The sequence below is a fragment of the Epinephelus fuscoguttatus genome, linkage group LG19, assembly GCF_011397635.1.
Source record: "Epinephelus fuscoguttatus linkage group LG19, E.fuscoguttatus.final_Chr_v1".
NCBI classification, from domain to species: domain Eukaryota; kingdom Metazoa; phylum Chordata; class Actinopteri; order Perciformes; family Serranidae; genus Epinephelus; species Epinephelus fuscoguttatus.
In genome coordinates, this window is record NC_064770.1 from 6,213,854 (window position 1) to 6,341,502 (window position 127,649).

At 40.8% G+C, this 127,649-nt stretch overlaps 4 protein-coding genes across 10 annotated transcripts; 2 read left to right on the forward strand and 2 right to left on the reverse strand.

Annotated features, from left to right (window-relative positions):
* Window positions 1–1,618: 1,618 nt before the first annotated feature.
* On the forward strand, window positions 1,619–21,507 carry cog1 (component of oligomeric golgi complex 1). Of its 4 annotated transcripts, none has more exons than XM_049561463.1 (16): window positions 1,619–1,964; window positions 2,676–2,923; window positions 3,104–3,285; window positions 5,144–5,320; window positions 6,002–6,158; window positions 8,000–8,210; window positions 8,409–8,772; window positions 10,654–11,108; window positions 13,357–13,503; window positions 13,591–13,752; window positions 14,405–14,529; window positions 15,574–15,682; window positions 15,922–16,031; window positions 19,193–19,274; window positions 19,439–19,462; window positions 21,289–21,401. In XM_049561463.1, the coding sequence occupies exons 1-15, from the start codon at window positions 1,659–1,661 to the stop codon at window positions 19,445–19,447; spliced, it is 2,844 nt and encodes a 947-aa protein (XP_049417420.1). In that variant the 5' UTR covers window positions 1,619–1,658; the 3' UTR covers window positions 19,448–19,462; window positions 21,289–21,401. The 4 variants fall into 4 exon arrangements, with proteins under 4 accessions (XP_049417420.1, XP_049417419.1, XP_049417417.1 ...); XM_049561462.1 differs by having other exon boundaries at window positions 21,286–21,400; XM_049561460.1 differs by lacking the exon at window positions 19,439–19,462 and having other exon boundaries at window positions 21,286–21,507.
* Window positions 21,508–24,106: 2,599 nt separating this feature from the next.
* Window positions 24,107–54,397, reverse strand: rgs9a (regulator of G protein signaling 9a). The gene is made up of 17 exons (XM_049561282.1): window positions 54,246–54,397; window positions 48,630–48,726; window positions 41,545–41,595; window positions 41,313–41,419; window positions 38,457–38,508; window positions 37,875–37,933; window positions 36,392–36,468; window positions 35,652–35,733; window positions 34,212–34,274; window positions 31,296–31,325; window positions 31,041–31,102; window positions 30,653–30,766; window positions 29,774–29,889; window positions 29,184–29,271; window positions 26,383–26,521; window positions 25,698–25,780; window positions 24,107–24,633 (listed from the first exon to the last, which is right to left on the reverse strand). Exons 1-17 carry the CDS (start codon window positions 54,312–54,314, stop codon window positions 24,477–24,479), a joined length of 1,446 nt encoding a protein of 481 aa, XP_049417239.1. The 5' UTR covers window positions 54,315–54,397; the 3' UTR covers window positions 24,107–24,476.
* Window positions 54,398–57,843: 3,446 nt separating this feature from the next.
* gna13b (guanine nucleotide binding protein (G protein), alpha 13b) lies at window positions 57,844–83,556 on the forward strand. The gene is made up of 5 exons (XM_049560400.1): window positions 57,844–58,139; window positions 73,482–73,711; window positions 76,693–76,743; window positions 79,302–79,502; window positions 80,026–83,556. Exons 1-5 carry the CDS (start codon window positions 57,857–57,859, stop codon window positions 80,395–80,397), a joined length of 1,137 nt encoding a protein of 378 aa, XP_049416357.1. The 5' UTR covers window positions 57,844–57,856; the 3' UTR covers window positions 80,398–83,556.
* A 7,699-nt stretch (window positions 83,557–91,255) lies between these two features.
* On the reverse strand, window positions 91,256–120,407 carry LOC125878915 (oxysterol-binding protein-related protein 6-like). Of its 4 annotated transcripts, none has more exons than XM_049560402.1 (23): window positions 120,251–120,407; window positions 109,091–109,305; window positions 106,851–106,994; window positions 105,814–105,867; window positions 105,540–105,653; window positions 105,068–105,235; window positions 104,687–104,828; window positions 104,398–104,516; window positions 103,616–103,705; window positions 103,333–103,489; window positions 102,784–102,917; window positions 100,295–100,387; window positions 99,604–99,784; window positions 99,430–99,504; window positions 97,240–97,454; window positions 97,016–97,153; window positions 96,857–96,920; window positions 96,685–96,763; window positions 96,155–96,299; window positions 95,839–95,989; window positions 94,488–94,614; window positions 94,217–94,339; window positions 91,256–92,380 (listed from the first exon to the last, which is right to left on the reverse strand). In XM_049560402.1, exons 2-23 carry the CDS (start codon window positions 109,256–109,258, stop codon window positions 92,272–92,274), a joined length of 2,790 nt encoding a protein of 929 aa, XP_049416359.1. In that variant the 5' UTR covers window positions 109,259–109,305; window positions 120,251–120,407; the 3' UTR covers window positions 91,256–92,271. The 4 variants fall into 4 exon arrangements, with proteins under 4 accessions (XP_049416359.1, XP_049416358.1, XP_049416361.1 ...); XM_049560401.1 differs by lacking the exon at window positions 120,251–120,407 and adding an exon at window positions 112,180–112,361; XM_049560404.1 differs by lacking the exon at window positions 109,091–109,305 and having other exon boundaries at window positions 120,251–120,386.
* Window positions 120,408–127,649: the final 7,242 nt, after the last annotated feature.

The window sequence follows — 127,649 nt, forward strand, 5'->3', positions numbered from 1 at the left end:
GATGAATGAAAAATCTTACTTTTTCAATGAGACAAGGAATATACACACTGGCCACTTTTTTAGGTACACCTTCATAGTACAGGGTTGGGCCCCCTTTTGCCTTCAGAACTGCCTTAATTATTGGAGGCATAGATTCAACAAGGTGCTGGAAACATTCCTCAGAGATTTTGGTCCATATTGACATGATAGCATCACGCAGTTTCTGCAGATTTGTCAGCTGCACATCCATGATGCGAATCTCCTGTTCCACCACATCCCAAAGGTGCTCTATTGGATTGAGATCTGGTGACTGTTGAAGCCATTGGAGCACAGTGAACTCATTGTCATGCTCAAGAAACCAGTTTGAGATTATTTGAGCTTTGTGACATGGTGTGTTATTCTACTGGGAGTAGAGTAGACCACAGTGTACCTGTCAGAAAGGGATGGACGTGGTCAGCAACAATACTCAGGTAGGCTGTGGTGTTTAAACCATGCTCAGTTGGTACTGAGGGGCCCAAAGTGTGCCAAGAAAATATTCCCCACACCATTACACCACCACCACCACCAGCCTGAACCGTTGATACAAGGCAGGATGGATCCATGCTTTCATGTTGTTTACGCCAAAATCTGAGTCTACCATCTAAATGTCGCAGCAGAAATGGAGACTCATCAGACCAGGCAATGTTTTTCCAATCTTCTATTGTCCAATTTCGGTGAGCCTGTGTGAACTGTAGCCTCAGTTCCCTGTTCTTAGCTGACAGGAGTGGCACCCAGTGTGGTCTTCTGCTGCTGTAGCCCAGCTACTTTGACGTGTTGTTCATTCAGAGATGGTCTTCTGCAGACCTGGGTTGTAACGAGTGGCTATTTGAGTTACTGTTGTCTTTCTAAAATCTTGAACCAGTCTGGCCATTCTCCTCTGACCTCTGGCATCAACAAGGCATTTTCACCCATAGAACTGCCGCTCTTTCTCTTTTTCAAACCATCCTCTGTAACCTCTAGAGATGGTTCTACGTGAAAATCCCACTGGATGAGCAGTTTCTGAAATACTCAGACCAGCTTGTCTGGCACCAACAACCATGCCACGTTCAAAGTCACTTAAATCACCTTTTCTTTCCCATTCTGATGCTTGGTTTGACATTCAGCAGGTCGTCATGAACATGTATGTAAATGCATTGAGTTACACAATGAAAGGAGGAAGAGGAGACTTTTCCTACAGAAAGTGGACTCAGGAGACAAAGACATGAGTCGACAAAGACATATAACCGTGGAGCCTGTAATATGGGAAATGCAAAGAAATACTTGGGCATTAATAATGATATAATGATAATGATAATGATACTACTACTACTACTACTACTAATACTAATAATAATAATAATAATAATAATAATAATAATAATAATGAATTATTATTATTATTATTATTAGTATTATTATTAGTATTATTATTATCATTACTAGGCTACTATTACTAGTTTGAGATTATTTGATTGGCTCAGCATTGTAGGTAGGCGGCTCCCAACCTACACGGAAATGTTCCTGACAGACAGCGTTGGTGACCAATAAACGCATCATACTCAGTCGTCGTCACATTTTTGCTTACGTGGAGGCAGGAAGTGTACATCCCGGGTCTTCCGGGTTAGAGTTCCTGGAACAGCTCAAGTTGTTTTGGAGGTACGATGGCCGAGGATCCTGCGTTGTCCCTTCGGGTCTCGGAGATCAAGGACCCGGCGGTTCTCTTCGAGCGGTACAACACCGCAGAGATCCGCCGGATCGAACGCAAAGTCCGCGGGGAGATCGAGCAGAAGAAGGAGGAGCTGAGGCAGATGGTGGGGGAGCGCTACCGGGACCTCATCGACGCTGCCGACACCATCGGAGAGATGAGGCAGTGCTCGGAGAGCGTCGTCCAGTCCATCCAGGACATGCACCAGTACTGTCACAGGCTGAAACAAGGCAAAGCCAGTGTGAGCAGCTGCAGACACGAGGTGAACGGCTACCCATCTGCATCTGTTGTAGTGGTTGTAAACCTACGCCTATCTGCGCTGTCATAGTAGGGACACCAAACCTCATTAAAAAATGTGCCAGTTCATTATTCTATGAGTTATATTCGTGCACACCCCCCAATTATGACTTGATTTTACACATAATGCGACTCAAAGAAAAGTGATGATCAATTCGGCAAAAAAAGATTGCTGCATAGATCATATTTACCCATAAAGCCCTAACTTGTAGTAATGTCCAGACGTCTTCGGAGACAAAACACACAATAGCTAACTGCCCGAGCCAGATAAGAAATACAAAACTGTACTCAGGTGAAGTGCTGCTGGTGGATCACATGTATGCAGAATTTACCTGAAGATGGTATTGATTTGTAAACTGCCTGAACATGTGTTCTGATAGGTGTGTATTACTGCTGACGCAGAGGGCAACACTATATTCTAATATTTGTAATGAAATTTGGGGATATATCTCTGGAATACAGTACGTTTACAGCTTTATAGATGGTTCTTATATATAACCTGACATTCACATACATGTAATACATTATAATGCTACTGTCTATCACCACATCGTCTGGTGCTGACACCTATTATCCTCATATTATTGCTTGTCTCCCTCACATTAATTTCAGTGCACACATTATCTAAAGTCTGTTCTGTATAAATATGCAATGTGTCTGTGTCATCCTGTTGTAGAGCCAGAGGCAGTGGCAGGAAAAGTTCTACACCATGGCCTCCCAGATTAAGCTCCTCTTGGAGATCCCAGAGCGCATCTGGAGTGCCATGGAGGCGTCCCAGTACCTCCAGGCCACCCAGCTCTACCTGCTCTGTTGCCACTTGCACAGTCTGCTGCAGCTGGAGGCCGCTACAGGGGGCCATTACAGCCCCATTCTGGCCCGCTTCCCTATTCTGGTTCGGCAGGTAGCCACCACCGGACACTTCAGGTACTGGATGTTTTGTTACTTGTGTCTTTATGAAGACACGCTGTCATTAAGTAGAATTTCCTGCCTGAGAGCTGGTAATTCTAACAGAGAAACTCCAGGCCCCAAAACGATAAGAGATCCAATTAGACGCAGTTAGTGAGAGCTAAGTCATAGGTCTGTAACTAGTCTGGCCTCTTGCAGATCCACCATCCTCCTGGACAGCAGGTCTCTGCTGCGGGGCCGTGCAGTGTCAGACCAGGCCATCGCAGAGGCCCTGGTATCCACCATGCTGCTGGAGGACAGCTCACCACGCCAGGCCCTGGCTGACTTCTTGTTGGCCCGGAAGGCTTCTATTCATCAGCTGCTCAACCAACCACAGCACGGTATTCTACCATTTGTAACACCTGGCAACATATACTCTTTATAAATAAAGTGGGCAGTTACAGCCAGTATGAGGTTAGCCTCACCTGCAGCAGGATGACGCTAACCCCCCAACACCAAAATCTACCACTGAGTCACTGAGTGAAGAAGTTACACTGCTGGCCGTTAGAGTGTTGGTGTTTTTCTGTAGGCTGTTGCTCTTTAAAAGTGAATAGGTGCAACAGTCCTTGCCTCTGCAATCATTTATAAGGTGTTGAAACAGTTTGAGACATATGTTATAAGATTTATAGATCAGTGTGGAGTCGAGCAAGAGAGAGTGACTGTGGATGCACTCAGAGCGGACAAGTTTGAATGATTGGAGCAGAAAGGAAATTAGCAATTAAGCTGTAAAGTGCTGGTGCATTTTTTCTCTGAATAACTTGCAATGCTGCTCATCAAGATCCAAATACAGTAGACAAAGTGTCCCCCGAAGCAGGAAAGTTATCTTGCTATGTTTTCTGTCGGACTGACATTTGAGGCTGTGTGCATGTTTGTAATTGTCATTGGATGCTGTCTGCGTCTGGTCTGTTTATCAAAGTAATGCATACCGTTGCCTGTCCGCTGTGGGTTGGTGACTGAAATAGGACAATAACAATTTTCTCAATTTTTTTGACTCAAATTTAGCTTACCCATGTTATACACTACTTCAGTACACTTTTAGGGGATAGTTTGGATCTTTTTAAGTGGGGTTGTGTGAGGCACTTATCCATAGACATTTTATTACCTATTGTCGATGTCAGTCAGCACGCTCCCAGTTTGGAAAATCAGGCTGCAGTCCGACACAGAAGCTAATCACTGCACTGCCGTGGAGGGGGGAGCAGCCAAATGTATTTTAGCTACCTAAGAAAATCAATATCAGCTTAAGTGTATGCTATATTAAGAATATTTTCACTTCTTTACCTGAAAATTAGACTGATTTCATACAAGGAACTGAAGCTGTTCTGTCACTCTCTTCAAAGCCAGACTCCATTGAGGAAAACAGTGATTTAACATAGCTGAACACAGGAGCTGCTGGTTTGCTGCTGCTTCAGACAGTTATTTTGTTCATTTTATTGTGTGGCTTTGGTGCTTTAAAGGGTTTGTTCAGATTCACAATAACACAAACTAACTAAGTGATGGAGGTAGCAAGCAGTATGCCAGCGCCTCCTATTTTCAGTAAGCCAAAATGACTGTTTTTCTTAATGGACTCTGGTGGTTTTGACAAGAGCATAGATGGGAAGTGAAGCCATTTATGGCCTCCCTGTCTTAATGGGGTATCTAATGGAAAAAGCTTTTAAAGCAAATATAGTGTACACATAAACTGTTATAGATGTTGCCAGGTAGAACTTTTTTGGATGGCTAAAATATGTTTTGGCGCTGCCCCCTGTCCATGGCAGTATATTGCTTAGGTTTCATGCCAGACTCCAGCCTGCTTCTCCCAACTGGCAGACTGACATTTACTGTATGTAATACACTGACTGTGGATAAGTACCCCATACAACCTCACTTCAAAAAATCTGAATTGTCCTTTAAAGAACAAACATTACTGTAATCACTACAGAACATTGCAGATGAACATTTAATATCTAGAAATTTACTTGCAGAGAACACCTGTAACAGTTTGGTCACATTAACCCAGACACATACTAGGTTTCCATCTAGTCTTGTTTGGTTTACACAGAAAGCATACAGACAGAAGTATGCTTAGCGTAACAGCTTTTGCTGTGAAGCCAAGCAGGAGATGCTATTTGCTGTATCAGTATTTTGTAAATGTCTAAATGAAGAAAACAATGACCTGTCAAAATGTGTGCCATTTTATAGTAACTTGTGTATTTGGTTCAGGTGCAGGGATCAAGGCCCAGGTGTGCAGCCTGGTGGAGCTGCTGGTCACCACTCTGTTCCAGGCCTACGCTGTCTTCTACCTGCCCCCTGAAGGAGGCCCCAAGCCAGGGGAGGGAGCCCTGAGCTGCGGCATGCTCTTCTCTATCCTGGAGAATGTCACCTCCACCACACCTGCAGGTATAACAGCTGGAGTGTCTGGATACTTTTGGTCATTTCCTTACTGAGATCTATCAGACAGGCCTGTTTTAGCTGGATTTGCGCTCCCTGTATTAACAGGCTTTTGGCATAGGCACTACATGTCATATATAGTTATTTTCAGAACTGGTTTGGGTATTCAAAAATGTCATTATTTGGTATATCAGTTGTATTATATATGCGGTAGGTCAGTTTTTTAAAAGCTAACAAATTAAGATTGTGTTTTTCTTTTTCTCATTTGAAAGGCCCTGGATTTTAAAACAACAGTTATTTGTATTTATATGGACAGTGGAGAGTATCAGAGTTCCAAGGGTGTATGTACTATGTTGGAGGGACATAAACAGAAAGTTAAATGTTGGCAATGGAGTAAATTGTGGCCTGCATCTGAGACCTTTTTTTCCAGCCAATGTCTTTCTACAATTTTCTGAATCTGTACCATGAAAAGTCATGCTATATTAGCTACGAACACTTCCTGTTTGCACTGTTAATACTAAAGAAAAAAACTTGAAACATGATGTTTATAGGATAAAATGTACAAGGAGTGCCTTTTTCACAAGAAAAGTCAAAGTCACTCAGGGTCCATGAACAGACCGATGTATTCTGAAGCACAAATGTCCATAGATAAAGAAAATGTGAGACCATCAATCCCATCTCTGTCCTCAGCTAAAGACAGGAGGGTGTTGCAGGAAGAGACGAGTACAGCCAGCTGGTTCAAGTTCCTGCCTCCTTCCATCACTGAGTTTCAGCCTGCCCTTCGCACCCTAGCTCAACCAATTCAGAGAGAGCAGCTCCGAGACACCCTGCAGCAGTGGATTGATACGTAAGCTCCTACCAATCAGGACACTGCTTGTCTTTTTCTCTTTCTCTTAGGTGTTTTCAAAGTTTGACATGAAAGTCTAATTTTAGAATATACAACCACAGAGACTCGGTTTATGATTTCAGGCATTAGCTGTCTATCAGATGGCAGCAGGCAGAACAGTTTGTGGTTTGGGTGTCCAATGATCCTGTTGGCCTTCTTTGTACACCAGTTGTATTTGCCAAACCCACTAGATGGCGCTCTTGGTGTAATGAAAAAGGATCAAGGGATGGTAATGCAGTTTGGTTTCAACCCTTTGCTGAACCAAAAAATAAGGAAAATAGTTCGAGAAGCTTTATTTGGCCATTGCTAGTTGAAACTAAACTGCATTGCCATCCCTTGGGCCTTTCGCATTACACCCAGAGCGCCATCTAGTGGATTCAGTAAATACAACTGGTGGTTCATGAAGCTTCATTTACACATCACTGCTGGGAGTAGATGGATGGGAAGTTTGTCCTGGTCACGTGGTGGGCATCATCACCCTTAGGAGAGCGTCATGGTTGATGCATTAAATGATACCAAAGTATGTAATGATTATTAACAAGCCTCAACAGGCTCCAAAAATATGCGTTTAGATACAGATGAATTGGTACAAACGGTGGAGGAGAGTGATTGCTCACAGTTATGGGCTATCAGAACAAATCAGTTCTGGAGACTAAGAATTTGGTCTTGAGTTCTGGTGGTTGCTGCCAGAGGTGTGGACTCAAGTCACATGACTTGGATCCGAGTTGGCGGTCACTGTCTTGGTTTTTTTGGAGCCAAAGGTGACCATATTTGGGCAAGAGGTTAGAGCTCTGGAGAAGCGAGGGGTGGATCTGACTCATAGACTGTGGCGATGCCTAGTAGACAGCTTGTTCCTCAAGTGGCCCCACCTGTAAACATGCATAACTTATGGCCTTGATAAAATGTAAATGGGTGAGTTATAAAAAAAAAAAAAAAAAATCACCCCTGTGCAGTTGTCATGAATGTTGAAATTAGCTGTAGAGACCAAAGCCACTTTCTGTACCAGGCTGTAAACATGTTTATTTCTGCTTCAGATTTGGGCATTTTATCATGGGGGTCTATGGGGAATGACTCTGTTTTGGAGCCAGACTCAAGTGGCCATTGGAGGAATTGCAGTTTTTGGCACTTTTATGTCATCTTAGTTTTTCAGACTTAAAGGGTTGCTGCTTAGTTAGCCCCCACCGGGGACTTGACCTGGGACTTGCCTGTCTTGACCTGGGACTTGACTCGTGACTTGAATGAAAGACTTGAGGCTTACTTGTGACGTGCAAAAGAACGACTTGATCCCACTTCTTCAAGCGCTTTGGGGTTGCATTTTTGATGTATGAAAGGCGCTATATAAATAAAGTTTGATTGATTGATTGATTGATTGACTTCTGGTTGCTACTAAGTCCTTCTGGACTCATTAACAGTGACTGTAATGCTTTGCACGAACAAACATCATAATGAAGTTCTGTATAAATGAAAGGTCGACTGACTACACACAACTGACTACAGACATATAAATGACATTAATAAATGTGATTATCAGAGAATAAATGCTACCATGAATAAATGCAATGAACACAGGGATGAATGGTTAATGATTAAGGGAGGACTGAGACAAAGCAGCCCTCCTTGGTGCCATCTTCTTCCACAAGAACAATTTCTAATATCATATATTGATTGAAACAGACGTTTCAGGGAGTTTTCCATGCTTTTGAATTGGTTACTCAAGCCCTTAATCAATCATCAGTACTATCGTTTATTGTTTTTCTGTTAATATCTAATCAGTGCCTTCTGAATCTGTCCTCCACTCTCAGCTGTAAGGAGGACATCTGCCGTGGCGTTGGCAGCCTTCTTGTCTATGTGAAGAGCCTGAAGGGTTTGGCAGCCATCAGAGATGCTGTGTGGGACCTCCTGTCCACTGACTCCATCAGTCAGCACTGGGGCATTGTGTGTCAGCGGCTGCTGGAGCGCTCCCTGGCTGTCTGGAATGACTTCCTGCAGCAACTCTTCCTTCAGCGGCTGCAGGTTAGTGCTCTGCAAGCTTCACAGTCATTATCATATTTTTCAGCATCTCATGGGTCTGTTCAGTACTTTATGTGGATTTTTGCCTCCTTAAAATTTGGTGTTGTGTTTGATCTCACAGTAGTGGCAGGCCTGCCTACTGATGCACTGAAATTGTACATATTGCATAATTCCAAAGATTCCTTCCTCCTATTTACCCAGGCCATCACCAAAGAAGAAACTGAAGCCATCTCAACGAGCTCCGTCCAGCTCCTCACCGCAGCTGTGAGGGATCTTGAGGGCCAGACCATCCACACTTCTTCAGGTACCAACCCTGCCTCAGGCCGTGGGGCCCAGTATGAGGTAGATGTGGCATCCTTCCTGTGGTCCGAGTCTCCAGGGGATCTGCTGAGTGATGCGGGGTGGGTCAGTGTGACCCAGCGGGGGCAGCAGCACCAGAGAAGCAGCCTGGCCATGAAGACCCAGGCCCTGACACCTTGTGTTCAAAACTTCTGCTCCTCCCTGGATGCTAAGCTAAAGGCCAGGCTGGATGACCTGCAGTACTACCTTCCCTCCCAAGACACAGGTAAGGGCAGTTCAAACTTAGCTACTGTGGGCTACGCTGCCAAGCCATGTCATATTCAGAACTTAGACAGAATAAAAATAATGGACAAAATCACATTGACCTTACCCACTGGTTTGTCGACTCCTGATCTGAAGCCTCAAAGTTTGGCATTTTGTCCATCACCATCTTCGATTTTTGAAGCCAGAAGTGACCATATTTAGACAAGAGGGTTGAGGTAACCCTACCACTGTTTGCCAGCTTGGTTAGGACTGTGCATATACAGTCTTTGGTGAACTGTGATAAAGCTAATGCTAATGCTAATTTTTGCTAGTAAACAACAGACCATTTAAACAAAATATACTTTTTAGAAAATAAAAAAACGCTAAACAAGAATGTTTTAGGCGACCAAAACATCGCAATTAACTTTCATGTACTGAAAACACATTGCGGCAGTAAGGGCTACAGCTGCAATTTTTGAGCCAGCCTCAAGTGGACATTAGAGGAACTGCAGTTTTTGGCACTTCCACGTTGGCTACAATTTTCAGCTGCATCCACCTGTTCATAGTCTTACCAGTTTGATATATAGCCTGGGGCATAGTTCATCATTGTCTTTCACTGGCTCTGAAGAGTCAAACATACCTGATCTGCAGAAGAGAAAATTGAGTGTTGAGTGTATTTCACTTCTGCAGAGCAGGGATATAGAAAATGGATGGTGCAGAATAGCTAATATGATAGCTTCCTTAATTATGTAATTTACACGCATCTTTATGAGTTCAGCACTGTCACTTGTCATGATGCTTTGTCCATACATTCATAGTGCCCAGAGGAATCTTTACCAATTTTCCTGTAGTGCCACAGTGAGATTGACATTGGGTTGGTTTTGAGTGAAAAGTTTCAACAACTAGTGGATGGTTTCCCTTGTTGGTCTGGCCTGACTTTTAATTTATTGTCACTAGCATGTCATCATTTTTATTTGTCTAGTAAAATATTTTGACATACATTTGATGGATTGACCCAGAGTTTTGTGCACAAATTCATGAATTCCAAACAATATATCGTAATGACTTGGATGGTAACCTGACTTTTATTTCAGTGTTACCAGCAGATTGACTTTTTTGATTTAGCGTTAATCTCTGTGAACAGATATCTACACATTTATGCAGAAGGATTTTGGCAGCGGAAGCATCCTGGGGGCCATTTGTAGTCCGAGCAGTATTGACCAATTATGTTTGAGCTGCAGGTTTACAGTCTGTGTGGAGTGGCGGAATGCTTTAGCTGAAAAGCAATCTTAGAACCGATCAGCTATAATTTGGTGATGAGTTAGCTTTATATTAGCCTTTTCAAAAATGTATCTGCATTCATATGCAGATACCTGTTTATAGAGATGAACCTAAATGATCATCCCATGGAAGTTGAAGTCTTGGACTGGATGTTCACTGGCTACACCAAATCTACTCAAAAATTGCTCTTTGCCTCCAGAGGTTTTATCCTTGTCAGACTGATAGTCATTGGGTTCGGAAATTGATTCAGAGTAAAATTTCTCAAAAACTATTGGATGGGTTGTCATAGAAATTGTTTGACACATTGATGCTCTCTTCAGGAGGAATTGTAATAACTTTGGTGATCTTCTGACTTTCCATGTAGCGCCATCATCAGGTCAAAATTCTTATTTTTCCAGCACTTTGGTTTATGGGCAAATACCTTCAGAGCTACTGACATTCCCATCAGCCTCAATTGGACTTTAGTGCCAATTAGCATTTATCTCAGAGCACTGCTGTGTGTATGTGCAGCCTCGCTCTTATTCAGTATGACCCTTTAGTATCCTGCACTGTACGTAGACCCAGTGTTGTTATCACATTCTAAATAGTGATAAATGTTCATCTTTCACACTGTGCTTGGCAGGGTCAGACTCCATCTCAGTCACACTCTCCACCTCCGGTCCCAAAGAGAGCTCATCAGCATCCTCGTTCAACCGCTTCACCGACTCGCCAGCAGTTGAGGAGGCTTTACGTGAAGGCTGCATGGCCTGTGTCCGCCACATCCTGTCCTCCATCCGCTCTGAACTGGCTGCAGCTTCACCTGACCCAAGCCCAGCTGGCCTCAGTTCAGTCCTCTTCATGGCCAGACTGTGCCAGTCCATGGGTGAACTCTGCCCCAACCTGAAACATTGCATTCTGGGTAAACAGAGGGCGTCTGAGGCCACAGCGAAGGGAACCCCCAGACAGGGCAAGAAGCTGGGCAAAGCCAAGGCCGCCACTGAGGTCAGCCCCGCCCAGGCAAAATGGGCGGGACTGAAGGAGGAGCTTCTCACGTGCAGCATGGAGGCGTACCGCATCTGGAGCTCCGCCCTCTCCAAAGTTAGACACTGTCAGAAATGTAGATGTTTTGTGTTGTTGGACAGTAAAGTCCTGGTCTGTAGACACTAAAATAGCAAGGGGTAATGAAACAGTAGAATTTGAGCATGGAGGTTCATTTTTTTGGAATAGTAGAAGCTTAAAAGCCTAAAAGTCCATCTGTTAATGGCTTCAGTTCCCCATCTGTTCTCTTATCAAAGCCACCAGACTCCATTGACAAAAATTATATTTTTAGCTCATTGACCAGGGGAGCTGCTGGTCAAGTGCTGCTTTGATCAGTTAGTTTGTGTTATAGCGTGACTTTGGTGAATCCGAACCAACCACTTTAAATGCTTAAGTCATGCAATAACACAAACACAATAACTGATAGAGGCAGCAGTAGACCAGCAGCTCCTGTGTTGAGCAATGTTAAATCACTGTTTTTCTCAATGGTGTCTGGCTTTGAAGAGAGCAGTGTAACGGCTTTATTAGATCTTTGAAGATTGCTGTCTGACATTAAGGTAAAGTGGTAAAAATATTCTAAATATAGTGTAAACTTAAACTGATATAGATTTTTTATTAAGATGGCAACAGTGCGTTTAGCTGTTGCCCGCCTCCACAGCAGTATGTCGCTTGGCTTCTGTGTCGGCACTTCTGCAGCTTCTCAAAGTGGGGGTGTGCTGACTTCACACATCTGTATGTTATACACTGACTATGTATGAACACCTCAGACAACCCTACTTCAAAAGAAGAGGGAAAAGATTTTAAAACTGCGTTGACTATTTTGGTCACTTTGGGGCAGCAGAACAAACTGAAAACTCAACATCTGAAGTATACCTGTATCACCTTCTTACGTTTTGGCTAATGTGTTAGCACACAGCTGCCTCTTCACACATTTAGCAGACACAGAGTAACATTAGCATGATGTGTAATAAACTATTTGCAAAACACAAAGCTCATTTACTAACTTTTGGATCACTTAACATTATCTCACAGCCTTTATTTCACAAATGGACATGGCTCAGGTGTCATCATATGATCTTAAAAGAATACTTCACCCACAAAATGACCATTTATATATCAGTTACTCAGCCCGTTTTATGGGACATTTGTGAAGAAAACTTTGTTTTTCTCTCATGCCTCCACGGTGAACGAAGAATCCAAAAAGGCAAACATTCTTTATGAATTGAAATAAACAGGAACCATGTTTAACAACAGCAAAACTATATCACAACTTCCATTTACAAACTCTCCCACAACACATGCAATATAATCCAAGTCTCATTTATCCAGTTATATGCTCAGTACTTACCAAACACGTATTTTCACTAAAGTGTTATAAAACATGTCAGTCTGTGAGTAGTGAGCCCTGAGTGTGCCGTGTTTTAAACAGTAATATTTCAGTGAAAATGCATGTGATTGTGAAGTACTAAGCATCCAGTGACTGCATAAATGAGATTTTTATCCTGCAGGAGTTATGTTACACCTTGTAAATGGATGTTATGATGCAGTTGTACTGTTTTTAAACACAGCCCTCATTTACTTCAATTCATAAAGAATGTTCACCTTTTTTGATTCTTCGCTCACTGTGGAGATGTGAGAAAAACAAAGTTTTCTTTACAGCTTCAATGTAACACGCAGTGAGTAATCGATAAACAAATTATTATTTTGTGGGTGAAGTATTCCTTTAGTGCTCTAAGGGATTTCAGGAATTGATAAAAAACTTACCGCTGCACTAAATAACATGGTAACATTTACAGTGTATCAAATGATAATGTGAAAGGCGTTGCTTGCCGTGACACACCCATAGACAATTATCAACTCAGTAGTTGAGCTCTGCAGCTCTCCAGAGTCTCTTGGTGTCTTTAGCTCACACTTTTGGTTGGACAGAACACAGACACTGTTTAGACACTTAATCTCATTTCCAGTAGCAGCAGGCAGCTGCTCAGAAACCAAACTGCAGTCAGACAGTTAGAGACCAGCTGGTGATCATAGTGCAGCATCTAGCAGCTGACGTGTTAGATATTTAAATAGACTTGCATCCATCAGGTGGACACAAACAAGATTCTAAATGAATGCGTCTGTGTCTGCTGCTTAAATCAGCAGCTGTTTGCCAGCACATTAGCCATAACAACATATTAAGCTGGTTATATGTCAATGTTGTATGTTGTTCCACTGTTCCCAAATGCCCAAAATATCAGTGAAGGCAGCTTCAAATCATATTGGAATTATTTCCAGACCTGCCTAGTGATACTGTGTGGTGTTATGGCAGGTGCTGCTGGATAAGTTTGGCACAGCGTTGCATGCTGAGTCTGCTGGTGCCATCCTAACAACGGCAACAAACTGGGAAGATCTGGAAATCCAAGAAGAGGCCGAGTCGGGGAGCAGCGTCACATCCAAAATCCGTCTTCCAGTCCAGGTCAGCCACTCCCGCTAACACAGCCTGGAGTCACAGTGATTTCTGATTCCATTTAGTAATCTGATATGAAACTTGTGTGTTCTGCAGCCCTCTTGGTTCGTACAGTCACTGCTGTTCCAGTTGTGTGTGGAGGTGAACAGGGTGGGGGGCCACGCTCTGCCCCGACCCACCCTGCAGGAGCTGCTGCAGGCCTGTCTGGCTCAGGCCCTGCACCACTACCACAGCCTCACACAGCAGGCCCTCAGCAGGGTATGTCTAACACACACACACACACACACACACACACACACCTACTTAAAAACCTTCCGTGTTTAAGTACTGTAGCCATGGATGTAACTTTTGTCTCATCACCTATAGATTGCTGAGGGGACATTTGGGTATCGTGTGCCATTATCTTTAGATGCAGTGTAGTCTCTAAAAAGCTTGGGCTGTAAGGGTAGTCATCATGAGGACATTCAGAGTTCATTCGTGACCTTGGAAACAGCAGTTGACAAAATAATCTCATCTCATGGTCCATTAGCTCTTCTTTGACCGTATAGCACAATCTCCCTTAGCAGATGTTTTCCTCACACAGGTGAATCAAATCCTCTTTTTTAAAATTCACCTGTGGCCAATTATATCTGCCAGCTCAGTCCCTCACATTGAGCTTTCAGGACATCCTCTGTAGAGAATGAGATTGAGGAATAGAAGGAGAGAGTTATGAGAGTAGAAAAGTAAACGGGGGAGGAAAGAGGAGAATGAAGAAGAAAATGAAAGAAGGGGCAAAGAGGAAGAGAAGGGAGGTGATCAGAGAAAAGAAATCTGAAGGGAAAACAGGAGGAAGGACAAACGAAGGAGTAAAAAGAGAATTAGGAAGGGGATTGCACTTTCTTTTATTTATGTTTTTCTCTTCATCTGTCAGGAGGGTGTATTTCCCATGACTCAGAACAGAGCCCTGCAGCTGCTGTTTGACCTTCGTTACCTCAACACTACTCTGGGCAGCAGATTGGAGGAGGGCAAGAGCTCCCGATCCCACCAAGATCCCAGGTAACATCCTTTGTCACAGATTCATCACACACAGCCACTTTGGTGTGTTGCTGCAGAGCAGAGATCACCATCACCATCAGCTTTTGTCTACAGAGTTTACACTCTGCTTCATTGACACTTGTTCTAAAGTGTTTTACTGCTCAGCTGTACTGCAAACAGCAATTCATTCAAAATAAATGAAAGACATGGCTATAACTAAAAATTTGTTTCATGGCATTTTAAAGTCACACCTCAGTATTTAAAGGTCCAGTGTGTAGATTTATGGAGATTTAGTGGTGTCTTGCTGTGAGGACTGCAGATTGCAACCAGCTGAAACCTCTCCTGGTTAGAATTCCTTCAGTGTCCATTGTTTTTACCTGGAGTCAAATTATCCACAGAGGTGGAGATCCAAAACAAACGGACCAGGTGATTAAAACCGGTAAAAACACTGAATAAAGCAGTTTCACATTTAAAATATCAGGGTTTTTCTGACACTGCTTGTTGCAGATGGGCTTCTAACTACAGTGGCCAATGTCCCTATCTTGAGCCACTGTTTGGTTTGTCCGTTCTGGGCTACTGTAGAAACATGGCAGTGCCACATGGCAGACTCTGTGAACAAGGACCCACTCCTTATGTAGATATAAATGGATCATTCTAAGGTAACAAAAACACAACAGTTCTTATTTTCAGGTGATTATACACTAAAGGAAACATGCTTATTATATTATATTCATTTCTGCCAATATATACCCCTAAATCCTACACACTGGACCTTTAACTGTGACAGCTGTATAGACTAAGTCTTCAGTCTGTTAATACTCAAAGCAAAGCATCTCTGGTAGTAGGTATTGAATATATGGAATTTTACTTTTCCAGAATTTAACCCAATGGCACCCTGATTTAAAGTGATAAGTGTGACCATGTAAATCAACAGCTTTAGGAACGGGTCATTTGGAAAAGTATGTGTTTTGTATTTGTAATGTAGAGTAATTTCTCTGTAAATGTAAAGTCCTGGCAGCATAAAAGGCTCTGAAAGCTGCAAACATTGTGTTCTGTGTCTTCCAGATTCCATGAGGTCTGTGATTGGCTAGAGGGCTATATCGACCCGTTTGACCTGGATGTGTTCACACCTCCACTGAACGCAAACCTCAACCGCCTGTCCCAGAGGACCTCGGTACTTTGAGCCCTATGCCAGCAACAACACACACGCACACTAAAAAAAACAGTGTAGCTGTAGCTCTGTGAACATAGATGCATCAGCACTTAATGTATGGAACAACTATTCACATAAGGTCTGAGATGAACAGCTAGAATAAGCTTGTCATACCTGTCCAGATGTAAGCGTACACCTAATAAATGGAGCTGCTCTGTTTGCTAACATTGTTCAAAGGTTGATGTAATGTTGTGTCTTAGGTGCTGCTGGGGCTGCTGACGGGCTCAGAGAAGCAGTTTGCCTTGCGGAGCAGCAGTGTGAACTCCCAGGAGCCGTACAACATCCTGCCACTGGCCAGCAGTCAGATCAGGTCGGCTCTAGCTCATAAAATCAGAGCTTTTCTGTTGGACAGGTGTCAGTTAGTGACATCAGTGTTATTAGCTTAAACAGACAATACCATCACTGAGAAGACATGCAGTCTCTGCTGACACTGTATGTCCGTGTACTACCTGAGAGGATACGTGAGGAAACCTGCTGTAGTCCTTAAGGCCAGGTATTGTTTGAAATTTGTATAATTTACGCGAGATCCTTTTGGTCACTAGCAGCCCAAGATCTGACGCAGGATCTGAATTAGTTCAGGGTGGGATTGTATTTCACTGGATCTAATCTGATTCAGTAAAATGGCTGATATCCAGTATCTGAATCCCTTCAAATCCCTTATCAGATACATGAAGGTTTAGCTTTCATTATTTGCAAGAAACTAAATAGAAAAAAATAAAATAAAGATTCTAAAGAGATACCAATTAGTTTTATAAAAACTTTATCAATACCTTATAATGCTGAGACAAGGAAACACGACAGACAGAAACACTACAGTTTTGAGTATAGATGTCCTGATCAAATGTTTTTTGGCCCTGATGCGGGTCCTTTAATATTGGGTATGTACTAATAAAGAGTCTGATCCAATACTTATGATATTGATTCATTTAATATGTATTGATACTGTATCAGTATGTCAATATGATCCAAATACTGAAGGCTCTTATTCAAAAATATTAAGTTTCTATCAATCAAATCAAGCCAATTTTTATTCAGGGAAAATTGGCTGAGCTATAAGCTCTTTTACAGCAATGCCTTCAGTTCACGTTCAGTGGGCTTGAAGGATATACAGTATATTATGTTTATGTTTATTGTAAATAGAAAGGGACAGTGCACATTAATGAAGATGATCACTTAAGTCACGTAAATGTGCCAGATTTAGCCACACAGGCTAATTTTCATCTGCAGTCCCTGGCAGGTTGATGGTGTAAGTGCAAATAAGAAAAAGACAAAATAACATACAAAAGCACAGAAACACATAAGCACAGATAAAAACGGATCAATGGCATGTCCATTGAATGGCACATGAGCATAAGGCAAGCATATAACCATAGACAAAAGCATATTATATGATAGCAGTTGCAATAAAATGATAGAAAAAAATCCATAAAAAGCAATAACTAGCAGCACTGTCTGACAAGAATTATAAACAGCAGTAAAAAAAAACAGTAAAAAGATGGAAAAGTTAAATAACAAATCTGCCACGAATGAAATATACATAACAGCAATAAAAACAATAAAATGAAGAAAATAAAAACAATAAAAAACTATCATGTCTGTGAATTAGCCAAAGCAGGAACACAGTACAACAACCATACCATCTAGCATACACTTGAAATGATCGAACCAAACATACCTGTCTAATTTAAATACCTCTTGTAACTTGTTCTGTTTATTTGGTGCAAAAAAAAAAACCTAATTTTCCTAACTCAGTCCTGATCTGAGGAGGTACAAAAAGGTACAAAAATTCCTGTGAGCGTGTATGATGATTAATTAGATTTTTGAAAGAGAAGTGAGGTAGAAGGGTAACTTTCCTAGCAATGCCTTATAAACAAAAAGCATTTTTTTTCCCTTTTCTCTCAGTGAGAGAAGACCACCCCACATTCTGATATAGCTCACAGCGGTGAATTTTAAAACCATCGACAGTAATAAAATGGAGAGAACTGTGATAGACTGTATCAAGTGATTTCAGTGTGGATTGGGCTGCGTGCATACAAAATATAAACATAGTCTAAGACTGACAGTATAGTTCACTGAACAATTGTCATTCTGGTTTCTAAAGAGATGCATGAGGCAGAGAGAGGCAATGCACCCAGAGCTCAGGCATGTGTGTTTTAAATCAAAGCTTGTCATTTAGCGAGCTGCCCAGATATTTGTAATCTGTAAAGCATTTAATTTGGACCCCATTCAGGGAATGGATGGAGTAGGCATCATGATCACACTTCCTTGACTTTGTAAATAGCATGAATTTAGTTTTTTAGTCATTCAAAACCAGTTTCAAACCAAGTTTTTTAAGGATTTCTACACACAGTCAAATGCACATTGGAGATTTCCATACAGCATCCTCCACAGATGGGGCTCAAGCATAAAGAATGGTATCTGCGTAAAAATGTGCTTTGCAGTTTTATACTGAGGGACAAATATCATTTATATACAGAGTAAACAACAATGGGCCTAAAATTGAACCTTGTTGCACCATTACACCATTTTTTATTCTTAAAGGCTCTGAATTTAGTCCTGCAGCATTTATACACTAGATTCTGTTGAAGAGGTAATCCTGAAATCATTTCAAGGATGTTTCATCAAAACCCAGCAAGGCTAATCTATCAAGAAGTAGTCTGTGATTAACAGTGTCAAAAGCCTTTGACAAGTCTATAAACAAAGCCACACAATGTCTCCTGCGATCAAGAACTGAAACTATGTCATTTACAACCATAGCTGCTGCTGTAAAGGTGCCATGACTAGCTTTAAACTCAGATTGACTGGGACTGGATTTGCAGACAAGAAAGTAAAGAGCTGTTTATTTGTAAATGATTCTACCACTTTTGCTAGACATTGGAATTTACAAGCTTTATTAAGGAAATTTTAATTGGGAGAATGTGACTTCCTGAAATTGATATGACAAGATCAGCTAGGGCACTGGTTCCTGGTCCCAGCAGTGGCACAGGGTCCATGCTGGTACGTGAGCTCCCACTAGTGGTACATGAATTATTTTTAAAAGATTAATTGAATTAACTAAAATTAGAAATTCACCCCCTCACCCTCCCGTACACTTGCCATGAATGTTGAAATTATCTGTAGAGACCAAAACCATTTTTGTACCAGGTGGTTAACATGTTTATTTCTGCTGTAAAGTGGGTATTTTAACATGGGGGTCTATGGGGAGTGACTTTGTTTTGAAGCCAGCCTCAAGTGGCCATTACAGGAATTGCAGTTTTTGGCATTTCCACAATGGTTTCATTTGTCAGCCATGGTTTGTATGCTTCGGGCACATTTTGGTCAGTACCAAAAAGTACTGAGGTTTCAGTACCCAGTCTTACTAGTGCTAACCAGGAAGAGAGAATGTATAGAGAAACTCTATACAATATGTGCATCTGTATTTTTAGTAACATTATTTCGACCTAATTCCCACCATGACTGTGTCCTCTGCAGGTTCGGGTTGCTGCCTCTCAGCATGTCGAATGTGCGTAAATCCAAGTCAGCCAGCAGGAGTTCTGATGTTCCCCACCAGCTGGTGAGTAACAGAGCTGGGATCTGCTATCTGAAGCTGCTCTGAGTCTGACTGAGTTTCATTGTTGTTGTTTCATATTTTCACAACCACAGTATGTCTTCATTTCTGTCTCATTGTTTTGTTCCACCCTGGGTAAATGTTGTCTGTCACACTCTCTGCCTTTCCAGCGTTTTTGAGTGCGAGAAACCCAGGCAAGTTCCTGTGTGTGTCTTGGTGTGTGTGTGTGTGTGGGTGTGCATTTTGGTTGTATTTTCAGTAGTGCCTTGGTGTGCCTTTGGTGCATTTTCAGTGTGACAGTACATAATTAACTGATGAAATGATACTGGAGTCAGATTTGCTGAAACTAAAGAATGCTATTCTGCTCTGTTCTCACTAATCTGCCACACTCTGCTTGGAATCATAATGTATCTCAGTATCAAACTAGTTACTGGACAGTTTCATGGGGCAGCAGCAAAGCAACAGTAGCCCTGGGGCATTCTTACCTGGTTTGAGTGGACCGATCCCACCTTGAGATTTATGCAGCATTAGTTAAGCTTGTGTTTAAAACCCAAAATCAAAAAAATTTTTTTTCCTCTTACCTGTAGTGCTGTTTGTCAGTCTACATTGTTTCAGTGCCAGTTGCAGTTGTTGGAGGTATCAGCTGTAGAGATGTCTGCCTTCTTTCCAATGTAATGGAACTAGATGGCACTCAGCTTGCAGTGCTCAAAGCGCAAAAAAAAAAAAACATTGAAAAACTCAACAGCAATGTCTCTTTCCAGAAATCATGACCCAGTTACTGAAGATAATCCATAAATCTTGTTGTGAACAGTTCCATGTAGGAACTATATTTTCTTTCAACTGAACTACACTTTTTTCTTATCCGCTGTGAGGGTCTTAAGGACAGAGGGATGTCGTATGCTGTAAAGCCCTGTGAGGCAAATTGTGATTTGTGATATTGGGCTTTATAAATAAAATTGATTGATTGATTGATTGATTGATACACTCGCCAACCGTATCACTGCGCAAAAGGAAGTAGGGGTGGGTGACATATCAAATTTACTCTATGTATCATTGCTTGTTCCACATGGGATATATGAAATGACCAAATCGTGAACATCATAAATCGTTAAATTGTCATGTAATTTTTTAAGCCACCGGCATGATGGTTCTCTCGCTCTCCTGTGGCTTTTCCCCTCCTACAGACACATATAAAGAAAGACTCACAAACATGATACCTCACACACATTCCCCCAGCCTGCAGATCACTTTCTCCGGAGTGATAGTGTGTTTTTGTATCTGAAGGGTTCCAGACTGCTACTATTTAGTCGCATTTTGCAACCATGGAGCACCAGTGCGACTTGCACATATGAACTGAAGAGCTGTTGGTTCCCACCTTACAGTGAATAAATCATCATGTATAACAGCACCGCTGTAACAGTTAAACTTAGGGAGTTTAACGAAAGCATGAGCAAATGGATCATGTATTGAAACTGCAGGGCTGCAGGCCGTGACTATTAATGTACATTTTGCAACCATGGATCACCAGTGCAACTTTCAAATATTATTAATATATGAACTGCAGAGCTGTTCCTTTGTTTTCCAGATCACAGTGAATAAATCAACACGTCTGGCCTGAGACACCCTGGGTGCTTCAAAATAAAAGCACCAGTGGTTCTGCTTTGATTCATTTAATCATAACAATACTTTATTGAGCTTCATTACAATAGTACTTTATTTAACTTCATTGTAACACTATTTTTCTTACTTGATTATCACAGTACTTAATACAGTAGCTAATTGATTTAACTTAATTGTAACTATAGTTCACACCTGGCAAATCACGCCAAAACATTCCAAACGGTTAAATAGCGCTACAAGTAAGACGAAAAATATGTATGCTCTTTGCCACTGACTCTGGTAGACCCTGGGATAATTGACAATGGTGTTGTGCATTCTGATCACTTACCAATTGTGATTACAACCAACACAACCCACAGAAAAACTCTGCAAACCTGAAATTGTCTCCTTCCTCCAGCAGGCACCTCCATCCTCCACAGCAGACAGGGAGGACAGCTTCCGGCCGGGTAGCCTGTTCAGACAGCTGGCTGATCAGGAAGAAGACACGGCCGCTCCTTCTTTATTCAAACTCAGCTGGCTGTCTGGCATGGCCAAATAACCCTTTATTGCTCATAACTTTTTATTTGACTTTGCAGAAACTTTGTAAAAAATAACATGTATAGTAAAAATAATTTTGTCTTTCAAGAAATGTGTCTTGTGTGATTTAATTCACCTGATCAATCAATGCAAATGACACTAAACAGGGACTTTGGAAATGGAAAGTATGTGTCCGTGAGCAATTAGTTAGCACCTATAAAATTATCAGTGCTTGCTTGTGCTCTATGGTTCATGATATACTTGCTTTTCACCAACATATGTGCATAGACAAGTAGCAGCAAGGTGAGAGGCATAGTTCACATACTTGCCTGTGTCATTTATCTGAACCTAGACAAGGAGGAAAAGGATATCCACTAGGTGGCAGGTTAGGGCTGACTCTAAATATCTGTAAGCATTTTTTAAAAAAATTTATTTAATATACTTTATTAATCCCCCTGAGGGGAAATTCAATTTTCACTCTTGCTGTCAATTATACACAGGTCCAAAAGACACACACGTGCAGTGCCCAGGAGGTGAACTGGCACCTCTCCAGCCGCCAGTCCACACTCCATATTTGGTCCAGACGGGGACTCGAACAGGTGACCCTCCAGTTCCCAACCCAAATCCTTATGGACTGAGCTATTGCCTTTGAGCACTTTGAGTTACTGCCGCCCGGCAGTAGCTCAAAGCGCTGCTGTACCTAAGTACAGCCTCACAGAGCTTGTTGGGAGTGTGCTGCTGATTTGACTCCTTATGCAACAAGATGCAGTTAAGCCCCAACTGTTAATGGGCTTAACTGCATTCAGCAAAATGTAGCATTTAATTCTGAAGATTTGCACAACCATTTTTTTCTAAGGACCAATGGTGTCTTCTGAATAAGACCCTCCCCGCTTGGTAAATGCCCACATCTTTCAAACTATGGGCCCCCAGTTTGTAAAACAGAATTCCTGTTAAAAATTTCAAGTCTCAAGGCCAATCTCAGACCACTCTATGATGACATTAGCCCACATCTTTCAAACTATGGGCCCCCAGTTTGTAAAACAGAATTCCTGTTAAAAATTTCAAGTCTCAAGGCCAATCTCAGACCACTCTATGATGACATTAGACCAGAAAGCTTCTCCAGAATTGCAGAAAACCAACAACTGTTTTTACAGGCTGAGTAGTACAGCAAACAAATCTATGCAACAGACTGATTAAATTTCTATGGTGGCCTTGAGGGTCAAAACAACATTTTAGAATACACAAAATTTAAAACATTTCACAAAACATGACTGTTCAAAAACACGACATTTCAGAAAACAGCAAGTCACAGAACACAACTTGTTGACAAATGACATCTCACAAAAAAAAATGACTTTTCAGAAAACATAACCACATTTCATAAAAGAACATGTCACAATGTTGTTTCTAAAATGTTGTGTTTTGACCCTCAGGACCACTGTAAATTCCGCTGCAGTCAAACATCCTTCATTAACTTCATTAGCTTCAGTGGTGTTTATCATTTTGTGACAACTCTAAAAAGAACTCTTTACTTTTAACTGTAAGCCTGTTACAGTTATATTTGAACAACAGTTTAATATTGTAATTATTTTATCATATCATTTGTTACATTATAACCTACCCAGCTGTGGCACTAATTGGCCAATACAATGTCATTATCATGGGTTGCCTTGGAATGTACAAAACAACCCAAACAGCCTACTGTGAAAAATGGTCTGCAGAGGTTAATAATATAGACTGTAGAAAATGTGTTTGAAGTCACTTGTATGGGTTCTCCTTCAACTTCAACAGTTTTCACATCTGATTTAACTATCAACACACACAATGCAATTAAAGGCTGCTTTATCTTGTTCTCGTTTATTAAATTTGCCCAAGTAACCAGATACACATACTGTGAAAATATTCCATAAAGAAATTAATCTTAAATCTGATTAAACATCTTTGCAGACAGCAGTATATATAGCCACAATTATTCTATTTTCATATGTACAGCAGCAACACAAGCCAGCGTCTAATGTACACAATAGTGTGTGGTATGGGGTAATATGCATGGAAAAAATATGACTATTACAAGCTCAGCTAAAGAAAAGAAATGCTGTTTAGTTAGCTCTAGAGAAAATTAGACTAGCAATAGGCTTGGTTTTGGATAAAGTGGCTAATGTAACACAATAATAACATTTTGTTGTATATAGCATGAGATAAATTTGATTTCTTGATACAGCTTTTGACATTATTAATGTTATTTGCATAGAAACACAAAATACTTGTGGCAAGTCTCTGGAACTGCTGTATCATTTTCTAAAAAAAAAAAAAAAGCTCATAGTCCCGTTGTTTTTGTTTTGAATCTCTTTGTACTCATTTTGAGTCTTTTTGCAGTTGTTTTGCATTTCTGTGTTTTTATATTGAGTCTCTTCATAGTCATTTGCGTCTCTTGTGGTCATTATGAGTCTCTTTGTAGTCTTTTTGAGTCTCTGTTTTTGTTTTGAGTATCTTTATAGTCATTTGGAATCTGTTTGTTCTCTTTGTAGTCATGTGTGTCTCTTGCAGTCGTTTTGAGTCTCTTTGCAGTTGTTTCACATCCGTGTTTTTTCATTTTCAGTCTCTTTTTACATTTTAAGTATCTTTGTAGTCTTTTTGATCCTCGTTTTGAGTCTCTGATTTTGTTTTGAATCTCTCTGTAGTCATTTTACAGCTCTTTGTGGTTGTTTCTTCCTTTGTGATCGTTTTATGTCTCTTTGTAGTTCTGACTTCTTTTTTGTGGTCGTTCTGCATCCTTTTAGTTGTCATTTGATTGACTTTTTCAACAAGAAATGTAAACAGTCATTTCAAACACTGTGAGGAGAGCCCTGGGCCTGTGTGTTGTAGGCCTGTTTAGTAATCGTTCCATAATGAAAACTGGATTTCTCACATTTGTTAATTAGCTAAAACAGAACAACAGTCATTGGCATAACCCTGAAGAGCAAAGTGAATTCCTCTGTACAGTGTATACACTCTAACAGGGCTGGTTCCTGTGTTCGTACTTTGCGTGTGACATGACATGTGGAACCCCATACACACACATATTATATGTCTTTACTTATTCCTGTCTATTTTGCTCATCATAGCCTTGACATCGACAGGAACAGAGGCAGCAGCTATCTTGGCCTTTTCCTGCTCCTCCTGCTGCCAGAGGATGATGGGATGGATGCCTAGGCCTCGGTTACTGGCATTTTGCTCCAGTTGGGCTGGACTAGGGTGGAAACAGAAACATGATGAACTCAGTATGATGGGAAAGCCTTTATTTGTAGGGAAAGTACTGTCAGTGGCTTTTAATTGGTTTAAAGAAGCAGGTTCAGGCATAGTGACAGTGTAAACATAGAGTATAGTTAACAGTTCTTAAAAGCAAGCCTGGTCCTAGGCAGACATCAAGTTAGGATTTGTTTTAATAGCCATATGTTCACTGAGCAGCCCTAAATGGTTAAAGGATCTGTTACTCCAAACTATAAAACATTTTTTCTAATATCTTGCCAAACCATATTCATTTATTTATCCATGGTAAAAGATGGACATACGCCTCTGAGATTTTTGCCTTTACACCAGCGCAATAGAGGTGAATCAAATTTCAAAAGCTTCAGAAGCTGACAAGTTCAACAGCAACCTTTTTCTTTGTGCACATTATTCTGGATAATGCACAGAGTTCAAATGTACCATTAGTTACTTATCAAGAAAACAACTTTTTAAGGTGATTTAACTGCTCCTTTATTGACAACGGCCATATTAACAACTCACTTCAGGCACCACCGCAACATTCACATTACCCATTACTTTCACAGTAAGAGTCCCCCACTTCTTCTAATATGATAAACTTCATACTGGCAGTTGTGTAGAGCTACTTGGAATCATGCAACTAGTATGCAAACATAAACATATTAACACCTTTAGTTTTTGGCCTGCAAATTCCATTGTATGTTATTTTATTTGGAAGCACTGCCAAGAGCATTTTTAAGCTCAGGCTGCAAGTTTCTTGTTTAGCCTGTAAGCATTTTTCTGACCTTGTAAGTAGATGCTGTAATGCCCATTTAGGTTAGTGTGTTTTTGAATCTGTCATAAAACCTGACAAATACTTCAGTTTATACAGAGTGTTGGCATAAGTAAGTACCCGGCTGCGAGGCAGACATGTCAAGCAGAATCATACGAATATTTTGAAGTCTTATGTACATAAGGAAAACAAACATGGTGAACATGTGGCCAACATGTATTCATGTGCAGTGATTGCTAGATATTAGAAAGTTAAGGTAGGAATTAGTCACCAACCTGAAGTTATGAGCCTCAGGGTTCAGTGCCTTCTTCTGGATGTCTTTGTATACTGGTGACTTGAGGTAACGGAAGAAAGTATCCTGTAACAATGAAAGAACATGAGACTGCAGCTGACCTTAGCTTCAATAAACAAAAGTGCCTTTAATCTGAAAATGTGGACATAATTTGTATCACAAATGATATACAGAAATATTAAATGCTGTAGCCTTGACTTAAAGAAACAATGTCTTATCTGGTAACTTCTGTAGGCCAAGTAGTGTTGGACCATTTTGAGCAGTCTGAGCAGTAACAATCTCCGCACAATCAAGTTTCCTACCCTTACACCGATCCGGCCAATTGTGAGCAGCACCTCTGAATGTCAGCTCATCAACTGCCTCACACAGTTGTCAATCATGCTGTAAAATCCCTGTTTCATAGCATTAAATAACTAATTAAAACCAAACTTATCAGAAAAATGAATACTTGAAACTACCTTAAATACTAGAAACCATCTAGATAGATAGATAGATAGATAGATAGATAGATAGATAGAACAGAGAGCCAGACATCCCAGTAGATCATACCCTTAACTGTCAGATGCTTATTGGTATTAACTACCATAAAAGGTGAATTGTATGCATTATTAGCTTGAGGTCAGAAAACAGAGACCTTTTGCCTCCTTAAAAACAACGCACAGACACACCTTTTTCATGAGCAGGAAGACGTGTGTCTGAGCTGCTTCCAGCACGTAGCGGTGAGGATGCTCAAGCCCTTTCACTGTCAGACCCATTGTCCTGCCATCAATGTTGATCCAGCGGGGGGCACCAGGGGCCAGGAAGGTCCTGAACACACAGACACTCAGGGTCAACCGGCTCGGACACTTTATGTTCTCAGTCGGCTATATGAGGGACAAGGTCCACACTGTTTTCTGCACGTTAGAATATTTCCCATTCTGAATTTGTGTTTTCTCTTGCTTCTTCTATCTGGATTGAACTGGGTGTGGCTCTGTTGGAAAAAGGTAATGGCAGTTGGTGGGTTGTTTGCTGATGTTGGCAGCACATGAATCAGTTTTGATCAGCCCACATCCACACAGCCCTGAGAGCAGAGTGCCTTTTTTCCGCTGTGAAAGTCTTAATAAATGATACCTCAGGAAATCTGATATTTCCCTGACTTCATCTTTTATTGTTTCTTACTTATTCATGAAAATGTCATTTAAAAGGTAATTTCACAGCAGGGTTTGACTGTCCTCTCTGATTGAAAGTTTCAGTCAGTTTCACCCCTGACCACAGGCAGCATCCCTGATGAGTCCTGCTGGGTGTGGCACAGACAGATAAGCAGTTGCACCTGTAACCTCATCCAACAGTGATGTCACAGTGTCCTGGGGTACACTTCTACACTAATGCAGCAAGATGATTAGTTAAAATCATTTGCATTTTTTCATGACTCCCCCATTTGCATTTCATTAAGGCTTAAAGTTGCAAATAATCAAGGGTATATAGTATGGGTGTATCTACAGCTTTTGCTATTTCAGTGTGATTTCAGGTTATGAAAGTTAATTGTAACATTTTGGTCACCTACAAAAGTCTTGCTCAGCATTTGTTTGTACTCAACCCTCAAAGGATAACCAGTTTTTCCAGTTTGTACGTACATTTTGTTTTTTGTGGTTTTAAGCCTATTTTTTGCCGGCAAAAATTAGCCTTAGCATTAGCATTACCACAGTTAACCTGCTTTGTAAATGCACCATGCTAACCAAGCTCGCAGATAGCGCTAGGGTTATCTCGCCTACTTCAGAATCCGAGATGGCAATGGCCAAAATACATATCCTGCAATGTAAAATGCAGTGGAAGTGTGAACCAGAATTAACGCCCCTATGTTGTATGCTTCCACACACCAGTCAAGTTTCTCTCACAATTTACATTCATGTCTGTAAAAACATTGGTGCTTTACACACATTTACCCCCAGCAGCACAGAAGACCTTTACTATCAGCTCAGTTTCAAGGTGGGGACCCAAGATGAATGTCACCAATTACGTATCCTCTTCTGTTCCTGAGATGTGACGTTGAATAATGGCCAAAAAAGTTTTTAGTTTTTTTATGGAGAACATATGATGTCACAGGGAAGCTGACCTTTGACCTTTTGAATATAAAAATGTCATCAATCATTATATTATCCTATTAGACATTTGTATGAAGTTTTGTCATAATTAACATATGAATTCTTGGGTTATGGCCAAAAACATATTTTGTGAGGTCACAGTGACCTTTGACCACAACATTCTGATCAGTTTATTTTTCAGTCCAAGTAGCTGTGCCAAATTTAAAGAAATTCCCTTAAGGTGTTTTTGAGATATCATGTTCACAAGAATGAGACAAATGGAAGGCCACATTAACCTTGAGCTTTGACCACCAAAATCCAATCAGTTCACTGTTGGGTCAAAGTAAATGTTTGTGCCAAATTTAAAGAAATTCCCTCAAGCTGTTTTTGAGATATCAAGTTCATGAGAATGAGGTGAATGCAAGGTTATGGCAACCTTGACCTTTGACGTATGACCATCAAAAACTAATCAGTCCATTTCCAGTCCAGGTGGACATTTGTGCCAAATTTTAAGTAATTCCCTTAGGTTTACTAGAATGGAACGCACAGATGGACAACTCAAAACATGACTATCTGACCTCCGGCCATGACTATCACTGGCACGGGGGCATAGAAATATGGCACAGTACAGTGCTGGATAACTCCCACCACCCACGTGTTTTTAAATTGAATGCTTAATTAGAACTGAGTTAGGGGTAGGCCTGGGTAGGGTAGAGTCATGAGGATAACAAAGACTCTGTTTCTTTATGGCTTACAAACATGCTGTTTGTGTACAGCCCTGCCTCAGTTGTGTACATAGTCTGCTCCTTTTGTACATATCAAACAATTTTTGTTCATACAAAGTACACATGTCCTCTGAGAAAAACCTGAGCAGCAGTGACACTCACTGATCCTTAAAGTTTGATCAAGACCTATCTGACAAATGGTGAATGATGGAGAAAAGGACAAAATGACCTGTTAAAGAGAACAAGAACATAACACAGCAGACTATGACAGAGCACAATCAGCATACTGTATGTACAGTATACAGACAGATATATGTGAATATCTCCAGAGGATTCTCTTCTTAATGTTCATAACAAAAGAATGACACGTGTACATGTACATGTGAGCCAGTAGTTAGTATCTGACAGTGGATATCTCAAACACACATCAACCTCGCTTACAGTGGACTGCTGGTCTAAGTTACCAGCAGGGAGACTTGTGTTTCCAGTCATTTTGAAAAAACAAAAATAGAATAGAAACTTTTCTTTAAAGGTATTGTATTGTATTGGTACCACATTATTATTTAAAAAGTGTTTTTTGTAATCTTTTTTTTCTCTCTCTCTCTCTCTCTCTCACACACACACACACACACACACACACACACACACACACACACACAGAGTCCATTTTTGTCTTTCTCTTACTTGAAAATGGACTCAGCTTTTGATGACATGGAAGATGCAGTTCCCCACTTCAGTTCTTCAGCTGCTTCCCAAAAAGCCAAGTTCTCCCCTGAGACACATACACAATTTACATACAATATATACATTTGGACACAGATTTCTACTTTTTCTATTTTTTTTTACCCAATACCTGCATCAAAGGGTAACTTCTGTATTTTTCAACCTGAAAACTATATTTTTCATCTTTTTGTGTCTAAATGACTAATCAGAACAACAACTTCTAAACTGGTCAACTGCTGAGATATACCACTGCGGCTAGCAGCATCAAAACTGATTGCAATGTAATCCCTGCAGGCAATTGAGCACCATCAATTTACATTCAAAAGTGTGTGTTTTTGCCACTGACAGGCTCAGATTTTTAAGTGTCTGACAACATTATCAGGACCAGGATTACCAATGTACCCACAACAAGGGCAAGGGTTCCAGAGAGAGTGACTGTTATTAGATTAGAGAGTGTTTAGAAATACCAAACATCCCTAAACTCAACCATCCCAGAAATGCTCAGTCAGGTTTAACATGATTCCAGATAAAAGGTGTTTAATGATACATACCGCTGAACTCCTTCTTGAGGAAAACCTTAAAATCGTCTCGGCCTCGTAGGTCGCTCAGCAGCTCGAACAAGCTGAAGGACCAGCGCTCGACTCGCATCTTCGTGGGAACCTCGACTCTGGACACAAACACAGGCTGAGTCATTCACTGGAAGTCTTACTACTCAGACATGACTGTGACGACTCAAGTTTGCCAGTTTTTTTTTGTGTGTGTGAGTGTCTTTGAGGGAGAGAGCCTTTGGAGGGAGTGAAAGGATGGAAACACCAAAGAGAGTCTCATGCTGGTAGCCTAAAATAAATGGTGTGACAATTTGTACTCAGTGTTAGCAAAATTGTCATCTTACACATCCCATGTGGAACAAGCTGCAAGATATAGAGTATAATTAATATATCGCCCACCCCTATCTGGACAGTTAACAAAAACACCTGGTTTTAGGGTAAGTAAGATACCAGGCTGCATGAATAAGCATTGCAATAATCCTCAAATTCTAGAAACAGCCCTGTTCAGTCCTGTTCAGTCCTCTGGTTGCAAAGTTTCCATGTTGATAAAATTTCAACAAGACAGTTTACAGATTCGCATGGTTAAAATCTCTGGCCATGATGACAAGCTGGCGTAATGTTTGTGTGAAATTATTTAAAGTTTGCTGCTGGCCCCTTGGAGAGCAAATAGCTCTATAGTCACCATGTTACAAGGTAAAACAATACATTGCAAGGTAACAAAATCAGGTTTCCATCCAAATCTAAAATAGAGTTCACAATCTAAATTCATGGTAGAGGTCTGAAGGGCTTGACAATCACAGAGTGCTGTTTATTTAAGAGTGATAATCTTTATATATCTTTAAGATGAAGACAGACAGAAAGAGAAAATGCGGCAGTCCTCACCGTCTCATGTTGAGAGTCCAGTATGTATCATTGTCCGTTTGCCAGGGGTTGCTGGGTAGACAGGGAGCCAGGAACGGGTCGTGGTTTTTGTAGGTTGTGATGTACTTGGCCAGTCTGCAGAGACAGAACTATTATGACAACAGTAGAATTCACAGATCCTCCATGTTAGCGTTTTCTAACTGGTATAGCCATTGTTTATATGGTCACTAAATGCTGATAATCTAAAACTCCTGTTCTTGTATCTAAAATATATATTTCATTATATATAATCATCATGTAATGAGGAGATATGGATTTCATAGTTATTAGAAAGTTGCAAGAAAACCCTTCAAATTATTTTTCAGTCATAGAACGATTCCCAAATATATAAGAAATCAGAGGAACTTACGCTCCGAGGGACACACTAGATTTGACCTTTGACCTCATGATAGCTTGTTGATAGAAGATGTTCTAGAATAAAAGAGAAACACAAATAAAATTGTAATTGTGTCAAAGTTTTATAAATCAGAGAATATCAAACTATCCACTGTTAAATCTGGAGACAGGTGCCCATTTGGGATTTTGCGGGTGCTGTGATAAAATCAGATACTACATCACTGTGTGTATTTTTAAACATCATTACTTATCAAAAATTGTGACTTACCATGCGTCTGTACATGTCAAAGGTGATTTTCTACAAAACAAGAAAAAAAAATGTTTACACGGGAATAGACTGTTTGGCTCATACTCCTGTGAAAAGCACAATGTATATAGGTAGCTATAATAGAGGACTGAGCACAGAGGAACATCCTGAGGCATCACACCTAAAGAAAGCTACTCAGAAAACTACTGCTGTTAAAGCACAAATGGAAGGATGGGAAAAAAAACAGTCCCTCCAGGGTAAATGATTCTTGATCTTGTTTTTTTTTGTGATTATTGCAGCATAAAATTAATACCTTTGCAGGAGCTTTTCAGAAAAATGGACTATGAGTAAGATCCTGCCTACAGACCTGTGTAATAAGGAAAGAGTGAACTAGATTACCGCCACACTGACCCTGACCTTTTACCTTTGACCACAAAATTCTTATAAATTCATCCTTGGGTCTAAATGGATTTTACGCCCACTTTGAAAAAAAAATTCCCTCAAGGTGTTCCTCAGACATCATGTCCATGAGAATGAGACAGATCAGGTTATGGTGATCTTGACCATGGACCACCAAATTCTTATCAGTTCATCCTTGAGTCCAAATGGAAGTTTGTGCCAAATTTGAGGAAATTCCCTCAAGGCCTTTTTGAGATATTGTGCTCACGAAAATGAGATGAATACAAAGTCACAGTGACCTTGACCTTGGACCACCAAATTCTTATCAGTTCATTCTTGAGCCTAAATGGATTCTCTGAAGGTGTTGAGCTATCGTGTTCACAAGAATGAGACGCATCAGGTTACAGTCTTGACATTTGACTTCTGACCACCAAAATCTAATTAGTTTATCCTTAAATCCAAGTGGACATTGTGCCAAATTTGAGGAAAATCTCTCAAGGCATTCCAGCTATTGCCGGTGTGGAGACATGAAGATGTCTAAACTTGGCTAGTTGAAATTGTAGGTTTCATTGGATTGACCTGGTTTTGTTTCGTCTTATAGACCTATTTTATGCTGCAAAGTAAAAATTGTAAGCATTTTTCCCATATGACAAATTTGTTATGGAATTATTGCAGGAATTAGACAAAATTGCAAACCTCGACAATTATGCTGTGTCTAGTTGATTATACATTAATCATTACAATCCCAACATCACAACTTCCTGGAGAGACTGACTAAAGACTACATGGAATACAAGTTTAAGAGAGTAATTTACACATAAAAATGAGAACTTGGGTAAAACACTCAATACTATCTTATTTTCTTAAGGCTTTACTTTCTTATCTTTATAACTGTAAGGAGATCTGTGGAAAGAGAAACAGACAGGACAAGGAAATGTCATGAATAAAGGTTCTCTTCACATAAGAACTACATAGGTGATGCACTTACTAATACAATTCAAAACACCATCATTGTGTTAGATTCTCCAAATTACAGTTTGAGCATAATTCACAGTTAATTTTTTGCATATTACAGACAATATAATATTGGTTAACAAAGATATTGTTGAATTCAAGATAGGAGCATCAACAGTAAACTTGCCCACATTTTTTCTTTACAAGCTTAAATGTATCTGAAGCTGAAATGAGATCCACAAATAATCTGAAAAAAAAAAGCAAGACACAACGCTAGTCTAGAATATCAAACAAACACAATTCAATATCATGTAAAGAATTAAAGGAGTATTTGTTGTTATGACATCCCTAATGAAAACCATCGGTGACTACACCAATCTATTTATCACTTCAGGGCCCCATGGGCCACTGGGCCTGTACCTGGTTGGCCTATTCAGTGATCTATTCATGTTCAAGGGGGTAGCACAAACAAAGTAGCAATCTTCCTTGCTACCTTTAAGGACAAAGAGAGGTCTCTTCACATCTTGAACCTTCTGACAAAATGCTTCCATTGGTTGTTTATCTGCTCATTCTAGGTATGGGGTTTTTTTTTGTTTTTTGTTTTGTTTTTTTTAAAAATCTTTTCTTTAATTTCTACACTATATGTGTTCCGGTGTATTCTACAGTGTATTCTGGAACAGTAAAAGTGAAGTCATTTAATGGAAATAATTTGTCCCCTTCAAGTTAACATGAAGGGAATTGTCCTCTTGTAGAACACGTTTCAACCTAAGCTTTCTTGGATTTGATAAGAACCTTAAATCAACTTAGCGCTCCTGAGATAGCGCAAGCAGCAGGTTTGCCAAACTTCTTCCAAGGAAAGTAATAGAAGCTTCTCAGACTGCTTGGGACAGTGTTTCTCACATTTTACCGTGAATTATAATGTTAGTGTTACCTCAAACAGTAACACAAGAATCTCGTTGACAATTTCATTATACTAGAATCTTATGGCCATCACGGTCAAATATTTCATGTTTGCTTCAGACACATTTTTCCATCAGTTTGGCACTAACTGCTGCAGCATCAATAAGCTTTTGTTATGGAGCAGGTGTTAATGACAGTAGTGCTATCAGAGCATTGTCAAAGTGTTCTGTCACTGCCATGACAACCAAAAAAACACACTTATCAGATTTGCATTCATGTATCAAATAAATAAATTTACACGGGTGTACAAAGCTCCAATTTCACCCACTGTCAATAACACAGTGCAGAATATGAGAAATCTGCAAAAATGACTTGCTTTGTTACTTGTGTTGGGTATGATTAAAAAGTGGATGGATCTGTTTAAAAGGACAGGAAATATAGGAAATGAAAGAGAAATGAAGGGTGGAGGAGAGGAGAAGAAAGGAGTGATAGATTAAGAGAGAGTCACTAAGTGGATGTGTCTGTAGAGATCAGTCCAGCAGTATTACTCTCCAGGTTAAGCTCCTATAAGTTTCTTAGAAGACCAGCTGACCTCAATCTCTCCACTCTATGTGTGTGTGTGTTTGTGTGTGTGTGTGTGTGTGTGAGTGTGTGTGCATGTTTTTGTGTTTACTGACCTGTTACCTCATCTGCATTGGGATCAATGAGACGCTCTGGACCACAGTCCAAAGCACTGTGAGTACGACGCTGTAAACACCCAAGACAGACTCATGAATAATGTACGGTCAAAATAATATATCTGCATTTTTCTGCTGCTAATGTAGATATAGATATAGTAATATGCATTTATATGGTTCATATATATTGCTCCCATTTTTCGCAGATTTAAATTAAAGATTTCAAATTTTTAGTGCTCTTAGTAGATATATTTCACTTGAAGTCACAAATTTGTTGAAATCTGTGTTACTGAGCATTTCTCCTTTTCCTGTTGCAGCAATATGATACGGTGACACGTGGCTTCAGTTCATAACGCAGCCAGATAGCACCTGCTGTGGTGGTATGATACACTGCTAGATGGCATCAAGTTGAAATGCTGCCAACATAGAATAAGGATAAAAATAATAATAAATAAGGAGCTGGGAAGTTCCTTTAGGGCAGGCGGGAGGGTTGGTGGATGGGTCCATCAAACCTTAGACTTTCAAAGCAAAACCATGATGTTTTTTTTCTAAACCTAATCCCATGCTTTTTTTTGACATTCTATTGGTGTTGGTAGTGGAGTCTGGATGTCAACAGCAGACTCAAGAAGATACCTAGTGCACAATATGTAGGCAAGTAAGGCAACTGACAAAGCAGTGATATGTGATGACTTGGGGTGAGAATGTGTTGGTGTGGCATCTCAAGATGCTGGTTAAACAGCATCACTACTACACAGGTGTGTGTCTTAGGATGGTCACAATAAAAAGACACTCTAAAATGTGCAGTTTGATCACACAGCACGATGCCACAGATGTCCCAAGTTTTGAGGGAATGTGCCATTGGCATGCTGACTACAGGAATGTCAACCACAGCTGTTGCCCGTAAATTGAATGTTTTTTTGTTTGTGACAAAAAGCCATCCCCAATGTCATTTCTGTGAATTTGGCAGTACATTTGACAGTTTGTGCAGAAGTCCCCTGGTTGGATGTACTTGGAGGTCAGTTGGATGTACTGCCAAATTCAGGGAAACACAAAATATGTCTTATGTTAGTGAAATGGACATTCAGTTCACGGACAACAGCTGTGGTGGACATTCCTGTAGTCAGCATGCCAGTGGCCCGTTCCCTCCTAACTTCTGTGGCATTGTGTTGTGTGATCAAACTCCACATTTTAGAGTGACCATCCCAAGGCACACCTGCGTAGTAATGATGCTGTTAAACCAGCATCTTGATATGTCACACCTGTCTGGTGGATGGATTATCTTGGAAAGGAAGAAGGGCTTACGAACACGGACTTTTACTAATTTGTGATGAAAATTTGAGCAAAAGATATCTATTGAGTGTATAAAAAAGTCTTAGATCGTTAACTTTTACCTGTGAAAAATGGGCAAAAACAAAAGTGTTGCATTTAAATTTTTGTGTACACTGACCGGTGGCCTGTTCACTATCCAGTAAGCCCTCTCCTGGCAATCAAACACCACACGATCCGGCTTCTTTCTCTCCTTACCAGCCCTGAAACACACACACACACACACACACACACACACACACACACACACACACACACACACACAAATATCAGGAAGGTGTGGGTGTCACAGATTGGTGAGTTGAGCTGATTATACTTGTCTCTGAGTACAACATCTTACTTCTCAAGCCACAGTTTGGGGGTCACAGCCCTGAGTGCTCCGATTACCAGTGGCACCACTGTTGCCATCACTCCCCACATCTCTTCTGGCTCCTCTTTATATATTTGGCACTGGTACTAAAACAGTGTTATAGAATATGTAACCCTGCTCAGATGCTATTAGGTCTGTGCCTAGAATAACTGATGAACTACTCATGTTGGCTTCACTGTAAAATTTAACTATAGTGCTATGATGGCTGCAGAGGTGGCACATGGAGGACACAAGTGCCTGGTTAACAAGTTTGTGATTATGGTGGAGTTTGCAGAGAGCTGAAGATATCATGAAACAGGTTGAAGAAAGCCTCAATAATCTTTTACTTATCAGTAACACACATCTGACAAGGACTTCTCCACTTAAAACCTGCTCACCAGAATTACTGCTCTGTCACAGGGTAAAGTAAAGTGAATGACCCCCTAGATAATAATTTTGTAGAAAGAGAAAGTCCCTGAGATTGAATAGCAAGCTGTAATGGTTTCACCTACTTGTACTGCTCAGTGGCCTGCATCACAATAAAGTCCCACTTGTGGTTCAGCCATTCATGGAGGTGGTTGTAATGTGCCTGTTTAAAATACAAATACAGAGACAATATGGAGCAGCAAGTTGTAAAGGAGGAGACAGATCCAACAGTCAGAGGAATAAGGGCCTTTTCACACCTCAAAGTCCAAGTCAAGGTTTGCATTTTTGTTCCATTGTTAAATGTATACATTTGATCTGCCTGGTTTGAGTTTTACATTGCAATTATGCCAGTGCACTAAACAACGATACATGACATACCCATATCCTGTCGTCATCATCTGCGGGAGCTACATTTCCCTATACTTGACATTGACTGGCTTGTAGACAGGATCCCATCCTTTTATATCCTCTCCTTCTCATTCTCTCTGTAAATTATTGAAAGGTGTCTGAACTTTTGAGTCTTTATAAAATCGTCTCCTCCTCTCCTCATGTGCTACCACGACTCATTTTGTCATGCTATGTTGGTTATTGACAAACTGACAAACATCCGCTGGTACCGGCGTCATATGTCCCAGAAGGATCTCAATGCTGATTTGTCTATCGCAGCATGATTTGGTCACTGAAGTTCAGATTTTTCAACTCTCACAAAAAAGTGTATGTCACAAAATTGCGTTATTCAGTTTATTCACACTGCTTCATTCGCCTATTTCGAGTCATTCATGGCGCATCCATCATGCTGCCTGGCAAGAATTTGCATCTAATCAGGTCTTTATATTGACTTTACATGTAATTCACTCATCTGAATTGTTTTATTCCAGCCTGGTGTGAACGCAGCTTAAGTACAGTAATCGTCACTCTCTGCTGACCAGCCACACACACTCTCACAGCACACTGACACACTACACTACTATTGCCACTTGAATTTGTTTGCCAAGAATTCCTGTAATTGCTCCGAAAGTCCAAACCATCCAAAAAATGTTTTCCCACTAGAAACAATTCACACCATAGATCAAACTAAATAGTCCAAAAGACTGGACCAAACGAGGTAGGTATAAAAGGGCCCCAAGGGACTTTGGGACTTTTCAGTTTGATCTGAAGCAAAAATAAATGTGGGAGACCTGACTCAGACCACGGTCCGGACCAAACAGCCGAAACTTGATCCTACGAAAATTGGTGGTCTTGGTTCAGATCAAACTGAACTATGGTTCAGTTCATCTCTGGTGTTTAAACATCTTTGGGATGGTTCAGACTTTAGGACAAATTACAGGAAGTTTTGGCAGGCAATGTTCAAGTGAGTAGTGTAGCACGATAGTTCAGACCTTGGTTCAGACTCTCAGGTCCCTAACAGAGATGTGAGAGACCAAATTCCTTTGGAAACAACGAGCCTTTAATCAGGGTTAGCTTTCACATTTTTTTTGCTTCACATGCAATGAAAACGGTACATTTGTTCCACAAGCACACACACACACACACATACTAACATGTTTATTTTTGTATTTGTTCACAAACCTGTTCATAGGGTTCCAGCATGCCTTTCTTGCGGATGTTTCTTTTTGCCAGGTAAATGGCTACAGTCAGAATGAAACAAAAGTCATTAATGATCACACATGTTACAAGCATAAAACAGTTGTATAATGTAAACACTACTATTAAAAAGACTGATATCAGTTTCATATGCAACTCCAGCACACAGATGGAATGTGTTTAGCCCGGCTGCAGAAATAAGGAGAAACTACTACCCTAGATCTGTCCAAAAAAAAAAATACACCTCCATATGACTCCACAGCTGTCTTGTTTACATATTTTATCCAGTTATACAAAAGGCTCATCTAGACTTCTCTTTTCAGTACTTTGCTTATAGTCAGTTGAGCTGAAGTGGGGGAAAGTGCCTCTTACTGATGTTCTTCATCCAGATATGTCAAGTCACTTTTGGAATTTGATTAAAAACCACAAGTATCTTCTTTCAAAGCAATGCACATAGTTTGTGCCTTGTTACACAACAGTCGATCAGGGTCCATCCTAAAAGATCGCTGAAGTCCCTGATTTTCCTCTTCAAATTAACCCCTACCCCATTAAACATAATGTACTCACCATAGTCACAGTCCTCTGCAACCCATTTCTGAGTAGGCCAGAAGTATGGGGTCTGAAAAGGTTTAGATTGGAAAGACAGTATTAGTGCTTGTCTATCTATACATTGTTTTATTAGCCTTATACTTTATGGATTTGTCTAATTTCATTATAATTGCTAATAAACATGATTTTTAATTGATGAATAGGTTTTTAAATATCTGCTACAGAAATGTCACATTACTTCTATTTTTGCTCTCAGAGACTGCGGTTGTAAAATCTGGTTAAATACAACCTGTTCTCATTCTAAGGTCATCAAATACCAATGACTTGTCATGTCCCTCCGCATCTCAAGAAACACCCTTTAGTGTCTGTATGTGATGTATAGCTCTAATACACTGTAACTCATGGTACACATGTTGTGAAATGGTCACAGTTAGGTTTAGGCAACAGATTTATTTGGTTAGATTGACAAAAATATCATGTTTTGTGTTAAAATATAGAAGTACATTGGTGGGATGGGTTTACATTGGAGTTCGTGTCCATGAACTTTAAATTGAAAGCCCAGGGTGTCTCATATAACATAACACATAAATGCTGAAGGATGCCTTTGCCGTGACAGGGGCATGACATAGCGTTGGTGTTTAATGACCTGGGGATGAGAACGGGTTGAGCAGGTTACAGTGTAAACAAAAAGATTAGCTTTAAAAGGAAAGAGGGCCTTACTGTTAAAAAAAAACATCCTAAAACCAAACCAGACACTGCTGCAGGTGTAAACAATAATTTCACCAGCCATGTGAGGTTTGAGACAATTATTATTTCTGACACACAGAATACACTGAGTCAGTAGGCTCTTCAACATGAATTACTGAAAAGCTAAAAAAGAGTCATCCTCTGATCTTGCCAGGATATTTGAGCTGCTGTATTCATATTTGAAATTCTGCACTTTCCAGACAGCAAAAAGTTTTCTCTGAGGAAAACTTCACAGGATTCCTGCCAGTACGTCATGATGGACAGAGCTCTGCGTTTAAAGGGGATGAAAGTAATGAGTGTAATTGGCCATGACTGCCACAGTCTCTGACATGCCCATCTGTAATGCCTGATGCATTCTTTCTAATCCCTATTTAGATAATATAGCGCATGGTCTAAAGTGCATGGCACATGTGCATTTAGGGCATGTCCAGCTCCACTTTGCCAGTTAAACAACACAAAGTAAGGCAAAAGGGGCAAACGGGTTGTATTTAGTCGCTAAATGAATCATAGGTGTGTTTTGGACATAACATGGTACAATCAGAGTGTCATCACCCATTCCCTTTAAAGGCCAGGTGCACCTGCACCTGCACCTGGCACACTGCTATTTGTGGTAAAATGTAGAAGCGAGCAGTTTTCTGCTGAGTACTATGGTCAGAGCAGTAATGTCACTGCAGTAAATATTGTGGGACATTTAGGCAGCAAAACTAAATATTGTAGATATAAGCTTGACAGAGGAAACAGAACTAAACCTTTATAACTAAAGTTACGCTGCTCCTTGTGTGTAAATGTGCACAGCATCTTTTTTAATGCAGAGTCAGACAGCGGACAAATTCACTTGCACCATGCATGTGCTTTAGATCATTTAAATAGTGCCCCCTTGACTGTATTTATTTATTTAGATGTTTATTGATCAGGGACAAATCCATTAAACATTATTTCATATAAAATACAAAACAGATGTCATGCATACAAGTTTCTAGCTGAAGCTAATTCGCAACCCCTGTCCCTGGTTAGGCTTTTGCTATTAAAACAGAGTTCGTGTGCAAAGTTAAAAACAGTTCAGAAACATTAATATACAAAACATATAGACAAACACAAAATCAGGACATAAACAATAAGCAAAAACACAAAACAGTAAAGGGCAGTACACTAAATGAGTACAATAATATATAAAAGTCAATGTTCACAGGCTTGCTTCAGTTTCAGCCATCATTTTACTTTTGTGTTAAAAGCCTTGAGCTCCGTCAATGTTTAGACCATGGTTTCTGTTGTTCAATGATATGATCGCTTTCTGCTGCCTTAACAAAGTAATGGGCCAACAACGTGCCTGAAAACCTCTCATTTTGAGACCTACATGCCCAGTGCCATGCTGCTGTTTTCATGAAAGAAACGCAAAAAACAAAAACATAGTCTCAGATCTTAGGTCAGGTTTGTGTCTCAGATCAGACAGGGCTAGTCAGATTCTTCCAGGTCAGGTCTCAGCCCATGGGCGCCCACACACCCCTTTGATGGCTGAATAAAGAATTTAAAAAATGGTGCACTTGTAGATTGCATGTTAACCTGAAGAAGTTCCTCATTTGTCCTATATACCATGTAGACGTCCAGGAAGTTTCTTGCCAAATGTCCTCCTGGTTTGGTGTGTCTCAAGCTCAGTCATCATTTTTGATTTGTGTACAAAGTATTACACTTTTAGTATATTTAAACTCACAAATAATAGCCATGAATTGCTGTGAGTTATCAGTAATTTTTCTTTCAGTAAATGAATAAATAAAGAAAGAAGAGGAATTTTAAAATAGCTCATCTCTACGAAGTGTGAGATTGGTTTTAACATTTAGGATGATGTCTTTTTCCAACACACTGTTTCAACTGAACATAAATCACACACTGACTTTATGATAGAACGTCACAGCGTGCTTTTTCTTAACAGCTTACTGTGATGACATCAAAACATCAGCAGTGAGCTGTGCAGGAGCTGGTGATTAGGCCATGCTGTTATTGTTTACCACAGTCAGTGAGTCTATCTTTAGTGAAGGAAAATACGTTCCAAATCCTGTTTCTCTGTGATGTTCAAATGCAACATTGATTCCAACTATTGGCAGCAAAGGAGAAGTTAGGATTTAGTTTTACCTGGAAGCGGTAGAGGCTGGTGTCATTGCACATGACCAGCTTCTTGTGGTTCTGAAGGGGATAGATGTAGCCATAGGCCACTAACATGGTGCCAAAGACCTCAGCCTCTGGAACACAGACAAGAAGAGGAAATTCATAGGTGAGGCAGTAAATGACACAGTATGTTTTTAAAATAACTGACATGTGGTGATGTCATGTTTAAGTAACCAATATGAGTTTTATAGCACTGTACCTTCTGTAGTGTTCTTCATCTTGTTGGTAATCCATGCAATGATGTCCTTACCTGTGTGGAAACAGAGATAAACACTGAAACACTGCAAACACAGTTAATGACAGACATTTTTCCATCAACTCGGTCTCACTCTGAAGTTGAAAAAGTTGAAAACTGGCACTCAGTGACTTCCGGCGTCAGACACTGACGAAAAAAGCCATCCTTTCACGTAACCATGATACCTGGCCAGTTGCCATTATTGTTTAGCGGCACAAGACAGCATCAGGGGGACACAAGGCAGGACAAAGTTAAGGCAGTGGAAGTCTGAGTAGGGCGGCTGGTAGGGGTGGTGGATTAGTCCAACAACCTCCGCCTTTCAACTGGGGGGGCCTGTGTTCGCTTCCTGAAGGACTGTACAGCCAAATTCTGTTACTTTTTTTTAAAACCCAACCATGTCCTTTGGTTGACCAAACACTTGTGTGTGTTCGCAAAATGTAACCATGTGCATTTTTTGTCAATTTGCAAAATGTCAATTTGCACTGCTGTGTCGACGTAATGCATTTATTTCGAAAGGGACTGTATGCAAAGTGTGCATTTCCTGTGAAAATGGAAATGTATTTTGAAAACAGACAATGCATGTAACAGGCTGAAGTTGACACAGCTTCCCAGAACATCAACAATTGATGAGCCCAGTACCTTGCACATCATATCTTGATGTGGAAAGTCCATGATCAAAGGTCGATACATGACGAGGACAAAGTGAGAATGTATTGTTTCCATAAGTAATGAGTCAATAATGACCCTAGACTCAGAGTTTAAGTTAAGAGTTTAAAACAGGGTCAACAAGTGGTCCGCAACCCCTAGGGGGTCCTCTGAGTCACTGCAGGGGGGGCTGCCAAATTATTTATTTATTAAATGTATTCTTGGTTAATTTAAGTTTTAATTGAAGTTGTTTCGTTTTCAAAAATTAACATATGTCTGAAAGAACACATTAACATCAATCAAACTTATAATAAAAACATTGCTACGAATACTATATTGATTTCTGACAATATTTCCCCTCAAATCTCACACAATGGGCCTTCAAGTTCAATAATGTGTTTCCACCACCTTTCATGTAGAAGCCAAGTGACCATCATGACATCACGTCCCCAGTTAATGGTAGGGACGATAGGGACAAAATAACAGGCAGTGTCAGGAGACATGACAACACACATTCACAACTATAGGTGACTACTTGGCTTCTGCACCACCCAATCATTTGAAAACTGCAACTCACAGGAGAAGGCACTTCTGGGGGTGGGGGTTGGGGGGGTGTTGTATCCATGCTGACCTTTCCCTTGCCGCTCTCAGATCGGATTAAAAAGCTACTTTGGCTCCTAAAGCACTGTCCAGGACTCATCCAATTGTGGGCTGCTTTATTTAGCTTAGGTGTTAGCAGCTTAGACAGCAAGGCAGCCTGCCAGTGTCTTCACGCAGTCTATGCCTTAGATCATGCAGTGACCAAGTGCTGTCATTGTTGTCAAGCTGTGGTGTAGTGTAGGGTATACAGTAAGCCCCTCCCTCTAAAGCCATTTACAGTATATCCCCCTGTCAGCCAAATAGCCATTGGAATATACGCTGATCATCCATAACATTAAAATGACTGGTGGGCGAAGTGAACAACATTGATCATCCCATTATGGTGCAATGCTCTGCTGGGAAATCTTTGGTGCTGGCATCCATGTGGCTGCCACTTGACGCGCTCCACCCATCCAAATAGACCATGCACACCCCACCTCCCAGGCAATGGACTCCTCGAAAGCCCCACCAACAGGCAAATGCGCCATGCAACACTGCAGGAACTGCTCAGAAATGGCCTGAGGAAGGTGACAAAGAGCTCAAGGCATCAACCTAGCCTCCAACATGCCCAGATCCCAATCTGATTGAGCCTGTGTGGGACAACCAACCAACCCCAACCAACAACTGACAGGTCTCACAGGATCCGCCACCAAATTCCTGGTGCCAGACACCACAGAGGTCCTGTGTCCAAGCCTCGACAGGTCAGAGCCAAGTCCGATCCAAAGAGGCCCCACCAAGTGCACACATGCGTATTAGCTCCTTAAGCACAGTTCCATTGTATGATAGATATTGTGAAATGAGTCATGATTTTAGTGGGAGTGGTTATTTTTGCATTACATCTTTACTGAAAAAAAAAATATATAGAATATATATATATATATATATGGTGGCACGGTGGTGTGGTGGTTAGCACTCTCGCCTCACAGCAAGAGGGTTGCCGGTTCGATTCCGGGCGTGGGAGCCCCTCTGTGTGGAGTTTGCATGTTCTCCCCGTGTCAGCGTGGGTTCTCTCCGGCTTCCTCCCACAGTCCAAAGACATGCAGATAGGTGTGAATGTGAGTGTGAATGGTTGTTTGTCTCTATGTGTCAGCCCTGCGATGGTCTGGCGTCTCGCCCGATGTAGCTGGGATAGGCTCCAGCCCCCCTGCGACCCTCAAGAGGATGAAGCGGTTAGAAGAATGAATGAATATGGGATTTTAGCTGGGGCCTGTGTCAAACAAGAATGTTTCCTTACGTCTGATATATGATTTGTAGGCCCGGGCATCTCTGTATCATGGTATGTTGTGACACAGCTTACCTTTATCAAAAAACTGCAACGACTTCTTTCTATTTGGATATTGCACTTTGCCATATTGTTAGCGTTTGATAATATTTTGATTAATTATGCATCCCCACTTTTAATATACATGAGGTGTCAGAGTGCATAAAAAGCATTAAAATAGAGCCTGTTTATCAAAAAAGCACTAGGGGTATAGAGATAAAGAGGGACGAATTCTTATACTCTTAGCTAATCTGGCAAGACAAAATGTAATTTTATGTAATGTATATGTACCTAACATAGAAGATCCAGATTTTTTTCTACAATTTAAGAAAATCATGTTGGATTTTGGTAATTTCCCAGTGATTCTAGGAGGGGATTATAACCAAGTACTTGATGTGTTTCTAGATAGATCTGGCCGGGGCATCACCAGACCATCCAAGACTCAGGAAGCTATTAAATCACTATGTAAGGATATAGGGCTTCATGATGTCTGGAGACCTTTAAACCCTGATGGCCAAGATTACACATTCTTTTCACACAGACATTCAGTTTATTCGCGTATTGATTATTTCCTGATTTCACATGCTCTGATTGAAAATACTGGTACTTGTAATATAGGCACAATAGCCATGACAGACCATGCTCCTGTTGATCTAGTTGTTGCCTTAGGTGAGGCACAAGAGAGATCTATAGGATGGCGAATGAACACAAGTGTGTTACAGAATGAGAATCTGTGCGCCAATCTTAAAAAACATATTAAAACATTCTTCGAAATAAACAATGGTACAGCCAATCAGATTATTGTATGGGATACTTTTAAATCTTATATACGGGTGAATTTTGGGAAAAGCCAAACAATGCTAGCCTTGCTAATTTAGTTAAGACTAAATACAAACTAAATACTATACTCACAAAAAAAGCAGAATATTCTCTCTATAGATTAAAACAAAAATTGTACGAATCTGGTGAAAAAGCCAACAAACTACAGGCTAGTCAGTTGAAAGCCTGAGAAGCTGCTCATCAAATAGGGGCAATTAGAGACAAAACTGGCGCTCTCATTACTAATCACAAAGAAATTAACAGTGCGTTTAAACAGTTCTATGAAGAGCTTTATAGGTCAGAGGGTGAACTGGACTTAGATAAAGCAAAAAAAATTCTTTGAACATTTAAATCTCCCTAAGCTATCAGAAGAAGATATGAGGTATCTGGAATGTCCGATAACACTTGAGGAGGTGAATAAAACAATACAATCCCTGCCTTTGGGGAAAACCCCAGGTATAGATGGGATCCCAAGTGAATTTTACATGGGGCAACCATGATATGGGGCAACTCCCACCTTCGATGACAGAGTCAATAATTACCCTTATATTGAAAAAGAGAAAAGACCCCCTGGAGTGTGGAAGTTATAGGCCAATTAGCCTACTATGCTGTGATAAAAAGCTTTTTACAAAAATCTTTGCAATCAGAATAAACAATGTAATAGCTTCCATCATTCATCCAGATCAGGTGGGGTTTGTGAAAGGCAGGACCTCCTCAGATAGTCTCAGATGCTTACTTCATTTAATCTGGAAAGTCAAGGACTTAGATACTCCAACAGCTGCTTTGTCTCTAGATGCAAACAAAGCATTTGATCGTGTTAGCTGGAGCTACCTCATTTTTGCCTTACAAGAATTTGGTTTTGGTTTGGGACTTCAGAACATTATTAAACTCATCTATAGCCAGCCTAAATCTATGGTAACAACTAATGGTCTGAGGTCAGAGGCTTTTGTAGCAGGACGAGGGACAAAACAGGGAGACCCACTCTCACCACTCTTGTTTATTATAGCACTGGAACCCATTGCAGAAGCCATAAGATCAAACAAATCAATCACAGGAATAACAAGGTGGTCAAGAAAACAAATTATTAATTTTTGCAGATGACATTTTGGCCTTGATATCGGATCCTCAGAAGTCGGTGCCCGCTATTTTGGAAACTATCAACTCATTCTCATCCATATCGAGATACATGATCAATTGGAATAAGTCTGAAGTGATGCCACTTTCCAAAAGCTGTTACAAAAGTAATTTTCTAAACTGGAAATTTAAGTGGGTAGCTAAAAATTTAAAATACCTTGGGATCCTTTTGAATCCAGGACTAGTGAATATGATATTGGATAACTTCAATCCAGTATTGACTAAAATAGAACTTCTACTCAAGGGATGGGATAAATTACAAATATCATTATGGGGGAGAATACAAGCTATAAAAATGGTCATAGCCCCAAAGCTGAGCTACCTTTTAAGCATGATACCGTTAAATATCCCAGTGACCATTTTCAAAACCATAGATAAAATGTTCAATCAGTTTATCTGGGTTGGGAAAAGGGTGAGAATGAAAATAACAAGACTACAAGCTAAAGTAGAATGTGGGGGTCTGAGACTCCCTAATATGAGGCTCTACCAGGAAGCATTTATAGGGGCCCAGATAACATCCCTACTCTCAAATAGAAAGGACAAACCTCTATGGGTGAATTTAGAAGAAGAATTAAATGCTCCATTTAAAGCAGCAGACTATCTGAGCCATAGGCCAAAGTTACAAGGACAGAATCCTATAATCTCTAATACAAGGGACATCTGGCACCATATGCATAAGAAAGAAGGAGTATCTCCTTTTCTTACAGGCTCATCATCAATATGGAATAACCCTTTATTAAAAATAGGGGGAAAGGTGTTCTTCTGGAGAAAGTGGCATACTAAAGGAATTGAGCATATCCAATGTCTCTACCACAACAATATTTTAAAATCATTTGAAGAATTAAAGGAACCTGCATAACAGAGATTTCTGGAAATTCTTACAGCTCAGGGACTGCATGTCTAAGGCAGCCCCCAGAGGTGTTGAGCTGCCAAACCAATCTCCTATCTCCTCTAAATTTATATTATTAAGTACAATGCCTCACCTTGTGGGTAAAATTTATAATCATCTTATTAGTGGGTTTAAGGGTAATACAACAGGCTTAAAGGTTGTTTGGGAAAGAGACTTGGGAATAACTTATGAGGAGGAAGAATGGAGCAGATTGACTGGAGAGATGGTCAGTCCAACGAGAGATGCCAGGTCCAAACTCATCCAGTTTAAAATATTCAGTAGACTATACTGGACACCAATGAAGATGAACAGACTTGAGTGAGTCAAACCTGTGTTGGCGCTGCAAAACAGATAAAGGAGATCTTCTCCACATGTTCCTTTTCTGCCCCAATTTAACTGCCTACTGGCAGAGGGTTACAGAAAAGATCATAGATAGTCTAGGTACAAATATCAATCTTACTCCCGCGTTATGTCTCCTCAATAGTATGAAAGGAAACAAGAGAATAAATGACAAAAAAGCACAGTGGCTAAAGGTAGCACTCACCACTTCTAAAAGAGTCATATTGAGGCATTGGGCAGGAAAAAATAACCCGACCTAATCTGAATGGCTCACTTCATTTTATTCATTTCGATTCATTTCATTTTGTTTGTTTGTTTTAATGATACCATTATATTCATTCAAATGAAATCCACATCAACTGTATATTGACTGTATGTGTATAGGCGGTGCTCACATTGTCACAGGTCAGTTTATTTTTGTCATAATTCAGTGATGTGTAGAGAACCCTCTCACCTAGAGGTGTGTTGGTTTTAGTTATTTTGTGAATGTATGATGTGTACTAATAAGAAAAAAAAAGCACCAGGGGGAGGATCCTAGGACTAATCCCCGAATGTCCCCAAATCCTAGAAATGTCCCTGCATACATATGTGGGCTGCGACTGACCTGTCAGGCCCACAGGCAATGCAAGTTGAGTATATCTGTTGTAATGTTTTAGCAAAAATTCATGTTTGCAGAGCACTGAGCATGTGACTGAATAACTAAGATTTGCGTTATAATGCATGAATTGTGTGAGAGTTTGTACTATAAATGTTTGTAACTAAGTGGATGTTCATGATATAAATTTGCTCTTGTTAAACATGGTCCCTATGTTCTTCAATTCATAAGAAATGTTTGCCTTTTATGGATTCTCCTTTCACCATAGAGGCATGGGAGAAAAACAAAGTTTTCTTCTGTGGGTTAGTATTCCTTTAATCTTATTTCTTTTTGGCTCTTGGCTGTGTTAAGCAGCTGGACTGATTGCTTGTGTCTGTTAGGCTGCTGTTTAAGTGTAGCAGGTGGAAAAATAAAACAATAAGCTAAAGGGGGCTGAACAACTCTGTACAGTGGGGGAAACTGCAGAACTCCGTGTGTTCATAATTACATAATCATCTGATACATAACTCATATAAAAATGATCTGTAAAAGCAGGTTTTAAGATACACACCCTCATATTGTTATATCACCCTATACAGCTGATAGAATGCAGATTATTATAACCTATAATATTCTGTCCTTACTTGGGACAAATGTGTAATAAATGATCTTTACACAATTCTATACTTTTAGAAGCTACGGAACATTTTCAGGCTTTGTCAGTGTGTGTTTGTTTGTCTCAGTCTCACCAGTGACGACATGTGGGATGGTAGTGACATTGAGTTTCTGCTCTGAGCCCTTGACCCCAGTGTTTGGGTCCTGCATCTCAACCACAATGGCCTCCAGCTGAAAGCAGAAGAAGAGCAAAGATGTCAGTGTAGCATTCAGCAAAAGAGAGACATCAGCCACCGGATAAACACTGGTAAATTCCTGTTTTCTGTTTGGTAAACAAATAAATCCGTTAACAAATATGTTTGACAACATCAACAGGAAGGAAATTTCTGGATTTAAATCAGAGAGTGAATCTATCGGTAGATTTTCATATTTGTGCCAGTAATTGAGGTTACATGTTTGAACAGATAAGATGAATTAGTAGAATCTTAGTAAGAGAAAGATTGTAGAGTGTCATAATGTTTAATTACCTTGTTTTTGATAACTTTCAGTGTATGATTAAAATGTCACAATGTGACAACTATCTTCATTAAAAACCTGAAGTTTATTCATCTTGCATGTATCAGTCGTCATCAGGTAATGCATATGTTGTGTATGGAACCTCAAAATGTTTAATATGAAATCTGAGGGAAAAAAAATAATAATGTGTTACAACACAACATATTATTAAATATTATTTAATTATTAATTTCACAGTTCACAGTTGCGTATGCATTTTGTTGCCTTTAAGTCAATTGCACATAGCAGCTCTGTATAAGTTTGCCTGAATCCCAGTGAAACCTTCTCAGTACTTTGTATCTGGTATGTGTCATTATCTATGCCAAGACGGTTATGGGTTGGTTCAGTTTGTTTATCTATTTGTTTGTCTGCAAGGTTACAGAAAAACTATTAATTGGGATTTGGTGACTTGGTGAAGCATGGGACAGGAAAGAACCTATTAAATTTTGGAGCAAATCCAAATCACAGGATTGATACATCAATTATTTTTTTCTTTAGTTTTCATATTGGAAAACTACATAACTGTGTGGATGACATGCAGATTTATATTACAATATATCCAGATGATTATGAACCAACAGAGTCAATAAACTAGAAAAGTGCACTAAGTAGAGTGTAGATTTCCTGGAGATTCTGGTTCTATTCCAGCTGCAACACTGCTACCGCAACCAATCATGGCCACTCGAGAAAATGCACACAGCAACACCCCTAGATGTATTTTTTGAAGTGCGGCATTTCCCGCCAGTGTGTTTTGGCCTTTACAGTCAAGATAGCTGCGAAGATACCAAAAACAGGGATTTTTTTCATCTCATAGTGTGCCTATAGTCCTTTAGTGGATCATAGCATTTTGGGTAACAAACTTTTCTATGGAGATAATAAGCGATAGTAAAAAGTATCTTTACAGGTCTCTGTAAAAATTCTGTTAGACGATTGCAGCAAATTCATAATGTTGCTGCCTGAGTCCTCACTGAAACCAAGAAAGTTAAAAACACATTGCACCAAATAAACCAGAGTTTATTTCAAAATACTTTTAATAACTCACAAAGTACTGACTGGTTTGTGGCCAAAATTAGTACATATCTCTGATATGCTGTTCTGTTATGGGCCATCCAGAGGTCCTAGATCATCTGGGACAGGTTTGCTCACCATACCCAGAGTCTGAACCAGACATACAGTGGCAGCTTTCAGTCTCTATACTCACAGATTTGGAATAAACATTTTGACACAGGACCACTCTAACAGGTAGCAGCTGAGAGTCAGTCATGCATATTTTAAAACACATTTAGAATAACAGCAATGATCACAAGGTTGCTATAATTTTTTTTATTAATTTCAAGGTTATGCAACAATTGACGCTTTAGGTAAAAGTTGGCAGACAATTAAAGACACTACTGTAAATATTCCCATACACCACCACACCCCCCACACTTGTGCACTGCAGTGATGTCACACTACTGTACTAGCTCTCCATGTTGCAGTGAATGTGATATGCTAGCAGGTTTTCCATAAAGCTCTATGCTGAGAAAGGACTGTATTCATATTACAAAACATTATTGTCTTCCATTAATGTACATTTAAAGCTAACATCTGATCAGAGTTATTATTTTGAATGAATCTAGGACTTTTACTTGAAATAAATTATAATTTAAATTGTGTTACTCCTACTTTTTCAGTCAGTGCAATCCATTAGAAATATGTATTCATCCTTCCACTGTGAGGCAGCTGTTGCTCATGATTTACATGTAAATGAGTGTTATGACTCATCAGTGACATGTGATGAGGTCACTTTCACTTCCCCAAACACCACATCCTACACATGCTTCCTCACAGAATAAAGCCTCTTACTCAGGGTCAAATCATACTGCCTCATTGATATGTAATCAGATTAAATTAAAAACCTTATGTCTTATAGTTTTGGAATCTGTGATGATGAAGCTGTAGCTTGGATGGGGGAGTAGGTTGTTCATTATTGCGAGGTTGGTGGCTTGATTACTGTGGTGTCCTTTTTTGCATGAATTTATTTGAGAATGAAGTTGCCAAGTCAACCTAGTGTTAGACACCATGAAAATGTAACTCTTCAAAAAGGCAAAAGACATACCACATATAAACACAGTGCATACAGTATACACATACAGAGGCACTGTCTGTGGAGCATAAACAGTAACATAGGCTATGTAAATACAAAGAGGCAACCTCCAGGGCTGAAAAATGAAGCCAAAATGAAGTGCCCAAAACTGCAGTTCATCAAACAGCCACTTTTGGGTGGCTTCAAAAGCCAGTCAATGCCCATAGACCCCCATGTTACAATGCGCAACTTTACAGCAGGAATAAACATGTTGACAGCCTGGTACAAAAAAACCAATTTTGATCTCTACAGCCATTTTTTCCACATCATGACTATACTGGGGACATCATGACTATACTGGGGACAAAACTTTGTGTAAGTCACCCATTTACATTTACATTTACATTACCCATTACTGAGCAGCCCTATGGGGCACAGGCCCAGGGCCCAGGGGCCTAAAGTGTCAGCCCCCCTGGCCTTCACTTGCAAAATGTCGCAAAAGAGAAATGTCCCAACCAGGAAGAGACACAAAAAGACCACAAAGAAATGCAAAACAGCTGCAAAAAGACACAAAGAGACTCACAGTGACTATTAAAAGGGGCAAAACAGCGAAAAAGAGACACAACGTGACCACAAAGAGGCCCATTACAACTGCTAAGAGACACAAAAATACCACAAGCAGGTACAAAACAACTTCAAATAGATGCAAAATGACCACAAAGACACACAAAACCACAGCAAGATGGGTAACAACTAGACATGCAAACAACAAAAAGAGGATAAACAGCTATAAAATCTGTCTCATCCCTGGGTACAGGGTTGTCACAACTTTTTACCAATGAATTTTTTTTAACTTCTCCTGAACTTCTCCATAATATTTTACCCCACTTTTTACTTTAAAGTACAACTTTAAGTTAAAATAGGTCACGTTTGCCCTTTATAACAATTAATAATGAGGCTCTTACTCCTGCAATAATTAGTCAATTAATTGATAAAGTGATTGTAAATTGAAAGAAACTTATCCACCACTTTCAATAATTAATTGTTTCAGTTATTTTCCAAGTGAAATTGTCAAACATTTGCTGGTTCCAGCTTCTTAAATGTGAGAATTTGCTACTTTTCAATTATAATAGTAAACTAGTCCATACCCGGGGATGTGTTATGTATAGAGGAATAAGAAATCAAAAACAGTATATTAGAGGAGATGTAAAATCAGACCACTGTAAATGCACTGTGTAATAAATATTGATGTAAGACAAACAATGCACACTGTATTCAGAAACATGGTTTATGGCAAAATACATGGAGCATAGTTTTGGCTGATGGCACGGAGGCCGTGTGCGGGGCCGTGTGCGGGCACACAGTTACACACATACAGGTTTCGATCTGCAAGTGTTGGAGATAAAGGCTTCCCAGCCAAACTGTGGTCCCAGCGCATGTGTTTTCGAAGTGGTCTCCGCGCATGTGCAGCTCGCGCTGCTAATGGTGCTCACAGTATGAATGGGTAGTGGACAAAACGCGAATATAAACAGTTGAAATGTGGGAAAAATCCAAAAACGACATTGTGGCTGTCTGCACATGACCAAGATGAAAGTCTATGTACAAGTTCAGAGAAGTAGGTCAAAGCATTGAGGAGGAAAACGGATGATGACAGACAGACAGACGGACGGACGGAGGGACAGAGGTTTCTCCATTTAATAGTAGGATAGTAGGACAGGATAGGATAGGATAGGACAGGATAGGATAAGATAGGATAAGATAGGACAGGATAGGATGAGGAGTACTTGGGTTTTGGATTGTTGGTTGGACAGAAAGCAAGTTGAAAATGTCACTATGGGCTTTGTTATGATTATTATTCACCTTTTCTGACACTTTATAAACTAAATGATTAACTGATTAATCATGAAAATAACTGGCAGATTAGTTGATAATGAAAATAATCATTACTGGCAGCCCTATAATCCAGTGAGCTGAAACAGGCATTGTAGTGAAGATGTAACATGGAATATGGCATGAAATGTCTTTGTGTCTACACATACAGTAGACACAAAGTGGTGACATTATCTGGCCTATAGCAGGCGTGCAATATGTACTGACACTGGCTGTCTGCTGATACTTTTTCCCTTTGGCGTCACTGACTACAGCTGCTTCCCTCAAGTTGCTAACGTCAAAAATTTTGCTATAGATAGGCCTACTACATCCTGCAAGGGCTAGGGACTACTTCTCTCTAAGCCATGTATTGTATTCGTTGTTCAAAAGACACATGATAACATTATTTGACACGCACTACCCAAGCATTTGCAGATAAGCAAACTGCTAGTGCTTGCTAACTTTACTCGCTTGTTAGACATTCCCGTCGCCAACTGGCTGCACATTCCAATCATGTGATATTAGTGATGCTTCAACAGTCACAAAGTGCAGCACTACATTTAAAGACATGTTTTGTGGGTTTTATAAACATATTTTAAATAATAGCCAAGACTATTTATATTCAAAACTTTCATTAATTCCAAACAATTTCCAGGCCTTTGTATAATTTTCTAACTTTTCCAGGAATTGCATGACTGTAGGGACCATGTATGTAACAGAGGCAGTGGGGCCTTCTGCATGTCTGTGCCCAGGGGCCCATTGTCTCATAATCCACCCATGGGGGTATGGATGAGATACTGGCAACACCTTGATGCAATGACATATGTTTCAGTATGGAGGCCTGTATTAAGTTCAGTGCACAGTATATTTACTCTGTGTGTAATTTGCAAGGTTTCTTATTTGCCTGCCTCCTGTTACAGATTCAGTCCTGTCCTTCTGTCCTTTGCTTCAGCGCGGCAGTGAGTTGAAAGTTAAGATTAACAACAGAGGAGTGTACCTGGTGAAGTCAGGTTATGCTGTTAAATTTAACAGTATATACTGACCACAGTGACACTTGGCAGCAGAGCAAAGCTAATTGGCTTTAAGGTGGAATTAGAAAAGCTCTTTTACAAGCCCTGCTCTTCTGGTGGCAACTAATCTCATACAAATAAAAATACACCCAATGAGATCTCTCATTTAACATTCCTGATTAAATAAGGGATAAAATAACAGCAGCAAGCACTGAATAAAACCAGTAGCAATGATGATGATATCCACCCACCTTTTTGAAGCAGTGTACGCGGGGCCGGAAATGTTGGCCCCGGTTTGGACGGGCTGTTCTGATTGTCATATCTGCAGATGGATGAAGATCAAATTGGATAAAAAAAACAAAACAAAACAGCAACCAAAAGCTTAAAATCCAAGTGTGAAATATTCCAGTTTTAATAGCTGTAGTTGCTGACAGAGCAGTGTGTGTATGTAGTAGACTTGAACACACTCCCTCTGTGTGAGGATTTTAAAGAGGATGGGAAGGATGGATTTATCCACCAATCAGCTGAAGGAAGCCTCTGCCCTGAGCAGTTCCAGAGAAAAGCCCTCTGTGAAAAGAGAGTCAGGATAAAGCCTGTGTCAAAGCTGGAACGTTTAGTTTATGTGGCTGTGTATGGAAGTTGGAGTGTGTCACAATCACCAAAGACTTTATGGGTAGTGTGATGAATCAGGCTGTTCACATGCACTGTGTATCCGACAAGTAATGCACCACAATTCGTAGATAGTGTATAATAGATTTGTGTATAATTCTGCATTTGTGGAATCACGGAGACGGTAGACAGTAAAATTAGGTGAGGCTGGCAGAGACTATTGGCAATGGTAATGGTAAACAGCATTGCCATTCAAAGTTAAAATATTTTAACTTTTTGCCATCCTCTGCTACCAAATTTGCAACTAGATGTTACGTCGCTTCTCAGCACTAGGAGGAAACACAGGCAATCTGGACAATTACTGGACAATCACTGGACATCACTAGAAAAAAATACATAAAATAATAAACACAAAATAATTTCATTTAATATATTTTATTTACACAAAACGACATCACCATCACAAAATATTGTCATGCATGTTTTGTTTTACCGTCCTGCCATTTGTTGGACCGTTTGTTTGTTTTTTTTCCATGTTGTTAGGACAGTGTTGCTGTCTTAGGTCTACTGTCTATATGATTCTATGCGACACAGCATAGCACACATAATCAGTAAGACCGCAATCACGTGACCAATATGCTGACAGGAGTAAAGAAAGAAGAAAACAACAAACAACAAACAACAAACGTTTGTGCAAAGAGTCAGGTTGGGGTGTTGGATAGGTCAAACAAACACAGGACTTTCCCCCAGGAGAATGGTGTTCGGAATTTGCAAAGTTTAGAAATAAAGTTAGAATGCTATATTTCGAAACTAATTTTAAGATACTGCAGAATCTGTTATACTAAATAATACACTCTTTGGCCTCTTTATTAGGTAGTAGTACTGTGTTGGACCCCTTTTGCCTTCAGAACTGCCTTAATTATTGGAGGCATAGATTCAACAAGGTGCTGGAAACATTCCTCAGAGATTTTGGTCCATACTGACATGATAGCATCACACAGTTGCTGCAGATTTGTCGGCTGCACATCCGTGATGAGAATCTCCTGTTCCACCACATCCCAAAGGTGCTCTATTGGATTGAGATTTGGTGACTGTGGAGGCCATTGGAACACAGTGAACTCATTGTCATGTTCAAGAAACCAGTTTGAGATGATTTGAGCTTTGTGACATGGTGTGTTATCCTGCTGGAAGCAGCCATCAGAAGATGGGTGCACTGTGGTCATAAAGGGATGGACGTGGTCAGCAACAATACTCAGGTAGGCTGTGGTGTTTAAACCATGCTCAGTTGGTACTAAGGGGCCCAAAGTGTGCCAAGAAAATATCCCCCACACCATTACACCACCACCACCAGCCTGAACCGTTGATACAAGGCAGGATGGATCCATGCTTTCATGTCATTTATGCAAAATTCCGACCCTACCATCTGAATTTCACAGCAGCATACAAGACTCATCAGACCAGGCAATGTTTTTCTAATCTTCTACTGTCCAATTTTGGTGAGCCTGTGTGAATTGTAGCCTCAGTTTCCTGTTCTTAGCTGACAGGAGTGGCACCCAGTGTGGTCTTCTGCTGCTGCAGCCTATCTGCTTCAAGGTTCGACGTGTTGTTTGTTCAGAGATGGTCTTCTTCATATCTTGGTTGTAACAAGTGGTTATTTGAGTTACTGTTGCCTTTCTGTCATCATCATGAACCCTAGAGATGGTTCTACATGAAAATCCCAGTGGATCAGCAGTTTCTGAAATACTCAGACCAGCCCGTCTGGCACCAACAACCATGCCACGTTCATAGTTGCTTAAATCACCTTTTCCTCCCCATTCTGATGCTTGGTTTGACCTTCAGCAGGTCGTCTTGACCATGTCTACATGCCTAAATGCATTGAGTTGCTGCCACGTGATTGGTCCATTAGCTATTTGCGTTAGCGAGCAGGCAAACAGGTGTACCTACTAAAGTGGCTAGTGAGTGTAATTATTACTGTAATGTATAATTCTGTCTGTCTAATTTACAGTTATGATGAAGTAAGTCTTAATAGGTTAAATATGGCTTTCTATGATATGATTCTGACTTAGGCTATAAAGTCTGAATTATAAGGGACTGTTCTTTATCAGAGGAGAAGGGTTGCTGGGGTGTGACTTTGTTTTTTTATTTTGACCTTCCCTGAAGCTACAAATATTCTTCCTTGAGCCTCCCTGGGTGACTGGCAGAAAATGTGTGAAAAGTGCACCATTTTCTGTCCCTTTCTGTACCACTCCCTCTCCCCTCATAAGTAAGGAACAGTCCCTAACTTGCTGTAACTAAGGCTGGACTATAACTGGCAAGGTAGTCAACTGCCCAGGGGTCCTGGAACTCCTGAGTGGTTTGAGCAGATGTTTCAGCTAATTTTTATCCAATACTAAACCACATAGCAAACATGGGAAACAATCATACAAACCAAAAACATAGCGAACCTGGGCATGGACCCCAACAGGTAAATCTGGCCATGATGTCATAAGCCTACTGTATGTAAGAATTATTAAATCAACTAACTTTTTATCGACCTCTTTATTTGCCTTCAATCTGTGGAGTCTAGTACAGTAGATGTTTTGAAATGTCTGTCCAACTGAGTCAGGAAAAAAAATGCTGAGAGAGATGTTGTTACAGCAATCTGTGCGACCCGCCCAAACATTGAAGCACTGGCGCGCTCACCTACTTTGTCGTGCGCGCGCCTTGCCCGCCACTGTACCTCTCATTTTTGCTGCGTTCATGTATGTTTGAAAAACTGGAATTATTTGACGCACATGAACTACGCTGTGACATACTCACTCATGCTCATTTAATTTATTTCGACTAGCTCCCCGATATGCTAAACACACATCAGGGTTTTTTTTATTCATGCAAAACCATGGATCAAATATCCAAGAGTGGGTAAACTTATATTTTGTTAATTCTTTTGGTTACATATGGAGTAAAGATACATTATGCTATAATTTTACGTTATTTCTATATGAGTGCAGCTAGAATTAAATTTATCGTATAAAAACAATGCAGTTTGTTTAAAATATTGCACAGTTCCCACACATCATTTTTCCAGAAATTAATATTATTTTTTATTACACTTCAATTTAGTTTACTTCAGTTTAACAGCTACGGATTTGATTTGGAAGGTTTAACTAACGTTACACTGGAAATGGAATGTGGATTCCTACGACACATGAATGCATCTGCGGACTAGGGTGAGCTCAGCCCTCCTCGCTGTATCGATGAAGTTGTTTCAAAGATGGCGGATTTCCTGCCGTCCCGCTCCGTTTTATCTGTATGTTTCCCTAACTGTCTCCTCACAAGCGGCGAGGTAGAACAGTTGCGGAAATCTAAAGAGATAGATAAGTGTATTAATCGAGATAAGACTTATGTTAAAAGGCTAGTAAAGATCTTATTACTTGGGGCAGGCGAGAGCGGCAAGTCCACTTTTCTCAAGCAGATGCGCATTATCCATGGGCAGGACTTCGATCAGAAGGCCAAAGAAGAATTCAGAGCCACGATTTATAGTAATGTTATAAAAGGTAAGTTCACACTGAGCAGTCTTTGTATCTCATATGGTGAAGCGGGCTTGTTTTTGACCCCTGTATGGGTCACCTACTTTAGGGTGTAAAGAATATTGAGTGGGAAGTTGGTAGCCATGCTAGCTGCAGCTGAGCCGATTGGAGGGGCACTTTTCTGTGTTCGACAAAGCTAGTGAGGTTAGCTGGTGAAGCGACCAAGAAACGCCCATGTTATTTGTGTTGGTCTACACTGTGCGGCTGAAGGCGACGCTGGTCTTATTGTTAGTGATTATTCAGAGCTTCCCAGATAATATTTTTCTCCCTCCCAATGTTGAGTCTCACACAGCGTACACAATGGTTTGACATTTTGTCCTAGTGTATTTCCCACGGCTGTGATCAGCGAGTCATATCACTGTAGTGTGTGTGGAGAGAACATGACACCAGAATCCTTTGAAAAATGTGCGTGTTTACTGTAAACTCTGCTATCATCCAACATGACCGTGGGCAGCCCTCTCTAACCGAACTACAACATAACTGAACCTTCTGTGGAAGTTGACACATTGTCCATTTAAACAGCGCCCTCAATCAGTCTACTACAGAACTAACAGCAAGATCCATGCATCATCTGACAAGTCATCTCTCTCAAGAAGTGTAATTGTGTTTGCACGTTGTTAACAGTACACGGATGAGATATAAATGTGGGGGTGAGAATCACCAGAGACTGCACAATATGATATTATTGCGATACAATATTATTGAGATTTTCAGTGTGTGGCAATATGCTGAATATCATCTGGGATTCCCCACACTTTCATTTATTTGTGGCGGTCCGCCATGATTAAAACATCTGCCACCACTATTTGATTTTCTATTTTTTGGGGTTGGGCTGTTAGGAGCGCTGTTGGAATATATATACCCTTCTGTTATTCATTGCACAAAGCGCTCTCTGGATGCTGCTCCGTCAGTGCCCAGAGAAGTAAATGGGAAACTTGACCTTTCATTGCTTAACATTTGCCTCTGCAGCAGCTGCTCCTCTAATCCATCAATCTGATCACCTCTGATTAATTTTCTACCCCACAACTCAAAACTCTACAAACTGCTGCAGAGGGAAAAATGAACTCATCAAGACTTCATCCCACACTGCACTCACAGAAACCTTAGACCTTGGGGAACACAGACTCATAGACAAGGATACAAAAAAACACCAACCAAAAAAAGTTAGTGTTGAAATGATACCGCTTTTTGAATTAAGTATGATTTCTCTAAACAGTTGAAGCCCACCTATTTGGGCTGAGTTTATGAAAAGTGGGAAATTTTGTGACCACTCAGTTACAGAACAGATGGACAGGTTGTTGTTCAGTAGTTTAAGCTCTCCTCCAAAAGTTCTACAATCACTTCACTAAACTTGTAGTCTTGCTACAACTTTCGAGTTTAAATCAACCCTTATCATCTGTTAATAGACTTCATTTAAAAGTCAATGAAGCTGCGCATATGTTTCAACTGATTTTTGGTATTAACCTGCATCATTGCGGAGGGAGCCCTGTGATAGTGTAACTGCCTGTCCAGGGTGTATACTGCCTTTGCCCAGTGTCAGCTGTGATTGGCTCCAGCCCCTGTTCCACCCTTGAATAGGATAAGCGATTACAGATAATGGATGGATGGATGGATGGATTGTGGAGAGAAACCCCATACAGACACTTGAGCAGCTGCCATAAATTGAGTCAAAATAACCAAAAAATATCCACATAAACCTACATGATGTATCAGATGACTTAAAGTAGGGTGTCTCATAACAGTTGTGATCTACAAATGAATTTCCTCTGCTAGGGAAATCTGGAGATTTTTGAATTTCATTGTGTAGCTTGTACAGAATGTTTTGACTCATTATTGATGACACCATCTGAAGGTGTGAAAGGTTTAAACACTCAGTATGTGCTTTCTGCTCTCTCTTATTGTTAAGGGTTACTTTGCTGTTCGCTGATAGTAACCAAGTAAAAGTTTGTCAGTTTATAGCCTTAAAAATGTACTTGTATGCCTCCAATGTCAATTCTTAGTTTTTCCCCCAGTATAGAACATGGTATCAAACTTTGCAATTTTTTAAGGTATTGTATTAAAGCTAGAAATTTTAGTTTTGTGACAACTTATGACCAAAGTGAGTAGGGCTGCGCCTAACGATTATTTTTGTCTTGATTAATTTAATGTTTTTTTTTATTAGTTGATTAATCTAACGACTAATTTAGTGATTTTCCTAATGATTATATTTTTTATTACTTACGTAACAATTGATTTACCCCAAATTAATATCAAAAACTTGTCTAATTGATATTTAAATAATTCTATTCAATCATCTTCACAAAAAATGATATCAGCTTACTTTAAAATCAGCCTTATTACTACATCACTCTGTGTTATAGTAACCCTTTCCCTGAACTGGAAAAAATCTGTATTTTACTGAAGGTGACCTAAACCTTAAAATGGTTATGACATGGATTTACTTCATCACTGGAGTAATATTCAGTTTAGACAGTTACCGGCAAATGTATTTTTGCATCAGTGTGGAGCAAGAAAAATAATTTAAACATTTTTTATATGTAATACTGGTTTAAGCCATTTTCTCACTTGTGTATGGCTGTTGAAGTAAACAGACAACATGAAACGACTGAATAACAATGTTAGATGATGCATGGTGTAGTGTTAGCAGTGGTGCAGAAAGATTAAGTGTTTTTTAACAGAAACATGTTCTACGTGTTAATAAGCCCCAACCACACTGCCTGTATGAGCAGTGCATGACCGCTACCTCGCTGGACAGCTGTGGCTTGCATGCGTGCAGTGTTAGAAATGTCGTGCTTGGGTGGGGACAACAAGTAAACAGGTTGGGGCTGTCTTGCTGCTACCTTGAAAAAGCGCTCCAGGATGCTGTTGCTTCAAGTGTCAGTGCATAGCAGTTGTACAGTTGTACTCCTGTGAGATTTCATTTTAGCAGCAGCTTGTTCTCCAGTGGATTCCATGCTTTGATCAGGTGAAGCCCAGTGCAGCTTACTACAATGCCACGTTCCGACATACGTTTTGCAAATAGCTGTATTTCCATAATCACTGACGTCAATTATGCAGATTTGTAGACCCAGCAGAATGAATGGTTAAATTTCACTGTCAATGCGCCTGACGTTCTGCTTCTCCGTCTCTGCCCAGAGTGCGCCCTGACAGGGTGGAACTAGAAATAACCTAATAGTGCTCCTAATATATGGTCCAGCTCCAAAAATAGAAAATTTATTTGTGGTGGCAAATGTTTTAATTGTGGTGGGCCCCCATAAATAAATGAATGTGTGGGAAACCCTGTTTATGGGCGTGTACCCCCACAGCATGCAGGTGAGGTCTGCGCTTTATAAAAAGGGACTGAGATAACATATTGCCCATTGGCAACTTTGGTAAACTCTTTTCATTAGAAAAATAAAGAACATTTAAACACTTAACTGTCAGCTCTACATGCACAGTTCTTCGCCTCTGCCAAGATGTTCATGCTGAGAATACTGAGCTAGCTTGTTCTCATAGCTAGCTGGTTATGTGTGCCATAGTGCTGTAAATTGTTACCCGCTTCTCCCAGGAGATCCTACCCGCTTGCAAAAGTGACATAGTGCAAGAGCAGGCATTGGGAGAGAGGAGTGGGACTGAAAGAGGGGCCATTCTCCCTTTTACAAGTCAGTGTACCATCAAAATGATTATGAGGTAAAACAAAAGGTTGCATAATGTTGCTTTAATGCTGTTCACAGTGAGGTCTGCGGATAATAAGGGCATTGCTTTTGGAAACATAAGTAGTTGTTGGCAGTGTCTGAAACTGACTTTTTGAACCACTGGCTAAGGAGACTGGTAAGGTCAGATAAAAAAAATCCACTGGCCAAACTTATTTTTTTACCGGCCAAGTGATAGTGGAGATAGTTTAGTGAAGTAGTTAATGTCCCGTACAGTAAACAGTGGCACCAACGACAAGTGCTTGACATTATCAGTTTCTGTTAAGGTGTATGTGAAAACACATCTGGTAGTGTGTGTGCATGCAAGTATTTTTGTGTGTGAATGTGTGTGTCAAACTTAGATACAGGCAGCAGACTTCTTTGGTACAATCATTTATCTGATGATGTGGCTCATAGCCTTCCTATGTTTACTCGCCAAAAGGAACATGTACCTGTATTTGGTGCTCGGTGGGTGTTAATTTTGGACCCTGGCTATTGGATTTTCAAAATTCACATCTTCAATGCTTTGAACACTACAAACAAACATTACATTCATCTCCATTGTGTTGAGTGAATAAGTGATGAATCACCGTCATGCATGAACCATACGTCAATAATAGCCTGATTTCATGCATGATCCATGATAACGAAGACATAAAAATAGAAATGCATTGCAAAAATAGCATGCAAGTCGATGCAGAGGTTCTGGCAGAGCATTGCAGGGTCATGTGGCAAAAAAACTTTTGCCACAGTGCAATGTGACGTCACTTGGTAACACACTGTGATTGGCAATCAAACACATGCAAATTCACATTCATAGGATAGAGTTATTTGTAAAGTGAAGGTGATGGGCTGCCACCTGCTGCAACAGTACCTCTGAACCATCAGAGGGGATTGGTTCAATCAGAGCAAATCAAAGGTGATTGGCTCTGCGCAGGTTGAGGTGATCGACAGTAAGCCAATGACTTACCAGAGAGGGGAGCTTCTGTTTGTGCTTCCATGATGTCATTGGGGTTGTGGGGGGCAGTTAGGCGTAAATTCCCCTTTGAATGAGTGCAAACAGGGAAGTGGAGGGCTGGAAAGGCTTGCTCAGCTTCAGTCAGGGGGAAGTGACAGACGCTTGACGTGGTTACACTGAAAAGGAAACTGTTAGTGTCAGTGTCATTTCAGGATAAAAGTTAAATCAGTTGAGGTTCAGGGGAGTTTTGGTAACAGGCAGAGGAAGCAGCAGAGCTTGTCTGTGACGCACTATTGACACACTTGTGACACGTGTTTTTTTGTGTTGCAGCTGAGTTAAAAAAGGTACATGCTGTCATTAAATGAACCCCCCTCATTTGTGATGCTGCGATGGGATCATCCACCACCTTAAGTATGGAAAAGAAACCTTGTATCATTAGTACAGTTCTTTGTTTCACATGTAATTCTGTTCTAAGTACAGAACTGTTACAGGCAAATGAAATAAAAAAAAAATCTTGTGTGGAGTCACCTGCAGTTTTAACTCTTAGTTGTCTTGTAACTGTCTTGTAAATTTGTGACAGTTGACAATAATGATGAAAGACAATCACCAATATCTGATGCCCTGCCCTTTTTAAGATGGTTTTAAAAAGCACTATTGTCATACTTTTGGGTATTGAGGCAGAATGTATCTAAGAATTGTAGGGCTGTCCCAAATACCATATTTTGGCTCTGGAGCTTTGGTGGTAATCAACAGCAGAGTTGTGCGGGTGGGGTGCTGTGAATGATTTTTTTTTTTTTTTTCCTGTTTAAAAATGGATAAAACCTTTTTTGTACTGTTGAGCTGTGCCATTGTAGTGACTGGCTTCCTCGCACTGCTCTTGTGCTCTCTCTCTGTGGTTATCATAAGGAATGGGAGGAGCAATGCGGATTTCGTCCTGGCCGTGGAACAGTAGACCAGCTCTTTACCCTTGCAAGGCTGCTGAAGGGGGTGTGGGAGTTTACCTATCCAGTCTATATGTGCTTTGTGGACCTGGAGAATGCTCACAACCGTGTCCCTCGGGGGGTCTTGTGGGGGGTACTGCGGGAGTATGGGGTTCCGGGCTCGTTGCTACGAGCCATTCGGTCCCTGTATGACCAAAGTGAGAGCTGTGTCTGCATACTCGGTGTGAAGTCGACCACGTTCTCGGTGGGTGTTGGCCTCTGCCAAGGTTGTCCCTTGTCACCAATCCTGTTTGTGATCTTCATGGACAGGATCTCGAGGCGGGGGGAGAAAGGGGTCTGGTATGGGGACCTCAGAATTGCATCCTTGCTTTTCACAGATGATGTGGTTCTGTTGGCTCCATCACACCATGACCTCCAGCATGCACTGGAGCGTTTTGCAGCCGAGTGTGAAGCAGCTGGGATGAGAGTCAGCACCTCCAAGTCTGAGGCCATGGTTCTCTGTCGGAAACCAGTTGTTTGCCCTCTCCGTGTTGGGGTAGAGTTACTGCCTCAAGCAAGGGAGTTCAAGTATCTTGGGGTCTTGTTCACGAGTGAGGGTAGAATGGAGCGTGAGATGGATCGGCGGGTCAGTGTGGCGTCTGTAGTGATGTGGGCGGTGCTCCGGTCCGTCGTGGGGAAGAGGGACCTGAGCCGGAAAGCAAAGCTTTCAATTTACTGGTCCATCTATGTCCCAACCCTCACCTATGGTCATGAACTCTGGGTAGTGACCGAAAGAATGAGATTGCGGATACAAGCGGTGGAAATAAGTTTCCTCCGTGGGGTGGCTGGGCTCAGCCTAAGAGATAAAGTAAGGAGCTCGCACATCCGGAGGGAGCTCGGCGTACAGCTGCTGCTCCTTCGCGTCGAAAGGGGTCAGTTGAGGTGGCTCGGGCATCTGATCAGGATTAGGGCTGGACGGTTAATCGAATTTTAATCATGATTTTGATTTTGGCTTCTCACGATCATAAAAACATTATAATCAAAGAAAAATGATTAATGCGCCGCACGACGCGGCATGTATGTAAGTTCCTGTGCTGGAAAAGCACCGTGAATGCACCAGTGTTACATGCAGCAGCAGCAAGCGTGTGACGTGTGTGGATCAATAATATGTGGAGTGAGCGATTTGAGAACATGGCAGAAAGGCAGCCCTTGGTTGAGGAGAAAGGTAGGACAACTTCAGTCATCTGGAAACTTTTTGGCTTCAAGTTGACGGACGTCGAGCAAAAAGAAATTGTTTGCAAAGTTTGTCACCCTGTGGTGTCTGCCCCCCAAGGCAACATGACCAACTTAAAATTGTGTTTATTAATCATGATTTCAATAACAATCAAAATAATCGTGATTATTATTTTTGCCATAATAATTTTGTATTTTAGCAGTCTACAGGACTTAAGAGGGGATTTCAAAATATTGCAATATATATTGTGTACTGCAATATAGCCAAAAAAATCACAGTATTATTTTTATGCCATATCGCCCAGCCCTAACCCAAAATATTGGTTAACTAAGACAAAATGAAAACTGTGTTTATTGGACATGAACCTTTGACTAAATGGAAAGCACTTGCTTTAATTATTTCAGTCTTTGAAAGCTGGATGGATACGGTACAGTGTCACTGTTATGTCTGAGTAGATGCTGGACAAGGATGGTGAATCAGTAAGGTAACAATAGCATTATTATTATTCTTGGCCACTGTGTATTCATCATACTGCAGATTGTGGTGTTTTTACAGGTAGTTTATCAAGTTAGTTGTGTTGCTTTATGGTGCAGACACAAGCTTCATACACCTTTTACATATGATTTGTTCTCTCCTAAATCCAAAATACAAACAAGAGATGATGATGGTTGATGAATGGATCATTTTTGTTTTGCTCATTTGCAGTTGCAACTTTAGTAAAGTTTTTTACAGGCTGCAGCTGCAGGGTGCACATGCAGCAAACAGCTTCCCCAAAGTGGAAGCTACTTTTAGTTTAGGAAGTGCTTGATCTGATATGTAGCAGAGTTTTCCTCCAAGAGGAGGATGAATTTTAAACTTCAGTATCACTGTCTATCATGTTCATTTAATTAGGGGAAGCCAAAATCATGGCTCTGATTATTATAGAGTGTGCCAGGACTGATGTCAGAACCCGGAAGTTTAGCATCGCGCTGGTTCCCGGAAGAGAAAGTGAATGTGATTTTTGCATTGCGTTTTGGATTATGTCAGAAAATAAGCTCTGTGGCTAACACAAGTTTATGATACTTACAGGTTTTGTTCAGCGAGATAATCTTCACATATGAACACCTTTCATACCGCATTTGAAGCTTAAATGCGATCGCCAGAAGTAAAAAGCTAACGTTAGGCATTAACGAACTACGTGACTACTCCACGGTCGCATGACTCTTGACGTCACCGCCACTAAGCTTTCAACTGATTTCGGCCGCTTTATTTTAAAAACATTGTATAATGGGGAAATCGGACTGTTTAAGCTAAATAAGAAGTTGTAATGGCGGACTGCCAGCAGTCTCGCCTATTCGGGGGTGATGACGTTTAATGTCCCCGACAGGGTTTGTAGTTGTATTGAGCAACTTGTTAGCAACCGCCTTTTTTACGACACGTAAAAGCTTCAAAATTCACAAGTAGGGTATTTACTGACGTGTTTTATGTCGTAGAACAAAACCTGAAACTCGCTTAAGTTTTTGTTGACCACAGACCTTATTTGAGGCATTTTACCAAAATCACATTCAAAAAACGTGTTGACTTTTAGACAAGAGAACCATAAGTGCTAAAAGCGCTAACGGAGTTCCGGGTTTACTGGCACACTCTATTTGTTTAATTGTGCAGCCCTGCTGTGCAGCGTTTAAAGCGTTTTATAACTGGAGGAAAAGGAGTATCTAAATGTATTTTATACTATAAGCCTGCAAATATACTGAAAATAACTTTAGGTAATCAAAAAAATCCCTAAGGCTGGCTGGGCTCCCTCATCCGGGAGGGACTCGGAGTAGAGCCGCTGCTCCTCCACATCGAGAGGAGCCAGTTGAGGTGGTTCGGGCATCTGGTAAGGACGCCTTCCGGACGCCTCCCTTGGGAGGTGTTTCGGGTGTGTCCAACCGGGAGGAGACCTCAGGGCCACCCCAGAACATGCTGGAGGGACTACATCACCCGGCTGGCCTGGGAACGCCTCGGGGTTCCCGCGGAAGAGCTGACGGAAGTGGCTGGGGAGAGGACTGTCTGGGCTTCTTTGCTGAGGCTGCTGACCCCGCGACCCGAACCCGGATAAGCGGAGGACGACGAGTACGAAAAAAATCTTTAATTGATTTGTCCTTTATTTAACCAGAAATGTCCCATTGAGATGCACCCTCTCCTATGCAGGCAGTCCTGGTCAAGGTCAGCAGCAAAATAAGTAGAGTAATAAATGACATCAGTGGCGGTGGCACTGTTCCTTGTCCCTTGTTCCTCACTGTTTAAACCCTATGATAATACTCTCATGACAGGATATAGTTGACATTCAGTATGTTTACATGCACAGCTTAATCGAGCTATGCTCAAAATTCGATTTTGGCGTCTAATCGGACTTCTGTCCTTGTCCCAGTTTACATGGAACTGAGAAAATCGAATTACTGACGGGAATGTGTCCTCCTCCTCAACACTAGGTGACGATATGCGTCGTTTCAGCGGGTTAATACGACCCCCTTTCCGGTTGACCTATTACGTCACTTAATAATAAACAACTGGAGTCAGGTGGCAGACCGGCATTTTCGAGCAACAGCAAGATGGATAATCGTACAGCTTTGTTCATCTCGTACGTAATGTACGCGTTACTGATTGCAGATAAGGTGCACGCTATCCCTCGTGGTCATGTTGATTTCGAGAGGCAGACAAGAACGCCGTATGCTGTTGGAGACTAGCTACAACAATAGCATGTCTTGTCTGTTCCGGGGTCATACGCCAGCGTGGGGGGTGTGGAGCATGCGCACATGCATTGTCTAGTTTAACTCCGATTAAGGCGTATACATGCCGGAGAAAATTGATTTCCAATCGCATTATCTGGGTGTGTTAATTGGAGTTGGAGAACTCCGATATTAGTCGGAGTAACGCGTTTACATGCACTTCAGTTGTCCAGTTATAGTTGGATTAAGGCAATAATTCGGTTTTTTCAAGTGTCATCTAAGTGTACTGATTGTTGGATGTCAGAGTAAATTGTCAGTAATGTATTAAGTATGACATCCTGTTGTGTCTATCCCCAACTGTGAAATACATACAAGTTCAACTGTGTTCATGTGTTGTTATATGTCCATATCAAACACCCCTGTTCTTGGGTATGAAAACTACATCTCTCAACACAAGAACCAAAGATATGTAAACTCAAAACACTCATCCCTGAGCTGTCATTTTACACACACACACACACACACACACACACACACACACACACACACACACACCGTGCAGACAGCTGGATTAACCCACGTGCTGCAAACAGCCAAGGAACATGGAGCATTGTCAGAGCAGGCTTGTTTGAAGGGGTGAAGCAGAGTTCACAGAGCAGTAATGTAAACTCACCGCCTCAGCACACTGCCCATCTCTGATCACTGGACTGCCTGAATCACAAACGTGAGCTCAACCAAAGTAAACTTTTTCTTGGTGCTTACCGGTATTTCATTGGATCAAATTTGTGGCTGCAATGTTTTTATACAGGAAATTTATAACTGAACAGCTTTGTCTTTGTAAAAACAAAGTATTCACGTTAGGGCCGCACGATATTGGAAAAAGTTGCCATTGCAGTATTTTTTTTCTGCAACATATATTGCAGTATGAAAAAATACAGGAAATTTGCAAGTAATTCTACAGTTATTGTTGTGATTTTGTAGGGAAGTGCCTTTCCTTTTTTTCCTTAGGGGTAGGAGGTGGGAATTAGGTTGTTGAATACACCATGACACCGTTGTAATCATATAATACTCCTCCTATCAATCCCAGATACAGTTAGTGATCTAACATGTGATGCATGTTGCTTACAAATTTCAGGTTGTGGTCAACTACTTACGGGGCATGCTTTGGTTGTTCAGCAGACAGACTTCTCTTGAGCCCCTTTCCCACTGCACAAAAAAACCCATGCTTGGAATGGGAATGGTTTTAATCGGCATTCACCCCCGGGTCAAAATATTCAGCAGTAGGCACGGATATTTATTGCCTCCGGCTCCAATTGGCATTGATGGGAACACAACACCTGGGTGAACGTGCTAATTTTAGCCCCTTAACTGGCGAGATGTAATATCGCACCTTCACAAAACCGTCCGTCTTCCCCCAAGCAGAGCTCAAACATCGTTACAAATAAGTCTACACAGAGTTTGAAAGGTAAGACTGAGTAAGTAAGAGATAGAAACATAAAAAAACTTAACTTTTTCCTTTCTCTGTGCAGCTGTCTCATAGTGCTGTCTTCTGTTGACCTATGCTCCGGTAACAGGCTAACTAGCGTCTTGAATCTATCCTGTCGGTCTTGTGGTTTCCGTTTTTGAATCATGAATACAGACTACCGCCACCTGCTGGTATAGAGAGTTAATTTTGCACATGCAGGCACACTGTATAAGCTAGTTGGCCACTGGTTGTAGTCCTATTGGTGTGTTCAAGTGCAGCTTAATGGCTGAGACACGAGTGACGTGAGGCAACACAACACTCAGCCTTCGTCGCCTGTCTGGGCCTTTTAGCTAACTCAGTCAGCTTAATCTTGATTTGCAGCTGATAACTAGCTTTTACAGTCTGGCAAATCTGCGATGAAGAATGGTCAGGAGACATCATGATAATGCTGCAATGAACAGATGAATTATTTCTTCTGTGCAGTGAACAAAACAAGACCTTTTTACAGTTGTATTTTAATGTGAGCTCATCTAGACATCTTCTGATTACTGTAGCTTCAGAAAAGCATGCACCTCACTATGTCTGCAGCTCTTGGTGGCTCGGTTATTGGACTTTTTTACATACACAGGACAGTCTCACTTCCCGTAACAAATGCTGCCAGACTACGTCACATACACACGTAACCTGCCCTAAAGGGGAAGGCTTGGCCAGTAATGTTAGTCATGGAAAATGATACCAATGCAAGTTTTCCTTTTCTATCAGGCAGCAAAAAAGTGACATGACATGATTGAGTTTGTTTGCCTTGCTTTGCACTGCAGGACATTGCATGTCCTGCAGTGCGACTATTGCACATGTGCACTTTGCAATGTCAGTGCTGAAACCTAATTAAGGTTTCCCTCAGTACTCGTGTCAGGTCTGGAGTGTAAGACTAGATTCAGTTCAAGTAATGACATCATATACCCTAGTGTTATATTTAGGGTTTACTCCAGAAATTTGGTTAGTGGTAGTGGTCAGTGCTCTGTGTGTGGGATGTGGGGTTTGAAAGATATTTAACAGATGGGGAAAGCGGGGCTGTATGCACATAACAGTGGTACTAGAGAGGTTGAAAGGTTTTTTTTAGCACAGGCAACAACATTGTTGGAGATTATTGTGTTCAGCAGATCAGAAAACATTCTGGTGTGTGTGTCTGTCTCTGTGTGTGTGTGTGTGTGTGTGTGTGTTCCTTTGTGATCATTCTGTGTCACCTCTCTGAAATTGGAGTTTTTTTTGGGGTCCGTGAACATATCCCAGGTGGAACTTCCTCAGCAGCAGTTTGTTGAGTTTGAGTGGTCAAATCATTCAGAGCTTATCAGATTAGATCGATGGATCACAGGAGCAGTTGCTGCAGAGGGGAGTGAGAGCAAACTTTTAGACCCAGTGTTGGACCACTGGGTGTGTGGTTTCCATGAAAATGCAGTTGGTTTCATCTGGAGTAGGTTGGAAGGACGATGGACAACACTGAAATGAAAGCACTATTGTTCTAAGAATTGGAGCATGCTATTTCTACACAAATGACTACACAGTCAAGTTTCAGTGTCACAGCTACTGGGATTTGTCAGCTTTGTCTGTGTCCACAGTAAGCTCTGTGCTGTGAGAGTGTGGTGCTCTGAATAACCGAACAACATACATATATATATATATATATATATATATATATATATATATATATATATATATATATATATAATAATGTCTCATTGTTTGCATTAAAGGAAGAACTACCTCAAGTAATTTGTCAAGCAACATAGCCATCCAGTTAGCTACATAGCTCTCAAATGTTATGTTCAGGTAGCACAGATCAGCTAATCAGTAGGGATGAGTACCGAACTCCAGTATTGAATGAGCGCCGGGGCTACATTCTCCAAGACCGCAGTATTGATAAGCTCTGACCTTAACGGTTCTGCTATCGGTACTTGAGCAGTCGCGTTTTTTTGTTGTTGTTGTTGTTGTTGTTGTTTTTTTTTTACAAGATAAATGTTATCTTGCACGTTTAGCTCACCAACTTCGTCAATTATCCGTCATTGTATCATAATTTTCGCTATTCTCCCTGAAGACGAGAGATCTGTGTCGTTCACCCTGGCTGCCTGCTGTGTGTGAGTGGAGAGAAGGGGACGGGGCTGTTGTTCCAGTGACACACGCACACAAGACAGCGCACACACCAACTCAAGCTTGTAGCCTACCTTTAGATAGATAACAATGGCGGAGAGAGCCAAACGGTCAAAAGTGTGGCTTTACATTACAAGAGGTGATGCAGACACAGCGCGTGGCGGCAACGCACGTAATTTGTCAAAACACCTTGCGAAAGTGCATCATATTCAGACGTACAAGGTTTGACTGCCCTAGCACAGCTAGTTCATTTACGTCCAGTCCAGGTTTGTAACATTATGCTAGCAGCCAACACGAAACGAGCCGTTCACATTACTCTTTGTGGCAGGGAACGGCCCACAAACCTCACCGCACTTTAGGGACTGTTCTTTACTTGTGGAGGGACTGTCAGGGGAGGAGGGTGGCTGGTTGATTTTTATTTCATTTTTTTTTTATTTTATTTTGATCCCCCCTATGTTAATCACTTATTGATGCTGTTTTTGAAGTATGAATAAGTCAGTCAGTAATTTATTCCATTGAAACATCATTGATGTATTATAGAAAAGTGATTTATCTTTTTATAAATGACAAAAGGCACATCTGCCTCATTTTCGCTGTGGTATCGTGATACTACTCAGAACCATGATATTTTCACTGGTATCGTACCTTGGGTCCCAATTTTGGTACCGTGACAACACTGTTATTTTATGTATTTTACATTTCAATTTGTAAAAAGTAAAATGTTTTGTTAAAAAACAATTTTGTTGCATAATGAGAATTGAGAAAATAAAGCAATTTATGATCTTAATTTGTTTTTTTCTTCCTCAAAAAGCATCGATAAGAGTACCGTTAAAATACCGGATTGATAAGCAGTATCGATAAGAGTAGTAGTACCGTTAAAATCTTAACGATACCCATCCCTACTAGTCCAGTGTTTCCCATACATTCATTTATCTGTGGCGGTGCGCCACGAATAAATTATCTCCGCCACATATAGATTTTTATGCTTTTGGCGCTACCTGTTCGACCTCGCTCATAAACACATTATAATGGGACTCACTGTCTGTGAATGTAGCTTGTCGTTATAATTCCGGTGCAATAGGTGGCGGTATGCATCGTAAAGACGCACTTAACACACCTGGTCTGCCAGAAGAAGAAGAACAAGAAGCAGACGTAGTAGCAGAACGGATCCAAACAACTCTCGGTACAAATATGCCAAAAGTGGTTCGAACAACTCTAACTCATCATGTTATATTAGCCTGTGTTTGTATTAACATAGCTGGAAGCTCAACATGTGCAGAGACATTAACTCACGCTGTTAGTAGTGTTAACTGCAGCGCGAGTCCTGTAGCAGCTCGCCCCCGTTAATCAATTACAGTGGCTGCACCGGCAACGGGAGCGGCGCGACAACTCTCTATTTTATGCGGCTCTTCTATTTTTGTCGCGCTACACTCCCCTACGCGACCCTCCAGCAGATAAAAACTACATGAAATAGTGTGCTAAACGAGCACAATGTGTTTTTAAATGAATAAACCATTATCAGAGGTGATATATGATGATTTTTTTTTTCATGCATTTACCCATGTTTATCCGTGACATTGTGTAAATGTCCGTGGCGGACATTTGAAAACGAGAAGATGACAATCACTACAGTAAACTTGTAGATAACTCAAATATATGTAATAACTTAGGTGGAAAATGCTTTAACATTTCATGGCTCAGCAAACGGTAAACAACCCCGCTGGCTTCTCTATGTGTCGCTTCCACGCAGTCAGTGGAGCCCAAATGAATACGCCGCGACGCTACGCTGACGGGACGCTTACTTTTGCAGCTGGTGGAACCCGGCCGTTACGTTTGCAGCCGGTGGAGCCCGGCTGTAAGGTTCTGCTCGTTAGTAATTAACTCTGACGTTGGATGTTCACTCCTTCTTCTGAGTATTGAAAAATATTTTTAATACCCGCCCCCCCACACCACCACAAATAAATTCCTGTCCTGTGGGAAACACTGTAATCATTGAGGTATATGAAGTTTAGAAACAGAATTATACGTGCATTAAATACCACAATCTCTTCTATTCGCTTTTAAAAGTAGTATCTCTGTGTGTGGTTTGTGGAAAGTTTCTTGTGCAAATCTTTTTTCTACAAGAAACACATATGTGCCATATGTTTAATTTCAGAGGAAATCCAGGCTTTAATGGACTTGTTCTTGACTGGAATACAAGTCTGACGTGTTTCCCTCCTGCTTCAGGTATTCGAGTGTTGGTGGATGCTCGGGAGAAGCTACACATCCCATGGGGCGACCCGTCCAACCAGCGGCACGGAGACACCATGATGGCATTTGACACCCGGTCGGTGATGGCCCACGGTCATGGCATGGTGGAGCCCAAAGTTTTCCAGCACTACCTGCCGTCCATCCGGGCCCTGTGGGCTGACCAGGGCATCCAGAATGCCTACGACCGCCGCCGAGAGTTCCAGCTGGTGAGTGACAATGCAACTTGGTTGATGTATCGATCCGTAACTAATGTCCTTAGCATTTCTGGTGCAATCTTTGATTCCACACAGTACAAATTTATCAGCCTAAGGGGAGAAATAGGTCACATTGAACTTGGTGCTGGTGTTGTGTATTGATTTAGCCATATATCTGACCCATATATACAGTTGCCCTTTAACCCCTGCTTCAGTGTTTGCCCTGTGTTCCATAGTTTTACATCCATGATGCTCACGTTTACCTTTATTTGAATGTGACTGTGGGACGTCCAGTGAGTAGATTGAGGGGGACTTCGAGTGTACAGACAAGCATTGACAGCAACAGATAAAGAGTCGTCCTCACAATTGATGGTGCAGAGCTGCAGCTGCTGAGCGCACACAGATGAACACAGACAAGCTAATGAAGGGCTGCTTCTCTTTCTGCTCTCTGTCCCTCTGCCTCCCCACACCCTTCCTTCCTCTATCTCTCCCTCACTGCTCTCCACAGTTTTAGATTATGGTCTTGTAGTGTCTTGCTCACAGGATAATGACCCTTAATTGTTCTGCAGGGAAATTAGCTTACCAAGCATCTGTTTTTATTAGCTGAGATAGAAAGAACAGTTGGCTAACTCTACGCTGGTCTTTCTAATTAGGGCTGCAGCAATATACTGGTGTCCAGGTATACTGTGATACAAAAACTGAAGGTTATCGTACCATGTACATTTGCTTATCTACGATATTGGAAAAAAAACCAAAAACAAAACAGCTGGACTGACAATCTCACCTTTATTTTAGTTATTGTAAAAGGGAGACTTTTTTACATACTTCCATTAAATGGTTTCAAGTTTCAAGTATAGTAATAAACCATGTGTTCAACCAAACATAACTTTTCTGTTTTGAATCCTTTTAGGGTCATTCTGACTGATAGTAATAATAATTCTGTAACACTGTGATACCGTGAAACTGCACTATTTTCTGAGATGGTTATTATACTGTGAAAATCTCATATCATTGCAACCCTATATGTTTGTCTGTCCTGCAGGTATTATTACAGTGGCATGTTTATGATAAAAAATATGTATCACAGGGTTTCCCACACATTCATTTATTTGTGGGGGCCTGCCATGATATCAGCATTTGCAACCATATATTGATTTTTTTTTTTTTTTTTTTTTTTTTTTTTTGGAGTTGGACCGTCTATTCAGGGCAGAATGGATGATTAAAAACTGGAAGTTTGCTGAGCAAGTTTGCTTTTAAGTGGTTATGTCTCTAGTCTGATCTCGAGCAAACAGCTGATATTTAAGTAGTTTGTTTACGTTTAGTAACAGAAGTGCATATTTAATGGAGTCAGTTTGGACCGTGAGCTCTGATGTTACATAATGTGACGTGATAGTCTGCTGCTTGTTTGCTGTTGGGACACAGTGCCATCATATTCCACTCGAGAGCACCAACTCCTGGTAAAATTCGGTATCCTGGTCCAGGTGTTTGGCTGAATAACAAACCGGTTTGAAAATTTCTACACTGGCCCAACCGTCGCAGGGCGGATAATGGATCAGTTGATCCAATCAGAGCTGATCAGATCAATGAATGAGAAGAGCAGCAGCTGCAGAGGTGAGCGAATGCAAACTTTAAAGGCCCTGACACACCAAGCTGACGGTCGGCCGTTGACCAAAGTAGGGCCGTCGGTGAGCGTCTGTCAGCCTAGTTTTTGTGGTGTATTCCGCACTGTTGGCACTTCTGTGTCAGCTGATTGAGCATGTTGAATCGGCGGCGGAGCTCGTCGGTGAGAGACGATTGCCTGTGATTGGCTGTTTGATTGGCTGTTTTATTTCCTCGCCCCTGTAGCGAGTGAATCTGCTTGTAGTGAAACCGGGGCTAACTGGTGCTTCCTCCTCAGGCTCTACTTCATTCAGCTGCCTGACAGACCCGCTGCTTCTTTCCACTTTAACCTGAATCACAAACTGGAGCTAGCTGGGAGCGGCTTGCGGAGCGTTAGCCATAGCATGACCGGAGGGAAGCACAGCCAGTTAGCCTCCGCTAGTGTCTGAGCTAGCCCCGGCTCTCCGTTTGGATCCAACCAGAGCACCGAGCCCTGGTTTGTTATTCAGGTTAAAGTGGGAAGAAGCAGCGGGTTTGTCGGGCAGCTGAGTGAAGTGGAGCCTGTGGAGGAAACACCGGGACCATCTGGATGTAATAGTCCATGGAGTGGCTGTGGTGTGCGGCTGCACAGATAGGAAACCCCTCGGCTGTCAGGATGTACCGCTCTCTCACTCCGCGCTCTCTCATGCAGGCGCAGAACGTACGTGCCACTTGGCCGTCCGATGTAGTCCGTGTAGTGTGTTCAAATGCAACCGACACAGGGCAAGTGAGGCTACATAGACGACGGAACAGTTGGCTTTCATCGCCGCTAGTTCTTTGACATCAGTTTGGTGTGTCCGAACCTTAAGTCCAAGCTCAATGAAAGGTTAAGTTTCACTCTCACTGTGCCTGGTGTTCTGCTGTTCCACCTGTGCTCAGAGTACACTCTAGGCTCCAACAGTGTGTGCTCCATATAACCGAAAGTATATATATATATATATATATATATATATATTCTTAAAGCAGTCACAAACAGCCCAGCTCCAAAAATAGGAAATCAATACGTGGTGGCAGATGCTGTTGTCCTAATAGTAATGTAGATCTTTATTCCTGTCTTATAATTAGTTTTTTGTTTTTTTTTTTAGTTTGGTCTCATCTCTCATTGTGGTGTGTTTTATGTTGTAAATTAACTTTTCTTGTGCGTGCGTGTGCGTGCGTGTGTGTGTGTGTGTGTGTAGCACTCTGTGACTGTGTGTTTCAATAAAGTCATATATAAATAAAGCTTTATTTACTTATCTAATCTACATTCTCACCCGATGATTACAGGCTGTTTTTCAGCTGCGTGTACATTATATAATGTATCACAGCTCTACACAGAGCAGCCATAGTAAGTTTGTTTTTTCTCTCTGTCTCAGGGTGAGTCAGTCAAGTATTTCCTGGACAATTTGGAAAAGCTCGGACAGTCGGTAAGTCCCTCCCACACTGCATAGGCTCCACCAATCGCAGCTACCGAGAAGGCAGAGTGATTGATGGAGCACATGGGTGTGAGAGCATTCTGATAGTTTGCTGAATAGAGAAGTGAAAGTGTTGTCTTCCTGTCCTTGGTCATGTCTCCACACTGGGTTCTAATAGTGTATACCCGCTGTGATTTATATACATATCACTTTCTCAATGTTTGTATAAAAATGTAAAAAAAAAATCCACATACAGAAAGTGACACCTTTACAATTTAGCAACGTTGTGTTGGTAACATAGTTGTTCAGGAATTGCTGGTTGTTTCAAACTTAATATATTCCATGGCATATAATTTAACAGGTAAGGTATTTGCAAGTGAGTTACTGGAAAGTTAATATTGTCTAAATTTACTAGGATCATATTATGGCTAAGGGTGGGGGAAATAATCGATTCTTAGATGCATCACAATGTAGACGTGGACGATTTGGTATCGATTCATAAATGTCAATAATTGATTGTCTAAATGTTTAGTAATACATGATGTTGATGGAACAAAAGAGGTGGAACTCAGCTGTGAGGGCAGTGGAGCTCCTGGACAGTCTACAGTGAGGCCACGCTGGAGTTAAATTGTAATTCATCTTCACAAAAGGCAGCGGTTGGAAAAATGTTTTAATTTAATTTTAAGTCATTACATTTGTGAGGTGAACATGAAGTATATTGTAAATGCTTTCCACGCCATCACCCAGAGATGGACGTTATCGAAGCGGAGCAGCGATAAACTGTAACGTAAATAAACAAGACCGGCTGACCAACACACTGCAACATTAAACACATTAAATCAACTCTGTGGTGAAGAAAATAACTCAATACTTAGTCTTGTTTCACTTCAGAAACTGCACACCCAGCCTGCTCAGCGTTTTGGCTTTCCCTTGTGCAAATGGAGAGAGAGGCTGCTCACAGCTCCGATGCTAGCATAACGTAAATAACACAGTGGAGCTGCGAGCACTCTGCTGCCGCCACATGTTATTCTTGAACACACAGTAAGGTGCTTTTTGAATTCATTCATGTATTCATTATTGCAGTTATCGCTTTAAAATAAAAAGGCTGTGGACCATTTAGTATTCAGTAGTATGGGAAATGCATACTGTTTCTGGGGAAATATTACAGTATGCAAACTCTGGACCTCACGCCATATATGTGACGTGATACATGTGATGACATCTTTAAAATTCACTAATGGTCATCCTGTACTGGCTTGCTAATCATCTTAGGTTGTCTATGAGCATTATACAGCTAACTTGTTATCAAACGCTAGTAAGGCTGGTGCTATTGCAGTAATGCACAATGTGCTTTTGACAGGCCATCTGTAGGGGATGTTACACAAATGCCAGCAGCATGACCAGGAGCTGAGTGTCTATTCTGTGCAGAGCGCTGCATGGTTGCTGTTTTTTTTGTGGTGGCTGAGAGTTGAAAATTTTCCAACTTTGGGTAAAATTCCAGTGTCACTTCTTACCCTGCTGTTCAGGTGACCTCAAACTGTAAAAATGAGGGAGGTAAATATATGATTTTTTAAAAGAAAGGGAAACCTGACCACCCCACACTCCTGTTTGGTTCATTTATAATAAGTCTACATGAAATTTACCAACCAAGCAACAATGGGTCATTTTCTCTTTGGCCTAAACAAAGGAATGTCACTACAGGTGTGAAAGCTCCCTGAGATAAACTCGGAGTCCCTCTTGTTATAAATATTATGTACTACACTGTGTTGAAGTTGAGTGACCGTAGCCTTTAAGAGCAACTGCCCAGGCTGTTAAAATTGCTATGTGCTAACACCTACTCACCTACACTATTCTGATGAACTAGTCATCAGAGATCTGTGTATTTATTTGTGGTTGTTTTCCCCAGACCTTTAAACCATATCCGTTATTTGTGATTGTTTTAGTGTGTGAGCACGCACACGCCAGCATGGTCTGTGTCAGCAATGAGTAATCACCTCTGGAATGTTGAATGAATTTGGATCTGGTGTATCCAGAGCACAGTTGAACGCGCCCACCCACCCACCCACACGCGCGCGCACGCACACACACACACACACACACACACACACACACACACACACACACACACACACGATTGGAAATGTTACATCACATTTGGTCCCTAATAGTTAAAGATGCACTTGTTTTATTTGTCTTGGCTTGATGGGCTAAGCCTTGTTATCCCTATGGAGAACAACCAAGTCCTGCCCATCCCCACACACACACAGTCTCACACACCCTCCTGAAGCACCACATTTGTTTATGCACTCTGGTATTTTAGGGATGCAGTGTTTAACAGGGATGTCCCCAAAGTGCCTGCATAAGATGTGTGTGCGCACTGTTTTTATCTTCATGGTCTCTATTTCTTTTCCTGGTTGTCTTGTTTGTGTGTGTGTGTGTGTGTGTGTGTGTGTGTGTGTGTGTGTGTGGCTTAAACAGCGTGTTATTCAATAGTCAATTGACATAGATCCTGGATGAATACTGCAGAAATTAAGAAAATAATAATGATTAGTCCAATAATGTACTTGCAGGGCTACCTCCCCAGCCAACAGGACATTCTCTTGGCCAGAAAACCCACTAAGGGCATCCACGAGTACAACTTTGAGATTAAGAACGTGCCCTTCAAGATGGTGGATGTGGGTGGTCAGCGCTCTGAGAGGCGGCGCTGGTTCGAATGCTTTGACTCAGTCACTTCCATCCTCTTTCTCGTCTCCTCCTCTGAATACGACCAGGTGAGTCAGCTGTAAGCCAAATATTGTGGTGAGGCCACACTAACACTAGAAGAGGAACTCCTGAAAATCGCAGACCTGACGTAGTAATAATGTCAGGCTATCACAGATCAACTTGACGTGTTCATGGAGGCATACAGCAGCGAGGTGGTAATTCTAGCTCCCACCTTATAAACCCCACTGAATTTCACACTACAATATTACGGCCATGGGTTATAAATATTTCGGCTTTTGAAATACCAAAAGATCTCATCCCAGATGAGTCCTGACAGAATGTGTTTTACATGAAAGCTAACTTGGTATATACAATACATGAAGAAAAAAAAGTGTCCCAGGAACTCAGGAAAATCAGGAAACTAAGTGCCCTCTTCACAGCAGGAACTTACAGGATTAGTTCCCAATTTTTCAAGTCGGTCTGAAAACAATAGTGAGGTGTTCTTTACATATACCTGCTGCTCATACCAGACACACACTGTCACAATAACCTTTAACCTCAGCATACACATCTCCATTGTAACACCTCCAGGTGCTGATGGAGGACCGGCAGACAAACCGGCTGAGCGAGTCCCTCAACATCTTCGAGACCATCGTCAACAACCGGGTGTTCTGCAATGTCTCCATCATCCTGTTCCTGAACAAGACGGACCTGCTGGAGGAGAAGGTGAAGCAGGTATCCATTAAAGACTACTTCCCCGAGTTCTCGGGTGACCCCACAAGCCTGGCAGATGTCCAGCGCTTCCTGGTGGAATGCTTTCGCAAAAAGCGCCGTGAACAGCAGCAGAAGCCGCTGTACCACCACTTCACCACGGCCATCAACACTGAGAACATCCGGCTGGTGTTCCGCGACGTCAAGGACACCATCTTGCATGACAACCTCAAGCAGCTGATGCTGCAGTGAGGGGACTGACCAAGAGGAGGAGGAGGAGGAGGTGGAGGGGTGGGTGGAGGCAGATGGAAAGTGGGTGTCTAGGTGCCTTTTTCTTACCTGTAAGAGGAGAGGGCATTGTCCTTCTACCCATCCATCCTCCCTCCTTGACTTTGACCGGCTCCTCACTTTTGAACTTTGACTGTATATTAAAGCCACCACTACTACCGCCATTCCCCCACGCTTGCTCTCTGCCTTACTGAGCTTGTTCACTGTGACTTATAACAGCCACCTTTGGCTCAGAGCCCCAACCACTCTTTGACCCTTCAAACCACTGTAAATGACCTCTAACCCCACTCTCTACCCCCGTCCACACTCTGCAGTGAATCTCCCTGACGTCTCTTATGGTATTTGACCCTAAGTGTCGCTCTGATACACATCCACACACTTTTCTTCTATGCTGCTCTGACCACTGTTGCTAGGGTAGGAGAGGGGGAGGGGCTTGTTTTAAATTGATGTAACTGAGTAGCTGTCATCAGCGACTGTTGCCAGGTGTTGCCTTCCTTTTCAGAACTTCTTTTGTTTTGTCCCGTTTGACATCTGCTCTCCACTGGCACGTCATGATGACATCACTGTGGGGATTTCCTCTGAGGAACTAACACACACACACACACACACACACACACATACAAATAGGAATTCCTGTTCCAAAGTCCACTTAATTCTAGTTTTCTAATCATTTCATTTCTTTTTCTAATATATGAATATACTGTATGTACCTATGCATTTTCTTTAATTTATATTTTATAGGGGTTTACACTTTTGTGGATTTGCTGATGGACTCTGTTACAGTTAACTGGATACATAGACCACTTGTAAAATTTAACACAGTGCTATAAGGGTAGCTAGCGCAGGGTTAATAGTGACACATTGTATTTTGCTGTTTCTCAGGGCACATTGTGAACCCCACCTTTTTGTGATTTGAAGCCAAGCAGAACTCTCATGCCTCCGCCTTTCCACGAGTCACTCAAAAATCAGATTTCATGGTGTCTTTTCTCAGTTTGTTTCAGAAAAGAAGACTCCTTATGTTTCAAAAACAGAACTGTGGCCATCTTCAATCAGGACCTTAGTTTACCAGCAGGGTCTGGACAGACAAATAATGACCCCATTTGGGCCTGGTATGAATATGTGATCTGTATCTAGATGTGTTTTCTGGATAATGACATCTGCATTTACACCTGGTATTAATAAGTCTGGTTGTTATCTCAACTCTGTTATATCATTATTGGATCTCAATATGCAAACTAGACCTAGCTTTGCTGACAGCCAGATTTCTTGCCCCGTCGACATGCAGAAACATAGTTCCCAATGCCCACCCTGCCCACTCCAGTAGTTCTTTGGCCACTCTGCACTGCACACCACCTGGGTCAGGTGGCAGTTAGCTAGCAGTGCACCTCATTCAGTGATGACTGCTGGTGACTCCATCCCTGTAAGGGGAACACATTGCTGCGGAAACATGGTGGCCACCCTCCAGTCTCCCTCCAGGTGGCCCTGCTGAGTAAGCAGCTTCATTTTTTTGGGCGCAGTGTTTGCACAGCAGATGTGGGTGGTGCATAGTGCAGTAAATGAACAGTAGCAATTTAACCTATAGACCCAGAGGCATAACTGGCCAAGAAAATTCTCTGCTGATAAATTAATGGTTAATTGTTGACATCCTTAATACAAGAGTCAGAGCACCTGGTGCTGAGCCAGAGCATCTCTGAGGTCACCCATGGGGCAAACACTGTCGGTGCTATGATGCTTGATGCTCCACAGACCATTAATGTGGTGTGGCGTATTAATAGCATTCCATTTGCCATGTTTTCTATGTGCAATCAATGTGTTTCTCCCTATTCAAATAACATAATCCAGATACATAACACATGTTCATGACCAAGGTACACTGGATCACTGTGATCCATGAACATTTTTTTAATGGGACTGTGTTCACAGTAAACAGAAACTGTGGACATATCCAGTGTCTGTTTGCATCACAGATGCATTGCAAAGCTGCAAGACACTTCTCTTTTCAGTTCTGCTGAATCAATTATCGCCAAAAATATTTAAGATTAATGAAGATCCAGAAAATTCCAATAATTTAAGATGCACCAGGCTGAGTTTTGACATTATGTGTACAGGCACTGCACAAGATGTAACCTGGAAAAAATTGTCCTTGGTTTGAAAATGTCCTTGAGTCTAACCGTCATGTAGTGATGTTGGAACTGTGGTGACAGTTGGTCAGAGTCTCATTTGAAAGTTTCTTCAGAGGGACTCTAAGAAAAGTAGCCTTAATAAAAGACTTGGCAAAACAATGACGGAGGCTTTGGTCCAGGTTGAAAATGGCCAAACTAATACTCAAGCCCTGTGGAAGCCTGTAGATTTCTTCACTTTATCAGAGGTGAGGAAGCAGGGAAACTTTCTTCTTCCTCCCAGGTGGAATACCACCCTAAGTGTATTATACTTCAAGTGGTGAGGGGGGGTTCGGTCTTTCTTTGTTGTCCTGAATGATTTTTATTTTGTAAAAGGTACCTCTAACTGCTGTCTGTCTCTCCTTTCCATGCATCCTAAGCTTATAACAAAAGGTCACTAATGAACCTGAGCAGTTGGTGCCTGTTGGCTGATCTCACTCTTGTGTACTGCTTATGTACAGTTCACGTTTTCCTCTTTACTCTTTTCTCATGTCTGATGTATCAGTATGTAGTTCTCACACCCACCTCGCTCTCTTTTCTAACAGCTGATGTAACCTCCCACACAGATCTGTATGTATGACTATGAGTGTTATTTTATTTTATTTGAACTTTTCGGATAGTGTTAATTCACAACAGTAGCAGGCGTCTGGTGGCCTGGGCTTAAGGTGTTCTTCCTCCAGATGGGTTCAGACTATGAACACTTATGTCCTCCATGTGCACACAATTGGCTCCACTGGTTCATGCTAACACATCAGCATACGTAGAAGAGTAATCATCAAGATGATAAGAATGTATAGCAAGTTTCAATAGTAATGGAGTTTGCCTTTTATTTAGCTGTTACATTTTCCAGACTCCTCTAAGCCAGATGTTTTCAGTCTTAACAAAAATAACTTAGTGTATTTGTATGAGAACACAGACATCCTGCATACATCAGCCCAGTTCTGTTTTTTTTTTTTTTTTACTTGTCTTCATAGTTGTGTTGTAATTGCTTCTGGCAGCTAATCACTGAAAAGACTGAATCAAACCCTGTTTTAGCTTGAACATGCCTATTACCCCTCAACCACTGACACTCCAACTCTCTGACAGATCACTCCAGCGTCTCTCTGTTGTGCCTACACCTAGCGCATTACAGCCTCTCCTCTTAGTCTTCTGTCGCAGTTTTTATCAGTACAGCTGTCTACACAGGCACCGTAACAGCTTGAGTTACACTCACCCTTCAACCTACAAAGCCTCTAAACGTACACACACACACCAAACCGACAGCAAAGAACTAGTGCCAGCTGTTGTGTCACCTCCTGTCGCCCGTGTCTTGGCCAAAACGTAGCGTTGAGAACACACCACAAAGCCAGCTAGCACGTATATTCTGTGCCTGCTTGAGAAGAAATAACACTCCATACCAGCAGGTGGCGATAGTCTGTATTCATTGTTCAAAAAAGGAAACTGGAGGAACGACAGGACAGATTCAAGACACTAGTTACCCAGTTAGCTCATTAACATCACAGCCCAATGTTAAAAGAAGAACTTATATTTACTGTGCACTAGTAACACAGTTACAATCCGTTTCTGCTTAAGAGCTCAGTGGCTAAAAAACAATCTTACCTAATATAACACGTTTGTTGTGATATCATGCAGCACATGACTGCAGGTTGGAATTGAACCTGTGGCCGCTGTGTCAAGGATGTACTGGGCACCCCATCAGTTACCTTTTTCAATGCACATTACAAATTTTAAGTGTTTTTTTTCATGATCCAGACATCCTTTGCTCGTAAAACTTATTTGTGTTATCCATCACAGTCACAGGTCTGCATTGCTTGGCCTCGTAACTGTAGTGTTACTTAAACAAAAAGTGTTTTCTGTTGATGGATTTTAATATTGTGTGAAAATGAAAGGAAGCCAGTGGAGGAAAAAACTATGTATGTTTCTAAAACACAAACAGCATGTTTTGCAAAATGGTTACATGTAGTGTAAAGTTCACAGGTTTTGTAGTACATGGCTTCAAACATGCTCGTCACTTGTTTTTTCTACAGTTCATGAGGTAGGCATCGGGGAATGTGTAAAATTTGTACAAAATACACCAGCAGCCAATGTCAGCTGATACTAAAGCCACAAAACCAGTTGAGCTGTAAAACTGCAACCTTCAGTTAGACGAGTGTTGCATGATTAGTTGTCTCTTCTTTGGCACTCATATTTCTGTTTACATACATTTGATGTATGTTCCTCTTCTCGATAAATCTGTTTAAGACTGATATTTGTTCAAAATTAGCATTTAGTTTTGAACAAGTGAATGCATATGGGTGAGATGGAGGGGGAATCTTGAGAGACAGATCACATCATTTGTGTCCCAAAGCTGTGTCAGTGTAGTTCTTCCTGTCCCCCAGGCAAACAAGGAGCCTACTGTCACTCAACATGTGTGTTAGCATGGAGCAGTGAAGGCACATGGGTTATTTTGGTGTGTGTGTGTGTGTTTCAAACTCTGAAAAGAGGAAGTTGACCAACAAGAGCATCTATCTAAAGCTCAGTGAGTAACTCAAAGTGTGCGGTGCCAGTCGGTGTGATTCTTCCTCTGTCAGTATGTCTGCATCTGGATGAAGCTGTGTGTGAGACACAGACAGACTGTGTCCTGTCTGCTGCTGCTCAGACAGCCTGAAGCTGCAGCCCAGCAGAGTCTGGATCCAGGCTGTTACGTTATGTACTGACTTCAGGTCAGAAGACAGTCTGTTGTTGCTCAAACACACAGTCAGACCCCGTGAGGTCATAGTAGAACAAGCCAGTACCCTGACATGGCCTTTGTTATCTCTGAACAAACAAGTGATGATGTCCCACATGCTGTTAGACTGTCTCAACTCTCTAATGGAGCCTCTGTGATGTCACATCACCGTCATTTAACATCAGGGCTCCAAACTCAGGCTCAGGCGTTCAGATTTGAGTTATAGCCTGCAGCAAAAAGGAGCCACGTCTTTTCAGAGCACTTATTAAACTGTCTTCACTTATCCAATGGATGCAGAAAATGATGGGGCTACGTGAGAAATGAGAAAAGAAAGAAAAGAAAATTAGAAACTAAAAAGAAGAATTAGCTAGTTCCTTGTGGAACATTATGTGTAAAAAAAATAGAATAAAAATCTCAGCTCAAAGGTACACTCAACAGTCCGTTGAGGTTTACACAGAATTTCGGGGGAAATTTTTACCGCCAAAAATGGCAAATTCACAGCAGCTTTTTTTTTTTTTAAATAAAATTGTGTTGCAGTGTTTTTAGGCATTTTTTGCAATGAAATTGCAGGAACAAATGAAAATTGCAAACATAGTTGTTTTTGTATAATTAATCTAAGTCACCTTGATTCTGTCAGCACGTGGTAGATGAGGATTCAGCAGCCTTTGACATAGTGATTTCTCTTTTCTGTTGTCAACATGTTTCAGCCATCTCCAGGTGTGTTTTGTGGTAGAAAAGTGTTTGTCACCCAGTGACTTGTTTGTGTTCCACCACCACATTTACACAGTTTACCCTGCTTTTGTGCAGAACATCAGGGAATTGCCTTGTACGGTCTTACACAGTGATTTTTGTTGGTAAATGTGAGGTGTTTGAGTTTCTCATGTCATCTTCAATACCACAAACAAAGAAGTAACTTTGCTGATACACGGGGGACTGAAACTGCAACGATTGGTCAAATTTGCAGAAAAGTTGCGTTGATTTGACAAAATTGTATGGTCGTGAAGACTGCATGGGGATTTGTTGAATTGCTGTTGGTTGTCGTGATCACAGCTCCTGGAGGGGATGACTTGCCAGCATTCTGGAGCTCGCAGTGTACTTCAGTGAATGGAGCTAGCCCAGGATCCCATCAGGTCTGATGTTAAAGGCCATCCTTTGACAGAGACCATCTGCTATCATGGGACCACAGTAACACCTGAGCCAGCTCTAATCACTGATGTAGACTGGGAGATGTGTTTGAAAGTTACAAAAGGCTGTTAAGTGTTCATTTGAGTGTTGATAAAAACATTCTGAGTTAAACTCTGATTTATAAGGAAAAAGTCACAACTTCAAACCCCTACTTCTTTATTTTCACGTAGCCCTATAATTTCTCTTGCAAAGACAGACCAGTGGTGGAAGTGCTTCGTTTGAAGCATGTTAAGATTCTAGACCAAATGAAATCTCTGCCTTAACTCTTCAGCTTAACATACCAGACAAATTCCTCTCAGTTGTCCCCTGGGTGCTCAGTATGTCTTCCCTGTCCTGTTGGACTACGGTCCAGACTTTGTGATGGGTGACACTTAGTGTTTTGTATCTGAGTCAGTGCAGTCACATGTTCACCATCTGCCTTCCAGCTCCCACATGGATTTGTCACCAGATCCCACAGGGGCATGTGCCATCACACCCTGGGACCTGAAGGTGATCACTTTTTTCTCATGTGGGAACAGGGAAGAACTCTTTATAACCAGGAGGCCTTGTTTGAATTCTGCTCCCAAAGCTCCGTGTTGAGCATGAACCTGACTCTGCCTTTGACTTTGCCTTCTAACATTTCTGTAATCTGGTTTTGTACGCCGCCTCTCCTGTGTGTTCTGTAAATCTGACAGTACCGTTACAAATGTGTTCTGGCTGAAAATAGTGAAAAGCCTTTTCTGATGTGTTTGGCTGTAAATACCTGTGAGAGGATACCAGTGACACCTTACATAGTCTCAACTATGCAACAGCACTGCTCCACAGCCATGACTTTGTATTGTGTTAAAAATAATCATGATCTCACTGACTGATAATTCTCTTAATGCCCGTGTCTTATAGAAATGATGAGTAGTCATGTCAGGAAAAAATCTGAAATGATCTGCCAAATATACTGATGTTTAGTGCCTCCTTTTCCAAGCTCTGCCTCTACTGTCCAATCATGTTAACAAAGGATTTATACTGTTTTAAGTTGTTTTTTTTTTTTAATAATGCCACTCAAGCAGTTTGTTGTCCTCATATCAAGTAATTCAGATAAAACATTTCTCCCACTTTTTCTATTTTCAGATAGACAAGCTTTCAATGTACAGTCTAACTTATGCTGTCTTACCCTTCTACTCCTAAATAAATCAAACATAAATAAACCGTTTTTTTTAAAAAAAAAAAGACGTCTGTCAGTGTCTGTGCCGTCCTTTGCAGAGAAGACACATCTGTTTCACTTGTTGAATCTGCTGTTTTGGTGAATGATCCTAACATATAAATACATTATCAGTTTTGATAATCAATACTCTAATTTTACAAAAAAAAAAAAGTTCTCATGGTTCCAGCTACGTTTGGTCTGACATAACAAGACTAATGTTATTTTTTTCTCAGATATTTTATGGACAAAAGATAAATCCAAAATATAACTGCAGATTAATTTGTGATGCTATTTTAGCAGCCCTGATTAGCTCAGTGTATACAGAGCAGAGACAGCCCATGTGCAGATATTGTTATGCAGATCCAGCATCAGCCAATCAGACTGCGACTGTAGAATCCATGTTGTATCTATCTCTGGAATAACGCTGTTTTCACGGCAGGTGCAGAGTAATACAGGCAAGGCAAGGCAAGGCAATTTTATTTATATAGCACCATTCATACACAAGGCAATTCAATGTGCTTTACAAGGGAAATATGTTAAGATAAAACATTAAAGGAACAATAGATCATTAAAAGCAAGAAAAACAGTGCAGAAAATGCATTTAAAAAGCAAACATAAAGCAAAAGCAACAGCAGACAAATATAAAAACAATAGCTACAGATAACAATAAGTTACATATCTAGTTCACTGGTAAGCTGCAGTAAATAGTAATGTTTTAAGCCCTGATTTAAATGAGCTGACAGTTTCAGCCGACCTCAGATATTCTGGAAGTTTGTTCCACAGGCTGGGAGCATAGAAACTAAAGGCTGCTTCACCTTGTTTGGTTTTGATCCTGGGAACACTGAGTAAACCTGTTCCAGATGATCTGAGGGGTCTGGATGCTTCATAACGTACAAGTAAATCAGAGATGTATTTAGGCCCGAGACCATTTAGTGCTTTATAGACAAGTAACAAGATTTTAAAGTCTATCCTTTGACACACAGGAAGCCAGTGCAGCGATTTAAGCACTGGTGTAATGTGCTCCACTCTCTTGGTGGCATGAATTAAATTGAATACAGGCATGAATCATGCCATCCAAATAGGCTACTGTTTATCTCCTGCACTGGTTCTAAACCTAGGGGTCGCCAAAACTTCATAGAGGGCCCATGAGGTCCTATTTATGGGGAACTGCCCATTGCTCCAACATCCCATTGTTTCGACTATATTAAACCCATTGTTCCGAAGTCCCATTGTTCCGAAATCATCATGATGCCCTGTGGTTAAGGTCTGGTTAGGTTTAGGCACAAAAACCACTTGGTTAGGGTTAGGAAAAGATCATGGTGTGGGTTAAAATGAAAAAGAAAGTGGCAAACACATAAGCTGTGAGCCTGCTTCGCCTCAAGCCTTTCCCAGCTGACCCAGAGCCGGTCGCGGCGCACCATCAAGGCAGAAATACGCCCACCGGGAGCTGTTCAGCACCACGGACTGTCGGACTAATGGGATGTCGGACCAATGACATGGACCCCTATTTATGAGGTGTAAGATAACTCTAAAGGGAAAAAAATACAGTGGGCCTTTATATCAGTATTTCTTAACTAAATGAACTAGAAACTAAATGAAATTATTATATTTGAAGTTTAAATAATTGTTTAAGATACAAACTTTTTTTAAAAAAAAAAAAAAAATCTCGCAGGATATAATCATTGTGATAAACAGCCTCATCCTGCATTAGAAAAGTACGCAGTTAAAACAAGAGCTCAGAGAACATTGGACAAATGTCAGGAAAAAGAAAACACTGAATTTGTCCACAACCCTTTCATGCATGAATTATGAATACCTCAGTCAACGTTTTTTCCTTAGTGTTTTTATTTCTCTTTAGGCATAAAAAAGAGGAATTTGAATTCCATTTTGTTAAACACACATTGTTCAAGGTGTTTTTTTTAAATCTGAAACTATACATTGTTTTTTTTAATGCCGTGAAACTCGTGTGTTCACTTATTTTTTTTAATATATTCTAATACTGTTCAATGCAGTGCAAAAGCATTAAACCTTGGTCCTGACTCCTCAGCCTCTCCCCTCCCTCTGTCTACTCCTCCCTCCTGTACCCACCCTCCTTCAGTCCCTTGTTCAGCTCATGGCTCTTGACTTTTCAGTCCTCCCACACACCTCCCCCTGTTGAGCTGTATGGTACTGTCAAAATATTGCGTTTGTTACAAAAACTTGGAAGTTACACAGTAATAACATAAATTAATTCAATTACAGCTAAAAAAAAAAAAAAAAAGTCACTGCAGATGAATTATTGAAATTTCCTCCCAACATAAAATCAATAATTGGACATGTTTACAACTGTAGCCTATTACTCCTTAGATGGTCATATTTAGAAATCTTGTCAAGATGTTTCTAGGTTTCATGACATTTGTTGCATTCCGTCGGCCATCTTGGTTTGAGAGATTTGTATTGCACTTACAACTCCTGGCCACTGGGAGGCAGTGTGTGTCATGACATGCCAGGGTCCACTGTAGTGGCTTATATGCAACTATAGGCTCAAAACCAGTGCATATAAGAAAATGGCTTTTAAACAAATCATTACATCATTTGTAACTGTAACATATTATAGAAAAAAAAACGGATTTACTAACATTAATGTGCAGAGCAAATTTGCACATTGTATCAGTTAAAGTCAGTTTCAGGGTAGAAATTAAAAAGCAATGCATCTTTTTTCGGAAACAATGTTCTTGTTAGTCTGAATAATACACTGAAAAAAATTCCCACGAGAACTGTTAAGTGTACTCGTTGGATTGTCCTGGACACTGTTACTCGAAAGACATTTAGATTTTTTTAAATGTAATTTATCAACCCAGCTTTTTAAACCTCAGCTGACGGTTACATTGGTACCATCCACAACCTTTCACAGTGGAAACAGAAAAGAAAGTGTACCAAGCTGAACTGAACCGCACCGGACTGCTTGATGGAAACAGGGCTTTACGGAGTGTTGTTAAAAGAAAAGGTGATGTCACACGGTAGTAAACATGCCCCTATCCCAACTTTTATGGAATGTGTTGCAGGCATCAGATTCCGTGTGTTAGTTATAAAAAGTTATAGTTTATCAATTTGAACATTAAATAACTTGTCTTTGTGCTGTGTCCAGTAAAGTCGAAAAGATTTGCAAATAATTGCATTGTTTTTGTTTTAGTGTCCCAGCTTATTTCTGAATCATCGTTTTACATTTTAATTGTCCAGGTGTATAAATTTAGCGGTTCATAAACAAAAACCTGCATGGAATTTAACCCACAGCTACTGAGCCAAGCCTTTGTACACTGGGTGGTTACCATACCAGATGAGCCACTGGGTGCCCCACATTTGTATTCAGTTGTGTGTATAGTATTATGCTGCACTTTCTGCCTGTATTTTCTGTTTGAGATGTTTATGGGATCATATTCACACAGCATTTGGTGATATAGGTACAGTGTCCTTAATGGTTTCTCCTCCTGTACAGCACATAGATTGAAACCACTTTAAATTGTATGAGGTCAAAGTCAGGTAAGTTTTGAGTTGAATCTAGTGCTCTTGTCTACAAACCTATTATGGAATCTGTTGTAAAGGAGGCAAAACATCACTGATTATGGAAGTTTTTATTTGAAACAAAACCATTAAGAAAAACATTTCACAGGGTTTAAACAGTAGTCTCTTTTCCTTACTAAAATCCATTGTTGAAACATCAATAAAAATACTTCATTGCATCAACTGAGAGTGTGAAGGTCCAGGTCCACAATCCTCATCTGTCAGCTCATTTTGAACATCAACAAATCATACCGGCAAGAGAGGAAGAAGGCTTGGCTTACAAAACTTTTCATCACCCGTGTGTCAAGATTAAAATACACACCGACTTTACAAATGGACACAAGTTTATACAGTAAGACCCACTGAGCAAGAGAGCAGGACAGCACCAGTTCACCTGTAATACACCCCAACAAGGACCAGATTAGCCCGATATGTGTTCTGGATCCCTCAGCTGGAAGAAAGCTTCTGGAATGACTTCTCAACTCATCACAACTGTCATAAAAATTAAACTTACTAAATATATTTATATTAACATGTTAAAACTAACAAAAGATTATCTGACATGTACCCCACCAATATGATACAAAACACTTTACATACAGAAAAAGCCCTCAATTGTGACAAAAACAATTTTCTCAAGGGCTGCGATAAAGAGTTAAAAAAACAGATTTCAAGTTAAGATTTCCTTTTGAATCATGATTGATTATATTTAAGGTCTCCATCATGGTAAGAGGTAGGCCAAAGGCTGGATGGACATCCGGCTTCATCAGATTCAGTCTTCATGTGCTCCATAGTGGCACCTCACCTCTACATGGCACAAACAACCCAATGAGAGGTTCATGTGTACCTTTAAACGCCACTCTATACATGCTTGCAGTGATGGAAGCAGTAGACCTCTGGATCTCTTTTGATGAGTCACTACAGTATATCTATGCATAGACTATGGGACTAACATGGTTACAATTCATCATTTTTACTAACTGAGGGGCGTCTTACTCCTCTTCATCACGTTACCAAGTGTTTAGCACATGGCTGGTGTTATTCCTCAGCACTGAGCTAGTTGCCATGTTCTACCACAGCTCCAGGTTTTCAGTGTTGGCAAAGCCTGGGTCTTTGCGTTGATTCCAGTAGGTGCCATTGGACAGCCACACCTCTCTGCCAGCCTCGTCCAGAGATTTCCTGAGATAATGAGCAAATGAAAACTGTTGCTGTCGAGACTTTAAAATGTTTAAAAGGAACAGTTTAACATTTAGGATTCTATAATTATGCCTTTTATATGGGGGTATACTTCTCAGACTTGTACATTAACAACCATTTAGCATCGTGTAATGAGCTGAAGGAGAGCTTTTCCCTTTCTCAAGCCCACTTTTTTAGTTATTTACAAGTTAGGCATTTTGTTAAAGAAAATGTAAAGAACTATGTAAACCCTAGCACGGAGCACTCCTTTTTTGCCGTAATGAAACAAAATGCAGGATTTAAACACCTTGTTTCAAAATTTGTATCACTGTTTTCTAAATTGTCAGTAATATCAACAAACCACATCAAGTCTGCATGGGAGGCAGATCTTGGTGTGGAGGGAGGGGATGGAAAGGATTCTCTCGGGTTCAATCAATGCCAGGTTGCAGCTGATCCAATATAAAACCATGCATAGATTACATTACTCTAACGAAAAGTTGAGCAAAATGTATCCTGATGTTTCTAATATCTGTGACAGGCGCAACCATGAAATAGGGACTCTGGGTCACTTGTTTGGTTCTGCTCTAAGATTTTTCCTTTTTGGCAACACATTTTTTCATGGTATTGTAATGTTTATGATATACGGCTGGAACCTGATGTAGTTTTTGTTTTGCTTGGTTGCTCCGAAGCCTTTTTCCTCACTTCCACGCCCTATGCAGGAGACCATCAGATTCGGCACATTGGTGGCAAAAAAGTTAATACCTAATGATTGGAAGGCTACTGACCCTCCTAGCTTCTCTAGATGGCTCAGAGAAATGGTCTCAGGGATACATCTTGAGAGGCTTCGTAGGAATACAAGTATTCCATCTGTTGTATCTGAGTGTATCTGGGGTCCCATTATCGAACACCTCAACTCTCTGGCAGGATAGTTTTTGCCCCTGCTCTAGTTTGAGAGGTTTTTTTTTATTTTTATTTTTTATCATTATTATTATTATTATTATTATAATAATGTTTTGTGCGTGTTTACATGTGTACACGTCTACAACCATAATATAGGACATCATCATTTATATCTATATGGAGATAGTCTATTAATTTTTGTAGGTGTCTGGATTTTTTTGTTTGTTTCTCATTTTTGTGTTGTGGCTGTTGTTTGATGTATGTATTTGTGTGTTGTTATGAACTTAAAATAAAAATAAATAAATAAATAAATAAATATAAATATAATAGGAAAATGTGCTTATGTACTTTGTTGCTGAGTTAGATGAGAAGATTGATTTTTCTCTCATGTCTCTGTGCTAAATATGAAGCTACCACCAGCAGCAGCTGGTTGGCTGAGCACAAAGACTGGAAACAGAGGGCCTGGTTCTGTCCAAACATAACAAAATCCACCTACCAACACCTCTAAAAGTCTGTTTTTATTTACCTTTTATCAGTGTCCCAGCTGCTTTCTCAGTCAGGGCTGTACATATTAATTGTCACAGCGTAACATTTTTAGCAGTTCGTATACACACACACACAACAACAAAAAAAAACAAACAAACCTGCAACTTTAGAATGTCACTGACAAACTTCACACATCAAAATATTTTTTCTAAGGTTTAATACTTTTTTTGTTAAGTTTTTCCACGATCTTTCTGAGTCATCTGCAACTTAAATAATATTAGGGACTAAAAATCAGGATATTTTAGCCTCTGCTGCTTTTATATTGATCATCTTTTTATCTCTCTTGCAAGTCCCCCCCATCACTGGAGTAACCCTGTGAAATACTGTGAGGAAACATTTGGCTGGGCTATGATAAGTCTTCCTTTCCAAAACTTCAAAAGTAGAGCTCCTCACCTGAAGAACCTGGGGATGTGCTCCTCCCCTATCTTGGCCATCTCCTTCCTCCTCTCCCTCTGCTTCTCCTCTACCTCATCCTTCTTTTTATCTGCTTCTGCTACCTTCCCCTCCTCCAGGAGCCTGATGGAGACAAGAGGGGCAGGAATTACACAACTGCTCAACATGGAAACTGGGCTGAAGAAAATTAGAGTTATGACAAAATGTTACAAAATATAATTAAGTTTTTTGACAAGGTTTCACCTTAAGTAAATAAAAATCAAGTTTGTACCTCTGGTCTGGTCTGAAGCGTGTGTCTGTAGGTGGAAGGACTGCCCTCAGCTCAGGCGTCAGCTCGTTAAGTTCTCTGGCATAACGTGAGAAGCCGTAGTACTGCGCATAGTCATCAGGCTGCACATCTAAACAGGAAATGACACCATGCATAAGTGGAGGCTAGCAACTCAAAAATAACAGGGAGGAGACTGTGGTGGGAATCGGCAGATGTTTTTAGTATGTAACAAAAGCCTTGGTTTTCAACAACACTGCATGGACGCAGATCTTCGCACGTGTGTTATTTTCTTAGCTCGCTCAGAGTTGGATGGTAGTTTTGTCAAGCTAAGTGTGTCCAGAGTTGGTTGATTTTTCGGTGGAGGGGATTTAGCGTTAGCTTGGCCATCAGGGGCTAACGTTTTCTCTGGAGGTGATGTGTGAGGTGAGCCTTCATGTTCGTAGTATTCCCAGAGTATTTTATTCCAGACGTTTGATTTAAACGCAGACAGCACATTTCTAATTTATTTCTCCAGTGCCTCCATCTTCGTTTTGATGAACTTCCTGCCAAATGCCGCTGACTGAGACCTCTGCTGACCTCATCAGGAAAAAAAAAAAAAAAATACATCAGCACCATTTAGTGGACTGAAAAGCCATTGTTTTTATTACTCTAGAACCAAGAGTTGTATTAAAATGTGTATTTGCAAAAATTAATAATGTATATAGTAGAAGATCGATACTCGCAAAATATCATGATATTATCCTGCATCAATTTTTCCCCAATCCCTACCGGACAGGAGGGGGACTAGCCCATAGCAACATGTTATTTTACACTAGTCTGATGATTGGTTAGGGAGAATGTCCTCTGATGTAGTGTCACTTTCTGTGTTCTGTGTTTTATTTCCCAGATGACCTGCAGGAGTCACTGTTGAAACATTTTAATGGGTTTAATTAAAATGTAATCAGTTCAATTATGGAGTTTTCCAAAGAAAAGAAAAAATGTATTTTATAATTCAACCAACCATTTACTCAGTTTCAGTTTGATGTTCCTGTTGCCACTTAAAAAAAAAAGAGAGAGAGAGAAGAAGCAACCTCCTCTACCTCTGTGGACCAGCCTCCTCTGGTGCATATCAACACTGGAGACATCAGTGTAAGAAATACTAAGGGTATGATTTGTAGTTGTCAACCTTTCTCTATTTGCAAACCATGCATTTGTTTTTGAAATTCACCTATATTTTTAAATAATTGGTGTATTGTCAACAACATGACGAGATTTTAGATTTTAGTCAGTGGTGGCTCAGGTTGGAAGTCAGGGTGTATTTAATCACAACACGGCACCATAGATATTTGTCAGGGCTTTTCAGGATGCTACTCACTGGGCTTCCAGATGCACTTTGGTGTAGGCAGGGTATCACAGAAAATGCCCTCATGCCAGAGGCCTCCAAAACGATGAACCACCTCTCCAGCCCGATCCAGGACCACACCCTGCACCTCGTTTTTAGTGTTATCTGAGCTCCAGTAGCGAGACTGGAATACAGGGAGGACAGGGTCGGTGGTTAAATAGTAGAAAAGGGCAAGAAAAGTCCACAGGCATTATTTTGACCTCTAATTGAACTGGCAGTAACAGATGCAAACAGGAAGAGGAGAGGCTGGTTAACAGTAGTGAGTGTGTGCACGTGTGTGTGTCCTGACCTTGACAAAAGTAATCTTGCAGATGCAGAGGTCACTCTTTGTGTTTTTGATGACCACCTCACCATAGTGCTCCAACCAGCGGTCCTGACTCAGCACGTTGTGGATACATGTCACCACCTTGTTCCATTCATAGTGATCACCATATCTACATACACATAAACAATTGATAAAGTAACATTTAACTTCATTATGGGCTTTTCCGCATGTTTTCAGATGTGGCTTTTTGGTTGTAAAAAGGTTTAAAGTTCCAAAACTCTACAGTTGGACAACAATGTGTACACCAAAACCTCTTTCACAGTTATTTTCTGGTGAATTACTGGGATAACCTTTCAGGCTACTGCCATAGTATAAAGAGCAAGAAAATGCACGATCCCTTGACTGGACAACAGGCTTGGTATAGACCATTGAGTTCAGTGTTGTATGAGCAGTTGTACTATTGTATGGTTGTACTGGATCTAGAAGTTACAGTTGTAGTCAATACTTCTGTTGTACATCGAGCTGCTATCTGCTGCGTTGTGTGTCTGACTCACCTGGGCAGGGTAACATTGACTAGTCCAGAAGAGATGATCTCCACTGACTTTCCCCAAAACTTGTTCTTCCATCTCTGATCTGAGAGCAGACAGACAGACAGAAAATTAAGTTTGATTCCACTCATGCAGTTCAAATGGATATAGCACTTCTCTCTAAGCACACAGCTCCTACCTTGCCAGAAAGTGAAGTTTTCTGACTCTGCATGACAGGCAGAGATAGGTGGGTGATGGCTGACCTGAAAGCACAACATATAATCAGTATTACAGTGTGTTCTAAACTCAGATTTTGATATCACATCAGCATGTTTCTATATACTGCTCTGCTGGTTACCTGCTCACTGATGTAGTGGAAGCCTCTGTCTTCTCTGTGACTTTCATATGTTTCTCCCAGAACAGGGTTGAAGGGTTTGTAGCGATACCTCCAGGACGCCCAGGCATATCCAGAGATGGAGAATACTGCCACATAGACCTGGGAACATACATATTGTTTTTCTTAATGAACTTGAACTGGATCTCAGTTCAAGCTAGTTAGGAATCCAAGTAAACCAAACTTACCATTCTCTCATACGGATCATCAATGGTGTTGGCGATGTCCAGCAGCTCAGAGTACTCCAACTCTTCACTGAGCCTCTGCAGCAAAGACAAAGGCTCATTTAGAGCGACTGGCATGGAGACTCGAGACAGGTCCTTGCCGATGTTGTTGTACAGGATGGTCATGATGCCAATGTGGCTGTTGTCTGTTCCTGGGGCGGGGAGGACAGTGCGACGACCTGGATCACAGCAACAAAAATCAATGCAATGAAAGGACATCGAAACATCCCAAAGGGCTCCTCATGGGACAAAAATGCACAGAGGCAGTCCAACATAATCACACACACAGATACAATATAGAATTATGTGACAAAGGCATGTCTGGCTTGTGTTTCTTTATTGAGCTGCTTTTTAAAGATGACCACAGTGTCAGCAGATCTTTGGTCCAATAGAAGACACCTCCATAATTCAGAAGGCTCTAAAGTAGTGGTTCCCTAACTTTTCTAAACCAGGGCACCCTTTTATTTCCATTTTGTTTTCATGGCACCCCCCTTAAGAGGTGCAATAATAATTATTTTTTCTCTTTTGCATTAGAGTTTGTGCATGAAGTGTAAAAAGATTATTTGTAGCCATATGTAGCCTGTAATGCTAGGGGACTCCCACATTATACTCTTGTTATTGTTTGTTTGTTATTTATTTGTTTGTTTATTTATTGGGATACCCACTAGTTGTTGGCTTGACAACAACTACTCTTCCTGGGGTCCATATAAAATACATATATTCATAGACAACAATGTCTTCACTTACCCTTCATACAGTGAACAAAGTTGCAACTTGCAACATTAACATTTCATCAAACCCCCACAAGATAATGTAATACATTAGAACAATTTAATGATATTTTAATTTATTTAGGCTACTTCAAAATCTATGAAGTTCTTGAAAACGCAATGTACTGGTTATATGTAAGCTAGAGTTGTTCCAATATCAGTAATGGAAACGCTTGCGATACTGCCTAAAATGCTGGATCGGATATCGGCAAATACACGAGTCAATGCACCGATCCAATACCACTTAATTCATTAAAAACTCCCAACCAAAGGTTGTTGATGTCATGTACAACATCACAGTATACCATTTACTATTTTCAGATTATCTCTGGAATGCCACGGCCTACAAACTCACTTCAGATGGTCTCCACCTCGTCTCCATTGTGGCTTTGTGTTCCGGTGTATTTGTATCCTTCAGAAGCTAAGTAATCCAGCATGGAACAGCATCATCTGTTTACTTTATGAACCTTAGAAATCCAACAATGACTGTCTTCTATATTATTCATCCAGGAACTGTAGTTGTCATTAGCCATTAGTGGAATCCTAGTCAAGATGCACTGGGTCCACTCTGTCAACGAATCAGAGGCTCATGCTGTGTGCATAACACTGCTGAGCCAGAGAAAATGCGCCATGGAATAACATGAGTCAACCCACCTTATTATCAGTAGCACTTGAAGTGGGACTCAAATTGGCCTTAGCACACCTCTGGATGCCGTGGCACCTATTTTGGGAAATGGCTGTTCTAGGGCAAAGTCTTACTTAGTCTCAAGTCTGGCACAGACTACGACCAACGCTGGTCAGAGGACCTACACTAAGTGCTACAGGCCTGTACTAGATTAACCATCTTTATATGCACTTTGGGAACTGGATGACAGTTGGCTTTTTGCAGTAATTCAATTTCATAAACATCACTTACACCATTAACCACCATTAGATGTAATGTTCCATTATATCAGTAAAGCCAGTCTCCATAATTGTGGTAGGGGATCAGAGAAACTGGAGTTATCCAGCTAGATTTCTGCTTAGCCTAATTTTTGCTTAACCTGGTTTCTAATTATTTTTTTTTTATGTATGAACATATGCATGATAAAGACTTGATTATATTCAGATTAATTTAAACCAAAGCCTGCCTTTAACTAAAACTGACACCAGTAGCTTACAGGCCTAAATTATTTAGTATGTACAGCTCAACGGTTGACTGTTCATGGAATTCAAAAACAACTGCACATCAGCTTGTCCTCTCACTGTGCCATCACGACGTAGCATCTCTCATGTCTGGTCTAAAATCAGTACTGAAAAGACTAGACTGGAGACCCTGCAGTACACAGCTGACATCCCTTCACTCATTTACAATATAAATGAGATAGTAAAATGGTGGTGTTACCAGTATTAGTGGGCACTGGGCTGGGTCTGTCAGGAGCGTTGTTCAGGCTAGCCCGGTAGTTCAGGGTGGCAGTGGCTGAAGAGGAAGAGAGGAGAAAGACATTTCATCCTGGACTGGTAGTTGGGCAATGTGGTCTGAACACTACTGGCTCCTGGATGGGAGGTGCACACTCACCGTGTCCCTCTTCAGGCTCTGAGTTGCTGGTGGTGGTGATGTCACTGAGACCTGACTCGTCCGAAGCCTCCGCCTCTGATGAGCTCTCGCACACGATCACCTCGCTGGCATCAAAATACTCTGCCATGGAATCTGCCACTGACGGCGCACGGTGACTGTGACGACCCATAGATGGTGTCCTCTGTGGGGGAGTGTGGGGAAGAATTTGTGGTTCAAATTACATTTTCATTTTTCAAATGAACAGTTTGTACAAAGCAAGATTTGGAGCCAGACCATAGGCCAACAGACATGTGGAGTATCAGCCACGTAGAAACATGCTACTCTTGTGACCTGCACAAAATGTCTACATGTGTTGTAATGCTCTTACAACTGAGTGAAGAGCATGAAGTGACCAACCTGAGCCACACCAACCATAAGATACTGTCATTCATTTGGATTTTCTTGTAACAGATTGTGTATGAGGGAAGAGTCACTTTATCCAAGCTAGGATCTGGGAGAATTATGTCAATATTGCCTCCATGACTTTTAATGAATTTCTGATGCAAAAATAAATTGAATGCAAATGAGTGACAGCGAGATAATGACGTGGACATGCACAAAAATACAAACTTTCTCACACACACACACACACACACACACACACACACACACACACACACACACACACACACACACACACCGCAGTACACACCTGGTCAGGACGGACGGTGCAGAAGGATTCCTCAGAAGAGTCAGAGGACAGGGAAAGCGAGTGGACTTTGGTCAGACGTGACTGTATGTCAAGCTAAACATGGACATGCACATGCACACATAAATACACACATATACATAGATCAGCCATGCAAGACACAGGAAGTAGAAACACAGAAGATCAAAAACAAATGGTCAGGAAGTCACAGAGACTCCAGAGCATTCACACAGCATGTGGCATTGATCAGTGCGTCACTCTATTGTCCAACTGTTAGCAGGGCCAAACTGCATCTATGTTGTCATCTACCGCTATTAAAGGGAGAGTTCCAATTTTTTGAAGTGGGCTGTATGGAGTGCTTATCCGTAGTCACTGTAATACATACAGTAGATGTCTGTCAACATGCCCCCAGGTTGGGCGGCAGGAGTGCCGACACAGAAGCTAAGTAATGACCTGCTGTGGATTGGGGGCAGCAGCAAAATGTATGTTAGCCACCAAAAAAAAAAAAATCTATATCCATTTAAGTGTACATAGTATTCAGAGTATTTTCACTGCTTTACCCTGCCTGTTCCTACAGGGCAGCCGTGAACAGCCTCTGTGCCTCATCAATGCTCTCTTCAAAGCCACAGACTCCAGGGACAAAAACGGTAATTCAGGCTCACTAAACACGGGAGCTGCTGGTGTGTCGCTGCCTCGATCAGTTACTTTGTGTTACTGTGTGACAAAACTTCCAAACTTTTCCTTGACTTTTGTTGCCACACTTGCCAGGCTTTTTTTTTTTTTCAAACATGTCAGATTCAAACTCTATTCAAATATAATTACAGAAAACTGGCACACAGAAAGGTGATCGAGTCAGCTGTAGACCAGCAGCTCCCCTTTTCAGTGAGCTTAATTTACTGTTTTTCCAAGTGGAGCCCGGCTTTGAAGAAAGCGATATAACTGCCTCAGCTCCCTGTTGGAAATCGCTATCTGGTGGTAAAGTAAAGCTATGAAAATATTCTACACTTAAGCATATCTTGATTATTTTTAGGTGGGACTTATTGACTGTTTTAGGTAACTAAAATATGTTTTGTGGCTGATCCTTCCACAGCACTAAATTACTTAGCTTCCATGTCGGACTCAAGCCTGCTTCTCCAATCTGGGTGTGTGCTGACTGACATCCACTGTCTGTTATACACAGACTATGGGTAAGTATTCCATACTACTGAAGAAGATCCCAACTATCCCTTTAATGTATTCAAATGTGTCAGTTAGGTCTTTTTTTGCCCTAGTCCTGCCTTTTAAAGTATTTTAGCAGATAAACTTAGTTTGCCACCAAGTGTTAATGACATTAATTAAATGGGATTTTCTTTTTTCCTTTATTTTTTTTGAGGGGGAACTCTAATGACTTGGTATTTCACCTTCATAAAGTTGGTGTGAAAAACTTTAAAAGATTAGACAAAATTGATGCAGGTGACATTTAGTTCCCCTACACACTTTTGCCTTTCCTATCATGCAACTCAGTGGTGTTTTTCATTTAAGCCTCCCTGCCTGGTAAACACTTATTTTTCAAACTCCACATCCCCAATTCTAATGCAGGCCAGCTATTATAAATTTGTTGTCTCCAAGCCTGAGCTGAGGAAACCATGTTGAAATCATCAGAGCTTTTTCCTCAGACTTGTCAAAACTCCTCAAGAGCCACATTATACAACTTATAGTACTAAATCATCAGCAAACTGATCTTATTGTGTTAAATTGGTGGAGCGCTCCTTTAAAAATCACCCACCCAACAGGCTCCACAGTTGTCATGTCGGAGCTTTTATTTCTAGTCTCTTCAATGCAGGAATTATTGTAGGGAATTAATTGACTTGCTGACTGTTGCCTGTGTTGCACACGGTGAGAACGTAGAGTGACAGCCGGCTGCCAGGCAACCAAAATCAAAATAAAGCCCAAACAGTGACAGCAACTGATGGTTGAAAAAAACAGTCACATGCAGCATGAACAGAGAACAAGCAGGCAGCTGAGAAGAAACCTCATGCAACACCAAACAAGAAGGGTTACTGATAGCTGCCAGTTTGACAGCAGGAAATAACAAGCCTCTCAACTGACAAAACTGCTCCGTTTCAGTGTGGGACAGTGATTGTGTCATTTGTGTCTTTGAGTGTGAGGAAATAAGGAGAAAGAGATTGGAGGTGTGTTCCTTCAGGAAGCACCTGTGATAACTTGTGCCTGTCCTACCTAGAAACAGCCCAAACCTGCTTAACAGTTTCACACACCACCTCACCAACAGACAGCGAGGGCTTGGCTTCCATTGTCTTTTTGCGGGCCGATACTAATATTTGGAGCTAATCATTAGTGTTTAAACTCTGGGACTCCAGGAGAAAAGGGGGTTAGGGACATAGACTACTAAATTCAGGTCAGTCTTTGTAATTGTCTGATTTCCAGCTTCAAGAAGAACAATTTGAGTTATGTTTCTATATAGCCTAGCTCCACCTCTAGTGTGAGTGTGTTACCTCCGACAGTGTGCTGCAGAGTGTAGCGAGCTGCTGTGAGGTGTTGTGTCTCAGGTCCGGGCCGGTCCAGGCCTGCCTCAGTCGCTCTCTCTCCAAGTTTAAAACCTCATAAATGGACTTGAGAGAGGAATGAACTGTAACACAAAATACAGAAACTTGATTGATTACAAAGTCCAGTTCATGACCATATTATGCTACCTGAAATAAGGACATAAATGTTGTAGAGAGTTATGAATATTATTTTAGGCATTTTTCACTTTCAAATTCAATTTATTTCATGAAATGTCAAAAAACAGTGACTAATTTTAATTAAAAAGGTAACTAGACCATAAAATGACATCTTGAAATAGCTAATTTTGACTGAACTACATTTTTGCTTATAATAATACTGATAACTGATAATCACTTAAGAAATTATTTCAGAAAGAAAACTGAAAAATGTCTTGAGTATTGAGCCTTGTGTGGAAAAAGACGATGGCCATTTAATAACCAGCACAACTAAAACTTATTTACAGAAAATAATACAACTGTTAGGTGGGAGAGCCATACCCCTCTGAGAAGCAGCGCAGATGTCCTGGTGAAGCTTCTTGGCCTCAGGAGAGGTGACCTGAGGGTTGGACAGCTGAGAGTAGACATAGTCGGGGATGGACTGAACAGACGCCGCCAAACCGGGGTTGCAGTTTGTACTCAGATGGCTGGAGGTGAACTGCAGAAAACAATACATAACAGACAGTAGAGGAATAGTATGATATCAAACAGAGGATGCAATTATTTTACAAAACAAAATTACAATGAATGGCATCAGTGCATATGAAGTTAAAGTCAGTCCTACCATTCCCCCCATGGCTTCAACACGAGACAAAGTCCTGGAGTGACCAAACCCTTTCCCCACCTTCTTCTTGGGTTTCTCCAGGGAGAGATTCTAAAACAGAGACCAACAGAGTTATAGCTTCTCTATCAATACTTTGCAGACTGATATGCATCTACTTTCTGTAACCTATACCACATAATACTTCATAATTTTACATAAGCGGTGGTAAGAATAAAGAATGTATAATTTGTCTGTGACAAAATCAATACATTTTATCTAGGGATGTCAGTTTCAGTTTGTTGCTTTCAAAAGTGGTCGAGTCTTGCCCAGATTTACAGAAGTCCTGCAAGACCCCATGTTCCATGCTACAACAATTTCAACCCTAACTATTATCTTTTCCTCTCCCTAACCATGGGCTTTTTGTGTCTAAACGTAACAAGACCATAACCACAGCACTGTCACAACATAAGACAGCGAGACAAAATATTTTTTAAACAGCTTGCGACAGTTTCACATCAAGCCCGACATCAAAAGCGTGACACCCATTAATCAGTAAGTAAACGGGTTAATTTTTTAGAAAGAGAAAAGGTAAAATGACATTTAAGATAGATTCCTCCAGCTGATAATCCACAAGGTGTTACATTATTTTATCTAGATTAGCATATCTCTGTTGATTCATAAATACCTTAAAACTAATTAGCTTACATTAAACAAAGACAAACTGTCTCAACTCATGGTTATTTTTGCCATGAATTAGGATTTGATGAATCACACACATTCACAGTTGTTACCAGACTACTGACCTGCATGCTGATTCGCATCTCAAGGTCTGTGTTAGTGATTGGCAGGCCACCTTCCAGCCAGTTAAGTCGCTGGATGAGCTGGGCAAGTTCTGTCAGCTCTGCCTGACAGCGAGCCAGGTCTAAAGGTCAAAGATCACAGTTTAGAGAACACAGAAAAACAGTAAATAGAGTCTGTATGTGTGTTTTTTTGGTATTTAAATGTAAAGTATGTCTGTCACTGTTAAATCTGATGAAATATGACCGTCAACCAGGCTTCATTCTGTGGCTCAAGAATATAGATGCTCCTCACCGTTGGAAGTTGCATCAATGTCGTGGGTTTGCTGCAGCCAGGCTGACACCTTGCTGGTCACTCCTGGGTTAGAGTTGACAGCAGGGGCAGGGCTTCCCATTTCTGGCTGGTACACTGATGCTGAGCTGGCATAGTGAAGAGGCTGGACAATCAAATATACCACAGTTAAAGCCATAATTAAAACCAACAAAATGAAAATGAAATGCTCACTCTTTTCTAAGCAACTATCACACAACTGTCATTGTCAGTGATACTGTATGTAATGCTGGACTGGTTTGTCACTTAATAATCGATCGACAGAAAATTAATTAGAATTTTGATAATGATTAAAAACAAATTTCAAAATTTGTGACATTAACTTGAGTGGGACTCTCTACTGACCGTGGCTCTGTTTGTCTGGGCAAGAGTGGCCATGGCTGGCATGGTGCTTGAGCCCATGGAGAGAGCGTGAAGGACGCCATGATGGACACTCATGGCCTCGTTTTTCCTATATAGACGATGGGCACACAGCTTGGTCAACCAGATGTAGAAAAGGTCATGGCTCTTTGCCTAACAGGGAGGAAAGGACACAAAAAAACAAACAAAAATGGGTTTTTTTTTAAAAAAAAGAGGACACGCAAGAATAGATAAAGTTGAACGAGGAGAAGGCATTAAATGTTAAGTTCAATGCATGCTAAAGAATATCCAGATGTCTATATGTAAACCTCAGTTGGACCCTCTAAATTCTACTGATACTGAAATATGAGTATTTCACTCCTGCAGGTTAGTTCTGCAGATGGCAATCTGTTGCAGCATGCTGCCTGTGTAGTTATTAACCACCTCAGAGGTCCTTAAATCTCTCTTTGTGGGGTACCTTGAGGTGGTAGAGGTTGTCTCCGGCATCCAGGTCTATGCCTTTGGTCTTCTTGTTGATGGACATAACAGCCAGACTGACGTCCAGAGAGCCATGGAGTTTTCCTCTTTGAATCTAAAACACAAATAAAGTGTGTTTTGAACTGATTTTTATCACCTATTTAGTCAAATCAAACAGAGCTGTTAAGACCAAAATGGAACCAACACAACAGATGGCTCTATCACTGCTCTGTGTGACAGTAATGTTGGCAGCTGCATTTTTGTTCATGACTTACATCTTGCTGCGTCTTTGAGTACTTGAGAATTCCTTTCTCCAACAGGAAGTATCTCTGAAAAGAACCAATCACAATCAAATGTTAAAAAGCAAACAAAGGGGCACCCCTGTGGCTTGCCGTGTAAAGCACGTGCCATTGGGGCTGAGTCCTTTCTGCAGCAGTTCAAGTCCGGCCCGGACCCTATGCTGCGAGTCATCCCCTCTTTCTCTCTCGCTTACCTTTCATTATTAAAAATAAAAGCAGAAATGCCAAAAATATTTTAAACTACAATTACTATTATTTTTTTTGTATACATTGTATGTGTGAATTATTGTTATATGTGAACGAAAAATCCAATAAAAAGATTTAAAAAAACAAAAAAACAAAAAAAAAACTACAATTACTACCTTGCGGTTGAATGCCACCATCAACCACTCAACTTGCAGTTGTACTAACACTGAAATGTGTCAAAATTTGGGACTGGCAAGCACAAATCAGTGATAAACAATATCACGTTTGCAAGTTACCTACAGAGATATCAGCATAGTACTAGCAATTCTTTTGTTGTGCTTAATTTTTATAATATTTTATGACAATTTTCCATTTTCTATCCCAACAAGAATAAGGACATTCTACCCCTAGAAATGAACGTTCAAAATGGAGGGGTATGGACTAAGTGGTAGGGGCAAGGAGTGTATTGGGATTGAGCCCAGTGTTTGTTTGTTTTTTTTTTTTTGGCAGAACACTGATGCTTCACACACGCACCTTCAACCTGGCAGCACACATCATCAGATCTGATGTGATATATATTATTCTATGAATACAATCAGCACAGTTTCAAGGTGGACACCCAAGATTAGTGTCAGCAATTCAGTATCTGACAAAATGTCTCCCCTTCTGTTCTTGAGATATGATGTTTGATAAAAAGCTCTGCTTCAGTCTATCACATTAACCAGAAAGTATTCACATGGTGAACAGATACGATTTACAGCATTAACATTGAAAACTTTTGTAAACGGAGCAGAAGAGATTAAATGTTTAATCTGTGCTGGGTTCACCTTGTGCCAGCCTTTGAGCGGGTATTTCCTCTTCTTCATCAAGTAGCCCTCACAGATCCCAGGGATACTGAGGTCCAGAGTGGAGCCCGGGACTGAATACATATCCAGCTGCTGCATGTCGTCCATCACCTCCCAGTTACGAGACTGACACAGACACAGATGCAAGACTTTAATCTTTACAAAATGAACCAAATTATTGAAAGACTGCATTTGGGCTTTGGGATACTGTAGTTGTAGTTTTTACATCCAAAATATAACAATTTAGCATCAAAAGATAAAAAAAAAAAATCTGTTTATGTAATTTTATACTCCATAGACTGAAGTCACCGACAATGAAATTACATACAGCAGCAATTTGTTCTAATTGTGTGAGCATGTAAAGTTTTCCTCTGAGAAACTTTCAGTGGACATTATTTAACCTTTAGCAGGCAGGCTGAAAGGAAACCTATATGGAAGCCCATTTCAGCTAAGCAAATAAAAAAAGATGAAAAGTTAGAAATGATGAGTATAAAAACACTAACTTTAAGTAAAACATCAGTTACTTAGTCATAATCATGACTAGTCCATAACTGTGACTTCCTGTGAATATTTTTAGTTTTGTCATTCCTTCTATTAAGGACATACTTATGTACTTTTCAACCTGGACCCTGTTTTCCCATGTTTTTGTATTTAAGTGATTAATGGTAACAAATATTTTTGAAATTGGTCCAATTGAGAGAAACCATTACAGCTGTCTTAAAGATTTTCAGTGTCATGGCTGAATATTTAGCTGATTTAAACAGTGTCTACAAGATTTCCTTGTGCGAGACTTGATTATACACAAACAGACCAGAACAAGAAAAAGGTAAAGAAAAACATTCAAATTCTCTGTAGGGTTTTTCCTGTAATGCTGTCAGACACAGAATCTCTTTTCATGGACATAAAGTGAAGGTGCTCAATTGCTCACAGGGATTGCAACCCGTTTTGCGGCAATGGATGTTGCGGTCTCCCGCAATGTTGGAGCAATACTCCATTAGTAACTTATACCTGGTTCAGTCTACACAATATCAGCCCAATTATAGCCTGACCCAGTCATCTTATGGCGTAAAATCTGCTCGTGAATGGTAAGGAGAGTTGTGCATAATAATTGAGTGTTTCATCCCGTGTAATGTGTTACAGTAGATAACAACGGACAGTGCGCCTGGGACGCCTCACGATGTCTTGACAGAAAGACAGTTACGTTTGATTTTCTTTTGGTCTTCCACGACACTTTCCGTCACAGCCGTCACTTTGACCAATAGGAACACAGAGCGATCTGCTGCTGTGGACAACTATATGACAACAACACCCCAGCCTTTTTGATATTTCCTACCATAACAGTGAAAAAGTAAAAATGCTGACATGAAATAGCAGAGGCACTTCAGCGGCGCGGTAAGTACTGCCATTAGCATCAAGGTAGGAAAGACTGTTAATTCTTCATAATGGAGAAGGATTGAGTAGACAAACATACCATAAAATTCACAAATAGTGGCTGGGCCTTTACTTACCCCAACTGCAGAGGCTACCAGCTTTATTTTAAACAGACTACCGTAAACACAGGCCTTTATTTCTCAATCCCTAAAATTTTAAACTCAACACTTTCTTTACCCCTTTAATTTAACAGCCCCTTAACATTTCAGTAGAGAGAATCCCTTCATTTTCTAAAAAGGCTTTTGTAGTGAAACATCTGCAGGAACTCGTTGTGAAGGATTCAGTGACTTGTAACTCCTTCCATCTGGTAGCACTTTATCCATTACTACAAAAACAGTTCAGTTGAGACATGAACACCCACAGTGACTGAAATAATAATAACAAAAAGGACAAGAACACTTTCTGGTAACATCACGTACATTATGAAAGACAACCAGCGAATTGTCAGCTGTAGTTTGTCAAGTCTGTCGGCCAAGTCACAGTAAGATTTTATTATTCCATAATCGCCTAATATGACATAGCTCTGTCGGAACGGACAAACATGTTGTGTAGTCTGAACCCAGCTTTAGACAGAAAAACATAGGGAATCAGGGTATGGGTTAAAAAATTCATAAGTTAACCCTTGGACTTACATAAACAGAGGATTTATTAACAAGAAACAAACTAGAATGGTACAAAATATCATAACAGAGATTAAAACAGCCAGTAAAGAGTGTAGCATGAACTTAATTTACTACATATTCTAAAAACAACACAGTACAGTCAGACACTGTACCTGTCGGTGTTGTTACCTGTTTTGAATGTTTGGAGGAGCCAGTGCTGCTGCTCCGTGAGTGGCCAGGTTTGAATGTACTAGCTGGGGATTTGTCAAGTAAGCTGATCACCGATTGGCTGCTGTTCAGAGGTGGCGGGCACACCTGAGGGTCCATTGGTGCAAAGGGGTAAGGATAGCGTTGCATGGAGTGACCTTCAGGACAGGTTTTGTCTCATGGCAAAGTACACAGCACTGAGGAAGTCAACAAAAAAGTAAATTAATTAACAGAACAGTGATAAACCGATAAGACACTAAGTAATCACAGTTTACAATACTGTGAAACTTTGCTGGTGATGGTTTTATTTATCTGACATCAAATAGTGTTTTTTTTTCCTCATTTAAAAATTATTCTCTTACCCAGCTCATATAGAGTGTGCCTTAATGGATGCACTCACCAAATCTCACAGTGTTCACTGAGGGAATTTATTTGTCTCCCATTCTGAACCTTTGTCATCTTTTGGCTGATATAATTGGCAGCACTTTAAAGCTACATTTGATAACTGTAGTATGTGACCCGTCTGCCATGTTGGAAAAAGTCATGCAAACCATGGCCCACTGGCCGAAGCAAACTCATTTTACAGCTAAACAGTTCAACAATATGTTTCTGAAAATATTTCAGGTGAGAAATAGGCAATGCAGCAACTCTAACAATACGTCAGACTCCTCGGCTTTGATTTGTTGTTTTTGTTTACGTGCAGTTATGCCATTAGTGTTACTCAATAAAGAGACAAACTTTATGTTTAACCCATGGCTTTATCAGCAACTGCCTATTGTGATAGTTTCAGCAAATATGACACAAAGTTCTTCTTTATAAAAGTTACTAAGTACCGCTTTAAACTAGGGTTGGGTACCGTTCATAATTGAACCGATACGGTACCGGTAACGGTATCTGGAATTCGGTACCGGTACCAAACAGTACCTTATTTCGGTACTTTTTAACCCTATGGGCCCTAGGCGTTTTTGGGGTATTTTTACTGCCATCACTTTTAAGCTCATATCACAGTCATTCTAAAGGCTACATACACATGCTATATCTTGTTTTTGTTTCAGGACAATCTGGGCTAACCAGATTTGCCATCATTTCATGTCCTTCTATGTGCCTGTATTTTATATTAATTTTATATCAATGAAAAAAACAAATCTGTGTGACTAAATTCTTACATTTTTACATGTATCTCACCATTGCAAGTTACATATTCTGCCATATATGAAGAGGGGAGACTCTCCGGAATCTGGCAATATAAGAACCATGATGGTGGGACATTGTCACTTCACAGCTGTCCATAACATGTGGTTTGTGCCAGGCGGACATAATTGCCAGTATTTTTCATTATTGCAAGAAATTCCATTGACTCATTCACCAGTCAAAGATCATAGAAGATCATAGAAAAATAGTCAACCAAGTGCAATGATGTCCTCCAAGATAATATTTGTTTTTCAGTTTCAGTTATATATTGGGGAGACATTTTGGGCATTTGGGGGGGGGGGGGGGGGCACATGTCCCCCTCAATATATATGGTGACTACGGCCTTGTCAGCATGCATTACGCTACTGTTGTCTGGGTGCGCAAAGGTGAAGTGGCTGGTCTTGTCATACAAAGTTTGATGGAGTGTCAACTGGACAATATGGAGATATTTGCATCTTGAAAGCCGGACTACAAATGTAAGATCTGTATAATGGGTTGTAAAGAAATTCGTCAGGTTTTTATTTTGTAGACAATTAATCTGTATTTAGAGCGTGATGGGATAACAGCACAATGATGTGTGTAGTCCTGCGCTTTCATGTGATATGCGTGGTATTTCTGTGCGAGCCTGCGTTCGCAAGTAATCCATCCAAGAGTAATGTGTGTGCAAAGCTGTATGAAAGCTCTGTTATACATCATTTTATTGTAATTTTTCGCTGTGAAAACATTGGATTACCGACAAGTGCCTTGTCGGAAAGCTACAATTCTGCTGATTCCGTGGCTTCTCACTATGATGCACAGTCGCGGAGAAAATCCACAGAGAAGAACGGGTGTGAATTTGGACGCACTATGTGTCGTTCGGGCCCATAGTCTAAACTTCTCAGTCTCAACATTTTATTGAGAACATTTAGGAACACTGCTGCACGTTAACTTTTGTCTGCACATTGTTTTTGTCGCCATTGCTGCTGAGTCTGAGGTGCCAGTCATGCGCTCTCACTCCGCCTCCACCTCAGGTACCGAAATTTGGCACCGTTTCATTTTAAGTGAATCGGTACTCGGTAGTGCCGACGTGAATCGATACCAAGTACAAAAAGTACCGAGTTTTGGTACCCAACCCTACTTTAAACAGAAAGGCCAGTTTTGTTATAAAACATCAGTTTGTACATTTCAAATATATTATACATACTTTTATAAGCGCAGTAAAAACTAACTTTGACTTCCATCAGTGCTGATGTAGGAGGGCTGGAATTCACTAGATCATTAGGTCAAATAGACAAATAAATGCATCATTAGCATGAAATCACAATCAGCAAATGGCCTATTAAATATCCAGTGGCTCTTTTTGTTCCTCTGGAGAAAGAAAACAACACCCCTCACTCCTCTGCCTTCAATGGTTTCCCATTTTCTCATTCAGTAGGTGAAAAGAGCCGGTAAGAGGAAGTGTTCAACGTTAAAATTGTGGCCTCAAGATGCCCAACCAGATTACTGTGGCAGTTTATTGTTGATGGCTGGCAGCCATTATCACATGAAGCTGACCTGTAGTCCTGAAGTACATTTGGACAATGTAACAACATAAATGCAATTATGTGAATTATCAATCTTACTACACCATTTATACTGTAATATCTGGGTTGCTCAAGGAATTGCAGAAATTGTTGTTCAAATTTTACAATATCAGCATATATTTTAGGATGTATTTTGTGTATAATGATGTAAAACTTTTATCCATATTGCCCACACCTACACTAAAAAGTGCACAACTACCGCAAGTGGTACTACTGATGACAATGTAGCAAATGAAAGTACCTAAAACCATCATAAGGGAACTGAAAGCAGCAGGTAAAATCAAAGAGCTTTGGTGACACATAGCAAATAAAACACACCTGGTGTCTAAGAAGCTGCTCCCCAATAGTCCACAGGAAATTCCTTTCCCTCAAGAAAAACCGTAGAGCTGCAAGAATTCCCCTCAAAGTTACAGTTTAAAAGCCGCACCACAGAAAGCAATGTTCCTAGTAGCATTCCTTCAGCATCTCAATCCTCTGAGAAGCTATGTTACACTGAGAGCAATGTCACACCTGACTGATGATGCACTAGTCAGACTGGTGCATATCAAAGCCAGCGGGTATCTGGGCGGGGCTGGAAGAACAACACACTCTCTACCTGACCAAACTGGCCTGCCAGCTTTCCATCACAAGGATGACAAGATCTGGAACAGATTTTTTGTCAGCAGATGTTGGCTTTATTAGAAAAATAAGAGCTCTCAACCGCATTCAATATTCAGTTCATCCCTACAAAGGTAAACAGTAGTAAATACTGTGTAGGTGATTTGAAAAGGTCAAACATAAAAAAGGGGGGTATTTAATAGAAGGGCAAAATCACAGTTTTAAATACCAGCAACAATGAACTTTTTATATTTCAGCAGAACCACTGTTGTTTGGAAAGTTACATTAAAAGAATAAAGGTTTAGAAATAAGTCTGGTGATACTCAACGTTTATCTTACTGTCAACAAAAATCATTTCATCGAAAAATGTGTTAAAATTTTGAAAAATGTCAGTCTGTCTCGCCCAAACCCCAAAATTACGTCATCTAATGTCTTGTTTCATACTCACGCCAAAGGGTTTTAGTTCACTGTCACGGGAGAATGTGTAAAGCTGCCAATATCTGAACGTAAGAAGCTGCAATAAGAGTATTTTGAGTCATTTTTGATATTTATTTATTTTAGGGCTGCCATGATTAGTCGACTACTAAAATAGTCACCGATTATTTTAATAGTCGATTAGTCATTGATTAGTTGACTAATCATGGCAGCCCTTAAATAAATAAATAAAAAATTGCTTGTGCTGACCCAAAGCAACAATTAATGTATCTAACAACACTAACAAGTCTTATGTGTGTATACAAAGCCTGATATCTCATTCCTCTGTGGCATGAGTCATTGCCATCAACGCACAGACAGTATATTAGGATTCAATCCCATGTGCATCATTCTACTCACTAGAGCACCAAATGTGGATTAAACCTCTGCTTAAAATAGTCCTTAACAAATGCACTATTTCCTCCTGTTTGAGGATGTTTGATAAAAAAAAAACTGTCAATCATAAATAGAGATCAACATTACCTCTTCCACTCAATTTAATATTTTTTGATTAAACATTTTAGTGGTAAATGTTTTCTACAGTACATTATATGCAGGGTTCCTGTTTTTTTCAATTTAAAAATTGATTTTTTTTTTTCTCTTTGCCCCACTTGCCATTGTTTTTAGACATATCAGATTCAGACTATTTTCAAACCTAAGGCAGCTAGCTGGTATACATGAAGGGTGAGACAGAACATGGGGAACGCCGGGGATGGTAAACAAAACATTATTATATATTGCCGCATGTTAAAGCTGCAATACGTTGTCAGCTACAGAAAATAAATTTGCCATTATGTTACAATACGTCAAAGGTAAACAAGTTGCCATTACTGTGGTGGTGACATCTTCCTACAACACACATGAATATAAATGCCTGCTGTCCTAAAAAATGTACAACTCTCTACTTTTACCTTTACTTTCTATGTAAAACGTCAAAGAACCTGCAGTTGTCAGCTGCTCCAGCAGAAGTGGCAAACTTCAATCTACAAAAACTGATGGTGAAATACAATCATCAGCTAAGTTAGCACTGTCTAGCTAGCTAACGTTTGTGGGCTAAGACCAGACACCCAGAAAATGCTCTGGGCCTTGAGGCCAATTTTTGTATTGGTCACAAAATGGATTAACAACTTCCCAGCCCGTCACCTGATGTCCTGTGGCCCTATTGACTCACATGGCAAAAGATGGAGAGAAATCAGTGGATACATTTCTTTGAGCATCACAAGCCCTGCAAAATGACTCCTTTTACTATCAAGATTTAATCATTCAGTCTAACATTTGGAATGTCTTGAGGAGCCAAATGTTATAATTATTTTATCCCCATTCAAGTTAACTGCGCTAAACTAGAAGTAGCTGACTCGGCTGGCAGAAGACTCGTGTGCCTGCTCTATGAGCCGCACAGTGAGGGAAGCGGGTAATTTTATATATAGCAGTTGGACCATTTTGGATTTGTGCGCCACTGAGCAACTCTCGTAGGAATGAACAGGGCTCCACAGTCAACAGTATCCAGTTCTCTCAATACATCCATAGCTAAGTCACTGTCAGGAGGCTACAGTGGTCCCACAGATACGATTAACTCAGCTGACATTTAATGCCAAATCAACAACCTTTGCTGCTGTCTGTGTCAGGAGGCAGTTTGGTCGTGCTTAATATGAATGGCATGTTAGTATGCGATTTCTAACTGTTATGGTTGTGGAATTACTTCCTCTTTGCAAAACATCCAGTAAACCAGCTGATTCTAGGAAGGTGTTTTCCTAACTGGTGGAACCAAAGAGGGAGGAGCAGAGAGAGGGCCAAAACATTCCCTACATGCTTTTGTACTACACATAATTGTGTGATAACATCATGGTTACAGACTCTAACGTACTAAAACATTCCTAACATGAGGTGATAAGTGATGTTTTATCATTGTATGCTCTTATCAGGGACAACAACATGCCCTCTTTCTAGAATACTGTGTCTCTTTGGTAATGTGAACTGATGTCATGTGATCCTTTCAATAATGGTGTTAAACTCCTATAATCACATATCAATAAACCATTTTTTTTTTTTATTTTGGTATCCTCCCAAGCACATAGTTTTGGTTTTTAGATATCTGGCTGCTTCCATGTCTGTGCACTAAAGGGGCATGGCATTTTGATGTGGTAGTCAGGGCACTAAACAGGGGATGCACTAATTTTAAAATTTTGGGCTGATACTGTTACTGACAATTTAAGTAACAATTTGGCCAATAGTCGAGAACATGAAACATGAAAAATGTAACTGCTTCAACAGCCTTTTTACTAATATATATATATATATATATATATATATACATACATACACACATATGTGTGTATGTATGTATGTATGTATACACACATACGCGTCAACACATTTGTCCTTTAAATAACTGCATTTATTCAAGTTTCTTGTCTAAAAATAAACTGAACACATCATGAGGATGTTATAATTTTCCTTCGCCTAATATTGAGATTTCATGCATCATAATGTTACTCAATGCAGTTTCAACACAGATTTATTGTTCACAGTGTAGCATTATCATGGAGATAGTCTCGCTCACCAGAACCTTTCTCAAGAAAAGAAAGGTCTGGCTGGGCCGACTCTCACTTTAAGATTGGAGAGAAAAACGCCCTGGCTGCTTGTATTTCTTTCAACCAATCACAATCGTTCTGGGCGGTGCCACAGCAACAGTGCGCTTGCAAAAATATTGCTGGGGGGGAAACAGGTTTTGGTGTAACACGCCCACAAAAATATCACCTACAGGACGCGAACCATGGCAGAAAAATGGCTACGTCCCCGCAAGATTAAACACTGCAAAAGTTAGTAAAGGACGTGTTGAAAACAGTTGAAAACTGCTACACAACTGGTGGTGGTAGGGCGGGACTTCAGCGGGTGGCTCGTTCCGCCCAATGAGAGGCTGATCTATGCAGCAAACTTCTGCCCACTCAGACTATCACGGAGACCATAGGGTACGTTCTCTGATGTGACAATAGTGACTTTACTGCATCCTCTATTCTGGGAAAGATCTCTGTTCATTCTTAACACATTTTCTATCATCCCCGACAGGACACCGACTGCTACTAGCCATCTTGTCACACAGCAGTAATATCACAGAACCCATCTGTCAAAACATTATTGTATTCTTCTTGTACTTGCTCATTGATTCAAGTTTGTGGCCGTTAGTCTCGAGCCCAAAATAGACTGACACAACAGAAGAACATCGGCCACTGCTTCAGTGAAGGTCATCTTATTTGCCACTAAGCAGATGGAGGTCAACAAAGACGATACCAGCCGATACCGATGTTCAGCTGATAAATCAGTGCACCCCTACACTAAACACATCTTTTAAAAGATCAGCAGCACTGGCTCTTTTCAAAAAAATGTCCTGGATACTCTACAGAATTAACAATAATACTTGAGTACTGTTTTAATAGAAACTAGTTACTTTGGCTTGAAGAAACTGTCTCTATGAAAACTGTTGACTGTAAGGTCTGTGAATTTTATAAAACAATGTGAATACCGTTTCCGGATCGCCTGGCTACCCATCAAAGCAACAGCAACAGCTAACATCCGACAACGAGCCATACGGCAACATTGCCAACAAACCCACACTGACACCGAAACAGCTAGACTGTGTCATTCAACCTGTTAATAACCGTTAGGTAACTTTACCTGTATGTTGCTTACAGTTAGCCCGTCACTGTGTGTGTGTGTGTGTGTGTGTGTGTGTGTGTGTGTAGGCGGACTCTCACCAACTGTCCCTAGTGCAGAGTTCACACTCAGGCAGCAGTAGTGTCCTACCGGCATGGCAGCGAAGGGACAACAAGATGCGAAGCACAAAGCCTTTGTTTTGTATTGAGGGATGCACTTCACTTATTGTTTCAAATACTTTAATTACAGGAGGTCACCAAACACCTGTAACTTAATCCCAATAAAAAGTCCAAGGCTCCACCTAGTGGTGCAACTGTTCCTGGTCTTCCGCATTATTGATTATACATATTATTAATCGGTTAAATTATTAATGGTAATTAATCAATAATCGATTAATCATTGACACCCCTATGTGCAACACAATGTCATTACTGTCATGGTGGGTGATACCACCACTGCATATGGGTCAAGAGCCTTTACTTAATCCCCATGACTACCAACTTGAAACAGTGGAAACGAAAAGACATTTACAGGGTAAACTGCAGCTGCACGTACCAGGGATTTCATCTAACTTCTTTTGTATTGGGAATCAGTGTCACAGAGGACCATTTTTTTAACCTTCTCAATGATGCTAAGGCACAGCAGCATCTGTATGAGCTCAGGAGGCTATGGGGAGTTAAGCTGACTCAATAGCTGCATACATAGTTGAAAGCATAAACACAATGTATCACAGCGAGGTATTCTAGCTGTAGGGGGCATTATTGGGATAACTACAGGATATTCAATGTTATATTCTTCAATTTCAAAACATTCAGATCTCACCTCCATCAAATCCAGGTAAATAAACTGCTTCTCACCCCCCAACAGTCACTCATGTCCAATGTGCCCTACCTGCCCTACCTATCCCCCATCTGATGTCATAGCCCATGACACTTTATTGAGTCATGAACAAGGACAGAAAAAAAACCTTTAGAACAACTATGAGAGGTATGTGGTCTGACCAGAAACCACAGAGAGAGCAGGGTCTGATAAACATCCTTGAGAGCGATATATGACAAACACCTTAACAACTTTATGCCTGGAGCACGAAACAAGGCCATGTGTCAGTTCAAGAATATGATGTTTGAATTCTGTGAACTCACTCAACAACATGTTTCCCATAGCTCACTGCAGGTTTCATGGTGATGTCACAGACAAGATCCTCAGCTTCAAAATCCATTGGTTTCACACATTGCTGCACAATTGCATCCTTAAAAAGGATGGTCTCATGTATAGTTATCCCTGCATGCATTGCCTCCGCCATTAGCCTTCCTCTTTCCTCTCAGAACTGAAATAAACAAATTAAGACATCCTACATGATGGCACACCAGACCAATGTCCAGGTTATCTCAGGAGCCATGACATAAAGCAAATTCTCAGCAGCTAAAAATCATAGTTGGTCTCCAAACACAGCAGCCATGGGAACCATGGTACCATCCAAATAACAGATTTAAGACCAGATGCAGATTGTATTGTGGTGTGTTCTTTAAGGGAAGTGCTGTCCCGAACAATCTGTTCTTTCACATGCATGTCTATGTGATGTCACCTCAGACAGGGCTGAGACCTGAACAGACTGGTTCCTTTTCACCCTCTTCTATCCTCCATCTTCACTCCCTCATCCCTTTCAGGAATGTGCCAGAGCAACATGCACAGGCTGTTTGGCCACATATGACTGATTAGGTCTTTAGATTTACAACACACCGCTACAGTTTTATTCTGATTCATAGGAGGGAAAGTCAAGTGCTTAGTAAAGACTAAACCTGTACTCTCTCAAAACAAAAGACAGGTAACACAGCTGGTGATATAAATCCCCATAGGAGCAGATGATATGTATGTCAACACAACAAAAATGAGAGAGAGAGGAGCACTCTTATGTGTCATTTACTTGTTTTTGTGACAGCATCTAAACTTCTTTTAATAACATTTTCACAGATTTCAGATTTCTTTGTCGTCTATGGTGAAACAGAGAAATAGAAAAAAGTTTGATTTGTTTTTTCACTTGACATCAATGGCAGCCATTATAGAGCTGGTTTCAAACCGCACTTCTGTTTTAGTACAGACTGAATTTTGTCTTATCAATTAAAAAAAACTGTTAAGTACTTGCATTTATTCTGCCAGCAGAGGCCCTTTCAGACACAACACGGTCTGAGTTGCACTGCCGCTGGATTCAGTGAACACAGCACAGCGGATGTGCAAAGAGCGGCTTATAGAGCAGTGCACTCACACTTTTAGGTTATTAGTACAGTTATAAAAAGTTTCCTTTGTAGAGTGAAGTTTTTTAAAACTCAAGCTCATTAAAAACACACTTGCATTCAAAAATGGGACAGGAATGTCTAAGTGATCTTGTTGTCATTGGCATCAACAGAACTCGCTAAGAAGCTGTCGCATAATGACCTAATTAACCACCTGCAGACGTTTGTGCCAGAACTCCCTCAACTGCTGAAAAATACCTGTTCTATAGCTCTTCTGTAGGGGAACATATATGCAGAGCTTATAAAGTTTTGGGACTTTTCTTTTGTTACCTGTGGGTAATGGGACATTTCTGTTTTTTCTTCTTCTTATTATTTATTTAGCATATATTTATTCTAACAATGGTAACATTGATAATGAAAATAATCCTTTGTTTATATTTTGAAGAAGACTGCACAGACATGTTTGTGTGTGTTTACCTGTCCTATGGTTAGTCCCATACTGTAATATATACGGTTATTGTAATGTTCAGGATTCTTATTAGTAACATTGGCAATGAACATATTTTTTCAGCTTAGTTTATCTATATCTATCTATATCTATATGTGTGTGTGTGTGTGTGTGTGTGTGTGTATATCTTGTAACCACTACAGACATTATGTCAGCTATAAACCAAAAATTAAACTATTTGAAAAAAACAAAACAAAACACTAACTTCATGATGAGAGAACTGGGAATGGCAAAATGCCAATTGGATAATGGAAATACATTAGTTTAGCAGTATAAACATACAACTAGGTAACAGGCTAATAAAAAGGTATCAAAGACATAAGAGCAGTTCTCAGTGTGACTTCAGTGGGAAACACAGCAGTAAAGAACTCTACCAAAAAAGACAACACACCCAACTGGCTCCTGGTGAACAGAGGAGCATCGAGTCACACAGGAGGGTGTGTGTGTATGTGTGTGTGTGTGTGTGTGTGTGTGTGTGTGTGTGTGTGTGTTGGAGACATGTAGAAGGCTCAGAAACAGGTTTGGGTTAAGTGCACAACACCCCAACCTCCGCCAAAGAAACGTGAGAAACGTTGACGCGAAAACATGACGCGTTTTATCAGTAAGGACTTTCTAAATGTTTCTTGCCTTTTAACATTGGCCAGTTTCACACTCACATGGTTCCAAAATGTCGTCAAATGTGGTTTCTGTGACCGCCGCTCATATTTTTTTCAAAACATTTCCAAAAAGAAATGTAACAACACTCGCCATCTTTTTTCACGGTACAAACAATGAAGCGTAACAACGCGCGTGACTGAAAAAGCACCTGTCCAAACACACCGACAAAGGATTTCTGAAAAGTTTCATTAGCTTATAAAAACAGCATCAAATTGATAAGTTAGGTTAAGTGACACGATACTTTTGTCAATTTTTCTGGGCAAAAACTCACCTTTTTTTAATGCGAGGTAGCGTCCTGCCGACTGCAACCCACCGGCTGAACTGATTAAACGCCTCTCCTGTGCTCCTCTCTCCGTTTCTCTTCTCTTCAGACTTGTGTGAAGCCGCCCTCGCTCTGCTACCTCTGCGTGCGCGTGGCACAGATTACCGTTTGAGCAGGTGTACCGGCAGCACAGGTGCATCATGGGAGCACCTTTTGCTTCTTTCCCCCCCCCCCAAAACAATTTAAAAAAAAAAAAAAAAAAAAAAATCAAATTTACAATTGGGAAACACAATCACATTGTCAGTAATAATAAAAATATAACTACAGTGTCAACAATGAAAAACACTTTATGAAGGGGTAGATCTAAGACACAGAGTTCCCCGTTTTCTTTTTTTTTTTACTGTAGCTGAACTTGTGCTGACTTCAAAATCAGTCACGTGACTTTGAAAATGCTGCTTAAATTTCTTAAAATTTTACAACAACCTCAGAGCATGCCTAAATGATCACAGTATCCTGAGACCCCAGAGGGTTAAAGAAAAAATGACAGTTAAAATGCAATGAGGCTGTAGCCATGGAGTCAGCATCGGGGGGACCAAATCTGCTGGGCAGTCTGAGGATAAATGAAAGCTACTACTGTCTTCATAAATTACAGTGCACAAATATAACGTAATAAAGACACTGATGTCCAGCAATGAGTCCCAAAACCCAGAAATGAGTTAGCATCTCAGCACTTAGCTATCTCAAAGTCAATGCGTTTTGGTTTTTTTGGATAGGCATTTGGTTTATGGCTGAAATCAGGTCTGTGGTTAACACAAGCTTAAGAGAGTTTTACATTTTGTTCTACGACATAAAATATGTCAGACAAGTTGCTCAATGAGACTACAGAGTGTCATCACGGTGAAAACTGCTTTACAACCCAATAATGGTAATGGTGACTCGTTAAGTCATGAAACCGTGGTGTAGTTTCTTTATAGCCTAATGTTAGCTTTTTACTTCTGGTTTTTGTATTTAGGCCTCCAATATCTTAAAAGTGGTGTTCATTTATGAAGATTATGTTGCTGGACAAAATGTGTAAGTATCTTAAACATTTGTTTGCCACAGAACTTATTTTCTGCAGTGATCCAAAATCCAATGGAAAAATCAAGCCAACCCTAACTCTAATGTCAGCCTACAGAAAAACATCTTCCCTGGAACTCTCTACACCCCGTATGCCATGTTCTGCTAGGTTGCGGCAACACCACTTGGACAAACCACACACAGAACTGCAGTACACTGTAATACTAGAACCAGCAATAATAATAGGGTGACGGTAATTTGTTAAGTTCATTTATGATTATGATTACATTTGCTAATGATTATTTTGGATAACATTGCATGATTGCCTATCACAGTGTAGCAAATTTGTTTGAATGTGAAAGAAAAAAGTAAAGACTAAGTAAACGAGAGTCGCTGCAGATAAATACGCCACCACACACTAGTGCGTCATAAGTGAGTCTACACATTATTTATTAGAAAATTCCTACATGTTATACCTTTAAGAGATAAATGGATTTGTTTTACTGTATTCAATATGCTGCATTATCATTGCATAATAATACACCATATTAATATGCAAATGATTCATTACTTCAAGAATAATTTGTGCCCAGAATTGGCTGTGGTGTGGTATGTGCACTGTCACAAATTAAACATTATTCTGCTTTTCGTCAAATTCAGTACATGAAAAGAATAAAGGATACAGTGCAACCAGTATGCAGAATGACATTTACCTTAATAGCTATGAGTTCATGCAATAGGAAGTGAATCAGTCATGCACGGTTCTTCTAATTGCTGTAGACTGTCTGCAGAGAGGTGAGCATTAATTAATGGCAGTCCTCACCTCTCAAAATATTTCTGTGCTGAACTTGAAATAGCAGTAGCAGTAGCTATAACTCATTGCTATTTGGGACAATAAACACTTAACATAAAAGCTACACGCACAGAAAAAACATAACAGCAGAGACTGTATTTGTCTCAGTGGACACCTGCACCGACAGTCCAGTGGGCAACCTAGTCAACAACTGTCCACTCTGAGTGCAGCACTCCTAATCTCCTGTCTTAACTGAGCTGCAGCACTCCCAAACTCCTATTTGTGCCGAGCTACACCACTTCCAATTTCCTGTTTGTGCTGGGCTGTGCACTCCCAAGTTCCTGTTTGTGATGTGCCTGAAGTTCTTGAGCTGATTCCCTGACCCTGTTGAGCTGCAGCAGTGCCAAGTTTCTGAGCCGCAACTGCCTCCTGCCACCCCTGCTGGGCCCCAACGCTCCCGAACTCCTCTCCTCTCTAGGCCACAGTATCCGCTATAGTCCCCGCTCCTGCTGGACTGCAGCATCCTGAAGTCCCCACTCCTGCTTTGCCGCAGCATCCCCAAGTACTTGTTCCTGCTGGGCCGAAGTGGCCTCCAGAGGTTCTCCGACCAGATCTGCTTCACCCATCATGTTGGCCTCCCGGCCGCCCCCCAGATCTGCGCCATCCATCATGTCGCTCCCCCAGCTGCCCCCGAGATCTGCTCCGCCAGTCATGTCTGCCTCTCTGCCGCCCACCAGATCTGCTCTGCCCATCCTGTTTTCCCCTATAGTCAGCCTTGAGAGATGTTCCACCCACCTGGTTGGCCTCATGGCCAACCCCCAGATTTGCATCGCCCATTGGGTCATCCTCCTGGCTGCCCTCCCGATCTGCTCCACCTGTCTGCTCAGCCTACTGGTCCCCGCTCCTGCTGGACTGCAGCATCCTCTAGTCCTGCTCCTGCTGGGCCGCAGTGGTCTCCAGAGGTTCTCCACCCAGATCTTGCTCTGCCCATCATGTTGGCCTCCTGGCCGCCCCCCGGTTCTGCTCCGTCTGTCATGTCGGCCTCTCGTCTGCCCCCCAGATCTGCCCCGCCATCATGTTGGCCTCCCAGCAGCCCCCCAGATCTGCTCTGTCTGTCTGCTCAGTCTGCTGGTCACCCTCCAGATCACTTCACCTGTCTGGTCATCCTCCTGCTGGTCCTTAAGCCCTGCCTGGGCATCCTGGTCACCCTCCTGCATGGTACTGCTTATTTTTCCTGCCCACAGGCTGTCCCCCCAAGTTTCTCTGCTGCGCCCCTTATCAGCCATCAGAACCATCTGCCAGAGATTCCCTGCTCCGCCATTGCTCAGTTCCTAGACCAACATTTGAGCCAGGTTCCCTCCTACAGGCACATCAGAGTTGACCTGCAAAACAGCATCAGAGAAACACTGATTTGTAACGTCAAACTGCTTTATTCAGTGTATTACCAGTTTATATCAACAGGTTTGTTTGTTTTGGAGAGTAAGAGACCTCTGCGGATAATTTGGCTCCCAGTAAAAACCTCCTGAAATATTAACACTGAAGGAATTCTAACTAGGAATTGTTTCAGCTGGTTGCAATCTGTAATCCTCACCACTAGTTGCTACTAAATCTCCCTAAATCTTACACACGCGACCTTTAAGTAAGAGATAAATTAAGTAAGAGATCATAAAGTAGAAACTAACAATGCAGCAAAGACAAAACTTTTAGGTTATATGTCTTTTCATTTTATATTTGAATGGCTGAAATGTTTAATTGTCTGGATGAGGATTCAGAATGAGTTCTGTGTGCAGCATTTTGCCCACAGAGACTGTTGAAAACCAAAAGAAAATGATTCCCAACTGGATTAACATTATTTTTTCCATCTATTCATTTAACTCTGCTTTTCATGGAGTACATTCCGGTGGACATCAGCAATAAATTTGGCGTTCAGTCTAGAATTTGAGCAACATTTGAACTCAAATTATCTTTACTGTGACTAGAAAATAGGGAGTAATGTAATCTCTAGTCAGAGCTTTGCAGTCTTCCAACTTCTTCTTCAGAATTGGGTGGACATTGTGATGGGTTTGTTTCCTCCAAGCAGCAACCAATGAAATGTAGCCAGTGCAGAGGAGCCAAAAACTGCAGTTCATAGAATGATCACTTGAGGCTGACTCCATAACAGCGTAAATCCCCACAGACCCCAATGTTAAAATGCTTGCTTTATAGCAAGTAACATGTTCACAGCCTGGTACAAAAAATGGGTTTGATCTATTGCTAATTTCAACATTCATGACAACTGTAGCTACTTGGGGTAAAAAAAAAAAAAAAAAAAAATTAAAACACCCGTTTACCAAGGTATGCCTATTTAAGGGTGGGGCATTACGGCAGTAACGTCATTACCTGTGAAGGAGGGGAGGGAAGAGAGCATAGCAGCTCAAATAAAAAAAAAAAAGAAACAGAAAAAAAGAGCACAGCAGGAGGAGAGTGACAGCTGACGAAAAACAGAAAATATTACTCCGAAAAACAGGGAAAAAATTACTCCGACAGTAATTAGTCAGAAAGCTTAGTGTAATATTAATTTGACTGACGCGGCTGGATCTGTGCGCATTTGGTCGCTAAGAAGACTGTTAAGAGTGGGTTAGCTCGATCTTACAACTCCTTCTTAGTGAAAGATCTTCTTAAACTAAGAGCGATCTGGGAAATGCATTTTTCTTTCACGGGAGGCTTAAGAGTGTTCTTAAGAAGCTCTTAGCGCTACAAGCCATCTGGGAAACGCTGCCACTATAAGTATACTTGAGTAAAGCCTTAACATGCAAATACACTGAATTTGATTGTAGCTAGGAATGAGTCTGCCTAGTTAGTTAGCTATCTAGCTTCTGTGGTAAAAAAAAAAAAAAAAAAAAGAAAAGAAAAAAAAGGTGGGCACTGATCAAAATAATTCTGCTAGCTAAACTAGAAGACAGTCTGGAACATACATGAGCTGAAGTCAGTTGAATGATTGAACAGCGCATGTTCTAGAGATTTCAGCTTGGTCATTTGTGTGAAGTGGGACTATAGCTAAATTAATGTGATAGCAAAGTAGCCTAGTTCAATACTGTGCCGCTGTATCAAACAGGCTTGAGAGCTAATAGCTGGCATGTAAATGTAGACGTGTTATTACTGATTTCAAAGCAAGTTTCAGTATAAGAAGCATAGTAGGCCTACTGAAATATTGTAAGTAAATACATTTTTAGTGATCATTATCATTACTGTTATTATGTTTTTGCACCCTTTATCTTACTCCGTCTGCATAATTTGACCATGACTTTGACCTAAATGCATTTTCTTGAATTCTGGTGATTTCAAAAGTATCATCAACTGAATGGGCACCCTAAATTTAGTTGGAAATGACACCTTAAACGTTTTTCTACTGTGTTTGGTTCCAAAGTTAAGCATATTTGAATATTATTGGCGGCCATCTTGAATTTGACCTCTCCCGGGCCTCAGAGATCAAATCTGACTTCCCTCCACATCTGAAAATAAACCTTATGGTATGTACAAACTATGGTAGAAATTTCATGCTTTTTTCAAAAAGTGCACAATTTATCTGGTAATCCGCTGTACAATATTAATAGTTTTTTGAGAGCTTTTGAGTTTTTTTATGTTGTGTTTTCGTTGTGTTTTCACCATAGTTCGTAGTTTTGCCATCGTTGATCTTTTTTTGCAATAGGCTCATTTTAGAATCGAGAATCGTTTTATAATCGTAATCGTTGCCCTCTGAATCAGAATTGAATCGAATCGTGAGGTGCGTAAATATCCCTACCCCTACATACTACGTCTCTTTAGAAACCTTGATATAATACATATGAAATGTGTAAATGTACAGTATTCTTGGTTTGCAGAAACATACAACACCAGCATGTCCGACTGCAAAATGTAAAGGAAAAGCACTGAAAGAATGAATATGTGCAGACTGAGAAAATGTGGCCAGCCCAAGTACAGTGATATTTTGTATTTATTTTTTTGGTTTGCATGTGTTCTTGTTGCCCTTCTGGTTGGAGTTTGCATGTTCTCCCTGTGTCAGTGTGAGTTTTCTCTGGGTACTCCGGCTTCCTCCCACTGTCCAAAACCATGCAGGCTTGGGTAATTGGTGACTCTAAATTGTTTGTAGGTGTGAGGGTGTTCCCTGCCTCTCGCCCATTATCAGCTGGGATAGGCTCCAGCCTCCCCACAACCCCTAACAGGATAAGCAGTACAGAAAATGAATGAATGATAAATGTTATCTTAGGGCAATAGGTGGGGATGCAAGGGACATGTCTCACTCATTATATAGGACATATGCATTTGTCTCCCCCAATAAAAACAAAGTAGCAGAGGCCTTTAATTTTGGAAAAAAAATCAAGACATTACTCCATAAATTGATGTGGAAAGGCACAAATTTCGCACATAAATGCAGGAAATTAGGTGTTTGATCCTCAGTTTCTGGTAGAGGACCTCCAATGCCCCTACTTTTTATGCGCCCCACACCCCAATGCTGAAACGAAACCTACGCCCTTGATGACAGTTAAGGGATTTTTCTCAGCTCACTTAATTTTGCACAAACACATACTGATAGTCAGGGAATATTGCAAAAATCTGGGAATAAATTCCTTGCCAAAAAATGTCTTCATCAATGTGTTTGTAAAGGTGTCTAATAACACATATAAAAAGATTTCTGTATCAGTTGATTTCCTGTGGCCCCAGATTGCAGAAACCATATCATAACCGGTGAAGGCATGAGAAAAGAGCAGGTAGTGCCTCTGTTACACCCCACCCTTGGGTGGCCCTATGGGGCGAACAAAACTCCAAACACTGACCCAAAATAATCACATGAACACACAACCCCATTGTGAGAGGCAGCAGGACCAGCAGTCCCCACATCAGAGCCTCTCTCCTCTGCTGCTGCTGGCACAGGAGCTCTTAAGCCCCTCCTCCATGCCAGGTGTGCTGCATCTCATAAAGTAATGCAGCACACCTGGGCAGATCTACAAAGGAGGGAGAAGGGACAGCAACACAGAACACACACAGATGTAACAGCCTCTATCTTTCAGAGAGAGCTTTTGGATCTTCCTCACCTTGTAAGAGCCCTTCGATGTGGTTCAGAAGAGTGGATGATTGGTGTTTGAGCTATGGTGCACCAGCATTACTAGCACATCTGTATCTTCTGCCCGCACCTGAAAATAGAACTAGATATGTACAAAGTGTCTAAAACTGTGCAATTGTCATGTTATTTAACAGTGCTAGTACTCTTCCTTTCTGGGGATAAATGCATTTGCATTACAACATGGCACATCAAAATGCAGCACAATGCGACAAAATATCAAACATATAACTGTAGTTGATGTAAGTACTGTAACAATGCTTCATAATGTTTTACTGACCTCAACAGAGTCATTTGTGGCAGCAGCCACAATCAAAGTGTCAGCATCATTTTCACACTGCTCCACGGCGATCTGATGTTTCCAGAATGTTGAAGACAGGAGATGGATGAGCTCACTCTTTTTATGAGTGTTGTCTGTGAACTTTCTCTCAGTGTCAAATGTATCTTGTCTGGTCGAAACT

Excerpts from the sequence above, each read along its gene's own strand:
- gna13b (XM_049560400.1), top strand. The coding sequence starts at position 57,857 with ATGGCGGATTTCCTGCCGTCCCGCTCCGTTTTATCTGTATGTTTCCCT. Across the intron at positions 58,140-73,481 it reads TTATAGTAATGTTATAAAAG|GTATTCGAGTGTTGGTGGAT; the intron begins GTAAGTTCACAC and ends CTCCTGCTTCAG. Across the intron at positions 79,503-80,025 it reads CCTCCTCTGAATACGACCAG|GTGCTGATGGAGGACCGGCA; the intron begins GTGAGTCAGCTG and ends TAACACCTCCAG.
- rgs9a (XM_049561282.1), bottom strand. The coding sequence starts at position 54,314 with ATGACAATCAGAACAGCCCGTCCAAACCGGGGCCAACATTTCCGGCCC. Across the intron at positions 41,596-48,629 it reads CATCCCACATGTCGTCACTG|GTAAGGACATCATTGCATGG; the intron begins GTGAGACTGAGA and ends GTTTCCACACAG. Across the intron at positions 41,420-41,544 it reads GATGAAGAACACTACAGAAG|AGGCTGAGGTCTTTGGCACC; the intron begins GTACAGTGCTAT and ends TCTGTGTTCCAG.
- LOC125878915 (XM_049560402.1), bottom strand. The coding sequence starts at position 109,258 with ATGCAACGCTATCCTTACCCCTTTGCACCAATGGACCCTCAGGTGTGC. Across the intron at positions 105,654-105,813 it reads ACTCAAAGACGCAGCAAGAT|ATTCAAAGAGGAAAACTCCA; the intron begins GTAAGTCATGAA and ends TTTGTGTTTTAG. Across the intron at positions 104,517-104,686 it reads CATTGATGCAACTTCCAACG|ACCTGGCTCGCTGTCAGGCA; the intron begins GTGAGGAGCATC and ends TTTGACCTTTAG.
- cog1 (XM_049561460.1), top strand. The coding sequence starts at position 1,659 with ATGGCCGAGGATCCTGCGTTGTCCCTTCGGGTCTCGGAGATCAAGGAC. Across the intron at positions 2,924-3,103 it reads GCCACCACCGGACACTTCAG|ATCCACCATCCTCCTGGACA; the intron begins GTACTGGATGTT and ends GGCCTCTTGCAG. Across the intron at positions 13,753-14,404 it reads CACAGCAGGCCCTCAGCAGG|GAGGGTGTATTTCCCATGAC; the intron begins GTATGTCTAACA and ends TTCATCTGTCAG.